This window comes from Hirundo rustica, chromosome 16, assembly GCF_015227805.2.
Source record: "Hirundo rustica isolate bHirRus1 chromosome 16, bHirRus1.pri.v3, whole genome shotgun sequence".
Taxonomy (NCBI): Eukaryota; Metazoa; Chordata; class Aves; order Passeriformes; family Hirundinidae; genus Hirundo; species Hirundo rustica.
Genome location: NC_053465.1, coordinates 13415983 through 13539213, shown reverse-complemented (window position 1 = coordinate 13539213; position 123231 = coordinate 13415983). Strand labels below are relative to the sequence as shown.

General features: G+C 47.9%; 4 protein-coding genes and 1 long non-coding RNA gene across 6 annotated transcripts; 3 read left to right on the top strand and 2 right to left on the bottom strand.

Moving 5' to 3' along the window:
- The first annotated feature begins 1111 nt into the window (after positions 1-1111).
- On the top strand, positions 1112-12521 carry LOC131378666 (centrosome-associated protein CEP250-like). Its single transcript, XM_058422752.1, has 14 exons — positions 1112-1156; positions 1249-1376; positions 1549-1718; positions 2466-2645; positions 3258-3389; positions 3668-3811; positions 4261-4541; positions 5744-5903; positions 6512-6653; positions 7380-7513; positions 8362-8502; positions 9379-9446; positions 10429-10548; positions 12422-12521. The coding sequence occupies exons 2-14, from the start codon at positions 1352-1354 to the stop codon at positions 12519-12521; spliced, it is 1797 nt and encodes a 598-aa protein (XP_058278735.1). The 5' UTR covers positions 1112-1156; positions 1249-1351.
- A 31831-nt stretch (positions 12522-44352) lies between these two features.
- On the top strand, positions 44353-86307 carry MMP24 (matrix metallopeptidase 24). Of its 2 annotated transcripts, XM_040079692.2 has the most exons (9): positions 44353-44451; positions 45911-46059; positions 51718-51834; positions 53821-54125; positions 69214-69375; positions 79642-79856; positions 81150-81288; positions 82197-82463; positions 83757-86307. In XM_040079692.2, exons 1-9 carry the CDS (start codon positions 44353-44355, stop codon positions 84092-84094), a joined length of 1791 nt encoding a protein of 596 aa, XP_039935626.2. In that variant the 3' UTR covers positions 84095-86307. The 2 variants fall into 2 exon arrangements, with proteins under 2 accessions (XP_039935626.2, XP_039935627.1); XM_040079693.2 differs by lacking the exons at positions 44353-44451; positions 45911-46059 and adding an exon at positions 47023-47163.
- On the top strand, positions 60524-63988 carry LOC131378663 (uncharacterized). Its single transcript, XR_009208354.1, has 4 exons — positions 60524-60794; positions 61099-61632; positions 61985-62105; positions 63644-63988. It is a non-coding gene; the product is annotated as an uncharacterized LOC131378663 (long non-coding RNA).
- Positions 86308-87962: 1655 nt separating the features above from the next.
- Positions 87963-93884, bottom strand: EIF6 (eukaryotic translation initiation factor 6). The gene is made up of 6 exons (XM_040079698.2): positions 93590-93884; positions 93415-93500; positions 92487-92662; positions 91135-91311; positions 90392-90573; positions 87963-89273 (listed from the first exon to the last, which is right to left on the bottom strand). Exons 1-6 carry the CDS (start codon positions 93694-93696, stop codon positions 89264-89266), a joined length of 738 nt encoding a protein of 245 aa, XP_039935632.1. The 5' UTR covers positions 93697-93884; the 3' UTR covers positions 87963-89263.
- Positions 93885-94732: 848 nt separating this feature from the next.
- Positions 94733-117459, bottom strand: FAM83C (family with sequence similarity 83 member C). The gene is made up of 4 exons (XM_040079691.2): positions 116788-117459; positions 109793-109960; positions 105465-105589; positions 94733-96038 (listed from the first exon to the last, which is right to left on the bottom strand). The coding sequence occupies exons 1-4, from the start codon at positions 117457-117459 to the stop codon at positions 95108-95110; spliced, it is 1896 nt and encodes a 631-aa protein (XP_039935625.1). The 3' UTR covers positions 94733-95107.
- Positions 117460-123231: the final 5772 nt, after the last annotated feature.

Below are 123231 nucleotides of genomic sequence, written 5' to 3'. Positions count from 1 at the left end.
AGGCAGGAGGTGAAGGAGCAGCAAGAGAAGGGGCAGGTAAGCCTGCTGTCCTAGGGTAACTTTATGATGCCTGTATCCCCAATCGTCTGTTCTGTTTGTGCTGTATATTGAGTCCTGTGCCTTTAAGACTGGTTCTAAGAGCAAGGAGAAGCGCGCAGTTTGTTTTGAGAAAACTACCTGACTCCTCCACATTCTTCTGCGGACGGCATGTCTGGCGGAGGCTTGGAGAGACTGCAAGACAGAGATTTTTTTTTTCCTTTGCTTTTAGTTAGTTTCAGCTAGCTAGGGCAGAGAATTTCCCTAGACTGTTTTTTTTCCTTTTCCTTGGAACTGTTTAAACCTGCTCTAGACTGAAAACCCAGGAGAGCACTGGGGGCTGCACCTGCGGCCCACCGGGGCCTGGACCTCGGCATTTTCCAGCAGCGCCGGAGAGACTGGGACTGGAGACGCTGAGAGAGAGCCGAGCTACACCCACGGCAAGGACTTTCTCAGTTTGCCATCTCACTTCAGAAGGAGAAGTTTTATTGTTTCATACTATTCATTCTTTATACTTGTATGCACTTCATTTGTTTAGTAAAATAGTTTTTTCCACTTTTTCTCCAAAGAGAGTTTTGGTTTTTTTCCGGACCGGTTGGAGGGAGGGGCCACGTGGGTTTGCTTCCTTAGAGGGATCCTATACAAGAGTTTTCTCCCAAATTTGTCCCAAACCAGGACACCTGCGTAGCAGGGAACAGAATGCAGGGCAGGGACAAGGGCACAAAAGGCAGCTCCTGGGAATGAAGGAGGCAAGGGCTGCTTCAGGCCCTTGGGAGCACAGAGCCTGGTAAGCTCCAGAGCTCAGCCCCAGGAAAGGAGACTTGCAGTGAAAGCAGATCTGGGGAGAGAAGCCAAAGGAAGTAGCTGAAGGAATGGGATTTTGAGACAGCAAGTGGAAAAGGCTGAGCCTGAGGGCACATCTCCAGAAGTTGCTCCTAGGTCAGGAACAGCAAGTGAAGGCTGGGCTGCTGAGGTCAAGTTGGGCTGGGCTGCCTGTGCTGTGCCAGGCCATGAGGAAGGCCTGGGCACTCCCTCAGAGGGCCCTGCTTTGCCATTGAAATGGCCCAAATGTGTCTTCTCTGGATGAGTTTCCATGTGCCTCCTTTTCCATCATACTCAGGTGTGGGGATCTTGAGCCATGTTGTCCTGGAGTAACTGCCCGTGGGTGTCAGGAGCAAGCAAGTCATGTCTCTCTGTATTTGCAACTTGTAGGTCAGCAAAGGAGAGCCTGGAATCCAGCCTGTCTGCTGCTCAGCAGCAGATATCTCAGCTGGAGATCACCAGAAACCATCTGGAGGCTCAAGTGCTCACGGTCATGCAGGCCAAGGAGGTGACAGAAGGTAAGAGCCTCGTGTGCTTTGTTTGTGGTGCTGCCCCTGCCTAGGCAAGCTGCTGTAAAGCCACCTCTGTGCACAGGGCCTGTGAGGAGTGGTGGGACTGGAGGCACTGAAAGGGCCTGAGGTCAGTAAAGCCAGCAAAGACTCTGACTTTTGCTGTTGGTCATGTTTGCAGGACAACTGAAGTGCCTGCAACATGAGCTGGAAGCAGAGAGAGCTCTCAGGAGGCAGGAGCAGGAAGACACAGCTCAACAGCTCTTGCAGGCAGAGCAGCAGTGTCATGAAAGCCTCAGGCTTCAGGGAGCTGCTCAGCAACTGCAAATAAAGGAGCTCATGCAAGACCTGGTAGGGGACAATACGCTTCTGAATTGTCCAAGCCGGTTCTGTGGGTTCGTTTAGCACAAGCAGAGCCTGAGGATGTTAAAGGGCAGCAATCCTCTGCCAGAGGCCTCCTGCTGCTGGGCCAGGCAGCAGAGCCAGCAGCTCGCACTTGGTGGCACCTGAAGACTGTCAGGATGGTCCTGGGACAGTAAATACAGCCATGGAATCAGTGAGGGTGAAAGGAGAGTTCCAGAGCAAGTTGGGCACTGCCCAGCCAAAGCGAGGCAGCCCAGGGCAGGATCATCCCCGAGTCCCACCTCCCACATGAAGCAGATGCCAGCATGGAGCAGAGACCAACAGTGCTGCTGGCTGCGAGCCTGGGAACAGGGTTCCTTTCTTGCTGTGCTTCCAGAGTGGGCACATGGATCAGCTTTGGGCTGGAAGTAAATGGAACAGGCCTCTTGTCCCTGATCCTTCAGTCCTTGTGACTGGGACATGGGAGAGGGGAAGGTGACGCCTCCTTTTTGGAGTGGTTGGACTCAATGCTTGGGAAGGTCTCGGCCAACAGAAATGATTGCACGAGTCCTTGATTCATGCACGTGCTGAGCCTCCTTTTGAATTCCCTGACAGGACATGGTTTCTGGAGGGCACAAAGGCAGTGCTGTTGTCTTTTCAGGGTGGGGTTCGTGGGAGGGATGAAGCTTCACCTTTTTCAGCAACGAGCATGCCTGGGACTTACTTCATCCTTCAAATTTCTCCTCCCCTCTTCAGGCAAGTGAGCGTGAAAGGCACCGTGCAGAGATGCAGGGGATACTGGAGGAATGGGAAAGAGAGAAGGCCGAGAGAGAGCAGGAGCACAAGAAGGTGCTGTTGGAGATGAGGCAGAAAGTTGCCACCTTGCAGGCCCAACAAGAAGAGGAACAAAGTAGATTTGAGAATGCCAAGCAAAAGGTAACGATAGTGAAAGGAGAAGTGGTGTGATTTTTTGCAAGGCTGGAGCTGTGGGAGATGGCAGGATATGGGGCTGTGTGGAGCATGCCCTCCGTGTCTTCTGCATTGAATCTGGGGAGGTGAAAGGTGAACGGGGCTCTCTTTGGGACCAGGAATGAGCCCCCTCACAGGAAGCCAGGGAGAAAAACATCAGCTTTCAGTTGAGATTTGTGTGCTGCTCTTGTGCTCTGTTTTTCCAAGATTTACTTCAGAGTATCTTCACTGCTATCTTTCCTCTCCTCTTTTGGTGTGTACTGGTAGGTGTTCAGAGCCAAAGGGAGTTTGTAGGGCTTTGCTTTTGTGGGCACAGGGAGGGCAGAGCAGGAATGCTGACAAGAGGAAAAATCTTCTTAAAGACTCATCTGGAGTATTTCTGAACCGTAACCCAGAGATGTCTTCTGGGCTGTGTTTTCAGTCACTTCCTGGGAAGCTGTATCTCCCCTGGGGCAGGCAGTGGCCCACGGGAGCAGCAGCCAAGTGCTCTGAGAGCGCGTGAGCCCATCAGTCTTTGCCTCTTGCCACACAGATGGTGCAGGAGAAGTGTGAATCCCTCTGCTCTTTTCTTCTGTGCAGATCCTGCTGGGAGAGCAGGAGAAGAGGGCTTTGTCAGAGGCACTGCTCCAAACTCAGGGAGAGCTCAGCCAAGCCCGGCAGCAGGTCCAGCAGCTCAGGCAGGAGGTGAAGGAGCAGCAAGAGAAGGGGCAGGTAAGCCTGCGTAGGCAGGGAACAGAATGCAGGGCAGGGACAAGGGCACAAAAGGCAGCTCCTGGGAATGAAGGAGGCAAGGGCTGCTTCAGGCCCTTGGGAGCACAGAGCCTGGTAAGCTCCAGAGCTCAGCCCCAGGAAAGGAGACTTGCAGTGGAAGCAGATCTGGGGAGAGAAGCCAAAGGAAGTAGCTGAAGGAATGGGATTTTGAGACAGCAAGTGGAAAAGGCTGAGCCTGAGGGCACGTCTCCAGAAGTTGCTCCGCATTTTGTTGCCAGACCATCAAGGCAGAGCTGCAAGGTGAGCTACAGGAAGCTTGGAGTGAAATCCAGGCAGCACAGAGGAGGCACAAGGAAGAACAAGAAGGCATCAAAGAGGAAATGAATCTCCTCCTTGAGCAGAGGGAGGCTCTACAAAAGCAGGTGAGTGAAACAGCAGTGGCACTGCCGTCATCCAGCAAGGGGTCTGTGCCCTTCTTGCTTTCCCATGGCAGAGCAGCAGCTGATGGGGTGATCCATCGTGCTCTGGAAGCTCCATGGCAGCTGCTCTGAAGGACACTCAGGGCTCTGCTGCATCTCAGCTGCTGCCCTGGACAGCTGGGCTAGTCCTCTGGGCTGTTGGCCAGCAACCATCAGCATGGATTCCTGCTGGCCTCCTCTTGAGAGCCTTGGTTTGGAAGGGCTGTTTCAGGTGCCTTTGGGGGGGGGCACTTAGAGATTGAAGCAAGTTGTCCATATCCATTGTGAATCTGGTGCTCTCAGGGCAGGGAGCAATGGAAAGTTGTCCTCTGCCTTTCAAGCAGCCTCTGCTGTGGCTGACAGTGACAGGCTGTGGCTGTAGCCCCTGACTGCTGTGTTCTGTTTGACTGGAGGTGGGAGAGTTGACATCTCAGCTGGCAGCCTCCCGAGAGTCGCAGGAGGGAACTGTCCAGAGAGCCCAGCAAGAAGTGAATGAGGCCCAGGAAGAGTCAAGGCAGAAGCTGTTGGAGGTTGAGCATGTCCAGAAGATGCTGGAGGAGGCAGAACATCAGAACAAGGAGCTGCAAGTGCACCTGCAGAACTTGGAGAGGGAAAGGAGTCATTGGGAAGAAGCAGCACAGCAAAATTCAGAGCTGCAGGCTTCTGTGAATGCCGTAGAGAGTGAAAAAGCCAGGTAACTGAAAGCCTGTGGGACTCTGCATTGTGGTGAATGGATTCCCTCTTTGCCATCTTGGCACCTGCCAGGGGCTCTGGCAGCATTTCTGAAGTGGCAGATTCTGAACTCTCCGTGCAGACACGTCTCATTGTCTGGATGTTGTGTTTCATTTTCTTGCCTTTAAGCCTTCAGGGAGAGTTTTCCTGCAGACCAAGACTTTTGGGGTAGCTCTTTCCCTCTAGGCAGTGTTGTGTTGTTAGGTTAGGTGGGTGTGTTAACACTGCCCAAGCTGCAGTGTATGGAGCTGGATCCATTCATCAGCTGCACCTTGGCTCCTGTAACTTGAAGCCTTTGGGATCTGGATCAGCCTGGCATCTGATGTCTTTGCTGGCCAGAACCATCCTAAGGCCCTGATTGCTGACCTAGGCCAGATTGTCCTCAGAGACAACCAAGAAACAAGAATGTCTTTGTTGCATTGTTCCTCATAAAATATGCCTGGGTGCCTGGAGGGGGTCAAGCAGGGTCCCTGACACCCTCCACAGTCACAGGCGTTACTGACTGTGCAAAGAATGCCACAAACAAGACCAAGGTTAGGGAGGCTCCTCCAGCTGACCACGTCCTGCCAGTCTTCAGTGCCGCTGCATTCTTCTTCTAAGAAGAAGACACAGGAAAGGCAGGGCACTCGTGCTTGCTTTCTTGCAGGTTTCTGCATCTTCCATCAGGTTGTGCTGCAAGCCTCCATTGCCACTTGTGCCTTTGGCCTTTGTTTCTCCTGCTGAAAGTAGGATGGGTGCTGGTAAATGTTAGGGAACTTCCCAGAGATCCCCTGGCTGTAGGGTGCTGCTCCTCCTACCTGGACATACAAGATGGGGCAAGGAAATGTCTCTTCCATGTAGACCAAACCTCCCCCCGTTTTGGAGCATGGTCAGTCAGAAGAAAATTGTTCTTCTCCACTAATGTCTTCATGGCAAGACTTTGTTAGGTTTGTACTCACATTCCCATCTCGACAAGAAGGTAAAGCGTGTTGGGAGAAACTCCCTGTTCCTTCAGGAACAAAAGCAGAGTGGGCACATGCTGGGCTGTGACTGCAGGGGGAACAAACAGCCATGTTGTTTTGACAAACCTCATCAGACCGAGCAGTGCTCCCAGAGGTGGTGCAAGTCCTAAGAGTTTATAAAATGTGGTATCATGTAGTAATGACTTGCATGCTTCCCTTCTAGGCTGATTTTGTCTCTGGAGGAAAAGGACCTTCGCCTCAGAACGCTGGAAGAAGAGAACCTGGTACTCAACAGTCGGATGTCTCAGCTTCGTTCTACTCTTCAGCAGGCCCAACAGATCTCTTCAACTCGTGCAGGACAACTGCAGGAGCTCAACACCCAGGTCAGCAGTGCACTGGCATCCTCTTCTGCCGTGACACACAACACCACCTTTGGCTTGGAGGCCCCAACCTCTTTCCCCTCCCAGCAGCACCCAGCAGCATCCACTGCTGCTGTGTTCTGCCTTGTGCTGCTGCTGCACCCTGAGGCCAAGGCTGGATCTGGTGTGTGCTGCCAATGTTTTCCCCCATTGTCTGCTGGGTCCCAGCAGGAAATCTGGGAGGAGAAGCAGCAGCAGCAGCAGCAGGAGCAGCAGCAGCCTCCTTTGGAGCTCCTCTGTCCCTCTGTTAGCAGTGTTGTCCCAGATAGAGTTGGTGCCTGTGGCGGGCACTGAGCAATGTGGGGACACAGACGTGGCTATGGCAGGCTGGGGAGGGCACTTCCAGCACAGCCAGCTCAGCCGGTGTTCAGAGCTGCAGCCTCAAGGATGCCCATTGCCTCCCTTTCCCTGTTTTCTCTCCCTTTGACTCCATTGGAATCCTTGCTTCTGGGCCTTCTCTTTCCTGTGTGTTTCTTGCGTCAAGTCATTTCTCCTATGTTGCTCTCCCTGCTTCCCACTCGGCAGCCTCAGGAGCAGCTCAGTCCCTGAGGCTCTGTGCATCCATCTTGCAGATCTGGGCCCAGCTGGACGCTGTGAGGCAGAAGGCAGCTCGTGAGGCAGCTGAAGAGAAGCAGGTGCTGGAAACTGAGGTGTCTGAGCTGCGTGTGAGGCTCCAGAGCTCTGAAGAAAGAGCAGAGGCCGTGGCCATGCAGTGTAAGGCAGCGGAGCTGGAGGTGAAGAAGACAAAAGCTCAGAGAGACTGACTAAAAGCCGAAAATAAGGAGCTGCTGAAACAGTTGGAGGAAAGGGAGCAAGGTACAGCTTTGTCCTCTTCCATCCATTGCCTGTCCCATCCTGTTTTGCCAGCAGGCACCTCTGATCCCATGGGGAGGAAAAGGGCGGTGCCCAGAGATGGCAGAGGGGAAAAACTACCAGTTGGAGATTTATCCATCCAAGTGCCAGTGAAAGCTTTTTCTCAAGAAGGATGCTGTGGCTGGCAGTGCCATCTGGCTGTGCTGTGGCTGACCCCATGCACAGCTGGTGCCTTTCAGGTGCCCTGTCTGTGCTAAGGAGCTGTAGCTGGATGCCTCAGCTCAATTGCCCCAAACTCCAGGCCCTGCCAGAGCCTCCAGGCTATTGGCCTCTCTGCAGCAGGGCTGTGCAGGCATCCCGGCTCCTTTGTCTTTTTGGATTGCTCCCTCTGCACAAGCCCAAGAGCAAACACATGTTCCTATTGCTCTGAACCTTGCCCCCTTCATTCCTGCTTTTCTCTCTGCCTGGAAGTTTCCTTCACTTCTGTCAGTTTTGGAGTCCTTGTGGGTTTAGGGCCTGGCAAACACTGGCAGGCAGAGAAGACAGTGCTGTTGTGTCTGCAAGATGCACATCAGTTTGCCTTTAATTCGCATTTCCCCTTCTCCTCCTTCCCCTTCCCTACTGCAGTGATGAAGAGAGCAGAACACGAGAAAACCTCTGGAGAACTTGCCCTGGAGCAAGAGGCTGTGACCCTTCATCAGAAGATGGCATCTCTGCAGAGGAAATTGGAGAGCCTGGAGAGGAAAAGGAAGGATGTGCAGGTGAGATTGGCAGATGCCACAAAGGGCCATTTCCTGGCTATGATTGGACCTTGTGTTACCAGTTCTAAGGAGCACCTTTTTCCAGTTTAACTTGTCTAATTTTATTGTTCTGATTAAGGGGGAAAAGATGTTGTAGTCATGATAAGGCCAGGTAGTGCTGGGGCTGCTGATTTTCCTCCATGACAGAGTTTTGTGCCCTAGAAGCTTTAGTTCTAAATGTCCCCACTGTCTCTCTTGACACTGAGTGATTTGGGCGATTCCTTGTGTCCAAACCCATGTTCATATTTCTAAATATCTGGACCTGGAAGGAGGGGTGTGAGAAGACCAAGTTTGCTGTTAATAGAAAGGTGTCTGGCCTTGGCCATCAGAGAGCAGCCAGTGGGGAGAGAAGAGAGGAAAGCCAAGTGCTGATCCAGCTAAGGACGTGTGCATGCAAGGGGAGAACTCGTGCTGAGTGGCAGCAGAGAATGACAGACTGATCTGGCCATTGCTGCTCCGAGAGGGCAGTGGGGCTCTCAGGGGTGGTGCCATGGAAACTCTAGACAAAAGAGGTCAAAATCCACACCCGTTGGCCAAACTGCAGGAAATGAAAATCTGGGCATGGGGAGCTGCTTCTCACATGTCCACACAAGGGGAGGTAACACATGGGATTTTGGATTCTGTTTGCAAAGGCATGGAGCAGGAGAGCAGTGGGATGGACTAAAGTGAGCAGAGTTTTGTACCAAGAGGGCTGACCAGCAGCTGCACTGTTGGTGCTTTGAGGATGCTTCCTGAGATGGAGGTTTCTGAGGGACAGCTTTTGTGGTGTTTGAAATAAGGGAATCATCTCCCTTCTGAATACTCAGCAGGCTGTTGGAGCAGAAGGGAAGCAGGTGTCAGAGCACTCCAGGGAGGGCGTGGAATGTGTGCAGGATCTGGTTGCAACATCAGCAGAAGTCAAGACAGAGAAGCGTGAATCGACCACTGAGCCCAGGAGAACTGGCGAGCTGGTAAAGTGGGCTGCCTGTGCAGAGCCTCAGGCTCCTCTGGGACACAACATGTTTGGCCAGGCAGTGCTTTGGAGACCTCTGCTTGTTCCCTTGCCTCTCCCTGTGCCAGCTGTTTGCACACCCTTTTGTTTGTTCTCTCTCTCTTGTGGCAGCCTGTGGCTTTCACAAAGGCACCTTCACTCTGTTGCCTCCCTCCCTGGCCCCGTGTCCCCAGACACACGCTGGCCTCTCTTGCACAGCCCTCAGAGAGAGATTTTTGTCCCCAGTGTTGTCTGGTGCAATTCAGGGTCTCAGAGCAGAGATCTCCTTGCCTTGATGCCCAGAGTTCCTTTTGCTCTGTGTTTGCTGACTGGTTTCTCTCACCCTGTCTCCCATCCAATGTACAGATGAAACCTGAAGGAAGAAGAATCAGAAGTTTTAAGAGAGTGTTCCTCCCAGACTACATAAAGTTGCGTGTCTCTGACTCTGACCAGCAGACTACGTTGACTTCTCAAGAACAGGAATCCTCCAGTAGCTTAGGGGAGCAGTAGCCCTCATGCTGAGGCACAGCCTGTGGAGAAAGGGGTCAGTGGCCTAAGTTTGGGCTTTGGAAATCAGAATTGGGTTCCTACATGCTGTTAGAACTCTCTCTAATAGACCTGTGGTGGCTGAGGGATGTACGTGGGAAGGGTTTTCCAGCCATGAACTGAGCTTGTTGATCATCTGAGCTCTGTTCAGGGGCACTCTGGGAGCCTGTTCCTTTCCCCTTCCCCAAGGGCAGAGTGTTGGTGAGGGCTGGAGCTGGAGGCTGTGTCTGCCCCGACAGCCGGTACCGTGGGGCTGCGGCTGCTCCTGCCAGCATGGGCTTGTCTGAGCTGCGCCTTGTGCCTCTTTCAGGTGTCCCTGCTGCAGTCACAGGCGGCCCAGAACCAGCAGGACCACCTGGAGAGCTGTGCTGGGAGCAGGCAGGACACTCCTGTTGAGTCACAAGGTGCAGAAAGGCCCTCCCTGCTTCCTCAACTTCTCGGAGAAGAGCCAGGGTGCAGCTGGATGCAGTTATAGTCTTAGCAATAGTTTGTTTTTAAGGATAGTATAGGTGTAATTGAACCTTTATACAACTGTGTTCCATAAGATGAAGAATATATTTATAGACAAAAAAGGAGTTTATTATGATCGCAGTTAAACGAAAAGATCTTCATCAGATCAGAGTTATTTATAGAAGCAATTCTATTCAAGCCAGCAAAACCAATTCTTAATTAAAGATTGATCACCCAAAGCATTGACCTGTTGTTGGTGGCAGTGGATGTCAGCTGTATAGGAATCGTGCCAGACTGGTGTGACCTACTGTGAGGAGGAGTACTCTGAGGCAGATAAAAGCTGGGGTATCGAGATCAAAGACTATTCTTCAGACTATAGATGCCCCTGTTTTTTGGAGATCAGGAACAATTCCTGGGCAAGGGCTGAAACTGTGCTTCTGTGAGTTCCTTTCCCTCCTAGGTCAATTTTTCCATTAATGATAGCAGATTGTTCTGCTTTAAAAGACAGATGTCTGCCAAGAAATTTGGGAATCTTCCTGGAATGGAAAGATAGCTCCCTCCCTCCAAATTATAATAACTTGAAATTACAGGACTTCCAAAAAAAGATATGGAAAAAGAGTAACAGTTCTTTACTGGAATATATATATATATATATATATGTGTGTGTGTGTGTGTAACAAGAGAGAACACACAACCCCCCCCCCCCCCCCCCAAACAAGTAACAGACTTTTCCCACCCATTAAGCAGTTCTCACTTTGCTGTAGTTATGACCACAACTGGGCAGAGAGCACTGCTGGCTTCAGGCAGGCACCAATGTGAGCTCTGAGCCACCCCAGGGGTTTACAGCAGCCTCAGGGAGAGAGAGAAGGTGGGGGCCTGGTTTTCCCAGGTTCTCACCTGTCTGTTGCAGTATCCTGGCAGTGGAAGCTCTGGTGAGGTTCCAGTCAAACAGCAGCTGGGGCTCCCTCTCTCCAGGGAGAGAGAGAATAGGTGGGATGGCGCGGTTTCCCCTGAAGAACCCGCGCAGATGGTGAGGGTCTTCCTTGCGACGGCAAGTGTTGAAAAGTCCCTGTCCACCAGCAGCTGCTGCAAGCAACGGGCTTGCCTATGGGTGGCAAGGAGAATTCTGAGGCAGTGCTGGGTCCAGCACCAAAAACTGTCCAAACTGCCCTGCTCCTAGCATAGCCGGCTGGTTCTTTCCTCAGCAAGCCAGTGCCCAACCCTGCCCTCCCTCCCTGGAAGCTTCCAGTGGAATGGGACGGTCATTGGCCAGTTCTTTTGTATCTCAATTGCCCCATGGTAATTCTCCAGGGCCATCAACTGCCCTCTCCTTGCCACATCCCCCTTTTCAGGTAACAAATGGGAGAAAGTTCACCAAACTCACCCTCCCACTCTCGCCTCCAAATGCACAATATTTTCCATCCTGAATTTTTTCCCATACCAACATGTTACATCAGACTTTGGCTTTTAAACTATATACATATGTTGCAGACAGGTAAAAGATGTTATAAAAGAAAGGTCTTATAAAATATGGATTAGGCCCTGCTACTTTAGCTAACTGCAGATAACGTGCAAGTTCTCATACAAAATGATCTTGAGCATAAGTTTGTTAGCATAACAATCTATTCTCAGGGAGAAAAATAAGTGCACCTGCATAAACATTAGATCTGTTCCATGAGAACCCACAAAGGAAAAATGTAAACAGCCTGAACCTTAGCACGGACACACAAATCACCTTCTGACCAATGAATGTAGTAGTAAGAAAACTACCAGCCAATGGGATGTAGTTTTGTAGGCTTGTTGAACTCGAGGTCTATGAAAACTATAAAATGAGAATGTGAATTCTTAATGTGAATAAAGAGTTGGCTTTTTCTGCATAAAGAAAATGGAGTCTCAGCTGACTTATTTTAACATACTGGTAGTATCCTAATTATACACATACATACATACATGCAGCTATGGATACAGGCACAGTGTCTTGGGCAAGATAGCGTCTTTGGCAAGTGTCACACCAAAACAAGGTCCCCTTGAGATATACATTGTGTTTCTCCATCTTTCTGCATCACCCACCAAGAGCAACCTGGTCCCTGAGCCAAGACAACCCCACCAATGGGGTTGTCTTTGCTCAAGGCAAAATTAATCCAAACAGTCTTTCCTAGCATACCTCTCATATGCACCACCGGAACCTTGTCTCCATCTGCTGTACACAGGGGTTTGAGCAGGGAATGGCCAGCTTGGTTGGTGGAACCTCCGGTATTATGTAACCATGTAGCCTTTGCTAAATGCACCTCCCACTGCTTGAAGGTCCCACCCCTCATTACCTTCAATGTGGTTTTTAAGAGTTCATTGCACCGCTCACCTTTCCTGGGAGCTGGTGCATGGTAGGGGATACGGTACACCCACTCAACACCATGTTCCCTAGCCCAGGTGTTTATAAGGCTGTTCTTGAAATGAGTCCCATTGTTGGACTCAGGTCTCTTGTGGGTACCATGCCTCCAAAGGACTTGCTATCCACGACCCGGGATGGTGTTCCAGGCAGTAGTGTGAGGCACAGGGTAGGTCTCCAACCATTCACTGGTGGCTTGTACCATTGTGAGCACGGAGTACTTGCCTTGGCGGGTCTGGGGCAGTGTAATGTAATCAATCTGCCAGGCCTCCCCATACTTATATTTGGAGCACGGCCCCCCATACGACAGGGGCTTCAGCCACTTAGCTTGCTTATCTCACAATCATAGACAACCTGTGAGACACCGCCCATGGCAAGACCTATCCCTTGGTCTCATGCCTACTTATAGGTGGCATCTCGCCCTGATGACCTGAGGCATCATGGGCCCGTCAAGCTAGGAACAACTGTCCCTTGTGTTGCCAATCCAAATCTATCTGTAACACCTCAATTTTTGCAGCCTGATCCACCTGCTCATTGTTTCAGTGTTCCTCATTAGCCTGACTCTTGGAGGCATGGGCATCTACCTGTGGACTTTCACAGATAGCTTCTCTACCTGAAGGGCAATTTCTTGCCATTTGTCAGCAACCCAGATTGGTTTTCCCCTATGCTGCCAATTGGTCTTTTTCTACCCTTCCAGCCAGGAAAGACCTCCACAGAGCATTGTCTCACAATTCATGAGCCAGTGTAGAGGAAGAGTTCTGGCCACTTCTCTTGCTCAGCAGTGTCCAGAGCCAACTGGATGGCTTTGAGTTCAGCCAGTTGACTCGATCCACCTTCTCCTTCAGTAGCTCCTGCGACCTGTTGCATGGTGCTCCATAGGGCTGCTTTCCACTGTCAGCTCCTCTTTACAATGCAACAGGAACTGCCTGTGAAAGAGAGTTATGTGTTTCTTCTGCTGGCAGTTGGTTGTAAGGTGGAGCTTCCTCAGCACACGACATCTGTTCCTGCATCTCTTTTTCCAGTAGGCCAAAGTTCTCACCTTCAGGCCAATTCATAATTATCTCCAAGATCCCAGAGCAATTTAGGTTTCCAATACTGGTGTGCTGTGTGACAAGGGCAATCCATTTGCTCCATGTGGCATCAATGGCATGGCAGGTAGAGGGAACCTTTCCTTTGAACATCCATACCTGCACTGGCAGTTGGGGTGCCAGGAGAAGTTGTACCTCTGTGCCAGTCACCTCTGAGGCGGCTTGAACTCCTTCATAGGCGGACAAGATTTCCTTCTCTGTTGGAGTGCAGTTGGCTTCAGACCCTCTGTTGTGGTGTTTCTTTATGAGACCAGACGACCGCCGATGGCAAAAGGAAAGAGCCTGCTCTCTCACCGGGGGGATATCACACCTTTATTCTGGAGTCCTTTCCTCGTGGACGCCTGTGCCAGAGAGAGCTCGGCTCCATCCGTCCAGGGCTTTTTCCCCGGGGGAGACGGGCCCAGAGGCAGGGACAAGCCACGGCCCAGTCAGGGATAAGGTGGGAGTGGAACAGAGTTGGGTTACATTCCAGTGTGGGGAATGGGCACGGCCAAACAGGAACAAACCATGTGATACAGTTAAAATGAAACAGGGAAAAAACATTACAAATCCGATGAAACACAATATAAGCCCAATTAATGCATTACAACATTTCCCCTTTTCTTATTAAATTGAGAAGGAGGAAGGCTCAGTTGGTGGGAGATGTTCAGAGTTCAGACCTTGAGTACCTTTAAAGTTGGAGAAGAAAAGAAATGACATCTAGTGCAGATAGTTCAGAAAAATACTGTTAAGGGAAGATGATCATTAGAAGGAGAGGGTTTGGTGCTTTCTCCTCCTCCAGACAGCACTGGCCATTTGTGGGGCCTCTGCAGGTGGCTTTGCAGTTTTAGGGATGAAAGGTTTCACCCCCTTGGCTGGCACCCACTTGAGACCTGAGGGAGTGGACACATAGGCGTACCCACGACCCCAGGTGACCTGATCATGAGGACTTTTTGTTTCTCTGGTCGCTGGATCCTTTACTATCACATCCGGTGACTTTTGTTGAAAAGCAGAACTGGTTAAAGCAGGATTAGTTAATTTAACATTTACATTTTCTAGTTTTTTTGAAAAATTCCCTTTGGGCCCTCAAGACCCCCTGCCCCCATTGTCCTGAAAGTTCAGAAATTTCTTCTTTAAAGGGCATTGATATGCCCAATGTCCAGCCTGATCGTACAGGAGACACGTTGTTCCTCTCTTGGGCGGTGGCCGTGGCACAGGTGGCACAGTGTCTGCAGCAGCAGCTTTTTGTGGCGGCTTGACTCTGGAACTGTGGTTTTGAGGAGCATTTATGAAGGGAATCTTTCTGGCACACACCTGGAGCACGTCGTGTAAAGTTGGAGCCGGTTCTATGGACAGGCTGAGGATAGCTGCCTTGCACTGTTCATTTGCATCGGCCAGAGCCATCTCCTCCAGGACCTGTTCTTGGGCTCCTTCATTCCTGACCTGTAACTCCATAGCTTGGGTTAACCGCTCCACAGATGTTACTAAAGGTTCTCATGGAAGCTGCTTTATTTTACTGTACGGTTGGAAAGGGCCATCAGGCTGGATTGAAAGGAATGCTTTGGAAGCAGCATCTTTAATGCGCTCTGTGGTGGTTTCAGGCAGATTTTGGGAGAAACCCTCCCACGGGGCCCCCCTCCCCTCCTCCAACCGGTTCGGGAAAAAGAATTCCTCAGAGAGAAGTGGAAAAAACCTGTTTATTAAACAGGCAAAGCACTCCCAGCACAATACCCGATGACAAGAGCTTCGTGCCATTTACGGAGGGATAACAAACTTAAAGAAAGTCTCCTCTTGAGGGTCGTCACTGTGCTCCACCGCTCCGTCTCCGCTGATGTTGGGAGAAAAGGAGATGTGCAGGGCTGGTCTTGGTGGGGTGGGTCCCCTGTGGAGGCCCCCGGTGCTTCCCCAGGTCCTTAGTCCAGAGAGGTTGGAACAGTTCCGAGGAGAGGGCAAAAAAAGCAAAAAGGAAGAAAAAAAGGGAAAAAAGGAAAAAAAAGAAAAAGAAAAAGAAAAAAAAGCAAAAAGCTTCAGCTATTCCACAGCGTCTAACTACGCTAGCACTAACTAACTAACTGCCGGGGAAAAAAACAACAGAGCTTCTTTTGTCTTGCCGTGTTCCAACTCCCCCGCTTCAAGGTCACTCCGATGAGCAGAGTTTTCCTGGGGAAAAACAAACCACGCTTGTCCTCCCCCCCCTGCACCCAACAGATGATTGGGGATACACAGTCACCCCAGGACATCTTCCACCCCTTATCCCCATATCATCAACTTACAGACAGAACCAATGTGTATTCCACATAAAACTTCCATCCATTCTCCCCACAAAAAAAAAGAATACAAGAATACCCGTCCTGCTCCTGTCACGTTCTACACTGAGCTACTGAATCCAGGCCCCAGGCTGCAGGGCAGCAGGATTCCTCTCTCACTTACTCATACCTTCATGACTTGCTCATACTTTCAACACTTAATACATACCCTCTCACTTACACATTTCCTTCTATTTCATTCTGCGTGGTTTAATGTACAGACAATGGCAATAGCATTCAGCAGACAGTGATGTTTGTAAATGATTCTCACCCAACAATCAGATCTCCCTGAGGTACACATCGTGTTGTTCCATCTTTCTGCATTATCCACCATGTGCAACCTGGTCCCTGAGCAAAGACAACCCCACAAATGGGTTTGTCTGTACTTGAGGCAGACTTGATCCACACTGTCTTCCCTAACAAACCTCTGACATGCACCACTGGGGCTTTATCTCCATCTACTGTATGCAGAGGCTCAGCCTGGGCGGGGCCTGCTCGGTTGGTGGAGCCTCGAGTGTTGACCAACCAGGTGGCCTTTGCCAAATGCTGCTCCCAATTCTTGAAAGATCCCCCCCCCAATGCTTTCAACTGGGTTTTTAACAATGCATTGTGCCTCTCCACTTTGCCTGCAGCGGGTGCATGGTAGGGAATATGGTACACCCACTCAATGCCATGTTCCCTAGCCCAGGTGTTTATAAAGCTGTTCTTGAAATGAGTCCCGTTGTCTGACTCAATTCTCTCGGGGGTACCATGCCTCCACAGGATTTGCTTTTCAAGGCCCAGGATGGTGTTCCGGGCAGTAGCATGGGGCACAGGGTAGGTCTCCAGCCACCCCGTGGTGGCTTCCACCATTGTGAGCATGTAGCGCTTGCCTTGGCGGGTTTGGGGAAGGGTGATGTAGTCAATCTGCCAGGCTTCCCCGTACTTATACTTGGACCATCGCCCGCCATACCACAGGGGCTTCACCCGCTTGGCCTGCTTGATGGCAGCACATGTCTCACAGTTGTGGATAACCTGAGAAATACTGTCCAAGGTTAGATCCACCCCTCGGTCTCGGGCCCACTTATAGGTGGCATCTCTGCCCTGATGGCCTGAGGCATCATGGGCCTATCGAGCTAAAAACAACTCTCCCTTGTGTTCCCCATCTAAATCAATCTTTGACACTTCTATTTTTGCTGCCCGATCTACCTGCTCGTTGTTTCAATGCTCCTCATTAGCTCTACTCTTGGGGATGTGAGCATCTACGTGGCGGACTTTCACAGGTAGTCTCCCTACCCTGGTAGCAATGTCTTTCCACTCCTTAGCAGCCCAAATTGGTTTCCCTCCACGCTGCCAATTAGCCTCTTTCCACCTCTTCAGCCATCCCCACAGAGCATTGGCTACCGTCCATGAATCGGTATAGAGGTAGAGCCTCGGCCACCCCTCTCTTTCAGCAATATCCAAGGCCAATTGAACAGCCTTGAGTTCTGCAAGTTGACTGGATCCACCCTCTCCTTCAGTGGCCTCAGCAACCTGTCGTGTGGGGCTCCACACAGCTGCTTTCCACTTCCGGTTCATCCCTACAATACGACAGGAACCGTCAGTGAAAAGGGCATAATGCGTCTCCTCTGCTGGCAATTGGTTGTATGGTGGAGCCTCTTCAGCCCGTGTCACTTGCTCTTGTTATTCATCTGTGAGGCCAAAATTTTCACCCTCAGGCTAATTGGTAATTATTTCCAAAATCCCAGGGCGATTCAGCTTACCCATACGGGCGCACTGCGTAATAAGAGCAATCCACTTGCTCCATGTGGCATCAGTGGCACGATGGGTGGAGGGAACTTTCGCTTTGAACATCCACTCTAGCACAGGCAGTCGGGGTGCCAGGAGGAGTTGTGCTTCTGTGCCAATCACCTCTGAGGCAGCTTGAACTCCTTCATAGGCTGCTAAGATTTCCTTCTCCGTTGGAGTGTAGTTGGCTTCGGACCCTCTGTAGCTTCAATTCCAAAATCCTAGTGGCCAGCCTTGAGTCTCACCCGGCACCTTCTGCCAAAGGCTCCAGGACAGGCCATGGCTCCTGGCTGCTGAGTAGAGCACATTCTTCACATCTGGTCCCATCCTCACTGGGCCAAAGGCTACTGCATGAGCGATCTCCTGCTTGATCTGGGCAAAAGCTTGCTGCTGCTCAGGGCCCCAGTGGAAATCGTTCTTTTTGCGGGTGACCAGGTAAAGAGGGCTCACAATCTGACTATACTCGGGAATATGCATCCTCCAGAAACCTATAGCACCTAGGAAAGCTTGTGTCTCCTTCTTATTGGTTGGTGGAGACATCGCTGTAATCTTGTTGATGACCTCAGTGGGAATCTGCCACCATCCATCTTGCCACTTTACTCCCAGGAACTGGATCTCATGAGCTGGTCCCTTAACTTTGCTCTTCTTGATAGTGAAACCGGCTTCCAGGAAGATCTGGATGATTTTCTTTCCCTTCTCAAACACTTCTGCTGCTGTGTTCCCCCACACAATGATGTAATCAATATACTGTAGATGTTCTGGAGCCTCACCTTTTTCTAGTGCAGTCTGGATTAGTCTATGGCAGATGGTGGGGCTGTGTTTCCACCCCTGGGGCAGTCGGTTCCAGGTGTACTGCATGCCCCTCCAGATAAAGGCAAACTGAGGCCTGCATTCTGCTGCCAAAGAAATGGAGAAAAATGCATTGGCAATATCAATCGTGGCATACCATTTTGCTGCCTTGGACTCCAGCTCGTACTGGAGCTCCAACATGTCTGGCACGGCAGTGCTCAGTGGCGGTGTCACCTCATTCAATGCACGGTAATCCACAGTCAATCTCCATTCTCCTTCAGATTTACGCACAGGCCAAATAGTGCTGTTGAAGGGTGAGTGGGTTTTACTAACCACCCCTTGGTTCTCCAGCTCTTGAATCATCTTATGGATGGGAATCACAGCATCTCGAGTTGTCCTATACTGTCGGCGGTGTACTATAGAAGTGGCAATTGGTACCCATTGCTCTTGTACTTTCAGGAGTCCTACTGCAGATGGATTCTCAGACAGTCCAGGCAAGGTGTTCAATTGCCGGATGCCCTCTGTCACTACAGCCGCTATCCCGAATGCCCACCTGAGTCCTTTCGGGTCTTTGAAATACCCACGTCGGAGGTAGTCTATGCCCAAAATGCATGGGGCCTCTGGGTCAGTCACAATAGGGTGTTTCTCCCACTCCTCTCCAGTTAGGCTCACATCTGCTTCCACCAAAGTAAAATCTTGTGATCCCCCTGTCACGCCAGCAATAGAGACAGATTCTGCCCCTACATGTCTTGATGGCATTAATGTGCACTGCGCACCAGTATCAACCAAGGCCTCATATTTTTGTGTTTCAGATGTGCCAGGCCAACAAATCCACACAGTCCAAAATACACAGTTTTCCCTAGCCTCTACCTGGCTAGAGGCAGGGCCCCTCTAAGCCTTGTTATCCTTCTTTCCTTGAGCCTATGTCTTAGAGGTTCCTTCAAGGGGGTCGGACATGTCATCATCGTCATACCTGGCAGTTCGGCTACGGGCAACTGGAGCCGCTTCCCTTTTGGTAGAACTCCCTCTTTGAGTCTTGACTTCCTTCAATTCACGCACCCATTGTGCCAGGGCAGCCGTAGATTTTCCATCCCATCTGTTCATTTTCTCTCCGCAATCCCGCAGGATGAACCACAGCTCAGCACGTGGAGTGTATCCTCTCTCCCTAGCCGGGGAGCGTCTACGTTGGGTACTAGAACTTCTGATCTGTACTGCTGAGATTTGGAGAAGGTCCTCTCTAATCTCCTCCCTGAGTTTCTTATGATTCTCATCTATCTTATCCTCTAGTTTCTGTAGACGAGTTTCTGCAGCTGCAATTCTGGCGTGTGTTGGGCCACGCACAGCATCTGCATATGCTCGGAGCTTCTTTGCCATATCAAGCACCGTCTCCTTCATGTCCTCCCGCTTCATTACTGCTAAAGCAGAAGCGTATTCTAATGGCCCGAGTCATATAAGTTTTCACCACATCACAGATGTACATGATACCAAGTCTGGGTTCCTAGTGTTTATGTCATCTGAGAAAACCATCTCTGCCACTGCCATTTCTCTCAAGTGTTGAATCCCTTGTTCTATGGTCTTCCATGGGGTTTGCTGCATATAGAGATCATCTACACACAAGTATCTTTCTGCCACACTTCCTAGGACCCGTATCCAGAGACTGCAAGGACTAGCCTCTCTCATCATCTCCTGGTCGATGACTGGATCATGTGACAGGGATCCCAGATGCCTCGCTTCAGTGCCGTCCAGAATTGTAGCCTCGCCTGCAGCATCCCAAAGATGGACTAACCAACTAATTATAGATTCATCAGGTTGTCGCCGGTAATCTTTTCTTAGGCCCCGAAGGTCCTTCAGGGAAAAGGAATCAATATTTGCTTCTGATCCTGTGCTAGAAGCTTTGGCTTCTGATTTTGGCGAAGGTCTTTCTCTTGGGTCATCATCGTCCACTGGTCGATCGGTTTTGACTGTGTGCTTCTTTGCCGGAGCAACTGCCAGGGGCTTAGGCTTAATGTCGGGTTTAGCTGCCGACTCAGGCTCAGGTTCTAGTTTAGCTGCTGGCTTCATAACTGGGGTGTTGGCTGCAGCCTGAGTGACTGGGGTGGCTGTTGATTTGTATGCCTTCCCCCCTGCCTCTGTCTGCTGCCCTACAGTCTCTAGCAATGTGCGATAAGCATTTGCCAGGGCCCAGCTTACTGCAGCCACCTTTTCCCCCTTAGAGCCATCATGGTACCTCTCTTTCAGGTATTTCCCCAGCTCCACTGGATTCTGAATTTGTTCCCGTGGAAAATCCCAGACTACAGGGTCAGAGAATTCCTTGAGGAGTTGGCCCATATCCTCCCATTCTCCACACCACTCAGGATTTCCTCTGCCTGGGTCAGGAGTTTCATCAGCTCCTCTAGAAATCTCAGCCCATATTCTAGAGAAGCTGCAGACTGTATAGAGGAGGCTTACCAGATGACATACCAGAAAGATGGTCTCTTTAACACTCAGGGGAAACTCAACATTCTCCAGCAATGATTTAACCGATTCAGAGGAGAAGAAGGAAACGAAAGACTGCAACGCTTCATCCTCTGCTCCTCCTCCCACAAACAGGGTGAATAACCATAACCATGACCCATACATAGTAGGAAAAGATCTCAGCACCTTTATAAACTTCCTACAAATTATTATCATTAAACCAAGGCCAATAGCTACTCTAATCCGTGTCCCTCTACTGTAAAAACTGCGTATTAATGACAATATTGGGGCTATCTCTGGATATGCAAAAAAACCTAAGGATCACAAAGGTATTAAGACCTCAAAGAAGCCTAAGGATCCAAAACACATCAAGGCCCCCACCCCAAGAGACATGAGTTCAAGAAGCATAGTTACTAACTGCTGAATACTAATCAGTACAGGGTTTTTCCACTCTCTCGAGCCCCACGTTGGGCACCAATAAGTTTGTGGTGGTTTCAGGCAGATTTTGGGAGAAACCCTCCCACGGGGCCCCCCTCCCCTCCTCCAACCGGTTCGGGAAAAAGAATTCCTCAGAGAGAAGTGGAAAAAACCTGTTTATTAAACAGGCAAAGCACTCCCAGCACAATACCCGATGACAAGAGCTTTGTGCCGCTTACAGAGGGATAACAAACTTAAAGAAAGTCTCCTCTTGAGGGTCGTCACTGTGCTCCACCACTCCGTCTCCGCTGGCGTTGGGAGAAAGGGAGATGTGCAGGGCTGGTCTTGGTGGGGTGGGTCCCCTGTGGAGGCCCCCGGTGCTTCCCCAGGTCCTTAGTCCAGAGAGGTTGGAACAGTTCCGAGGAGAGGGCAAAAAAAGCAAAAAGGAAGAAAAAAAGGGAAAAAAGGAAAAAAAAGAAAAAGAAAAAGAAAAAAAAAAGCAAAAAGCTTCAGCTATTCCACAGCGTCTAACTACGCTAGCACTAACTAACTAACTGCCGGGGAAAAAAACAACAGAGCTGCTTTCGTCTTGCCGTGTTCCAACTCCCCCGCTTCAAGGTCACTCCGATAAGCAGAGTTTTCCTGGGGAAAAACAAACCGCGCTTGCCCTCCCCCCCTGCACCCAACAGACGATTGGGGATACACAGTCACTAGGACACGCTCCAAAACAGCTAAAGGAATTTCCTCAGCCTTCTTGAGGGCTGAGACCCATTTGTTAGAAATAAAGCGGGCAGGAGACCACGTTAACTCCTTTAATACCTTTATTTCAGCTCTTTTTATGGAGAGAAGGCTCTAGGATGCCTGCGCCAGCGCGGCTCCCACTGGGCACCGCTGAGGGGGAGGTCCATGACGATTCTGCTGTGCAGCCGCAGTCACGAGCTTTGCCTCGCAGGAGTCCCCTAGGCCTTGTTTTAGGCTCCTCAGGTCCAAGGGGTGTCTTTCAGCGAGGGTCTCCTAGGTTATGACAAGATTCTGGAAGATAGCTGGGAGATGTTAGCAAGTACTTGAGCTCTTTCCCCACCTGATACTGCCTTTCATTCTCTTGAAATCCATGCTGGCTCGTTGTTTCTAGGGGCTGTTGCTGTCCACCGCACTTCTGTCCTGCCTGATTTCCATAAGGGGCGGTGTTGGGCTCAGAGCAGGCGAAGAGTGGGCGGAGCCTCCAGTTTGACAGGCAGGTGGGGAGGAGCTGATGAAAAAGCAGGCGGCGTTGATGTCATGACGGGCAGCTGGGGAGCAGCAGGCGAGGCAATGGTGGCTTAGGCTACTAGGGGAGCAGTGGAGGCTTAACTTATGATAAGGTAAGGGGGTTCTGGGGTCTTAAGAACTGGGAAACAACTGGGGAACAACTGGGGAAGTACAACATTTGGTAAAGAACTGGGGTTCGGGGTACAGCAAACAAGTAACATTCATACATAGAACTGGTAACTTATACAAATAACAGGCAATACAGGTAACTGGTAACTAACAACTGGTAATTTAAACATTTGGTAACTTGTACACGTTGCATCTTAGGAATTTTATTCATATCACATTCACTATTACCACATAGATGTTCTAATCTAATTGGCAAATTCTTATTATCAACAGCCGTTTCAGGATTTTGCCACAGCTCTGGAAGTAAATCTTTTTGGAGGTCAGAGGGAACTGTAGTATTCCTTGCTAAATTTGCTTTTAAATGGTTGCAAAAGTATTCTCTTTCATATCCAAATTTGGCCTGAGCTTTGCATAAACCCTGAATCGCTTGTTGGGGGAAGGGGTCCCAATCACTGTGGACAGCACCTCCTCTTTTTGACCATCGGTATGTGACAGGGGTGGCAGAAAAGCCGGGATCACTTCCTGCTTCCGGGTTCCCGGCTCCCCGTCCCCTGCTCCCCTCCGGGGCGTGGGAGCTGGGATTGTGGCCGGGGAACCCGTGGGAACCAGGGGCAGGGAGGGGCTGGAGGCTTGAGTCACACAGGGAGGAGTCGGAGGGCGGAGGTTTGACGGGAGGGGGCAGAGTCAGAGGAGAGGGCGGTGCCGGGGGCAGCACCGAAGGGAGGGAGGGATCTGGGGAGAGGAAGCGATTGCGAAAGGGATTGCAGGTAGGAGGGACAGACAAAGGGAGAGGCTCCTCATGGCTCGGGAGCACATGGCTTCGGCAATTTTGGACAAAGCAGTCCCCCTCCATCTTGTGACCCCCCCACTTGGGAATCACTAAGATGGGAGGTTTGAGCAATCAGACTGCCAGCAAAGGTACAAACTGGGGAAAATCCACAAAGAACTGGCTTTTTTCCCTTTTCATTTTGCTTTTGCAATGCAAACTTAATTTTTAAGCTATAAAAAGCAAAATTTGCATTTTCTTTATTATTAGAGGAGCCAGATTCAACTATTTTATTTGCAACAGCTTCCCAGAATTCTGGGAAGCTTATTTTCTCTAATGATACATCTGAAAATTGAAAAAAATATATATCGAATTAATTTTTTTAACTGTTTATTTGGCCAACAGGTCCTGCCATTTTCCAAGACACTTAAAATTTGATAATAGACTCTTTTTTGAGACACAGACAGCCTAGCACCCTTTTTTGGCTCAGATTTTAAGTTTCTGTGTCCCCTTTAACTGTGGCTGGGAAACCGAAAGTTAAAAAACCCTCCCTGGAGAGAAAAAAAGCCAAAAGGGGAAACAGTTACCTTCTCCACTCCCCCCCAGGCTGCCGAAAGAAGCGTGCTGTTAAAGCACCCTGAAGGTTTACTCTGAAAGCAAAAACCTTCCCCGAAAGGAAAAAACCCTTTTCCCTGGTGATCACTACCTCTTAAAAAGATTTTCCCTTAGAAAACCCAAATCAGTACTCACCAAAAATCCAGCGTTCAGACAAATCTTTCCTTTCTTTCCCAATCACTCCTTTTGCCTGAGACTGACCCTTTTTTGGTGTAAAAAGAGCTTCCAGTCCCAGATCCCAGGGTCAGCTTTCCACAAACATGTGGTCACTTTCTCTGGGAGCAGCCTGCCGGTCGGGGGCTTCTTTGCAGCACTCTGATGGGATTTTTGAGTCGCAGGAGAAAACTACAGCCCTGGCCTGTGGAATCCTGTGTTTTGGAGACTCCACAGCGAACGCCAAGCCTGACAGGTCTGCGTCTTTGCGTGGGTGGGCTACGTTTTGTGACTCGTGTACCTGTGTGAGATTCCTTGGCCATGCGCTCCCTGAGTGGTTCTTCCAGCTTTCTGGGAGCCCCTTGTGGCTTCGAGCCCGACGTTTAGGTGCCACTTGAGGTGTCTCTTTATGAGACCAGATGACCGCCGATGGCAAAAGGAAAGAGCCTGCTCTCTCACCGCGGGGGATATCACAGCTTTATTCTGAAGTCCTTTCCTTGTGGACGCCTGTGCCAGAGAGAGGTAGGCTCCGCCTGTCCCAGGGCTTTTTCCCCGGGGGGGACGGGCCCAGAGGCAGGGACAAGCCACGGCCCAGTCAGGGATAAGGTGGGAGTGGAACAGAGTTGGGTTACATTCCAGTGTGGGGAATGGGCACGGCCAATCAGGGACAAACCACGTGATAACAGTTTCCAAGGGGAATAGGGAATACAATAGAAAAACATTACAAACCACAATATAAAAATGAAACACAATATAAACCAAATTAATGCGTTACAACACCAGGGCTCAGAGCAGCACTCCTGCCCTGGCCCACACGTTCCTCATCGGTGTCACACCGCCGCGTTTAGGATGGCCACCAGGCAGGACGTGTCCCAGGGAGGCCGTGCCAGCTTCTGCAGAAGGCCCCATGACCTTCCCGCTCCTTCTGCTGCCCTGAGCCCGCAGAGCCGGGCAGCGTTTGCTTATGGTTTGAGCCGTTCCTAAAGAGCCTGTCAGGCTGTCTGAGACACTTGGGCCCAGGCATCCTTCCGACCTGGGCCACTTTGGGTGGGCTGGGGGCAGCCCCAGGGCAGGTGGCAGTGTGTGCAAGGGCCCTTTGTGATACGGTGTCCTAGCTTGAAAGACAGGTATCTGCTAGGGAGAGGTGAGGCCTCTCTAGGAATGGGGAATTCCAATCCCTTCCCTCCAAGGTATTATAATTTTGAAGATTAAAGAGGCTTTTCAGGCAGAGCTATGGGGAAACGAGTAACAGTTCTTTACTAATAAATATAACAGGAGAAACAAACAACAACAACTACAGTAATAACAATAATAATAAACAGAACCAAGAACCCCGAGGGGCTTTGTCTCACAAGCCTGGGGCAGTCTGATCTCTTGGAACCCCGAGAGCACCAAGCCGAAACGCTGGAAACTCTGGCGCTGATGGCTGGAAGCAGTGGGTTGTCCCAGCAGGCAGGGGGGTGTCCTGGCAGGCAAAGTGAGCAGTGCTGAAGGAGCTGCGATGGTTGAACAGGGCTGGCCCAGCTCCAGCAGGGCAGGCAAGAAGGTCTGAATTCCTGGGTGCTCCAACAGATGATAGAATTCCCAGGACGGGACCCTCCATTAACAGTGGACTCCTCACGCAGCCAGCAGTCACCCAACCATGCCTCTCCTATGTCGAGTGCAGGAGGAGGGCACCCTCAGCTCCCAGAGCCTCTGAGTCTTTCCCTTCCCCAAAACTTAAGTGATCTTCCCCCATCTTGGCCGTTCTTTTGTGTGGGTCAAGTACCCTTTAAGCATCAGAATTTAGTCTCTTAGCAACTTATGGGGGGCAAAAATTCTATAGGGAAAGAAAAAAAAACAAAACCAAACTCAACTCCCAACACACGGCACAGCATGGTCACCATGGCACGGAACGGCACAGGGTGTCTGTTGCGGAGGATGAAGCCAGAAAGCCCTATAAATATGATTGCTTAGATTCTGAGAATGTGAAACCTGTGAGATAGAATTGAAAGTAAGTTTTGATGTTTGAGATGTCCTAGCTACTAGATGTCTGGGAAAACAGTTATGTGACCAGCTGAAGGTTACCTGCAGCCAGACCCAGAGGTCAAAGGGATGTTCTGTCTCACCCCCAATGTATGGTTCATCCCACACCTGTAACCCTCCCCTGAAGTATCAGGTATCTGTAACCCCATTGGCCCAAGTCCTGTTCCCACCTTGAAGCCCCCTGATAAGGGGGCTGCAAGAGTGGGTTGGTCTTTTTGCTCTTTGCTCTTTGCCTGGCACCCTTCCCCGAGGACTTTCCTCTCTTGGAATTTCCTCTCCCTACCTCTCCCTTCCCCCACCTCCCTAGGCCTTGCCACGAGCTGCGCCTGGCAGCTCAGAGCAAGGCCTCACATCCTTTACACTAAACCTCATCTTCTAAAACCCAACTTCAGAGATCTCTCTTCTACATTTCATCCATATCGTCCTGGAGTCTACAGCAGAGAAGCAATTTCTACAGGTGTCCTCTGTGACATGCAGTGACACAGCCACGCCACAGTGCTCAGTGCACGCAACAGGTCAGGATGGGACAGAGCGGTGCCATGAGGAGCCCCCGCATAGCACACTCGTTCCTTGCTGATCCGGAGCTTTTTCAAGGCATTACTGCTGCAGATGACCTCGAGGCCAGACCACAGCACTTGGTAACCTGTGGCCTTCCTGAGGCTTCCCTTCTGCAGGTGCGCTCAAAGGCAGACCATGGGACTCGATGACCCGGAGCTTTTCCGAGGCATCTCCCATCCCTGAGGCCGCATGCCCGACGCATGCCTGGACCATGGCATTTGTTGACCACTGTCCTTGACGCAGTCTCCTGTCCTTGTGGCAGGAGCCCCTGAGACCAGAGTGCAGGACTTGCTGTCCTGTAGCCTTGCCAAGACTTCACTCTTGCACCTGTCTTCAAGGTGCAGGACTGCAGGACTTGTTGACTTGAACCTCTGCCGAGCCATCTTCTCCTCCAAGTAATCTTGAATCCAGGCAGTGACATAGACCAGAGACCCCCAAGCATGCCCAAGCTGGCCCTCGGGAAGGAGGAGAAAGAAGGCCCTGGAACTACCCAAGCACAGCAGCCTGAAGAGGTGGAGCAGATCCAGCCACCACAGGAGGGTGAGTGGCAGAGCTGGGCCAATGGGCTGGTGCCAGCAGCCAGCTTGGCCCCATCCCATCCCATCCCATCCCATCCCATCCCATCCCATCCCATCCCATCCCATCCCATCCCATTCTATCCTGGGGCCTTGCCCATGGACAGGAGGGAACAGGGGCCGGGGCAGACTCCCCTCAGCCGTGCTCCATGCCCTGGGGCACCGCGGGGCAGTCCCTGCCTGGGGAGCGCAGGGCCGGGCTGTGTTCTCCAGCCTCTCCCACAGCCCCTCAGCTTGGGCTGCACTTGCTCTTTGCCAGGTACAGCCATGGAGCGCACACAAGAGCAGCAACACACCAGTGGCCTCTTCCGCAGAACATCACAGGTACCTGCAGCCATCGCCACCTGGGCTGGGCCTGTTGTCACTGCTCTGCCCAGCACTGTGCTTGGAGCACTCCACGGAACATCCCTGGCTTCTTGCCCTTCTTCTACAGATGGTTTGCAAATTCACAAAGAGAATTCGCGAGGAAGAGACCAGTGTCATGGGCGCTGTTGTCAGAGTATACTCTCCCATCTTCAAATCCAAGACCAGTGCTGCCCTGCTGGATATGCTTGTGGAGGAGGGCCCTTCCAGTGCAAAGCAAGTAAGCAGCCTGTTGCCTGCCTTTGTTCCTCCCACCAGTTGCTGGGCCTCCCAAGCCATGCCTGCTGCTCACTGAAAGCTTTTGAGGCCATGGCAGGGTGCTGGCAAGGGAAGCACTTCTCTGGGGCAGCTGGGCACATTACTCCCTCTGGCAGCTTTCCAAGTTTCCCTGTGCCTTCTCCAGGTGCCTGCCATGGTCAGGTGCATCCACCAGTGGCTCATGGCCAATGAGTTTCCCAAGTACAATCTGTACAGGCCCCTTCTGGATCTGACAGAGGCACAGCCCACTGATGTGGTGATGGCTCTCCTGCGTGTGGCCCCATCGTGTGACAGGTACGGGGCCCACATGCCCAGAAGGCTCAGGGCTCATGGGCCCATCACCCTGGTCAGCCTGTCCCAGGTGTCTGACCAACAGAGAATTCCAGGGTTCCTCCCTTTGCCAGCCCTGGCATGTCAGCCCCCAAGCCTGCTGCCACGCTCCCCTTCCCTGCCCCTCAGGGGCCAGTGCCTGCAGGGCTGGGCTGCCTGCATGCTGCCAATGAGGGGCAGTGGGCAGAGGCAGGGCTGGCTGCCCAGGCCACGGTGCTGTGGCCCAGACCCCCCTGAGACAGAGTTCTGACCCCACAGAGCTGCTACCACCATGTGGAAGACCATCTGTGCTCATACAGGACTGCAGAGCCGACCATGCTGACACTCCTGGATGTGCTGAGCAGCTGGCCAGAGCACAGCACGTGCACCTCCGATGGGGACCACACCACTGTCCTTGCCCTGGCTGTGAGTTTCTGCAACTGGCCTTTGCTCACCCCAAGGTCACCTCTCCATCAGGTCTCCATCCTCCCTCAGGCACTGGACTGAAACCTGGCCTAGGGGAAGCTTCAAGGCCACCAGGCTCGGTGCTCCCCCTGAGTCTCTGCTGGCCTCTCCCTCCCATGCTCGGGCCCTGCCACATGGACCCCTCGGCACTGAGCGCTGACTTGGGCTGCTCCGTCCTTTGTAGGCAACTGTGGTGATGTGGAAGATCCTCCAGGCACCCTGTGTCCCACACGTAGTGACACAGTATTCCCCCCACCTCTTTGTGCATCTGCTCTTCCAAATGCTCTTCAGCACATTGCAGATGACATAGGTGGTCGATACCTTCTGGAAGGGATGCCAGCAGCGACACGGCCTTGCCACCAACCCCAACAGGTGCTCCACACCTGGCCTCCTGTCCCTGCCATGTCCCCAGAGCAGGAGCCAATGCTCCCAGCTTGACCTGGGCTTTGCTCTGCACACAGCTTTGCAGAGCAGACCCTGAAGGCCCTGCTCTGCCAACTGCTCTATGAGGATGTGGTGGTGGCAATGGAAGACAAGCATGGCTGGGACATGCTGCTCTGTCCTCACACCCACCACTCTGCTGTGGGCATGCTGGCCAGGTGAGAGCCCCTTCTCCCCAGCTGGCCCTGCCATTTGTGCCCTGTGCCCGGGTTCTCCCACACAGTCCCTGCAGTCTGGTCATGGGTCAGAGGGCCCTGTCACCAAGGGACAGGCTGCACGGAGACTGCAAAAGGCTGCAAGAGGAGGGTGCCCAACAGCAGCCTCCTCCCAAGGGCCCGGGTCCCCTTGCAGGGTGGTGGAGAAACAGCAGACCTCTGTGAATCAGTCCGGGAAGAGGTTTGCCCCCACTGCCTCAGGCTCCTGCTTCCTTCTTCTTCCTGTCAGAGAAATGCACCACACATCCGTACCTTGGTGTTCTGCAATTGCGTTCTACCTGCTCGGGCTGCTCAGCAAAGATGCGCCATCCTGGGATCTGGCCACCATGGCCTTCCTTGTGGAGGTGAGCCCGAACGCCAGCACTGCTTCGCTCAGCTGCCTCCTGGCTCTCTGTCCTCTCACAGCCGCAGCTGCCTGGGACGGTGCCCTGTGCGGTTCCGGGCTCCCACCAGCCAGCTCCCTGCCACTGGCCTGTGCCTTTCAGATCCCAGAGTGCCTCAACTTGAGTGAATGCCGTGACAGCGTCCTGGAGATCATGTTGAAGAACCTGCAGAGCGAGTGCAGGGAGTGGTGTTGCTTGGCACTCAGAGGCCTTGTGGTGCTCAACAAGAATCTCTCCATGGTGAGAAGGGGGCAGCGGCCGAAGCCGTGCTGCCGGCGTGGGGCTGGGGAACACAGTCGCTTGGGCTTGGCTGGGCTTAGGGCGCTGAGGCAGCTGCTCCCAGCTCTCCTGCCTCCCACTTCAGCTGCCTGACTACTTTGGCACAGGCCTTTGGCCTCTGGGCCCTGCAACAGCAGACTGCCGTTTCACACCCTTGTGTTCCGCACAGGCCAGAAGAATGTGGAGCCTGCACGAAAGGCTCGTGGAGCTCCTGTGGGAAAATCACAGCGACATGCTTAGGATGACCATCGTTCTCCTCAGCAGTTTGTTCCTCTACAACAGCGACCTGGTAACCACGCCTCTCGCCATACAGCTGGCTGAGGCACTCCTGCCACTCTTTGACAATGTAAGGCTCTGTGCCTCCAGCCACGGCCACTGGGTGCTGCCCGGACAACCGCTTTGTGACCTGTGCGTTTTCAGGCCTGTTCCCAGGTGGGTGCGAAGCAGCCGACGCTGAGGTCTTTTTTTCTTCCTTTCATACAGCATGATAGCCAGGTGCAGTTGTGCTCCATGTTCGTCTTCCGAGAGATGCTGGAAATTTTTCCGGAAGGGGAAAAAAAGGCCCTGAAGTCACACATGCACCGCAGCCTGCTCCCACTCTCCTTTCACTGCCATGATGAGAACAAGTGTGTGGCTGAGGTGAGCACTCGGCGGCTGCTGCTGACCCCCTGGCAGGGGGCTCGGCCGCCTCCCGCTCTGGCGCCTCGCAGGCTGCGGCCTCCTCCTGGCCTTGGTACAGGGACATGGCTCCTGTGCCCTGGGCTGTGGAGCCATCTCCAGGTCTGTGCTGCTCTCCAGGCCTCCTGGGAAACGCTGCACTGTTCAGCCACATTCCTGAACAGGAAGGATCTCCAGCAGATGCTGCGGGTGGATCAGACCTAGAGCTTCGGCGAGGGCCTGGTAAGGGCGGTCTGGAAGCCCCAGTCTCAGGCTGGAGAAGCCCCCTGCCCGTGCTGCAGCGTGTATGCGGCTGGCAGCTGCGCCCCTGCCCAGTGCTGCAGCCAGGGGAGCAGCCTGCGCCCCACACGCCGCTCCCTTGCCTGGGCCGCGCGGGCTCTGCTCCAGGCTCCTGTGGCCCGGATGGGGCCAGGTGCCGATGGAGCAGAGGTTTGTGGTTTGTGGAGCGGCACCGCGGCTCCCCGGGCAGCAGCCGGCCCTCTGCTCCCTCCAGAGCCTGGCGCCAGCGGCTGCTGGCCGCCGCGCAGGGCTGTTCGGGCCGGGGAGGCCAGTGCTGACCGCACGGAGCGCCAGCGAGAGCTCCAGCGCATCTGTCAGGGTGAGTGAGGGCAGCGGGCTGCCAGCGGGGGCTGCCGGGGGGAGCTGTTATAAATAGGCAGGAGTCGATGTTATCTCCTTTTAATGCCTTTATTAGTGATTTCAGCAGAGGGACGGCTCGGGGTAGGGATGCCCTTGCCCACGCTGCACCAGCCGGACACCGCCGAGGAGGAGGTCTCGTCGGATCTGCGTCGCTGTCGTTGCAGAGCCGGAAGCCACGCCTCACGGGAGTCCCTAGGCTCGCTGATGGCTTGAATGTCTAGGGGGGTGACTCTTAGCAGGGACTTCAGAGGTTATGGCGACTCCTCTCGGTGTTTATAGATGATACTGGCAGCTACCTTGGCTCTTTCCCCACTCAGTGCTGCATTCCGTCTCTCCGGGTCTTGATCGGGCTCGCTGTTCTGAGCGGTTCTTGGTTCTAAACTCACTTCCGGCTATACTTGATTTGCATAGAGGCGGTGACAGTCTCAGAGCAGGCGAGGAGTGGGCGAGGCCCCCAAGTTGATGGGCAGGCTGGTATGTGGGCGGTGTCTCGGAGAGCAGCAGGGCTTACAGACTAAGGTAGGGGTGCAGGGAAAGTACGGGACGGGATGAATGTAACATTCGAACCACAGAATCAGTGCATTTACGATTGGGTTTTAGGGTACAACAGTACATTAAACAGATAACTAACAGATAACATTGATACATAGAACAGAGGATACCCACAACTAACTACTAACTGCTAATAACTAATGGCCTGGACTCTTTGTTAAAATCTTTATCTTTCTCAATCCCCCCTCTTTTTCTTTGATCGAGTTTAACTCGCATCAATTCTTTTGAGTTCTTGGTATTGATTGTAAATTTCTTCTGCTGTACTTAGTTCCTTTATTTCTGATGTTAAACTCAACATATGTGGGAGCTTTTGTGTATTACCTTGGGATACTTGGAGGCTTGCTTGCACTGCTGATGTAATAATTCGGATTAGGCAGGGTAGTAAGCATGGGATGAGTATGAGGCTTACTAATGCACTCAGAGCTATAAAACTTACTTTCTTCCACCACGCCCCCTTGGATGACCAAAATCTGTCCCACCAGTCAATGTTTAGTAATGGGGTCCACTCCTGGTTTCCCACGTAGGCGACTCTCCTGATTTCTTTCGAGATGTTTCTAATGACCTCACTCTTATCGTCAATCTCAAGGCAGCACTCAGAGGTATTAAACTTCCTGCATATGCCACCCTCATCGGCTAACAGGTAATCCACCGCTAGTCTTATTTGATATACCACTGTCCTAGTTTGGGATAACTGCTGGCTGATATGGTCTAATGCTAGGGCAGTGTTATTTGATATTACTTCTAAGACTGCCTGCAGCCTAATAATTCGGTTTAACATATAAACGGGAGTTCGATACCCCCACGACCCGTCTTGCGCCCAGGTTGCTGGTCCATATGTTTGTATAATTTTTTCAGGAGTCCAAACTTCTCCTTTCCAATCCTGGGAGCTGCCCATATTGATTACGGTTCGTTTTTGCCTCTTTAGGTTGTCATATAATGGTACTCCCAGGGTGTTTCCAGATTGGCGTGGCAACAGAAAGAAAGCTGGTTTTATAATTCCTATAGTGCAGCTCCCTGCCCAATCCCTGGGAAGATGTGTATACGCTTTGTCCCCACAAATCCAAAAGAGATGTTCGGGGGCGTTCCAGAACGTATTTTGGGTAATAAATGGAGATTCCCAGTATTTCGAGATTTCTTCAATTCCCCAAAAGGGGTTAATTCCCCGGTCAGTGCATTGGTACAAGTCATACACCTCATTATAGATACATCCTGTTTCCGTTTTCCTAGTTGCCCAGTAGGTGTACGGTTCTCTGGGAATCCACTTTTGGATGAAGTCCCTGATAATGAGGGTTCTTTTACAGGCCATTCTCCCCACTGGGGTCTTGTATCGTTTGCCTGTTCTTTTAATGCATTCTTCTCCGACTACTTTAGTTTTCAAATCCCATTGCTCTATTTCTCTTTCCCCTATGTATGGTGGTTCTGGCTTCATCATTTTCCATTTTAGTATGTCTAATGGTGATAAACTGATCCCTTCCCAAGGCCATACGTCTGCTACTTGAGTACTCCCACATATCCAGCAGTTAGTTAAGTTCAATTCGTGGCTAATCCTCTCAATTAGATCAATGAATAAATTTTCGTTGGGGAGTTCACTTAATTCATCTTTTCTGATGGTTAAGGGTTTTTCTTTCACTAGGTCTGAGGCCCCTTCCTGATTGTCTATCTTTTCTAAGCAGAACCATTCTCTCATAGGGCATTCTCTAGTTAGACGCTGCCTATAATTGGCTATATTCTTGGCAACCCAATATTTCTTACCTTCCTCTTGGCAGGAGGTAAGTTGTCCGGCCTCAAAACAAGTGGGGTTTACATTCGTATGAACCCTTATCAACTGCTGTAAATCCTCCCCATCATAGATGGGTGAATAGCACTTTGTGCAAGCGGCCCCTTCTGTATGTTTATTCATCGCCAGGACTAGTATCAGTCCTATCAGCTTCCCCAAGAGTCCAGTATGAACCATGATTGTTTTGGTCTCACCTGGGCTTGCCTCTTGGGACTTAGGGGCTCTCCGCGTTCTGTCCTTAGGGTTCTGTAGTTATCTTTCCTTCCACTCAGAGGTTAATTTGGTTATTTCGCCCTTCTAAAGATTGCTCTAGGAGAGAAATTTGAATATATGTTCTAATTTACTTATCTATTTGCTTAACTGCTTTTAACATTAACTGAACTTTTATTACACAATGTCAACAATTTTCAAACCTAATACAACAGCAAGTGATTTATAATAACTTTTCTTCACTTGAATTAATTTCTTAATCACAGTTCTTTAACAGTCTCTGGGGCTCAACTGAGTTGCTCCAGTCTTCTACTGAGTTTTTGTTTTCCTTTTAAACGTCAGTTTTAGCGGGTCCAGTTGCGGGGTTACCGTCCAATCGGAGGAGTCAGCTGGTTGGCTTAGGTCTGGGGGTTCACTTGGGGGTGACACAGGTCCTTTTACTCTAGTGATGTGGGTCCAGCCTCTTTCTTTAGTGCGTACCGCGGTATGAGTGGTTAGGAGTACCTGGAAAGGACCTTCAAATTTTGGGGTCAATGGGGTAGTGCTCCAAGATTTAATTAAAACCCAATCCCCAGGATTTACTTGATGTATGTTAGCGTCGAGTGGGGAAGTCTGAGGAATATACCCTTTTATTCTGAGGTTTTCTAGTGTTTTACCGATGGTCTGTAGATACTTTCGGGCGGCTGTATCACCTTCTATATATTCCCCGGTGCTGTGGGTTGTTAAAAGAAAGGGGAGCCCGAACATCATCTCATAGGGGGAAGCCCCTATATCCGATCTTGGCCTAGTTCTGATTCTCAGGAGAGCTAGGGGTAGACACTTTAACCAATTTAACTGTGTTTCTTCGATTAATTTTGTTAATACGTTTTTAAGGGTCTGGTTCATTCTTTCCACCCTCCCTGAGCTCTGGGGGTGCCAGGGGGTGTGCAATCTCCAATTTATGCCTAATTCTTTAACAATTTGGCGCAGAATTTTAGCAGTAAAATGAGTTCCCCTGTCCGAATCAATGTTATTTACTAACCCATACCGAGGGATTATGTGCTCTAGGAGTATTTTTACCACTACTTCCGCTGTTTCCTTTTTGGTCGGGAACGCCTCTATCCAATGAGTAAGGTGGTCGACCATGACCAATAGATGTTTGTACCCTTGGATTTGAGGCATCTCAGTGAAGTCAATCTGAATACTCTGAAATGGTCTCAGAGCTAGTTCCCTCCCTCCAGGTATGGCTTTCCTCGCTATCCGTTGGTTGACTTTTTGGCAGATCGTACACCCTTGCGTTATGGCTTTTGCTATGCTGTATATTCCTATGCAAAAGTTTTCTTTTAAGAAATGATCACATAATCCCTGGGTTCCCCAGTGGGTTAGTTCGTGAATTTCGGTTAAAATCCTTCTGGCTAGGGGTTTATTCAAAAACTTCCTGCCATCCGGAGTTAACCATTCCCCATGCTCTCCCTTCCTCATTCCTAGGTCCTTGATCGCTTTTAATTCTGTTCTATCATACTTCGGTTTCTCTTCCCCTCCCTCTTCCTCTGATGTTTCATTTAAGGCTAATATTCTAATTGATCCTTTGGGGTCTTGAGCTGCTCTTTTTGCTTCTTTGTCTGCTAGTTGGTTCCCTTTCCCTTCAAATGTGGTTTCTTTTTGATGTCCTTTTACATGTACCACAGCAATCTCAATGGGTTTTAACAAGGATGTTAAAACTGATCTTATCATTTCCTTATGCACTAGGTCTTTCCCTTTTGAATTGAGATATCCCCGTTCCTCCCAGATCTTTCCGAAGGTATGGACTATCCCAAAAGCGTACTTCGAATCGGTGTAAATAGTTCCCCGGTCTCCTCCTAATAGGTCTAGTCCCCTTTTTACAGCATAAATTTCGCAGAGTTGGGCAGACCAACTCGAGGGTAACTTTCCCGTTTCTCGAACTTGAATGTCTTCTATGGTGGATCCTTCTACCACTGCATACCCTGAAACCCTTTTCCCCTCTAGAACTCGTGATGATCCATCAGTGAATAACCTTTTTCCATAAGGTAAGGGAGTACTTTCCAAATCTTCCCTTACCTTCGTCTGGAGACTCATAAGTTCCAGACAATCATGCTCCAAATCTGGGGGTGGTTCCCCAGAGAGGAACTGTGCAGGGTTCAGGTTTTTGGAAACTGTTAACCTCAAGTTCTCCGAGTTTATTAAAGTGATCTCATATTTCAGGATCCGGGAATCGGTTACCCACCCCGGGGCTTTTTGGCTCAAAACTGTTTTGATATCATGAGGTGTATGAATTTGAATTTTTCCATTTAATGTGAGCTTTTGAGACTCTTCAACCAACACTGCGGTGGCGGCTACAGCTTGCAGACAGGCTGGCCACCCTCGGGCTACAGGATCCAATATCTTGGAAAGGAAAGCAATTGGCTTTTTGCATCCTCCCCACTCCTGAGCTAACACACCATAGGCCACTCCTCCTTCGGTGTTCACAAATAGATCGAATTCTTTCTTCAGATCGGGCAGGCTCAGGACAGGTGCAGTGGACAATTTGTTTTTTTAGTTTTTTCTAATTGTTTTTCATCTTCTTGTGTCCACTCTATGAGCTCTGAACTTATCAATTTATCATAAAGGAATCTCACATTTTGGGTGTACTCATCAATCCAATGTCTGCAATACCCGAAAAGGCCTAATAATTTTCTTATGTCTCTTTTGGTTTTTGGAGCAGGTATTGCTATTATTCCAGCAATCCTTTCAGGGCTTAATTTCTTGTATCCTTTGCCAATCAAATGCCCCAAATAGGTCACTTCTGGTTTCACGAATTGTAATTTCTTTTTTGATACTTTCAGCCCTTTTTCCCCCAGAAAATTCAGGAGTTTAATGCTGGTGGTTCTCACTTCAAGTTGGTTTTCTCCTGAAACCGACATTAACTCCCACTGGAAGCCTCCTAATACTGGATCGGTCTGCTCCAGTATCTACTAAAAATTCATATTCCTCGTGTTGGGGACCCACTTCAAAATTTACTATGGGCTCACCTCGGTGGTACATCGGGTCCCCTAGTGCATAGAGCCCATGACACCCCTAATCCTTGTTGTTTTCGCCCTTTAATAGCTTCTCTAAGGCATCCTGTTCTTTTGTGATGGCTTCATCAAAGGATAATTTCTGACACTCTCTTCTTATGTGTCCAACCTCCCCACAATAGAAGCATTTTCTGTCCTCTCCTGGCCTCCCAGGAGTCTTCCAAGGTGGTAAGGCTTTTCCTCCCCCTGACTTGGTACTTCTCCGATTGGGAGGGTTTTGATCTTGTATCGCTTCTCTTGCTACAGCCACCATTATCTTTGCTTTCGTCTTGGTTTTCTCCTCCTCCCTTCTTAGATAGACCTTTAAAGCCTCTCTTAACAACTCATTTACGTCTTTTTCTTGCCAGTCTTCTATTTTTTCTAATTTCCTCCTAATATCGGGCCAGGACTTGGTGACGAACTGTGTCTTTAACAACACCTGACCCTCGGGACTATCGGGGTCTATACTTGAATAAAGTTGAAAATTCCTCTTTAACCTGTTTAACCAGGTTGCGGGAGTCTCGTCTTTCCCCTGCATATTATCAAATGCTAATCTGGTATTATTGCTTCGGGGTACTGATTCCTTTATACCTTTAACTATTAGACTCCGATAGTCGTCCATACTTCTCCGGTCTTCCTCCCTGTTCGGATCCCACCTCGGATCTACGACTGGTAATTTGTAATCCCCTGGCGGACCCGTTCTGTTTTCTTTCTCCCAAGTTTTCATCCCGGCGGTCCTAATCATTCTAATCTCTTCTGGGCTAAATAAAATCTTCAGAATCGAATTCATCTCTCCCCACGTGTAAGTATTGGGGCCCAGAAATTGATCAACTTGATTTGATATGCCTACAGGGTCCTCTACTAGGTTTCCCAGTTCTTTCTTGAAATTCCTCACCTCTGAAGCTGTTAGTGGAGCATTTACAAAACCGACCCCTCCTGCAACTCCACCCATCGGGACTTCCCTTAAGGGGAAAAGTTTAGTTCTGGACCGGGTGTTATAGTTATGTCCCTCTGGGACTTCAGTTGCCCCTATGAGGTTGGTACTGTGAGAGGGGTCCGTATTCGGGGTGTTAAGGTCTAGCTCCCAGCTACGAGGTGGAACAGGAAGTTTAGATGGCGATGGAGAATGTATGGAGTTTGGAGAGACTGGCTGCGAGACTGAAGGAGGAGTAGGAGAAGCTACAAAGCTATAAAAGGGGTTTTTACTAGAGCTATGAGATGTTACTGTTAGGGGTGTATTCCCAGAAAAATTCACAGCACCTACTAGAGAGGCATTCATAGAAAAATTAGTCCCCATCGGGGACGTATCTACCGAAAAATTAGGGGAAGGGGAATTAGGTACAGGGGAGGAAACTGGTGAGGAAGGGGTCTGAGGACTGACTTGGGGTAGATCAGGGTAAATAGGAGGAGGGGGTAAGTGCTCAAGGGGGTCCCATACAGGACCCTTCTCTTCTTTCTTATCTTTATTTTTCCCTTCCTTTTCCTGCATCTTGCAAATTTTTACTGTCTCAGTACCTGATCTTACATGCATCCAGCAGGCAGCATACCTTAGCTGCTCTGTGTCCACTTCCTCTTGGGCTCTCAAATATTGGTTTAACTGTGAGCTCATCCAAGAGTCGGTGGTACCGTACCATGGCCATTCCCCGGGTAGATTAAGGGTTGACCATACTTCCACACAATAGTGAATCATTTTCACTTTGTTTAAATTCTTAGTTTTCTCATTGTTCTCCCACTGGTCTAACATTCTCCCTAGTGGGCTATCGGAAGGGATGTTAGCTACCTTCCTTTTTCTCGCTTTCCTCTCCTTCCTGATCTTACTTCCGCACACACCCATTCTTACTTGGTCAAATGAAAATACTCTACTGTGTCCTTACCCAAAGGAAATCTTACGACAGGACAACGCAAACTAGAAAAGCGACCTTTCTTGAACTAAAATCTTATAAGGTGCCCCTACTCAAACGGAAATTTTAAAGACGGGCAACTAAAATCTAAAATTTCATTCACTCTGGATAGCTTACTGGCACGCCCTTAGGTCCTGGCCACTATCCCTCTTTCACTCTCTCAGACAGCCTGTTGGCCCGCCCTCAGGGCCCAGCCACTGTCCCTCTCTTACTCACGACGCTACACTAAACTAATCCCCGCAGACGGCCGGTGGACCGGGGCCCAAGGTATCAGGCACCGCCTGCAGCCAGGATTAGTGCGTCGCGGTGCGACACTCACTCTGTCCCTAGCTTTGAACTACCCGCACCTCAGTAATTCCCTAACCACACACACCCCCACCCGGGACAGCGTCCTGTCCGCCCGCCGGTGGGCTGCCCCCGGATAGCGTAGACGCCTCCGCCCAACGGTCCCAACGTGTCCGGTAGCGTACCCTAGTGGTACCCCCGCCCAACACTCCCGTCCGGTTTGCACGTCTACCCCCGCCAGGGCAGGTCCCTTACACCCGGTAGCATAACTCCCCTTTGAGCTACCCCCGCCCAGTGTAAGGCTCGCACTCTTGGTCCCACTACCCTACGCCAAATCAGCGGCGCACCCCCTCGTTGCCGGCCCGTAGGTCCGCCCTTAGGACCCCAGCCGCCGCGCTACGGGCTTCCTACCGCCCTTGCTCGCTGGGTAGCCTGCCGACCCGCCCTCAGGGCCTCAGCCACTACCCCGGGTAGCCTGTTGACCCGCCCTCAGGGCCCAGCCACTACCCTTGTGGGGGGGGATCCCTAGTGGGGCCTCCTACCAGTTGCCTATCAACCTCACACGGGCCACTCACACCCTAGGTTTCCTCCGCCCGTTCGGAGGGGGGCCCACTATGCCCCTGGAGGCGCCTCACTCGCTCAAGCTCCACTCGCTTCCCCCTGTTCCCGGCCGGCCCCCTCGCGGGAGTCCCGGAACCGCGGTACTAAGGGGTCCACACTCGCTTCGGAGGTCCGAGCTGCCGGCCCCCGTCTCATTCACACCACACTCGCTCGCCTCCACTCCCGCCACCGGCTATACTTACCAGCCGGCGCTCCTCGGCGCTGTCTTCCTCGATGCTGCGTCCCTTGTTGCTGGGGTCCGATGTTCGCCAGCTGTCCCAGGAGCTCGAAGATGGGCGGCGCCTTCCCTTCTTCGTCCTCTTCTGGGCGTGGCGATCCCGGACGAGCCCCCAAAATTGTTATAAATAGGCAGGAGTCGATGTTATCTCCTTTTAATGCCTTTATTAGTGATTTCAGCAGAGGGACGGCTCGGGGTAGGGATGCCCTTGCCCACGCTGCACCAGCCGGACACCGCCGAGGAGGAGGTCTCGTCGGATCTGCGTCGCTGTCGTCGCAGAGCCGGAAGCCACGCCTCACGGGAGTCCCTAGGCTCGCTGATGGCTTGAATGTCTAGGGGGGTGACTCTTAGCAGGGACTTCAGAGGTTATGGCGACTCCTCTCGGTGTTTATAGATGATACTGGCAGCTACCTTGGCTCTTTCCCCACTCAGTGCTGCATTCCGTCTCTCCGGGTCTTGATCGGGCTCGCTGTTCTGAGCGGTTCTTGGTTCTAAACTCACTTCCGGCTATACTTGATTTGCATAGAGGCGGTGACAGTCTCAGAGCAGGCGAGGAGTGGGCGAGGCCCCCAAGTTGATGGGCAGGCTGGTATGTGGGCGGTGTCTCGGAGAGCAGCAGGGCTTACAGACTAAGGTAGGGGTGCAGGGAAAGTACGGGACGGGATGAATGTAACATTCGAACCACAGAATCAGTGCATTTACGATTGGGTTTTAGGGTACAACAGTACATTAAACAGATAACTAACAGATAACATTGATACATAGAACAGAGGATACCCACAACTAACTACTAACTGCTAATAACTAATGGCCTGGACTCTTTGTTAAAATCTTTATCTTTCTCAGAGCTGCAATCCCTGCTCCAGCTGCCGAGGGCTCTGCTCCCTGTGCGCACCAGGGCTGGTGTGGCCAGAGCACGCACAGAGATTGCAGGCCCCCCTGGGGCAATAGTGTCCAGGGGCTTCGCGCTGATCCCCTTGGGCCCTGCTCCCTCCTGGCCATGGCCAGAGCTGGCAGGGATGGCCCTGGCACGAGGGATCTCCTCGGGTGCCCACGGATCCAGCATCTGATCGTGGCTCTGCTCCTCTCTCTTGCAGCCCTTGAAGAGATGGCATATGACATCAGCCCTGCTGTCCGAGGCCTGGATCTCAGAACAGCCTTTGTCCTGCGGGCCGTAGAGAGCGCTCCGGGCTCCATCTTGCAGAGGCTGTGTTATAAATGTTAAGACCAAATTCGATAAATCAAAATTTGGAATTTTATTAAGAGACAAAATAACAGTCTCGGACAGCCACAATTAAAAAGGACAGCATCGAGCCCGGGGTCGGCGCCGGGTGAGCAACGATAACACACTCTGCCAGTCTGTTATCCCCCAAGTTCACATCTGGGGTTTGCAGCAGCCTCTTTTTATACACTGGATCGCGTAGAGAGGCCTGAGATGATGTAAGTCCTCCATCTGAGGCAGCTTCATTAAGTATGCAAGTTTCAGTTCTAAGAGTCTGAATGGATCAGCGGAGGAGGACAATGCTGTCAATGGTCGGTTCCAGGTGTGGTGTAGACATGCTAATTTTGGCTGGAGACCATCTAGATACGGATCTGAAACCATCATCGGGTTCTCCGGGCTATCATCTCTGTGTTCCGTTGCCCTTTGTTTCCTTTCAGAGATTCCTGGCAGTGACAGTCTTCTGTCCTCCTTTCTGGTAATTCCAATCAAGCTCTTTCCCTGTGCCTCCCAAATCTTTTCAGGCTAGGGATATTTTTGTATTCTGTTGAATCCCCTTCTTCCCAAGTTAACCCACAAAATGCTAAAACAAAACCTAACTTCTAACATGCTACTTTATACAGGACTTATAATCACACATTCAATATTACAATTTATATTCTATTAACATGAAGTAACTTCAGAGCAGATGTTACATTCCTTTTTAACGATTTGTAGTCAAAGCATGTTTGTGTCTCTCTCCTGGTAGCTAATGCATGTTTGTGTCTCCCTCCTGGTAATTCTTAATCATGTTATGTCTCGTGCTTCCCCCTCCCTTGTCCTCTCAAGCGAGAGGAATTCCTGCACCCTTTTCTGAGCTGCTTTCCTCTGAGTTGACTCATAGTTTGTTGGATTAAAATAAAACTTACATTTATTTAGATTATATTAAATTTTATCTATCAACACGAATTAACTTTAGGACATATATCACAGGCTGCAAGATCAATTCCGCAGGGCATGCAAGAAACGGCCTTGTCTGTGGGGCCGTGGCCGGCTGTGCTGCTGGAGCCCTGAGGAGAGCTGATTTGAGAGGCTCTCTGTCTGCTGGGGCCATCTGAGCCAGCAGGGATTTTTCTTTTTTTTAATATTGTTCTTTCCTTCTTCTTTAGGATATAAATATAGATTCTGTTGTAATACCTAGATTTCCAGGAGCTTTCTTTGGTGCTCATTGTCCACAGGGCATAGCGGATGACATGAAAAAGCTGCTTGTGTTAAGGACTGGACAGGACAGAGCAGTGCTGTGAGGAGCCCTCTCACACGCTGTTGTTCCTTGGTGACAAGAAATGAGTTAAACTGACACTCCCAGGGAGGTTGAACCATACCTCTGTAGTTTTAACATTTTGAAAGCAAAGGTCAGTTCATCCTCGTAGTGCATTGGGGTCACAGTAAGGCTTCTGGGAAGGATCTGAGAGCTCCACTGTCAGCTGGAATAGACAGTGCTGTTGAGGGCATGGGGACATCCCAGCAGGGAAGTACTCTGAAGTTTACAGAGCAGAACTGCAGGAGCTCAGAGTGGGAAGAAGGCACTCTCTGCCCAAAGTCCTGGCAGGGCCTGATGGTCAGAGGGTACAGAGGAATGGAGTGCTGCTTGCCTCCATCCTCACAGCCCTTCCGGATACACAGCATGTCCCAAATGGAACGTGGGTTTGTCATTCCTATTTGGGCAGGGTGTGAAAAAATGAAGAAAACTCAGAAGAGAATGCAGGGTAATCTTGCAGGGCTGAAGCAGCAGAGGGAAGATCTTCTGTCTGCTGGTACTTTCCAGTGCTTACCTGGCTGAGAAGAGGCTCCTAGAGCACAGACTGCTCAGGGGCAGAACTGGCCACCTGCAGCGAGCAACACCTTCCCTGCAGCAGACTGAATTGCGGGGGAACAGGAGGGAGCTATGATTTGGCCTGGCAGGAGGAAAGGGCTCCTGTAGCCTGTGAGAGACAGGGCTGGCTGTGCAGGTGTAGGGGTGAGTCCTGCTGATCCTGATGTGCTGGAAGTGTCCTGGGAAATGGGGTGCAACTGTGAGAGGAATGACAAGATTTGTCTTTACAAACAAGCCCTGGGTCTGCTGGTAGATAAAACCAACACTGAGAGATAAGAGAAACAATGGAAAGGATTCTACTCATTGATGAATGGAAAAGACGATATTTGCCTTTACAAACAAGCTGTAGGTTTGTTTATAAATTAAATTGGATATCAAAAGATGAAAATAGCAATGGGGAAAACCCATAAATCCCATAAGAATTAAAAATTAGCAGAGGGGTTATACGTTAAAAGGGGAATCTTAAGTCTTAGGAATTTTGGGAAGTCTGTACCTCTCAAGTACCTCAGCCAATGGGGAAAGAGAGAAGGAAATGCGGCAGGGAAATCAGGATAAAAAGGAGGCTGCGTCCTCTGAAAATTGAGACGCCAGGGGAAATGCTCCATGGCCTCTCCCTTTATTCGAATAAAGTAAAAGGACTCCTCTGTCTCCTTTTTGGATATAAACCTCTGGTGTTCGTGGATTAATTTTCCTAACAATTGGAAGGAGGGAGACTGGGGAAGCGCGGGGCTGAGCCTGATCCCTCGCCCACCACCTCTGGTACATAGCAGTTCATCTGGAAAGGCCTTCCACAAGCTAGAGCTAGTAAATTTCTGCACGACATAGCCCTCATTCTCTTAGGAATGTCTCTGCTGACTGCCCCTACTGATTTATTAAAGAAATATGGGTATTGATCTAGTATCGATACCCAACTGTGACGGACAAAAACTCTCTAACAGTTTAAAGTTAGAAAGTGTATGTTTATTACGGCCGGGCAGCACGCGGGATATTTCCCTAATTCGCACTGCGAAATTCACAGGTAATTACAAAGTCTTTTATTTACAGAAGTGTTGAATATCCAAAATACAAATGCATATTCATACCCCTGTCACCTCCCATTCCTCGCTTCATATGCTAATTGACAAAAAGGCTATTAAGCATGTGTACTTTGTTTCTTAAAATGAGTCGGGGGTCTATTTTGGGGAGGAGTCACCTAAAATGAGGAAGTAAGATGAGTCTTCCTCGTCCTGACCTTTCTACCTTTTCAATGTATTCGTGACAAATGATTCCTTGGTAGAACTTACAGTTTCCTGTGTTCAATGGGTCCTTTAAGCAGGAAATCTGCAGCTATCTTATGTCCTATTTACCACATTTTGTTTTTCATTACAAGGACAACTACATAAACATAAACCTGACAAGAAATGAGTTACAAGATCCGGGGTAGCTTATCTAAGATCCGGCTTCTGTTAACTGCGAACAAAGATTACCTATCTACTTCAGCTAATTCAGCAACTTATTATCTTAACTTTCCTAAAAAATCCTTAGTTCCTCAAAATTAACGTCTCACTACAGCTATTCTGCTGTCAGCTACCCGCACCTGACAACACATTTTCTCCGGAGATGGTCACATCGAAGAACAGCCTTTCTTAAGAAAACTTTGCATATTCCACGCTTTGCAACACGCCGGCCGGTCAGAGCGACCCGCGGCCGCACTCCCCGCGGGACAACCCCGGGCCCACCAGCAGAGGAAGCGACAGATTCCGCCGCCCGCCTTCCCTTTCCCTTTCCTCTTTCCCCGTCCCCCTTTCCCCTTCCCCTTCCGGGCAGCCGCGCAGCCGCAGCCGCGGCGCCGGAGCGCTCCGAGCCCCGCCGGTGCCGAGCCGGGCCCGGGCCCCGCCGGGGCCATGGCGCGCTGCCCGCGCCGGGCGCTGGGCGCGGCGGGGCCGCTGTTGCCGCTGCTCTGCGCGCTGCTCCGCGCCGCCGCCGACACCAGCACCGGCCGGGTAGGTTCGCGAGCGGGGCCGGGCGGGGCCGCGGCTGCCTCCGGCGTCCCGGAGCCGCGATGTGCGCTGGGGGTCTCGGGGTGAGCCGGAAGGCCGGGCGGGCAGCAGTTCCTCCGCCTTCCTCCGCCAGAAGCTTTCCATCATCTCCCGCAGGGCCGGGCTGAGCTCGAGTGTGCGGGCACAGCTCCTCCGGCCGCGCCTCGGCAAGTTGCGACCAGCCGGAGAAGCCGCCGTGCCCCTCCCGTGTGATCATAAGCATCAGTCTCCGGGAGCAGCTTCTCGGAGTGTCCGGGTAGCCATCGTATGGAGTCCCCTTCCCGCTGCCACCTCTGAGGGCGGCCGGGAGGGAAGGGGGATGCTCAAGGGCAGCCCCACTCCGAGCTCTTTTGGTTACTGTCCTCTGTTCTCGCTGCTCGGGGGCAGCTAATGTTGGTTATTAATAGTGCGTCCTAGCATTGTGCTTCTCAGAGGCCAAGGCAGGGGTAGCAAATGGTCTTGGAGCAGTTTTGCAGGTTGGCTTTGTCTGGAGCTATTGATGATGCCCGTGTTTAGTAGCCCTGTATGTGCCCTTGGTGAACTTTTGCATGTCCAGTCCATGCTCTCATGTCGCTTCCCTATTCCACCTGGAGCACTGCCTCCGGCTCTGGGGCTCCCAACAGGACACCAACAAGGAGCTGTTGGCACAAGGCCATGGAGATGCTGTGGGGGCTGGAGCTCCACTGCTCTGAGCCAGGCTGGGAGAGCTGGGAGTGTTCACTTGGAGAAGAGAAGGCTCCAAGGAAACCATACAGCCCCTTCCAGTGCCTAAAGGGGCTCCAGGAGAGCTGGAGAAGGACTTGGGATGAGGGTCTGGAGGGACAGGGTACAGGCAATAACTTCCCACTGCCATCAGGCAGGATTAGATGGGATATTGGGAAGGAATGTGAGGGTGGGGAGGCCCTGGCACAGGTGGCCCAGAGCAGCTGTGACTGCTCCATCCCTGGAAGTGTCCAAGGTCAGGTTGGACAGGGCTTGGAATAACCAACTAAACCATAGTGGAAGATGTTCCTGCCCATGGCAGGGGAGTGGAATGAGATGGGCTTCCAACCCTTCTGTGATTCTTTCTCCTGCTTTGGAAGCAAGGCCTTTCTTTCTCCCTGATGGCTTCTGGCATCTTGTTGCCACAGAGAAACAGGGGTTTGTTCTCCCACTTGTGCTACTCCTGGCTTGAGCCCCTTTCCTGCTGCTGTGTTATGTTAAGGGAGAACAGGCATCTTCTTTCCCCGTTCCCGGAGTGATATTAAGCTGGGTCCTCAGCCCTTCTTAGGAATCAGGTGATATTACCAAACCTAACAAAAAAAAAAGAGAGATGGCTAATTTTTGGGGGATAGTTTGTCACTTTTTCTTTCGAGGAAATGTTCTGAACTGTTATGTTGAAAAATTACTGTGGCATCTTACCATCTGTTTCTTTCTTTTTCAGGGTTGGTTAAAAACTTATGGCTACTTACTTCCATCTGACAGCCAAATGTCTCCCTTGCAGTCAGGAAAAGCTGTGCAGTCTGCAGTTGCCACTATGCAACAGTTTTATGGAATCCCAGTAACAGGAGTTTTGGACCAGACAACTATTGAGTAAGATTAAGGCTACTTGTGTCTTTCTTTTTCTCAGTTCATTGTTGTCCGTCATATTTCCTGGCTAATTATTCCCGGTGCAAGAAGTCCTCAAAAGGGATAGATTTGCCTGACTGACTGTACCAGAGAAGTCTTGATTATGAAAAGGTGTCTAACAAAAACCTGTGGACAATTCTACTTTTCTTTTTGCCAACATTTTTTTTGTGAGTGTAAGGCGAAGCTCTTGTTACTGTTATTCTTTGAACACAGATCCCCATTGCTGCTGCACAATTGAAGCCTGAATCCTGTGAGCTTCTGAAAGTGAAGACATCAAGGGTTTAATTTATTTCCATCTCTGTCTGAATTTAGGTTAAAATTCTGGCTCCAGAAATGGCTTCAATTCTGTTTCCTAATTGATTGAATTTGTGTATCTCCATAGATGCTATTTGTGTAAATCCATAGTTTGGACTGAAGTGAGTTTCTGTAGTCTGATGATGGTAGTCAAGTCTACTTAGCTGCCCATAGTTGCCATTTGTTAGACATTGGATGTTTTCTGCTGTAAGTTGACCATGTGTTGTTGCTTGTGATCAGAGTTTTGACAGCTCAGAAGCATTAGTGTAAATCGCCAGGGCTGGAGGGACTTTGTTTTTTTAGTCTTCTCTTCAATGTGGGCTGCAAAGGGTGGTGTGAAAGTGGCTTCTTGAATTTTTGCTGGGGTGTTCTGTAGTGGCTGGATCCATCTGCTATTGGTCTGGGGAGCATCTGCTAGCTGAAGCAGAATGCAGAGAAGGTCTTCCTTAGGCTTTCTGGGGAAAAAAAAAAACCAACATGGTGAGCAAAAGGAGAAAGCCCAGTGGAACTTGCTTAGGCCCTGCTTAGTTGTCCCTTGCCCTTGCTACATTAGCAGACCCTTTCAGAGCATGTTCTGCCTGATTCTTCATATCTCCTTATAGGGCACACTGCTGGCAAAAGCAGTAGGACAAAAGAAAGGGCCACAAAGTCACCAAATAATGTGAAGAACAAAGGAGTTTGGTTTTATACCTTCCAGACTGCAAGAAGAGGGAGAAGCAGAAGAAATTAGTGAATTGGACAGGAGGGGATCATCCTGGGCTGGGACTACCTCCAGTGAGTGTAACATTCCCCCCTTTATTTCACAGGAAGGGCCCCTTGTTCTCCATTGAGGGACAGAAAAAGTCCTGTTTGCTTTTCAAATGAGTTGAAAACTAAATGCTTTTTAAAAGTGGAGATTTTCCATCTGAAATCTCTTTGCCATTTGTAGGTGAATGCCAAAGGAGAGCCATCGAGCAAGGTTCTGTGTGTGCAATTGGTGTGTAGAAGCTTGGATTTGGGATGCTGATGATTTTGAAGGGGATGGGAAACGAAGGGGCTGTGATACTGGGGTGCTAGTTTGGAAAGTTAAGGAGCTGCTTCTGATGCCTTGTCGGTGACAGGGGAAGGGAGCAAACTGTGTGGGAGTCCCTGCTTTAGTAAGTAAAAGTTTTTCTGAAGGAAAGGAAGGTGTTGCCCACATTTTAGTGAGTTTGTATTTATGGGCAGGGCTTGATCAGTGCATGAACACCCAAAAGCTGAGTGAAAAACCTGGATGGTTCCCTCTTCTGAAACTCAAGTCTCCAAAAGCTTGGGACCTCAGCTGAAACCAAGCTCTGGTGTGCTTCGGAGGCAATGTTGGGTTGCTCTGCCTCCATTTGTCCTGGGTCAGCGGGTCCATACGTTGTATGGCAGGGTGGAATTTGCCTAGAATTTGCATGAATGGAAAAAGAGGTCCAGATTGCTATTAGCAGAGAGCCTGTTGTTTGAGCTGGAGGGACATCTTCCTGGGCTGTGGTGGGCTGTCACTTCCTCACACCTGGTTGTGGAAGATGACAGAAGGAAGAGAGCTGGCAAGGCAAGCTGCCTCCAAGGGCTCTGAATTACTCAAGCATTTACTAAGCCATTGTTTCAGTCAGTATTAGGAGTTTTGAGATTGCAGTTAGGAATTTTTCTGTCACTTCCGTCAGTATCATAAGTTCTGTCTCTTTAAAGTGACTTGAAGAAACAGAGTTATTTACACTTATTATGGAAGCCTAAAGCTTCTCATCTCCTTTCCCACATGCCCTCAAATCTGGAGCTTGTTTTTTCCTCCAGGATTGGTATCCAAGCATGTGGAAGCCACCATGCAGGTGCTGCTAGTGGGAGATGGAAAGAAACACCACTGCTTTTTGGTACCCAGAAGCTCCCTTTCTTTAGGAGAGTCTTGTGAAGGGCTTGGAGCCTGAGCTGGGGAAAGCAGGTGTGTCTGGACAAGAACTGGATGTCACTGCTTTTGGAAATTGCTTGTTTTCTGATGCCAAGCAGCTGGAGGAATGCAGTAGTCTGTGCCTCAGGAGTGCCAAGAATAAATTTTGATGAACCAGTGTTCCCATTTAAAAAATATGGAGGGGGAATCAAGCATAAGTAACTGAACCTTGCTTCAAGTAATTGTCTTTTGTTGTTTCTGATGTAATGATTTCCCCTGGAACACAGAGGGGGTTATCTAAACTGCTCAATAGAGAATGACTATCATAAAGAGCAGCAAGCTACAGTTTTGTGGATATTTTGCCACAGACCTGTCCTGCTGAGAGGAGGAGAGATGGCTGGATTTGTACCCTGGTCCATGTAATTAGACCAGGGCCCATATGTCTGAATCAAGGAACTGATCCAGATAAACATTCTCAGCTTGACATTAGCTCAGGCTGACGATAGCTCGGGTACTGCTGAGCTCCAACCAGGTGGCTGGGCTCTGTTACTTAGCTTCAGGCAGGCAGTAGCTGAGCTCTGGAATAAACTTTGGTAGAATATTGGGGTTCAGACAGGCCTTAGTAGAATGGAGTTTTTATATAATTTTTAAATTACATTAAGAGGGGTTAGGGGCTATAGGCAGCATGAGTCTCAACAGCTCTACCTTGGAAGCTTTGGCTCAAGAAGTCCTTGAAGCTCAAGAAGTCCAGGTGTTGGTATTGCAGCTTCCTCTGGAACAGCCCCATGCCCTGTGCCTGTACCAGGAGCTAGCAAGGGGACAGGGAGTTTGACTGCTGGAGGGAATTCACTTTCTGTGGGCTCTCTGTGCAGTTCAGGCTTTGATAACAGTGGGCTGAACTGTATAGGGGTGAATTCCTGTCGCCAGCTGGGCATAGGGCAAGTGTTGGGAACTTGGCGGGAAACAGTTGCTGAAGTGTGAGGTCCTGCTGGTGTGTCAGCAGTGCCCTGGACAGCCCCAGTGACTTCTCTACACATGCAGGCTGGTTTGGTTGTACCACTCTGTTAATATTTTGTCTTCTAGATGATACTAATAAGGATAAAACAGAAGGTTGTTTTCTGACTACAGTCAGGGCCTGATGATGGTGATGTTCAGACTACTGGAGTTCCCATGAAGCTCAAGAGGTGAAAATCTGATTTACACTATGGCTTGTGTAAGATTATGATAAAAATACTGTATCATAACATACGAGTGGAACTAAAAAAACCCCTGAAAACTCAGGAAATATGTGTGAGAATACGGGTGACAGTTAGCTTCAGGTCTCTCTAGGCAAGTGCAAGAAGCAATGCAAAAGAGCACAAATAAAGGACACTTGGAAAAACACAGTGTGTTCAGGTTGAATTGATATTTCTAAAAGCAAATTGTAGATGTACTGCTTTTCTTTGAAGGTGGCAGCAGTTGTGTGGGCAAGACAGATCCAATTTCCACAGGTTGCCTGGATTTCTGAAAGATACACAGTGCTGATAAATGTGAGGTGATGTAAGTAGGGAAGATCTGTGCTGGCATTATATACACAGCTTGGGTTCTTGTCAGGTACAGTGCAATGTGTCTAACAGCTCTCATTTGCTCTGTTCTTGGTGGGGAGACGATGACAGATGACTTCACTGAAATTTATAAGTAACCAGAATTACGTATAGGAAGTGGAGTCAAGAAAGGGCTGCATGGCTACCTCAATTGGGAGCAGGTGTGTGTGTTCTGAAACAATGTTCTGATGAGGCACAATGTCTGTCCGTCTGGTTGGTTTTAATTTAAAACATGTCCTGGCAAAAAATCTTGTAAACCATCTACTGGTGATGGGAGACTGTCCCTTCCTGAAGGTCTGGGGCTAATATTTTTTGGTGAATAAGATGTTCATTGATTAGGGACAAGTGTGGACTGCTTGCCATTTGCTGGATGCAGTTGAAAGAGGAATGTCTGCATTTGGAGGCCAAAAGTTGTCCTCTGGGTGGCCAAGGATGCAGGAGAAACCTTACTGAGGAGGGAGGAAAGAATTTGGTGTTGTGTGAGAAATGGGCCAGGACTGGGTAGAATGCTTTTCTTGTGTGTAATGAGGCAGTGGCATCTCCTGCAAAGTGTTCTTTAGGGCTTGGTGTCAATTGCCTTTGCCATCATAGTGAGTGAATCAAATGTGTGAAATGCCTGAAGAGTTCCAGTGGCTGAGACAGTGCCAATCTGCTTAGGGGGAATTTGTGGCCGGAGTATGCTTGCATTATTCTTGGGCTCTTCTCTCCTGTCCTGGGATGCACTGCAAAATCTTAAAGGACGTGACTGGGGACTTGTGGAGACCAATGCCTGTAGTTCCTCAGTCTCTGTCCTTGTCTCCCTCTTCCCCAGCTGTCACATGCAGTGATGGACAGTTTTGTTCCTTCATAAGCCACTTCTGGCTTCTCTGGAGTGTGCCCACATGAGCAGGTGTATTTTGAGCAACTGTCTATTTCTCCTTGATTCTCTGACAGAGAATCATTGAGGTTGGTTGGAACATCTTGAGTTCATCGATTCCAACCCTCTCCTGAAACAGGAACATGTAGAGCAAGTTGCCCAGCACCATTTCCAGTTGGGTTTTGTATATCTCCAAGAATGGAGATTCTGCCACTTCTTCGGGCAACCTCTTCCAGTGTTTGACCATGCCCAAGCTGCTGTAAGAAATAAACAAGATCTGTCAAGGCTGGAGGTGAAGGAGGTAGGGAAGGAGAGTGGACTTCTCTGATAATACAGCCTGGATCCCTATGCAAGGGACAGCGTCCTTTGCTCTTCCGGTTCACTTGGTAATAGAGACTAGAGTTTCTTACATCATGAGTGACATCAAGAGTCAGGGGTTATGGAGAGAACCTAATGGAATTTGGTATGTGTGACCCAGAGACTGGAGGGATCTGTTCTGATGATTTCAAGTGAAAGCCTTAGTTGTTATCTGGGAGGGTTGTGTTTGCACTTGTTCAGTTTTACCTAGAGAGGTATGAACTGGATTCTTTTTCAGTGGCACAGGACCACTCTACCAAATGGAGAGTGGATCCAGTACGTGATAGATGAGTTTGATCCCAGGGCACACTCACCTGCAATTTTGATTTGGGTCTCTTGTGGCATTATCATCATTAAGCTCTTGTCAAGCATAGGGACTACCTGATCTGGAATCTGTGTTTCCACAGGGAAAAATGGAGTTGTTTTGGTGTGCTGAGGTGTGTGGATTGCCAGCAGAGGTGGGTAGCACAGCCCTGTGCAGAGGAAAAACTTGACAGAGGGAGGACAGAACCCTTCTTGGGGTCAGCGTTGGCCATCTCTCAGAGTCTTCCAGTCACCCTCTGAGTTCTTTGAAATCTCTTTTCCAAACTCTTTGTGTAGCTTGGTGTTTTTTTTGTTTTTTGTTCTTTTTTTCCCTTTACTTGAAGGTGGATGAAGAAGCCTCGATGTGGAGTTCCGGATCATCCCCACCTACGTCGCAGCCGGAGGAAAAAGCGGTATGCACTCACTGGCCAGAAGTGGAGACAGAAGCACATAACCTACAGGTACAGCCCACCCCTCCCCCTGTTTGATGAGGAAAAAATGGTCTGTGTTTGTTTGGCATGCAGAATTTGTAAGTACTTTTAAATTGAAACTGCATCCTCCCTGTAATGTCTAGTCCAGGCTCTCATTCTCACAATGTGGTGGAGGAGAATACTATCAGAGCACTGGAGTAACTGAAGAGTCTGTTATCAATTAGAAAGTGACTGGTCAGTAAAGGCACATAAATCGCAGCCATCAGTTGTGTAATTTTGGGAGAAAAATCTTAGCAAAACCCTTTTTCTTCTGTTAGAAATCTAAGGCTCTAACCTTTAGATCATGTGTCGCCTTTAACAAACCATTAAAGCAGAAGGAACATCACTGTTTGAGGATGAGATGCTTTCTCCTCCTGATTTGCAGCATTTATTTTTGCAGAGGTTTTGCTTTTGCTCCTGTAGTAGAGCTCTTGCTTATGTCCAGACTTAAGCCAGCTAAGGTTAGGCCATCTGGGGTGAGCTACTGATGTTGAGGGAATGTTGCAGAGGGGCAGTTGTTTCCCAGAGATATGTTCTGAGTCAGTCGGGCTGTGAGCTTCTGAAAGGCAGTTGCCGAAAGATAGCTGGTGGAGGTTTCTGGCAATAGGAATGTCACTTAAAATTAACTCACTCTCTAGTTGAAATTACAGCCTTTTAAATTTTTTGGAGGGGGAAAGGAGATTACAAAGGAGTGAAAATTAGAGATGTAGTCATTAAGGAGAAGAACTGAGTAAGGCTAAGACAGAAACAAAGTCTGCAGTGAAGAGGTATAATTGTGAGTGATCAGCATGGGGAAAATGCCAGAATGTGCAGGAAAGGACGTGATGGTGTGAAGGGGAAGAGGATCAGGGACTTGGGCCCTCTGTTGCTTCTGCCAAGAATTCTGAGAACGGAGGAGGAGGGTACTTCAAGTAACAGTGAGGGACTGCAGAGACTGGGAGGAGGGACTTGTTCTGGGGACTAGTTCAAAGCTTCCACCAATAATCATTATTTTAGCCCAAATTGTAAGGGGGTGCTTTCTGTATGTGGATGGCTGAGAATGACATCCTTCTTCTAACCTTTTCTGGACCTTAGGGGAAGGTGGTATGGAAATATAAATAAAACATAGTAATATAAATAAAATATGTCTTAAGCATATACATAAGCAAGAGAAGCAGATTGGCAGATGGCTGCACTGCTGCCCTTGTCGAACCAGTAATTGTTTAGCTTTCCAATTTTAGTATTTGCAGCATGCATTCAGGTGATGGGTGTTTCGATTCACCACTGAATGTGTTACAGTGTGTTTATATTAAATTGAGCCAGCTTCATTAAAGACTGAAAATAGTTCCCACGACATAGATACTTCATATTCCGCAAGTTTAATAGATCATGAGGCTATTATATGCACATGCACAAAAAACCTCATGAACCACATTTTTAACATAAAGTTTAGAATTATGGGACATTTATGTGCAGTTAAATGCCCCTCACTCTCTCCAAACTCTGTATCTTTAGCTGTCATGGACTGGGCCGCACAAAACTGGCAGATCCATCACTCTTATGAGCTCTAAAATATTTTAAGTAGTTCGGAGAATGAAGCGGGTCATGTAAGTAAGGTTATGTAGTTTACTGGAAGTTTGTTTAGTGGTCACGTCTTCTTCATGTTATAGATTCCATCTTAGCATAACTTCAGACAAAATCTGAAGTAATTTACTTTTTTAAAAAAAGTTACTCAGCTGTCTACACCCAGATTTGAAAGGTTTTTAGCAAGAGATCCCAAATCAACCAAAGCATTATGAAGATTCTTGTTAATAAATGTAGAGTTCAGATCAGGGTGGTAATTCTCTTGGTAACTTTCTTTGTAACAGCAAAACTTTGCATGCCAGAGTAGTGTCTGCAAAAAACTTCCCTTTGGAAGTTGAAACTGTGTGGCTATATATTGGTAAGTCTCAAATGCATTCTGCAAATTGAAACATCTCTTCTTTCTCATTCCCACAGTGTACACAACTACACCCCCAAGGTTGGCGAGATTGATACAAGGAGAGCCATTCGTCAGGCCTTTGATGTTTGGCAGAGAGTGACACCACTTACCTTTGAAGAGGTCCCTTACCATGAAATTAAAAATGACAGAAAGGAGGCAGATATTATGATATTTTTTGCTTCTGGTTTCCATGGAGACAGTTCTCCCTTTGATGGAGAAGGTGGATTCCTGGCTCACGCTTACTTTCCTGGACCAGGAATTGGAGGAGACACTCACTTTGACTCAGATGAGCCATGGACCCTGGGAAATTCTAATCATGATGGTAAGAGTGCAGATCATCTTTCCCAGCAAGGATAAGTTGGATGCAGACACACTGACAAGCTTTCAGCTAGAAAGTATTTGCTTGGTGGAACTTCTGCATCCCATACAGAGGTTCAGATGCTTTCTAAATATGTATTCTATCTTAAATGGGAAAAGAATATTATTAGTTTGTTTGTGGCTGTGCATGGTGTGACTTTCAGGAGTGGACAGAAGAGCATGTCTGCTGGCTTCTTATATCTCTCAAGATTTGGGCCTTAATTGCTACAAAACCCACAACTCTGGGAGGGGAAAGTTGTAAAAAAGAGTGTTGAAATTGTATCATATGGAATACTTTCCAAGGGCAATTAAAGTTAGTTGTAAAGATGAATGGAAAGTTGAGAATGAAGACGTTTGAATGTCAATTTGTTTTGATCCATATTTGTTTTCTCACACTCTGGAATTCCTTATCCTGTCAGAGTTTGGGTCTGGCTGATTAGTTAAGGAAGACTGATGATTGGGACAACTGTTTTTATCTTACTAAGCATGAAGAGTTTCTACATCTTTCGAGCTTTATCTTACTCTCTAAAGGCAATGAGCCCTTTCTGTTCTATTTTCAAACCTTTGATTGAGAATAGTGATGCCTTGTAAAAAGTGTAGGCTGATAATCAGAATTTCACAGTGGCCTCACAAAATATCTCTCCAATTTCCACAGTCCTAATGGTTTGGGAGGAATTACATGTCTTTAAGCCTTTAGGGATCCAAAATCATGTTTTGATATTTTGATAAGGATTAAAAGTTTACTTGGACTGTAAATATGTCTTGATTTTTAAACTGTATAAAAACAGCAGTGTTGTTGTGCCCATGATGCCCAAGGACATATGCAGAGGTGATGTCTTTCATTAGACCAAACAGTGTAGTTTGAAAAGAAAAGCTTTCATGCACACAAGCCACCTTCAGACCTAGCCTAAAGGTGACTTAAGGTGCTTTCAGACTGGATTGCAAATGGGGAAAATTTGCAGAGTTGTGAGTTGGTATCAGATCATCTTTGACAGGAAATGGAGCTGTCAGGTTCAGTGAGGGAGTGCTAATTTGTAGGAAAGCAGAAATGATATGATACTTGCCTTTGTAGGGAAAGAGAAATAATGTTTCCTGGCATGTGTAAAAGACTAGAGGAGGTGTAGGCTGAGAAAGAGAGAGGTGGGGTGTGGAAAAAGGGAATGTATGGAGACTGGGGGAGGTTAGAGTGTGACCAAGAAGCACTATTTTGCTGTCTTGAAATCTTAGGAATTTTTATTCCTAGGTTTGTGGCTGGAGAGCTCCCTCCAGGATCGGGAGTGACAGATAGTCAGAGACCGAGTGGTTACCTTGTGAGAGCTGCAGCAGCAAGGTGTGTTTGTGTGTGTCAGTGCTCTGTGCCACTTCAGCCTGGTCTCAGTAGTTATTTGAGCTCAGCTATGGTAGTGTGGGAGGCCCAGGTATTGGATATGACTTCCCAGGAAAGCCCATGTATGAGACCTGGGAGTGCTGGTGGCTGGGGTAGAAGGTCCTTACAGAAAGGGGGAAAGGAAGGTTTCGACAAGTTGTACTTGTTTTTTTCTATTCTCATTTTCTGCACAGAATGTTTCCTACTGAGCTAAGCTTAACAAGGTTGGGAGCCAGCTTATAGACTGGCAGATATGGCTCTGCAGAACATTTTCCATCCTTTGGTAGGATGTTCTACCACAGGTGATCACTTCTTCGAGGATTTTTTTTTTTTTTTTTTAATGCAGTTTTTAGGATGGTGTTTGAGAGCAGTGCATACAATGAGTAGAGGGTCTCTGGTCTCCCTTTTTATAAAAGTTATTTTTATGCTATTCTTATCCATGTGGCTCTTTCAAAAACATGATATATTTCTCTGCTGTGCTGTGTGACTGTTATGAGTGGTGTCCTCAAAGTTCATGAATTGGTATTTGAGGGGCTGGTATGCACTTTGTGTAAGAATTGATAGAAGGAAAAGAAGAAATTGAAATGTCCTTTTCAGAGGATCTCACCTGTGTATGTGCTTTCAGATTACTGTGCTGCATAGACTGGGCTGCACAGGCTTTTTTAAAATGTCACCAGTGAGGATGTTGAGAATGGTGGGGTTGTATTTTACCCTTCCACCTAGGGGAAGTGTTGATGGTAGAAGGGGAATTTGATTTTTTGAGAGTGACATGGGTAAGGCTGTAGTCAGAGCATTATGGAAGTGTTGTGTGAGGAATTTGGTTTTGCCTGCATCCTTATCTTTGGTATGCAATTGTGAAGGTGTTGTGCTTCTTCACTGGATGATCCAGGCCTCTTTAGGGAGGGGTTTCCTTCTGTTTTACTATTCCTTGTCACTGGAGCATTCACTAGCTTCAGGTTCTCCCCTCTGATGTGTTCTATTTGAAAGGCTTTTAGCAGGGCTTGAAGAGTTTCTTCTTGGTCAGGTGTTTCCTGCTCAGTTCACTGCCAATTTTTGTTGAAAATAAGGCATTAGTGGGGACAATATAATCTCTTTAACAAGATTATTTCTTCAAGCATGGTCTTGCTTGTCCTTAAGATATGTATTTTGTGGCAATGGGGTTGATCAGTCTGTAATTGAAGAAACCTCAGCGAAAGAATAATAAAAAAAAAAAAACAGTAAATCATTAGCAAAGCTCTCATTTATTCACGTGCAGAAGAGGAACTGGTTTGGCCATTCAGGGTCTGTTCAATGACTGTAAGCGTCTTGAAATAAGATTGAAGTAACAATGGTATCTTTACATCAACCCACAGAATATCACAGTGTAAAATGTTCTGCTCCTGACAAGAATGTGTATTTGCTGAAGGGAAAATTTGAGCAATCTGCCTTGGAGCTCTCGTTGATGAAAGCTTCTGTCTTGTAAAGATGCCTTGTGGTAATCCACTGGGGTTATTGGCAACTTTATCATTGCAGCTAGGGTATAGTTACTTGGTATTTATATACTCATTATCATTTTGCCTTGTCATTATTGTACTGATTTTGCCCTTGTGAACAGCATGGCAAATACCATGTCCCTTAAAATTATTGGTGTAATCATAGTAGCTGTGATGCTGTTGGTCGTCCTCTTGAGCCCTTGGTAATAGGGACACATGCACCAACCCTTCTATTTTCTTCTGCTGTGAAGAATGACCCCTGCATAGGATTTCAAAGTGAATGCAAAGTTTCCTCTCCGCTGGATATTAGTTACAGTTCCACTCAGGCATTCAGTTTCTTTAGCCAAGTAAGACTGTACTTTCAATTTATGGTTGCTGATTTATCTTCATAATTGTACTGCCTTTTCTGGCATTCTCATAAGCAAGCTGTGGAAGATTAATTTAGATGATCTAATGATGAGGATGGGTAAAACCAGGTAGGAGGTTGAACTCCGGGAGCAGCTCTGGGATCATGGGATACAGAATTTGTTTGTTTTCTGGTGACAGTGTTGATGAGAGCAGCTGGAAGCATGAAGCAGAACATTGGAATTTGGAGGAACCAAGGCAAATCAGAGAAGTGATGCAGCAAACAAGATGCAACTGAAAAGTAGGGGGAGTATTTAGAGATAAATTACCTACACAACCCCATGTAAGGAGCAGCTGGCATGGGCACAGTGGTGGGGACTGACCTCGTGTTTCTCCTGGAAGTTGCTCTCCAATAGGAATGAACGTAGCTGTTGGCCTTTAGCTGGTCCCAGACTTGTTAGGCTTTGGTGTCTGGCACGTGGAGGCAGGTGAAGCTGTGCTTGGAGTCCCTGTCTTTCAGCAGGACCTAGGGTGTAGCTGCTCCCCGGCCACGGGGCCCCTCTTGGCTGCTCAGACGCAGCATTTGGTCACCTGCACATGTCAGAGCAGGCTCAGTGTCCCAACCACTGGTTTTATCAGAAGGAACACCAGACTTTTCTGTCCTTCATTGACGTTTTGGGCCTTTTTTTACTTGAAATGTGCTGTAGAAACAGCCAGGCAGGCTTTGAACTGGCCATTTCAAGACTCACAATGCCAATGCATTGCTCAGGCAGCAAAAGCCTGAAAGGGTGAGCACACTTGGCAGTGCTGGAGTCTCTCTCCCTTGGCACCTTACTTGGCTCAAGCATAGAGGCAATGCAGGAAATAGATTATTAACTGGCCAAATCAAGTATTTATTAGCCTTTATATGGAAATAATAATTATAGATGTATGTAACTCCAAAAAGAAATTGAAAAGGAATCCCGAGTAATTGAAAGTTCTGTCAGTTTAAATACCCACGTGACACGTAACAGCTCTTACACACCTCTGACTACTCAAACATTTGTTTAGTCCAGGTTAATTAGAGAAAGTAAATTTTTATCTCCAGATTAACATTACAAATAGTATTAATAGTAATCCCAGGCAAATCTCCCTCTTGGTGTTTTAGAAGCAAAAATGCATGTCACTAACACCATACCACTACATCTGTGGTGTCTGTCAACCCCCTGCAGGTAGATTAGAGAGTCTTTGTAATATTGAAGTAAGGTAAGACCTGGGGTATCCATACTCTGCCAGGGATCACCAGATTTTATTTCTTTTGCCATGCCCAGTGTCTTAAGACCCTCCCTGTCATCTGTTTTCATGTAGCATTGTAGGTGGGAGTGTGCCCAGGACATCCACTTCAGCTCCTTCAGGAAATACCCACAGCTGCTGAGTTATTTCTGTACCAACTCCAGTGTGGCTCAGCTTCACAGCGTGTGATCGTTGTACAGAGTTCATCTCTCAGTGCCTCTCCTCCATACCTGTACCAAGTTTTCTCTGTAAATGTAGGATGACCGCTGTGGCAGCCTTTTGGATGTTGGCAAGAAATGCTGAGCTTTGCTAACAGCAAGTAAACAAATTTTATAATTGTTCTAACTGAGTGTGTCCCTCACAGATCCCAGTGGGTTCCTGCAGAGGCTTCTTTGGAAAGCTTCCTGTTCAAGGCTTCTGAGAGAAAGCCAGCCAAAAATAGTGCCAGAGTTTGCAAGACTCTGGCAGAAGCAGTGCAGGAGATGAGATTTCACAGGTCTAATCCAGTGCTAATTCAGTGCAGGAGCTTCTGTAGAAACTCTGGAGGAAAAGGGCGTGAACCACCTTTGGGAAGGTTCTGTCAGCCACAGAGGTGAGGAACTGGACAGCTTTTTCCCTGTGATTCTGCCACAAGGAGTAGCATTGTTTCAGTGGACATCTACCTGAACAGCAGAGCCTGGAGTCTCCATCTGGACATGGCATATGTTCAGGAACCTGACCAGCTTTTTCAGGACAGCCAAATGTTGTCTGGGCTGATGAATGTGAATATTCAGCAAGGATCTCAAGGAGAAAATTTTGATTGCAGTAGCTAATTTTGGAGCTTACTGACAGCCAGTGATCATGACAGGCCTGTTTGGGGGAATGCAGAGCTTTAAGTTGACGTTCAGTCTGCTGATCAGTGTGTTCAAAGCACTGTCTTCACTGAAAGTTTACTTGTTTCTGTCCTGGCAGTATTAACATCACAAACCTTCTTGATTCTTTGGACCTTCTTCTTTATTTGTGTCCCTGTAAGCAAGATGAAACCAGGGGAGCTGGGCTTGGTCAGCCTAGTGAGGAGGATGAGGAGGAAGCATCTAATAGCAGTCTTCCATCTGAGGAGATATTAGAGAGAGGAGAAGATAGTAGAGAGAGGAGAGAGGCACACTCTTCCTGGAGGTGGAGGAACAGAAAAAGGAACAAAAGATGAGAGGCACAAGCTGCAACAAGAAAAACTCCACTTGGGGTGTAAGGTAAAAACTTATTCACCTACAGAGTGGTAGAACTCAGAGGCTGCACCTGGAGAGGTTGTGGGGACTCCATCCTTTGATACTTTTGGAACGTGGCTGGATGATGTCCTTAGCAGCCTGATGTAGTTTTGAGATGAGCCTTGTGTGAAGAAGGAAGTTAAGCTTGGTGACTTCCAGCCATGCCTTTCAGTCTACAATTTTCCATAATTCTTTAGCACTGCCATAGACACAATTGGAGTTCCTAGAACTAAAAAGCATATTGCAGTTGCTTCTCATGGCAACTCTGAGCCATAACAAGGTATTCAGCTCATAAAATTCAGTTTCTATCAGCTAGTTACCTTCTTAAAACAGGGCTGTTTAATATTGAAATCTTCTGTGAGGGAGGACCGGTGATGCTCACACGTGCATGAAAAGGTAGCTGGCAGTATTTTTTGCCAGCTGTGTGATCCTTTTGAAGAACCCCCTCTGACTGTTTCTTTTTTTTTTTTTTCCCTCTCTCCCTGAATGTACAAGGTTTCTGGAGCATTGACTAGACTAATCTTATTAAAATAGAATGTATATTAGAATATCCAACAGATTCCCTGGTACTAAGGGGGAGGTATCAATAGGTTTGGCTTTTTCTAGGTAGAAACTGGTCATACAGTTCTTCATTATCAAAGACTTCAGGTGTTTCCACCTGGAAACATTGCTGACTAAACAGTATTTATTCTATTTGTTTTGGTGATTACAGTTGTGATATTTTATGTGGAGGGAGGGAACTAAGAGAAATGCAGAGTATCCAGCTGTTACTTTCTATTTGTCTTTGAGATTTGTATTGGCATCCATTTTCCTAGGTTGACTCTCTACTCTCTGCTTGCTCCCCACCTACCTGACTTGTGCAAGTGCAGTGCTTGCTTGGAAAAGAAAATGCACCTTAACCCCTGTACCTTCACCAAGCAAATTGCCAGAACTTGGTTAGTCTTTTCTCCTCGATTAATTCCTGTTTCCTCTGCGTCTTGCCTTGCTTTGTCTCTTTTCTTTCTTATTTTACCACTTTTTCTCATGTTCATTTTCTATGGAAGTACTGAGGCCTGTAATCTACAGAGTGTGAATGCAGTGAGTAACTCACAACAGAGAACATGTGAAATGTTTGTGCTGTTTGGCTGCTAAGAAGATTTTTAATTTTCTTTTTTTTTGATTTCTCAGATACAGAACATCTCCACATCTAAAGAGTTTTGTTCTAACAAATGGCATTTTGAATCCATCACTATTTTTCAGGCTTTTGACACTTGTTGAAAATGAGCATCAGCATTTTCCAGAGCGAAAACCAGAGCTGCTTTGAAGTTACTCACTTAACACAAAAGACCTGGAAGGCTTTCATATGCACATTGGAAGTCAAGTGGGGCATAAATTGTATTAAAATTTCAATTTATTCTCTCAGGCCTTTTGATGATCTATCACCAGGTCATACTGTTGCTCGGTACTTTGTTCACTGAAGACCAGTTCAGTGTTTAATCTCCAGGACATACCTACTTAACATTGGTTTCATCCTGTAGCTGCTTGGAGGGAGAATCATTCCCATAAGCCAGAGCTCTCTCACATCCTGTGTTGAACTGATTTGGGCAAGGATAGAGACACATGATTTCAAGACAGCCAGCCACAGTAAAAAGAAATCAAATCAGGCAGCTTAAATCAGCAGCCTTTTGAGATTACAACCCTGTCCTGTCAACCTAGAGAAGAGAGGAAGCCCATCAGCACACAGGAAAGATTTCTGTCTTCAGATTCTCCTCTCCACCCCTGGACAATCTCTCTGTAAGTAGTGCTTTCTTTTCGTGTGTTTGCTGTCATTCGACAAACACAGCCGTGGCTTCACAATGCAGGCTGGATTTTAAAGTTTGGCAGTGCTAGTAATTGATTATAGCAGAAATTAATTAATAAGGGTCATCTCCAAATTCCAAATTTTCAAAACACTGTACTTGTAAATAACACCTGATGGTACTTGTCAATACACCTGATGTTCACAGTGTTCTTAAAAGAATAATGTTATCCCATTGCATTTGTTAGTAGTCATTCAATACACAGAGTATGAATATAGTTATGTAGGTATTTGGAATCCTATTGATTTCTGTATAATCAAAGTAAAGTATTTTACTTCTTTTCACAGAGAATTAAATACTTCCTGGGATTCACAGGAAAGAGCCAATAAGGATCAAAATTATGTGTCATTTCCTTTAAAAGGATGAAAAACAAACCAGCTATGAAGAAAGCAGGTCGCAAGAATCAAGGTGAGCCAAAAAGTCTCTTTTTATCAGTTTCCTTTTGTGAAGCAGAAACTGATGATGTGAAATGAGCCAAAATAGAACAGTGTCTTTAATTAACTTGCTGCATTCCACTTGCTGAAGGGGGGAGGACAAAAACAACAGGCCATTGGGAGGGAAAAAAAAAAAAGAAAAATAGAGGAATTCTTGAAAAGAGTTTGCAGGTCACCATAGGCAGAGGTGAATTGTAACATCAGCAGGGAAATGACACCCAGTACTCTGGATTTTGACATCACATGTGAGCACCAAACTTGGGAGTGGCTTAAATTCCTTTTTTCTTTTCTCTCCTGTTTCTGAGGGAGAGCTCACAGTTTGAATACAGTTTGACTAGTATTGCCTTCTCTACCCAAATCCAGCAAGAATATGACTCTGGGGGGGAGATCTCTTCCATCCCACTCTCTTGTGTCTCAGTCCTACTCAGTCTTTACAGCCCCATCAAGAACTTCTGTGTCAGGGAAGGACAAAGACAGAAAGTCTCCTGTTCTAGGGAACACTCTCGCTGTGGCACAGAGCGACTCTCATAGCTTCCAGAACAACATTTGTTCTGTTGCCAGCATCAGGAATTAAATATCATTTCAACCTGATGGGCAGAAAAGGATTCCAATTATCACAGACTGGATTGTCCACACTGCTTTTTCCAAGACCTGGGGGTTTTTAGTCATCTTCCAGTGTTTCCACAGCTGGGTTCAGGACTGAATTCTGTCAGTAGACTCTGCTGTATTTAAATACTTTTAAAATACAAATAGCTCCTCTTCAAGACTAATGCAATGAAAGTCATATCTATTTTTTTTGTGTTTCTGTGATTTTTTTTTTTTTTTTTTTTTTTTTTTTTTTTTTTTTTTTTTTTTTTACTGCTTTACCATGTGTTCTACCAAATTCTCTGCTGGTATAGGCAAATAGGAATTTTCATTTTGAGATTAGTAATTCTTTAATATTAAATTGTTTATGGAATTACAACCTCCATTTGTGAAAGTTGGGGTAAATTTTTCAGCTGAACGCTCTTACTCCACTGACTGTCATGCCGCTGAGCCAGCTGAAATGGCATGACTGCCCCTGTCTCTGGCTGTCCACTCTGTCAATTTTGGTCTCACCATTCAAGACCATTAGTTTGTATTTTTCCTCTGAGTTTCTACAGGAGGTTGTCCTCATAGTGCCTTCTGTGTGCACCATTACTAAGGTGTATAGCACAGCTACCAGCCCTGATTTGCACACAGCCTTTTGGGCAATAAAGGCAAATAACCGTTCATGTTGGTAACATAATGTGGTTCTTTGTTCTTCTGCAGTCCCTTGGTCTCTTGGGGGGTCGGTGTAACATGGCTGTGGTACAGTTCCTTTTAAAACTGCAGATCATTCCTTTCTCCAGGGAAGCTGTTTAGACACTTCTCAGAGTTTTCATTAATTCCTTAAGAAGCAAAGTACATGTTCATTGCTACATGTAGCAATAATTGCTTATGAACAAAGTAACACCTGTATTTCTTTTTAACATGTATTTTCTTCCTTTCTAGAAAAACCGTTTTCCACAGAATTCCAGAGCAGTATCACCCCTTCTTCAGGGTCTTCAGAAGATTGAAAAGCTTTCCTTGAGCAGAGCATGTTGTGGGGATGAATGGAGGAGCACAGACAAACCACATGTTCTTCTGTTGGACAGGTCAGACCTACCAGGTCTGAAGATGCAAGAACCGAGGCATAGCTTAGAGTAGCCCTAAAGCTTCTTTAAGTTGTGCTTGGGAAACAGTTGTCTCTACGTGGCTGCTGGGGTGGAAGGGATCATTCTAGTGTATTTAAAGCATGTTTAGTTCACACCATCTCTTTTGTAATTACATGAGGCATGCTATTGTCACATGCAATCACCTGACTTCTTCAGTATCATTCTTACTTTAATAAAATTTCAAAATATAACCTTAATATGTCTTCTTAATTGTGTTTGAGTACACTACAATATGTAGATGTGTTGGCAGAGTGATACGGTTCATAAAGTATAAAACTAACATGACAAAGAGCAGAGATTCAGTCTCTTTTCTGCTGTTAACCAGATATGCAATATTATTTGTACTTCTGTTGTCTTAGAGGCTGTGTCCTGGATTTACAGTCCCCAGTGCTGTGTGCTCTCCAGAGCCTGCCCACATGCTCAGGGATAAACTCTGGTGGCAATAACTGATAGCAGTGCCCTAAGGAGTCCCTGTGTCCTGCTGCTGTGAACTGACAGGCATTTCAGCAAGTGGCTTTGCTGACCTACAGGAATTATTCAGTGAGTTACTTAGCCAAGTAAAGCATTTTAGTATGGATTTTCATAGTTAAAAGGAATGACGCTGTACAAGAAGGCATGTGCTGGCAAATTCACAAAGTAAAACTGTCTCAAGGTGTCTGTTACCTATTGAATGGTTTTTCCAGAGGAAGATTGAAATCGAAGAATCAGGAGGGATGGAGTTTTAGAGTTGAAGGAAGTTCATATATAAATAGTTTATCTATGACTCCAATATTCTCTGTGCTCTTGCAATAAAATCGTGTGTTTCTTTACTCTGCAGGGAAGGGTAGAATGTTACAAACAATTTGAGAGTCCTTTCACCAAAGATCTGGGGTTGATGTGTGATTATATTGCAATCTATCTACAGTAAGTTAGCTCATCTGGGATCACACCAGCTAATGAGGTTTATCCTGAACACAGATTGTTTCTAATTAAGAAAATTCATCTTAAACCTATGTTTCAACTTGTATAGAGCCATTGAGCTGGTTGTAAGGTAAGCAGTGTATTCACCTGATGTGGCATCATGGTAATGGAAGATGGTTTTATACCTCAATTGTCATTTTCTGTGGTGATAGCACTGTGCTGGTAAGGAAAACACATCAGCAACTTCAAAGCTAAATCAACTGTGTTTCTTTGTGTTTAGCATAGCAGGTCAAACTATTTGACTCAGTGAGCCGACTTACTTCCGCCAGTCTTACAGGGTCATTCTCTTTCTGATGCTCAGTGGTGGATTTTTGGCTGCCTCCTGAGAGCCAGGAAGGGGGAAGCTCAGGCAGGTCTCTGACCAGACCTGTTTGTTTTGTGTAGATGGTGCAAATGAGCAAAAATCATTGTATTTCTCATGGGACTATTTCCTCCAAGTACATACAGATCTTTCTTAACCCTGCTGTCTTACCCAGGTGCCTGGGATACTCTGAGTGAAAGTTCTTGTTACTTGATCTTGGGGGAGTGGGTTAAACAGGAAATTGGGGAGCTGTATCCCTAAAACTTGTTGCTTAACAATATTATTGATATGTAGTGACCCTTCAAGAGAAAACAGGATGATGAATCCAGAGCTGGATTTTTGAGAACTTCTGAAATGGTCTTAAGACTTCTTTCTCCCATCTCCTCTCGTGAAATGCTGTCTCATTTGTTCTCTGAGAATTATGTAATCGTCTCTGACCTGGGACCCCCTTAGAGTGTACAGCAGGATTGAGAAAGGAGATGACAGGGGCATGCTGGAAGGAAAAGATCAACAGATGTGTCTGGGAGGAGGCTGGAATAGAAAGATGAGAGGATTAAACAGTGGTGAGAAATTTTTGGCCAGGGCAGAGAGCAGAAGGAGACGGAGCTGTATGTGCTTCTGCCATGACTGCCTTTCAGCAAAAGCAGATGAGAAGCAGCCACGGCACTGAGAATCAGGGTACTTGGAGAGAACTAACAGGAGCTTCTTATCTTGCTTTCTGTGGAGGTCAGTTCACTTTCTAGGAATTCTCTTGACCTCTATTTCATCTGCTCCAGCCACCATGCCAGGTTTGTCACTGCTCTGGTTTGGGTGGTCTCTTGGCCGTGGAGGAGGAGAGCTTTTCCACTCCACTCCACCTTTGACTTGCCTGCTGTGGCTGTACTGGAACTGGGACAGTTCATTTCTTTGAGAGTTTCTTACCTCTAGTTGCAACAAAGCCTCCCAGCCAGCATTTTCTGTGTTCTGTGACATCCTCACACACAACTGCCAGTCAGAACGGTGATTTAAAACTGGACAGCAGCAGCTGTTTTCCACAGCTGTGTTTCCAGGAACTAGCATTTCCTAAGCATAGCTAGGAAAAGGTGTGTTTCTATTCCGTCATGGAAGAGCTGGTTGGCCTGACCACCATGGTGGTTGAGGTACTTCTTCAGGAATGAGCCCTCATCTTGCTGATCATCACAGAACTCTTACTGGTTGTCTCACTGGTGATCAAGGTACAAACAGTGATGATCTGCTGGACCTGATAGCTGAAGAAATGTGGGTAGTGTGAAGATCACTTGCATCCTTGGCTGCAGTAACTGCGAGATGGAGAACTTCAGGATATGTTTCAGAGGAGTTGCATGAGATCAGTACTGACTAATACCTTGATGGAATGACATCAGTGATACAGCAGAGTGTACATTCAGTGAGTTTAAAGATGACAGGAAATTTGGAGGAGTGGTTGATAACACTGCCTGGTGATGCTGTTGTTCAGAGACCTTGAGAGGCTGGAGGAACAGGCTGACAGGAGCCTAAGAAAGGTGAGCAAGGGGAAATGCACAGCCTTGCCCCTGGACTGTTAGTGGCCCAGAGACTGGGAAGTAGCTTTACAGAGAAGAACCTGGGGCTCCTGGCTGACAGCAAGTTGAACATGAGACAGCAGCACAGAAGGCTGACAGCATCCAGGGATACCTCTGGAAGAGCATTGGCAGCAGGTCAACGCCAGCAAGATGGCACATCCAGAGTGCCCTGTGTGCAGCTTCCCAGTATGGGAAACTTGACATTCAAAATCTGATAAGACAAGCTGCTTTACTTGACCTTGCTTGAGCTAGGCATGGGACCAGACCACCTCCAGAGGTGCCTTCCAGCCTCAGCCATCCTGTGAGTCTGCGGGATTTGTTTTCCACCTGTAAAGTGGGCTGGCATTTATTTTGGGCAGAAACAAGTGATTGAAAGCTATTTAAAACTAATTTAACTTAAGATAGTGCCTGATCTTATGCTCCTGGTAAAGGTTTAGCCCATAGAGGCAAGTCACTTCCACAGATTTGTATGTAGAGTTACAGAGAGACGAGTTCTAGACCTGCTGGCAGCACAAATACTGCAGATACTTTAGCAAGGAGGAAAACGCCACCAAGGGAAGGGGAGGGAAGATGTTCCTGAGCACGGGCACAGACTGTGAGCCTGTGGTTGAGTGATGAGCAGAATGGCATGAGCTCAGCTCTGTATTGAGTGACCTTTACTGTGGACTTCCACGTGTACGTAGTTGTAGCAGTGAAAATGATGCTTTCATGAGCATTTAGGTGATACAGGAGACTAAGTCCATTCGATTTTGCAAAAGGGCATAGAATCTCTGAATCCCATTTGGAATCTGCTTGCATCTTCTAAGCTTGAGTATTTTTGAAAACCCATGAAGAGTGATCGTTCCTCTGAAGTTTACCATAAAACTACTTCATGGGTTTTATACTGTGCTGTTGGACATGGTATTGATTTGTTCTGCACATGCCAGATCTTTCAGCAGTAGATGAGAGAAAAAATTACTAAGTAAGTCTCCATTTGAATTTCCCAAATACAGAAATTCTAAAATTTTACATAAGTATGCAGTTAAATTTTAGGCTGTATATGGTTTTGGAAAATTGTATTTAAAAATTATTTGAAATGCATTTGTATATTTTAACATGTTTTGCATATTCAGATGCTTTCACCCTCCAACTCAACTGTTTGGAGCATTTAACTGTTCTGGGGTGGTAAGTGTGGCTGGGGGAGCACTGTTTGATACTGACTTCAGGTATCTTCAGATGGCTGGCAAAGCTTCCTGCTGCAGAGGCTCACAGACCCCTGAAGCTGCTTGGTCATGTTTTTATGGGGAACAGTAACTACTTTATGGGAAGTAACTATTTAAAAAGTGGAGATGGTTCTATTGCACCTCCTGTCTCAGGGAGAACTCAGGGCAGAACTGAGCTTTGGTACCAAGGCAGGTGCAGTTGGAAGTGTGAAGAAGCTCTTTGGAGAGGCTGCAGAGCAGCCACTGAACTGCCACTGACAACTGATTGCAAGTGTCTGATGGCAAGTGCTCTTGGCTTCTGCCTTGCCAAAAAAAACCCAAAAAACAAAACAAAACAAAACAAAACAAACAAAAAAAACCAGAAGAGCCCAAATTCAGGCAGAATTGAGGGCTCAGACATTTTACTGCCATGAGGAGACCCTTACATCAGTCCCTGTTGGCTGTGTCTTCATCCTACACAGCATTGCCTGGGTCACTTTCCAGTGCCCTTATGGAATAGGACATCCAGGGACCACACTAGATCAAAGAGAAGAGGGTCCCAGGCCCATGGGACTGAAGAGGAATGTGTGCCTGTAGAGTTGAAGGTACCTCTACTTCACACTGCTCCCAGCTTCTGCACCAGACAGGGCTCCTCATCCCTTCTTCCTGTCAGGAAGAATCCTGACCCTTCTTTCTTCCTTCATCCTGTCTTCCACCACTGGGATCCAGCCCAGCCTTTTCCCTGTGTGGGAGTGGGGCAGTTTGTGCTCAGCTCCTGCACACGTGGCAGTGCCAGGGATCCACCAGAGTAAAAGCACATTGGGGAGCCCGTGCTGGAGGAGATGGGGCTGCCCACATGGGACAGTGAGTGTTATGCTGGTCTTCTCTGTCCTTCCTCCTGCCTTGCCAGGTGCCTGCAGCCTCCCTGATGATTTGTTGGTCCAGGGCAGATCAGAGCATGGCACCAGAGGACACAGAAGGGGAACAAAGCACACACCCTACCACTGATCAGCAGACTGTTCGTGCTCTCACCTCTCCTGGCAGCACTCAGATAAGGAGCCAGTGGTATCAGAGTGACCATTTTGTTGGCCATTTTCCGTAAATTCTCTTCAAAAGAGTCCACAGTCAGTATCCTTTCACTCCAGGCACTGCCTGTTTTACCTGCTCTGGGGCTGGCAGCCTCAGGCCCATTCCGTGACAATGGCTAAAGGCTGTGCAGACTTTTGGGACTAAAACCATCTCCAGGAGCTGACCTGCTGTGCAGTAGGAGGGCACAGCATTTGTTTCTGGCTTTATGGGCAAGAGGGTGTTGGGATGGCCTCAGGCTGTGGCTGTGTGCTAACCTGGCTGTGCCTTCCTCCCACAGGGAACGATCTCTTCCTGGTTGCAGTCCACGAGCTGGGGCATGCTCTGGGTCTGGAACATTCCAATGATCCCAGTGCCATCATGGCTCCTTTCTACCAGTACATGGAAACGCACAACTTCAAACTGCCCCAGGATGACCTCCAAGGAATTCAGAAAATCTATGGTGAGCAACCCTAGGTACTTCTTTACTTACACCAAGTTTGAGCCCAGGGAGTATTTTACAATTAGCCCCCGCATGCCTGCAGATGTTGGGCTGCATTTCCTGCCAGAGCTGAGTGAGGAACTGTTTAAAGCCCTTGATCCAGGACTAAGAACCAGATGACTGCGCAAGTCAGGATAACCAAACCTCTGTGATCCCACTGCTGCTCCATCCCTCGCTGTGTCCCCAAATCAAGGAGTGCTGCAAAGGGAAGGACAGGCTTTGCTGTACCCAAGGCTTGCCCATTAGGAACAACCAGTGCAAATAAAGGAAAAGAATGCAAAGAGCCTGGAACGTTAAAGAAAGGTAAAATGTATTTATGCACTCTTTTTTTTTTTTTCCTCAATATATATATAAGGTAAGCAAAAGAAAGTTTGTATCTGCTTAGGGAGTGCTTTGCTTCTCTTAATCTCCAGCTGAACATGTTTTACAGTGTGTGCCAAAAGGTATTGGGCAAATAGAAAAACAGGGGAAAGGGGCAGAGAGATTATGGGAGAAAACCAAGGGGCTGCAGATGTTGTGGTGCCCTGTGATGGGATCATGGATACCAGGGTGTGAGGACAGGAACTTGGAGACTTATTGGCTGAAGGGGACTCAGAGCAAAGAGAAATCCAGGTTTTAGGAGCTCAAGGGAAGACTGAGACTAATGGCCACAGTCTGTGATAAATAGGTTTCGTCAAACATCCCTGATTTCATTTTTTGTGGAAAGTACAAGTTTGACAGAGAGGTTACTGAATAAATGCAGCACAGAGCAGTTTTACTATGTTACTGTGCAGCTGGAGTCAAATATTAGCTCCCAGAAGCAGTAGAGCAGATAGAGTATGAATTAAAGATGAAAAAAATATTTGTAAGGTGGTGGTCAGTGAGAAAGCTGGTGTTTGTCAGGGCTTGCTGCAGGGATTGGTGGCAGGATGACACTAGTCAATGTTTGCATTAGTGATCTGCCCGTGAATTTAAAATTGCTGCTAATAAAATGTGTGCCAAGACCTGTAAGATTCTAAAGCAGTGTAGCAGGACTTTAGAGGTCTAAACTATATCTTAACTGTTTGAGATTTGGTGTTTGTTTTCTGTGACTGGATTGAGATTCATTTGTTTAAGTGCAGATGCATGGAAAAATCTCTTTCTGGCCTAATTTCTTTGACTTGTGAGGGCAGTGGGAAAACCAAGCATTTGTAGAGTACAGTCCAGCCTCAGTGTGTGGCAGATATCCAAGTAAGGTCCAACATGTAAAATAAGATGGCTTAAAGTACACCCAGGGAAAATATCTTGTCTCATTGGTGCATCTTCTTATTGATCATTACCAAGGTGAAGTTGCATGTTAATTGTCCTGTGGTATTGTTTAATTATGAAAACTTTAACGCAGTACATGTTCCAGTGCTCAGGACAGCAGAGACTCTGGAAGGTTTTGAAATAAAGTGCTGGAGTAGTTGGTGTTAACCTTGGGTTAAGTAATAGATCTAAGTGTTAATTCTTAAAAGCTGCCAAAATGCCATTTATGCTGTTTCTATTTGAAATGTTGATTTAGTTCCTGCGAACTTTGATTAATCAGAAAGAAAAAAAAAGCCATAATTTATTGCAGACAGTGGAAGTACAATCAAGAAAAAATGAGTGGTTTTTCTGTTTTCAGACAGGTTTTTGGAAAGGGAGCAGATAAGGAACTGACAGCCTTCCTGCTTCACTTTTGAGATTCAAGCCAAGATCAGCAGGGGCTGAGCTGGGACCAGCACTGCCCAGAATGGGCCTCTGAGGCCTTTGAGCTGGAGTGGGCTGGGGATGGTGTCAGGGGTTGTAGAGATAACTCATCCTATGGGGAGAAGAAGGAGCAGCTTCTGCAGCAGCAGTTTTTCTTCCCCAGGCAGACAGTTCAGCCCTTGGTACCGAGTTACAGTCCAAAAAACAATGTTGAATTTAAACTTAGGTTTTACGCATATGGTTCACAAAGAAATTATGGAAAATGCAGATGATGTTTCTCCCTGGAACTAATGGTGAAAGAACAGAACCCTTCATCTGATCTTAAAACTGAAATATCCTTCTTGTAGCATTAGCAGGAACATTCAACTAATGTATTTTATTTCCACAGTGCCACTCTGCTTTGTTGTGTCTTGAGAATGCCAAAAGCCCATCTACCAGAGAACCTCTCAAAAAACAAAATCTGCTTTCTTGCTGCTTTGACATTCTCTACAATGCAACAAGATGTGCTCAATATGTATTATTTAGTAACTTACTCTGCAAAGTCAGACACAAACCCACTGTCTTGTCTGTAGTGTGCTTTTTAAAAAATAGCTATAATCAAAACTTCAAACTTTTCATTCCACTGAAGTTGCTAGAAAAAGGAACAGAAGCTCTACTAAAGCTGAAGTCCATTTTGTCTCCTTTCGAGAATGATGCATTTCAAATGTCATTTATATTGTATCTGTGTTTATCCATTAGAAAAGAAACACGTCCAAATCTGTCATAAAATGATTTGTTGAATTTTTAAATTATCTTCTGCTGAATTTATTTCAAAACTCACCCAAAGAGAGAGTAGATTATGTGAACTCTTGTTTGTGCTTCGTGCTGATTAGTATAAGGTCAATGTTTAAAATGTTTGAGCTACTGAGGGCAAGGCCAGCAGCTCCCTGTGTGACAGAGCTGTAACACAAGCCAGCAATATTCCCATCTCCTGAAAACTGCTTCCTGTAGCGTATTCCTTGACAGAACAAGGAAATAGCAGGGCTTTACTTTATGTGTGTTTTTCAAAAGGATATCTCCCTCTGTATTTATGGCCTGTGTCACAAGTGACATGTCCAGGAAGGAATTAAACTGGAAGCAATACCGATTTGCAGGTCCCCTTGATATCCTGTTGAGTTACCTCTTAACTTTGCTGGTGTTGAAGCCAAGGCTGCAGGGAGCTGTACTGCAGGTAGAGAGAGGAGAGATGCTCAGCTGTGGCTGTGTCACAGAGCCTGAACTGGTCACTGCAGCACTGGTCACCCTGTCCTGACAGGAGGGTGCACACAGGTGGAGCTTGGGGTTCTGCCAGGTGAAAAGTGACAGGACAAAAGGAAACAGCCTCAAGTTGTGTGTCTTGGTTTGAAATGACAGGTATCTGCTAGGGAGAGGCAGGCCTCTCTAGGAATCCCTTCCGTGTTATTATAATTTGGAAGATTAAAAAAAACCAAAAACTTTTCAGCCAGAGCTATGGGGAAAGGAATAAAGTCCTTTAGTAGTAAATATAACAGGACAGACAAACAACAACAGCAATTATAATAATAATAAACAGAACCAAGAACCAGTCAGTGCATATGCTGCACCCCTGAGGGCTGAGGTCCAGACTGGGCATGAAACTACTCCAGCCCCTGGCTGAGGAACTGGACAACGCCAGCTCTGACATCCAAGAACCGGGGATCAGCAGGGCACAGTGTCCATGAGCAACCAGGGCCTTCTGCCGGCCTCACCCCTTCAGTGCAGCATGCACAGGTTCCATAACCTCTCTCCCCTTTTCCCAATGGAAGCCATAGAGATTCTTGTAACCTACAGACCCTTCTGACCATCCCAGATCCTTGTAAACTACATCTATGTGTGAGATGGCTTGTGAGGGGACAGCAGAAGGACCCGGTGGAGAATTTCCATGTGGTGGCACTGCATTGTGAGTGGGACCATCAGAGCAAGCTTTGCTGTCATGTGGGACCTGCAAACGTTCTCTGAAAATGTCCTCTTGGATGTGGGGAGGAAATTGAGTAACATCCAAGATCTCATCTGTAGAAGCTGCAAGATTTGGGACTGGAGGATCCGTGCTCCGTGGTACTGTGCTCATAGGAAGAGAGGGGAAGGAAAATGCTTGGCAATCAGGAATCTGGAGGGATGTGCCCTGCTCCCACATCTCTGGCATGTTGCAAAGATACCAGACACCCTCTCTATGTGGCTTCTCTTCATTTGCACCTTTCCTCCTGTCCACAGATTCAGTTGGACTCAGCAGGAAACACCAGACTCCACCTCTGGTGCATCCACAGAACCTCACTTGCCATATGCCAGTTCTTCATTCCCACTCCTCTGAACCACAGGGAGCAAGTGCCTGGTTCCCAGTGCTGTCCTTGGGCTCCACCTGACACCTGGAGGACTCTGCCAAAGGGGAGGCTGAGAAGAAGCCCATCTCTCTTGGGCGGTTTCTCAGCTGATGGAAGAACACTGGTGTGTGTTATGGCTGGGTGGGAAATACTTTTCCCATCCTACAGATTCTTCTGAGTGAAGAAAAATGTTCTGTTTTGCTGTGGAGCAGATGTCAGGCTTCTGAAAGTTTTTTCCAGATGGAAACTGGAGCAGAGCCCTAACCTCTCATCATTTGCCTGCCTAAGCCTGGGAATTTTCAACCCAGTTTTCTGGCACTCAAAGCAGAGAACCCAAGTGCAAGGTGAATCACCTCGTTCCAGAGCCCAGGAAAGCATCTCTTTGGCTTAGAGCAAGGATGTCTGCTGTGGACACTTGTCTCCCAGGTGAATGCTCTATCACCTGGGGGGCAGTTGTCATTCAGAGGAGAATGTGTGAGAAGGGCTCGAGAAACCCTTCCTGCCACCCAGTGATGTTCACAGGGGCCTTGAGTGTCCACCCATTGTTCTGTGGGTGCTGGGGCTTGCTCTGCACTGTGGCAAGGACCCAGGCTGACTGGGACATCTTAACTCACTTCAGCCCTGAATGCTGAGCCCTGAAGGGCAAAGTGCTCTGTGAGTGAGTTTGTCAGGTGAGGGAGGGAAAGGGATCCTTCCTGCATTTGGAGTTCTGTGGACAGTCTCTGCTCCCTGAGGTAGCTTGTTGGCAGCTATGTCATGCAGTGTGAACAGGGACCTCTCTGCACTGCCCTGGAGCCTGCAGAGCAGCCAGGTGGGTTTCTCTTGTTCTCCCTGGCTCCCATGGATCATAGGCTTTGATTGGAAGAAGGCTGAGGAGCCTTGCCTGTGCACCTGGACAGCTGGTTCAGTGCTGCAGAAACACGCTGGCAGCTCAGCTCTTTCAAACCAAAACCCTCCTGGGAATTATTCAAACCATAACTGTAGTCTGGAGGATAGTTTTCTTCTTGGAGTGAATATTAAGAAGATAAGGAGAGGCCTTTGTTTGCAAGTGGATGGCTGTCTCCCGTGAGCTGACCCAAAGCCTCCTCTGTGCTGGCAGGCTCGGTGAGCCGCTGGCTGGGACAGGCTGAGCCAGGGAGGTGCTGAGCCTCCAGGCAGGTGCTGTGCAGTTGAGGGAACACTCTGTCAATAGCCAGGAGGACAGTACAATTATATTTTGTCCTCAACTATCGACACAGTGGCTCCTAAATGCCTCCTCTCTCTGTGTTATCTTCACAGGTCACCTTGGTATTCAGATGGTCTGCGACAGAGGAAGCATGAAGGGAGGAGGCTAAGTGCCAGTGGTGGAAGTCACACTCTAAAGGTGATCTGCTGTGACCCAAAAGCTTTCTGACATTCTTTGCCTTGCTTCTGATAGAGAGGAAGGAACTATTCTTCTCCACACAGCGTCTGTAAAGTCCCAGCAAGTTTGCTTCCCTCCAGAACATAGAGTTTCCAGCTCCAGGCAATTTCTTACGTGCTTCCTGTGTGGAAGTGGCTACAGGATCAGTCCCATAGGTGGACTTGGCTCTGGTGCTGGGATCACGCATGATAACTAGATGACTGGGTTGCAGACCCATGCAATAACCTCTCTCACTTAGACTTTTCTAATTAGATATTTTTCCTCTGTCTGATTCTCTGAAGTTGCTTGGAAGTTTAGTGGCAGAGGATGTGGTTTGTGTGTGCTGCTGCCTGGTCACACTGATGGATGTGATCAGTCTCTGTATTAAGTGCCAGCACATCTTAAGTGACTCTTTGTTCACACACTCATCTTTGCTGCTGGTAAATCTGTTCCATCCTGCCTTGAGCTGTTTTGAAAGCAGGTTACTGTGATGGGAGTCTGGAAATAGGAATGACCTGTGAGCTTTCCTAATGGATGGGGTCTGCTCATTCTGCTTTTGTGCCAGGTTGGGCTCTGCAGTGCCTTAGGTCTTATAAGGGAGCATCTTTCTCCACCAGTGCACAGGCTGTGCTTCTGCTTCTCGTCCTCATAACTGTGCACCAAATTCTGTCTGAGTAGCACTTGGACCCGAGGATTTCCATGTTTTCTGTGTGCTCCTCTGCTCTTCACATGTGCACAGCTGTAGGATCATCTCCCCGCTTAAGCCACACTCAAGAACTAAGTGGACACAGCAACTAAAAATGAAAAGGCAGTCTGTGTAAGTATGGGAGGAGACAAATCTTCAATCAGGATAAATTAGAAGGCCTGGGTTATAGAAACAAAAAAATGAGTGAAAGGTAGCAAGGAAACATACATGGCTAGCAGAGAAGGACAGTAATAGGAATATTTGAAGTGAAATGACAAAGCCTGCATCCAAGCAGCATGCAGACCACCTGCAGCATGTGTGGGAAGCCTTGCCAGGGCTGGTTTGGCTGTGGCCAGCTCTTGGTTTTGCGTGGCCAGCAGTGAGTATGTACAGGGCCAGCTTCCCTCGTTGGGCCTGACCTGAGATGTCTCTCCATTCATCTAGCAAATGTTTTCTCTAAAGCAAATCCTTGGTTCATCCGAATCCTTTCTGCTTGGCACCATCTTGACCATGGTGTGTACAACTTCTTCTGCCATGCCAGTTCTGTGTGGGCTGCTTCACTGGCATTTTGGCCATGCAAAACCTTTACTTTGTTGCCTTAGGTTGCAGGTGCTGTTTGAACTTTCCTTCTCTCCACAGATGACTGTGACAAGCCATGGGCACTGAAGGTGAACAGGGGAGCTGTACAGGACTGGCTGTACAGGCCAGGGCAGGCTGTGACTGGGTACAGAAGTGATCCTCATTTGTGCAAAGACAGTGAATTAGTAACTCTAGTCATGGAGATGTTAAATTTCCATCCTATAAGCATAATACTGCAGTCCCTATTCTGCACCTTATGGTCAGATTTTTCTGTGCATCAGATTCTCTGTGTCCAATGGGTCCTTGTCAGACATATTTGTCTTTTTTTATTTAGGTGCTACTCCTGTTTCACCCTTATTTTTCTGTTAAAAGAGAGGGAGAAGGAATTAATGTCACATCCTCATCTTACTGCTCATGATCATCTCTGGTTTGGTCAGTGCATGGCAGCTTTTGCCCCTTGCAAAGTGCGGGGGAAACAGCAAACTACACCTGCCTTGTGTTTCTGCAGCAATGGGCTATAGCTGACCCTTGTGCCAGCTGTTGGCGGGGGAATCCTATCAGGTAGGACAGGCATTAGAGGTTTTCCAGTGTTATTTACCAGCCACATCCACTCAAAGCCATGGGGAAGGCAGTATAGGAGGGAAGGGGTCATGCTGCTGTTTAATGTATGTCTGCAGTGCTCAGTAAATCACTGATTATTGTCCCCTTGCTTAGGTCCCAGTCAAGACTTCTCTTTCCTAGTGCAAGCATTTCCATCTTCACTGGGCATGTGAATTGTTGCTTTTCAGCCTCCATTTACCTGGGTTCTGTCACTGGCCCCAAGTGTCATTTTTGACATCCAAAACTGGTTGTGAGCTCCCTCCTCCTGCAGGAGCTGAACACTGCTGCCTCTTCCAGAGAGCAAACCAGAACCCTGGCTGTCCTTGTGCAGGGTCTGTCTGGGGCCTCTTTCTCCACTCCCAGCCCTTCCTGTGCATGTCCCACTGTACCAAGTCCTGCCTCCAGGAGCTTTCCAGCCCGTGCCAGGCATCCAGCTGATCTGCTGCCCTTGGGGAGGTGCCTTTGCTTCACACCACAGAAAGGTCCTGTGGGTGTGAGCAGACAGTGTCAGTGGCTGCCAGCAGGAACAGCAGCAGCACATGTGGAGATCCAGCTGCACATAAGGATGGTGTGAAATAAAGAAGATCTAGAGGACTGAGATACCCAGGTTGTAGATATTCTGAGGAAGGAGGTGGTTTTGTGGGTCAGCTCTTGCCATGCCCTGTGGTGCCTGTTTGTCGCTGCAGCATCCTGGATGTACTCCAGAAATGCATCTTCACGTTTAGCTTGGTCCAAAAAAGGATGTATTTAAAGAACTTGAGTGTGACTAAAAGCACAGCAACGGCAAAGGACCGGGCATGTCTCCAAAAGCACCTCCTGAGCTGCCCTGCAGCACTGGTGTGGGTGTGCCCACCCTGCCTGGTCCAGCCCTGCCGCTCCTGTCACAGGCACCGTCTGGAGACCTCAGCTGCATCCCGTTTGGGGAAATTCACAGGACCCTGGCAGCAGCAGTATCGGAGTTTGGAAATTTTATGGTCAGTTAAAATTGGAGGGCATGAGAAATACACAGTATCAGTATCAGTATTTGTATGCATTTCATGTGAACAGCTTTCCAAGGGTAATCATCATGAGAGAATCCTCATAAAGTATTTCTGTCAGCAATATTTTATGTCTTTCATTAAAGCTCTGGAATAAAGTAAATAAAAATAGTTGCTAATAACTGCGCATGGCATAAAGTATCACATTGTGAGGACAAGTTGCCCTGAAGAAATACAGTTATCCATTTGAAAAGTTTTAGGAAAGAGGTGTAAGTCTCAAGATGTGAAAACCAAAAGCCATTGTAACAACAGGCCAAAGGAACGGCTCTATTTAGTTAATTAATGAGAAATTTAGAAGCATTCCCATCAAGATCCATAAATGATTAAATGTTAAAACACTAGACATAAGAAAGAAAATACAGAATTTAAAGCTGCACAAACTCAAGCAATGGGTAAGGCAGACTTCAGCTGTCTTCATTAAAGCAGTCTACTGTGCATTATAGAGGATTTTCTATGCTTGAAATCTGTATCTGCCCTGCAAACGCTGTGCTCATTACAGGACTTGCTGGTGGAGGTTTCTGGCCTGGTATTGCTGGAAGCTGGACCTTCTGAACATCACATCCATGAAACTTGCACATGAGATTCTTACTGTTACATCCTTATTAACAATTATTGAGGTGGCTTTCTCTGATGGCTTCTTTGTCATTAGCTGTGAGGATATTTCTAATCTGGTCACCCTTCCAGGATGTGTTAAGCACTCATTCATTTTAGGAACCCTTTGAAAATGGAGCATTTAAGAGTTAAGCTGCCATGGAGACTCAAGCACCAAACCATTATTTCAGATTGCACAGTTCAACATGTTTATCTGCCAAAGCCCTCTTCTATCCCCACAGATGTGTGGCCTCCATGGGTACCTCAATCCTTCCTCATAAATCCTTTCCCTGGCTAAGGGCAGGTGCCCAGCTCAGGGTGACTGTTGCAGACTGTGAGGGTGAGTCCAGGGCCAGTGTTCACCTCCAGCTGGGGTGCAGCACCTTGGCCCCAAATTGTGACACTGAAACAGCACCCATGACAGCAGCCCCATTCTGCCCACAGGTGGGGGTTTGTCCTGCAGGCTCAGAATGAAACTGAAACCATGATCCCTGCAAATAAACCATCTTCACATCTCAAGCCCACCAAAACCCCTTGCTCTAGTGGCCTGCTGTTTATTGCCATTAACTCGTGGCCTTCTTTGAGAAGCAACAAGAAATGTGACTCCCTGAGTGAGATTTGGTCCAGATTTACCTCTATCCTATGGCAAGAGGCAGTTTAAGACCTCTGCTCCAGTCTAACTCACTTGTATTTTTATTTCTCTTTACATTCCTGTGGCGTTGTCAGATCCTAGGGCTGAGTTGGAGAAGGACGGAAAGGGAGAGCTGTGCTGGGAGGGTATCACTTGAGTGGGATTAGGTCCCTTGTCACAGCTGTTTGCTGGAGAAAGCACAGATTGGTCACTGATGTGTAATAAAGTACTCCCTGCACTTCCCCTTACAATGTAGCATTGGTTTTCACACCCTAACTTCTTTTTTTTCTTTTTTTTTTTTTTTTCTGGTTTTACTTTAGTTTCCAGGGCTTTTCGTTGCCTTTTTCTGTAGTCTACTAAACATTTCTATTCAAGGGTTACGACCTTTCATTTCAGTTGGGAACGTGACTGGTGTGGCTCCTCCTTCCTTTTAGCTCCAGCCTTCTTGGGAAGACCTACAAACACATTCTGGCTCTTCTTCAGTTCTTATCAGTTATCTGTTTTGGGATAGTTTTCACATGTGGATGTATCTTGTTCTGCTCCCCATTTCTAGGGATTAAGCTCTGCATCAGGAGTATGTAAATCCCTGGCAGAGCTGTCCATCCAGCCTGGAGCCTTTTAAAGCTTACAGAAAAAACAAACCTGTCCATTTTGCTAAATATATTCCTTTTCACTTCTAGGTCCTCCTATAGAGCCCCTGGAGCCAACCAGGCCTTTACCAACTCTTCCTGTTCGCAGAATTCACTCCACTTCGGAAAGAAAGCACGAGAGACACCCACGACCTCCCAGTCCTCCTCTGGGTGATAGGCCAGCTCTCCCTGGCTCCAAACCGAACATCTGTGATGGCAACTTTAACACTGTGGCTCTCTTTAGAGGAGAAATGTTTGTTTTCAAGGTACTAAGCATTCCCGCTTACCCATGAGTCTTCCCTTCATTTTATTGCTGGAAAAGGTCAATAGAAGTATTTGGTAGTGAGATTTGAAATGTCTGTGGAAAGAGTTTTGTTCTTCTGAGGCTGAAGACTGAGCAATATTGAAAGGAAGCGTGAACAGATTGGCTCTGTAATATTTGGAAACCGTGCCTGATGGGATTTACAAAATGCCCAGACATCCTGTGCTCCCAAATGTGAACTGGGTGCATTGGTAGAGAATTCAGATGCCGCAAAACCTGAGAGGAGCCACCTGTAAAGCCAGGAAGCAATACCAGTACCATGGGAAACCACAGATTCCTAGAGTGGGTTGTGTTGGGTTGGGAGGGACCTTAAAGACCACCTTGTTCCACCCCTGCCATGGACAGGGATACCTTCCACTAGACCAAGCCCCATCCAAGCTGGCCTGAAACACTTTCAGTGATGGGGCAGCCACAGCTGCTCTGGGAGCAATTCTCATTGTCTCAGAGGTGACATGCATGGAACTGGGGCTTTGGGATCACTCAGCCTACCTGGAGAGTTTAAGTCAACCTTTCTTGTAAACTACAGCCTTTTGCTCAATGACCCATTAGAGTACCTTGAATATGGACATCCATGATCCCATTCCCAAAATACCAGTAGCTTACACTCTGCCCAATGGGTGTGAAGTGTGGAAAGGTACATTATTGAAGGTTATGTTGCAGTCGATTCCTGAAATGAAAATAGTTGAAGGTTGGGATTGTATCTGGGAGAAGTCTCAAAGGTTCTGTCCTGCTCGTGCTCATCCCTGAGCATCCACTGCAGCTTTAACTAACGATCAAATATCTAAAGGGATATTTCATAAAACTCATTTGTGCCTTTAAACCTTGTGTGTTTCACACAGTCACCAGCTGTTCAGGCTGTCTGGCTCTCCTGGGCTCCGAGAGCTGAGCTTCAACTGAACTAGGACAAGCGTGACAACTCAGTGACAAGACATGGAGAGGACACAATGCTTACAGCTGTGGACTCGCTTCCCCCCTGCTCCTTTTCCCTCTCCTTCTTTCCTCCCTTTTTCACAGCACCATCAATCAACATCTCCCCCTTTGGGCTGCCATCGCCCCCCCACAGCACTTCCCACACTGGAGACAGTGTTGGGCTGGGTTGGAGCTGTCACCTGAAGCAGGACTTGTGTCTGTAATGGTTGTGGGGCCTAGGCAAGGATTAGCAGTGTTGGATGCTGGAGCCAGCCAGGTGTGACTCTAAGACAAAAGTACTGTCTCAAGAGGCTTCTGGTTTCCCCAGGATCGCTGGTTCTGGCGTCTGCGCAACAACCGGGTGCAGGAGGGGTACCCCATGCAGATTGAGCAGTTCTGGAAGGGCCTCCCTGCAAAGATCGACGCAGCCTATGAGCGCTCTGATGGCAAATTCGTTTTCTTCAAAGGTACAGTACAGTTCAGTATGAGCCAACCACTCCTGCCTCACCTCAGGCTGCTTTTATGGCATGAAAATGGTGAAAACAGGTTTGCTGCACCCTTGCCCTTTTCCAAGGGGGCACTTCAAGCAGCCACTGATCCTTAAAATACAGTTTAGTGTAGGCTGGCCTTGCCAGGACAATCTCTGTATAGAGTTAATATCAATATGGGGAAGTTGGCTTTCATGTGATAACAAGAAACAGCTCCTATTTCCCAGGGAATGTCAGTCTCCTGCTTATTTTCTTGAACATCTTTTGACAGGGCATTGAGGCCTCTACAGGTGCAGGGCACTACCAAACCTCATTTCTGGACAATTGTCTCCTAAAGAGACAAAATTACCAACCTTGTGCTGGGGCCCACTTTAGCTCCTTGTATGGTGACAGTGCCTGAAGAGGATCCTGTAACTTGAGAGTGAGTTGTGAGCAAGGAAGGATGGCTGAAAATCACGGCCAGTACAAAAGCATGGGCTTCTGGATTTGTGTCTGCAGCTGCGGTACCTCAGCTTTCTAAACTGTACTAAAATTTGAGAGGCTCAGAGAAAGGCAACAGAAATGTCTGAAAAGCTTGGGCTGATCAACACCTCAGCCTGAGCAAAGGATGGCAGATGGGATGAGACAAGTCTTTGAAGTCATGACTGGCATGAGAAGGTAAATGGGAAAGGGCTGTTCAACAGCTCTCCCAAAACAAGAGCTGAGGAACAGCAGATGAAATAAGGTTTCAGATTCAAAATGAAGTGGAGGAGCAGCTTTTTCACAGATTACCATTAAGCCTGGAAGCCCTCATCATGCTGTGGTTCACTGCGGTTGGTTTAGGTTCGTATGGATCCAACTCCTAACGAGCCAATCTGTTTGTTGTTTGTGTCCCCACTCACCTCTAGGAGATAAGTACTGGGTTTTTAAGGAAGTGACGGCAGAGCCAGGCTACCCTCACAGCCTGGTGGAGCTGGGGAGCTGCCTGCCCCGGGAGGGCATCGACACTGCGCTGCGCTGGGAGCCCGTGGGCAAAACCTACTTCTTCAAAGGGGACAGGTACTGGAGGTACAACGAAGACAAGAGAGCAACGGACCCAGGCTACCCAAAACCCATCACCGTGTGGAGAGGAATCCCTCAGGCTCCTCAGGGGGCTTTCATCAGCAAGGAAGGCTGTATGTGTCTGCAGTCTTTACACCTGTTAGACTGGGAAGAGCTGGACTGTGCTGGGAGCTGGGTGGTTGGATGTGGAGTGTTTGAGTATTTTCTGATCCAGGAATCAAGTCTTAGAAGCCCCGGGGTCACCTGGGTTTTGTGAGCAGCAGCAGTCTGAGATCCTTCCTGACCTTCATCCCAACCCACACACCTCCTCAGCTGCTAACCCACATTGTGACAATCCAGCTCTGTGGGAGTGGGACTTTTTTGCTGCAATAGACACCCTACTCAGCTTTGCCTGGGCCCTTGTTCTGGGGATGCTGGAACTTAGATTTCCTCCTAATTTACCTGTTGTGACCTCTGGCTCACTGCTAAAGGTTCCAGCCTGTCTGATGTTAGCAGTTAGCCTTGAACTTTTGTTCTGAGTAGGGGCTTGGAGCTCCAGAGGCTCCTTTCAGCACATTTCTTTCTCTGATTTGAAGATTTCCTCCTCCTCCAGTTAGGGAAAGAGCCAACAAGAAGGGACTTGTGCCACTGAGGCTGTGTTCAAATCTTGAGCTGTGGTGTGAGAGGAGGGCTGTAAGGCTGGGCCAAGCTGGAGGATGGCAGTGAGAGCCAACCAAGCTGGGGAACAGTGCAGGAGACCGACACTTTTCACCACAGCTCCCTTCTCCTGTTCCTTTTTTTCTAGTAACTTGAGAGTCATAAAAAAAATGGGTCATCTGGGGAGAGAGAGGTGCTTCAAGCAACGTTTGAAGCATCACCCTTTTATAAGCAGAAGGACGATAGTGCTCCTTAACACAGGCCAACTCTTTGGGACTCTGTGGCAAAAGGACTCATCTTACTCAACATTTGCTCCCTCAGGCTGAATGAACAGAAACCTGGTGTTCTTCCGAACACTCACACCCAGGCACACGCTGGCACCCTGCAGATGATGTTAATCACTTGGTAATGACAAGCCCATATTTACAGATGCTTTAGTAAAAAAATTCACTGCAGAAAAGGGTTCACTGCAGAACCCTTCCTTTAAAGCTAGTAGGGTGTTCTTTTTTAATTCCCAGCTTGTCTTGGCCAAGGGGAATGGTACTCCATGGGCAATGTTGAATACATTAGCCAGGGTTACGGCTTCTCCTTTAAATTCCAGCACCAAAACCACCTTCACTTTCCAATGGCTTGGGAATGCTCTGGATAAATGTGTTTTATTGACTTAGGCAGTGGCCATCTTCAGGTTGTCCAGGCTCCTTTAATGTCCTTCCACAAGCACAGCTCATTAACTGAAAATAGTGAGAAATATTCTCTGTTTTGTCTCCTAGTTTACACCTACTTTTACAAAGGGAAGGAGTACTGGAAGTTTGATAACCAGAGGCTGAGTGTGGAGCCAGGCTACCCCAGGTCGATCCTCAAGGACTGGATGGGCTGTAACCAGAAGGATGTTGAGCGGAGCAAGGACCGGCGCCTCCCGCACGACGACGTGGATATCATGGTGACAATAAATGACATGCCCAGCACTGTCAATGCCATTGCAGTGGTGATCCCCTGCATCCTGTCTCTGTGTATCCTGGTCCTGGTATACACAATCTTCCAGTTTAAAAACAAAGAGGTGCAGCAAAATGTTGTGTACTACAAAAGACCTGTCCAGGAATGGGTATGACACAGCTTGCTGCACATTTCAACTCATTGAGCTGATGAGGACTATGGACATGCAAAAAAAGAGGAAAAAATGCATTGAAAAGCCTACCAAACAAAACTACTTCAGTGACCTACAAGTTTTGGACACCCTGGGATGGAAATAAGCAGGAAAACCGGAAAAAAATACAGGCAGGCAGCCTTGGCAGTGTGGAGCCTCTTTCCTTTGTACTGCTTTGGTCACCTGCCGGTTGTGGTGCCATCCACCGGCTCGCTCTGCCAGCACCAGAGTCTTCGAGACAGGTTTCAACTGATCTGGGAAACTTCCTTCAGTTCCCTGCACCAGTGCTCCCTGTTAAACCCAGCATTCTCCAGTGTAGCTAAACCACCTCTGAACAGAACCATTTTTTTAATAGCTGTCTCATAAATGAATCAAGATCATGAAATCTATGAACAAGAACAATTTCAGTGTCATAAGCAGAAGACATTCTGATGCTGAATCATTCTAAAAAATCTTCTTAGTTTATTAAAAAATCCAGGGATCTACCTGGATACAATTTTCCAATACCTGCTGGTCAGATGTTTTGTACATTCATAACTAAGCAATGCTGCCACTCAGCACAGTGCACGAGGAACCACTGAGCACTCAAAGAGGTACCGGAGTGTGGAGCAGAAGCTCAAGAAGCACCAAACCTGGCAAGCCCTAGACTGGGACAATCTGAAGACAAAGTAATTGGGTAAAAAAAAATAAAAAAAAAAAAAAAAAAAAAAAAAAAAGAAAAGAAAAAAAAAATCATGGTTTTTGTTTTGGGAGCCGATCTTGAAAGAAATATTTAAATGTCATTTAAGCTGGCTTAAGCTCCCGCCAGCAAGAACCCAGGAACCAATGGTTACTGAAATACCAGGAATGTGTATAGACAGACTGCACTCTGCCCGTTAAGATGCTGGGAAAAGATGAGTTGTTGTTCTGTGGCATGTGTAACTAGATTGTGGAATTTATATGTTGGGTTTCAGGAGAATGGGAATGTTTGTTTGGAGTGAGGTCGTCATTACATTTTGCTGAAATAATCAAGGTACAGTAAGAATTAGGCCTGTTTATAAAACTAAATCCAACCCCTGCAGATGTTACAAACATTTTATGCCTTCAGGATCTGGGGGTTTGTTTCGCTCACTTCTTCACAGGAAAATATTTGGCAAGGACCAAAGGAAGCATGCCACACAGTAGAATGAGTTTACCACGTTTGACAGAGCCATAAAAATCAGGTAAAGGCAAGAAAAATACCTTAACTCTCAGCTAGTGACTTTCCACAGGTCTCTTCCTAAAACATTAGCTTCTGCTTGTCCCTCTTACAGTTGTGAGTGATTCAGGACATTGTGCCCTAACCACAAACTTTTGATTTTCATGTTGATGCTGATATTTTTACCATGTTGAATAAGAGTGGAAGAGTCTTTTGCAGTGCAGTGTAAGGGTGAAGTCCAGCACTGTACAGAAGTGCCATCCATGTCAGCACAGGAATTGCTTTGCCCGCTCACCATGGGGAACAGGTGATTAACCTAAACCCTCTGCCTATAACTGAATTTCATTGAGTGCAATGGAAGTGCAATGCACAGAATGTCCACTTAGTGTACAAAAAGTACAGCTTTGAAATGTCAGCTCTGAAAAACATCCCCAAGGACAACAAACATAAAGTATTCCTAATTACAATAAGGAACAAAGCAGCAGAGAGATCGTTAGAATTATGGATTGCTAATTAGTGCTCAAATATTGCTCTGGTGAAGCAGGATAGACATATAGATTCGTCTGGTGAAGCCCACTATGACTGCATTAACGTGTGGTCTCAAACTGTATTTTGTCCTTCATAACTGATTTCCATAGCCAAGCTGTTTATTGTGTTTAAACATAAACTATTACCAACATATTACAAAGTAAGTGAGAAGCTCGTAGATGCAAAACTTTGAACTGTAGTGACAAAACGTGCTAACGTCTCATGATGAGTGAAGGAGTGCGAAGGACCAAACAAAATCAGAGCTACTGATCAGACACCCCCACGCTACTCCGCGTTGCTCTGTGTCCCAGAGGTGTGGTGGGACACACCACGGACGCCACACGGCCACGTGGCACCTCGGTCTCATCTGTACGCTGCCATCTCGCCGGGACTGCGACAGCCCAAACCTTTGAGCAACTTCCAACAGCCATCATTAAAAAAAAAAAAAAATTATATATATTAAAAAAAAAAAAAAAAATTTACAACGGAGAGCGATGTCTGGCTTTGTTTGTATTTTCTCCTCCCTGCCCCAAAGGTAGGTTTTTGACCTGCCCAAGGAACGAGCTGTTCAGTTGGCGCAGTGCCCGGGTGGGCAGGAGGCTGAGCCCTTGTGCCTGGGGTGGCTGCAGCAAGGCAAGCTGCTGCCCTGGGCTGCCAAAACCCAGCCTCAGCTGCTGATCCACAGAGCCACAGAAATACCCCAGGGCCTTTTCTACCTGCCCTGTACCTGGCCCCTGGGGCAGGTGTTACATATGGGAGCTTCCAGGGGGTGAGATCAGCCCTCTGTAGCCAGTTTTCCTCCAGTACAGTCCCATTCGTTATCACCTCTGTTTTGCGAAGATCAGCCTCTGGGCACTCCTGGGGTAACTTGGATCCAGGCACAAACGTATTTTTGTGTAAGGGACAGTTCCCACCCCTGAGCTCTTTGCTGGGATCCTGTGCTGTGCTACAGAAGCACTGGACTCGCTGCCCATCAGCCTGGCCAAAGCTCTCTGAGGGCAAGGGCTGTGTTCCAGCTCCTGTCCAGAAATGCTGGACACATTGTTCCCACAGGGGAGCAGGGATCAGCAGTGCCAATTCAACTCTAACAAGCAAAAGGCTGTTGTGTATTCCTGTCCAAACCCCCTGCACCACGGGGGTTTGGACAGCCCAGGGACCTTGGAACACCCTGGACGAGCTGCCAGCCACACTCACTATACTGCACTCAATATCCTATTCGTTTTGGGGTTTCTTTTCCAGTTTTTGATTACTTTGAATAGTTTCATTACCATTCAGGCTCATTGTCACAAGAAGTTTAGACATTTGCTACGATATTTGATCACTACATTCACAAAAGCTGGTCCTCCACTAAGATAGGTTAATTATTCCTAACTTACAAGTCATTAAATCTCAAGATCTCCAATCTCATGCTGTTTAGAAACCTCTGTAAAGGATTCTGACAGGTTTTTGGCCATTAAAACACACAGCTACACACCCCAAGACCTCACTGAACCCAGAGTTATGAGCCTTTCATTTCTCCCTCCTGTTACATTCACCCCAGGGCTAGAATCAAGCTCTCCTCATAGTATCACCTATTTGTCCAGCACTCCTTTAGTTCCTCTAATCATTCTTGCAACCCTTCCTCACATGTTGCCTTCCACTGCCTGATGGCAAAGGTGCCAGGTGGCTTTAGCTGTGCTGTGTAACCCACACCTTTGTAGCTCAGCAATTTCATTTTTAAGGATCCCAAGAACCTGTGGGAACTCAGCTCTGGTTCAGTAAAATTCAATTTTACTGGCTATTCCTTAACACATTTTGGCATCATCACCACACATGCTGTGCTGCCTTGGAGATGAAAGCACATGAAAAGGGTCAGTCAAGGGCTGCACTGTGCTTGTGCCCCAGGCTGTCATGCCAAGAGCCTGTCACCTGGAACTCTGCCCTTCTGGAACCTGCCACCTGAGCTGTCATTTCACCCTTGCTGAGGCACAGTGCTGTGCTCAGCCTCCTCCTCACCACCCTGCTCCTGCCAGCTCTGGCACTGCAGGGCAGGATCTCAGGGCAAGCAATGGGCAGCAGCACAAGAATTTCACCCCTCCGTTCCCCAGCTTCTTTTGGAGTTTGAGACCCAAAATTTAATGCAGATGATCACAGATGATCATGGCAATCTTTATTTTGAACTTTAAGGAGTAACCTTTTATCAGCCAAATCTTACAAAGCCCTTCCTGAACATCCAGACAGTAAAACAAAATGGAAATTTACTCAATTTTCTACAAAGCCCGAAGGCCCTGGGCTGAAAAGAGGCCCATACAGCCCTCAGGTCATCATTCCCCAAGAGAACCCAGCTGAGAGCAAGGCAGCTCTGTGGAGACAAGTGAGAGCTTCCTCTTATACTCAGGATGGGAAATGGAGGCACTTCTATGCCTTCAGTGCACCCTTAATGGGCAAGCAGGAAAGCAACTGAAATGAGCTATCACTGAGCAACAGCTGTGTAGAAAGAAATTACAGTCTTCTGCCTGAAAGTAGCACCTACAGCTGCTTTCCATCTGGCACAGGCAGAGCTCTTTGTGAGGAAGCTCCCAAATCTGTAGCCTCTGACTGAGTGCTTAGAACCGTGTTATTTAACCTTTGTCTCCAAGGTAAATCCAGATAAGGTGGTCCAAATCTATTGGGATTTTCTGATTTCTGAGAGTTTCCCATTGTAGAAGGTGAACTCCTGCAGGACAAATTAAGCCCACAGGCAAGAGAGTGCCTTTTGGGCCTTCTCCTGCAGGTGCCTCAGAAGCAGCACAGGTGACACCAGGTCAAATATTGCTCCAGGGATTCCCACACTGGTGTGGTTAAAAGCCCTTGGATTGACACTGAAAAACTCCAGTCTGATCACTTCAGAATCACCATCCCATGGGAACAGCTGCAAGTCAGGGTAAAAGAGCAGGTGATGACTTTTGAGTTGTTTTGTGGCAAGTAAACTACTGTATTTTTGGTACTGGACACACAAAGGGGTCTTACATGTACCTAGAGCTGAAACACCACTCGAACAGGAGTGTGGACAGAGAGGGCAGCACATGTAGTGCCAAACCAAACTGCTGTGCAGCAGGACACTGGTGCAAGACTTAAGGCAAAATAATCTCTAGTGATCAACATTCAAGAGCCACAAGAGTAAATATTGTGGGGTAATTTGAGGGGCTCTGTTGGCATCACAAAACCAGAAAGCAGAGCTGAAGAACTGAGCAAAGGGATAGAGCACATTCCTTATTTGTATCTTATGCACGTTATTTGTCAGTTTTTGTGGTACCAGTTTACAAAAGACGACAAAAATTTGGTTTTTTAGCCTTTCCCTTGGGCCAGGCCTGCAGAATCATCATCAGACGTTCTGGATGTCTATGATCCAAAGTGCAGCTCAACACTTCACTCCTTGGAGCTTTCTGGGAAGCAGGAACCAACATTACTCATGTGAGGCTAAAAGACAAAACAGAAAGAAGGTTTAGTTGTGCCAGAGTGCAGAAGGCATTTCAAAACACCAGCTTCAGTCTGCACCTGCTTCCCACTACAAAAGCCCAGAATAAATTTCCCTTCATAGGAAAGGACCTATGGAAAGAGGGAAGCAAGACGTCGTGGCTGCTAACAGCCAGCCACAGGAACAAACCTCCCAGGCTGGCAAAGGCAAAATGCACATTCAGGCTGGCCCAGGTAATGACTGACAGCTCAGTGCATGTTTAATTACAGCTGATATGCTCAGAGACATCAAGACTTTGTATCCAAACTGTAACAGGGCAAAGAATTTTTTAAAGGGTTCTCCACTGAAGGAATTCCTTATGCCATAAACAATTCCCAGATTATGGCTGAGAATTCAGCAACCAAGTTACAACGCTCAGGTAGTTCAGGAACACACTTTCAGCACCACATCAGTGGTCCTCAGGCTTGTAACTCAAGGCCCAAAACCAGTTCCCATAGGACATTCATCTGTGTTTATGCCCAAATGTAAAAACATTTGCTTATGAAAAACATTTCCATACATTAACGAATGGGGAAGGTCCCCTATCGTTACCGTTCCAGACAGAAAACAACCCCTGCCTCACATTAAAAAATAACTTGGACAAAGTCTTTAACAAAAAGACTTAAAAAAATTCAAGTCAGCAGTTTTAAATATAAGAGGTTTAAGGCAGCAGCAGCTGACAAGATCCACAGTATTTTCGGCTCCAGAAATGGTTTCAGCAAGCATCTGAAAATAACAGTTGAATAACTACAGTGATCAAAAGCCAAGATGGCAAGCAAAGTCACTGGTATTTTAACTTCTAAAATACGATTTGTTTTTTTTAAAAAACCCATTGGTGTCATAGCTGAGCATTGAACATTTAGGAAAGAAAACCTGCCAGCTGAAACAGATGTTAGTTCTCACAAAAAGGATTCTCACTGCAAAGGAACATTTCATAACACAATGAGCAACTGCTGCCAGTAACCAAGAAAAGGGGAGAGGAAGTGAAAAAACGATAATTAAAGCAAACAAACCAGCTGCTTTTATAATAAAATCTTGCCTGTTTCGACCAAGGTTCTGCCCAGAGGAGGATCCTCCCTACCTGTCAATCAGGGAATCCCTCATGTGGGTGGCGATGGTGCTTGGCTGAGCCTCGTTGAGCCTGAAGATGCTCTCGATGACAGAGAGCTCAGTGCTGGTGGTGTCCAGCCCGCAGAAGGCACACCAGTCGTTGACCACCATCCCCGCTGCGATCACCTCGCTGCCGCGGTTCACCGTCCCCGCCTGCCGGGACACAGCAGCCGTGAGCAGGAGCTGGCACTGCTCCCACACAGCCCTGGCACAGCTCTTTGCTGGGTTGCTCAGCTCACACCGCTGGAGAGAGGAGCTCTGCCACCAGCAAAGTTCTGAAGGTGCCAGATAAAATGATTAATGAACAGCCTTTACTCTCTGGTGAGAAACCGGTGTGGTATTCAGTGAAAGAGAATCCAATAAGCAGGAAGGATTACAGCATTCACACATCCAACTAAGCCTACAGGAGTTTCTTACTTAATCTTTTTGAACACTGGCTTCAGCCAAACCACAAACAGCCTCACATTCTGTATCTGCACAATGTGCACAATCCCAGCAGCGCAACATTTCGGAAGGCAACTAAAAGCACTGAGCAGCTTATTCAGACTCAGGAAAGACACACAACTGTCTGGAAGACTTGGTTCAAGTTCTCTCCTCACCTCCCACTCAGAAACACTTCACAGAAAAACAGTATCAGGGAGCCCCTGAGGTGGAGAAACATTGCAATGGAGTGGGGAGGGGATGGGAGGAGCAAACACTCCACAAATGCCTTACCACAAGCGGGACCTGCAGCAAAGAAGACAGCTCATCCTGGTCATCGATTGAAGTTTTGGGGTGCACGATTCCTCCTTGGTTACTAAAAACACAGTAACTTCCAACCAGCACCTGGTCTGCTACTGTTTGCCTGAACACCTCCACCTTCAGTACATCTGCCAGGATCTCTTCTGTCTCCTGCAAATAGAAGGAGGATAAAGCCTTCAGATAAATGGTATCGTGGAGTGGGAAATCAAGCTATTCCTGCACACAGCCTGCAAATGGGAACGCAGCCACGATAATACACACAGCCAAGCTCCACACTCCACGTGTTCCCATATTCCTGTGCCACTGAACACAGCCTCATGCCCAAATCCCCCCTCTCCGTTGGGAGTACATCACTTGTATTAATTCTTAGCAAACCAGTCCTCTTTGCTCCCAAACCACTGGGACAAAATGGTCTTATATTTCTCATTTCTCTTAACAACTTTCTTTCTCTCCAGGTTTCAGTGAATTATTTTGATTTATCTCTCACTGGCCTTTACTTTTTATACTATTTAAAACATATCTGCAAAGCCTTCTCCCATGCCCTTATTTTTCCCTTTGCATTCCTGCCACCAAGTCACATTTCCTCATCACCCTTAGCACAAGCTGGAAGCAAACACTGCCAGGACCTGCAACCACACAGCATATCTTTCAATGCTGTTAAGGTACCAGCTCTCAGACATAAAACAGGAGTGACTTTGTCTCCTCTGCCCTTATTTTAAGGTCACATACAAGAATATTCTATTTTTATTTCAGACCCCTGTAATGATGCACGTCCATGGTCTCTTTCAGCTACTGGCTCACTCAGCTGTAGATTCTAACTCCTTCAGTGGTCTTCACTGCACTCCTCCTTACACTCCTTATTAGACCTGTGCACACTCTAATTCACTCAATTTTATGTACCCAAAGCAAACAGCACCCAGTGATCAATGAATCACAGAATGGTTTGGGGTGAAGGAACCCTAAAACTCATCTCATTCTACCCCCTACCATGGGCAGGGACACTTTTCACCAGACCAGGTTGCTCCAAGCCCCATCCAACCTGGCCTTGAGCACTTCCAGGGCTTGGAACTTCTCCGGGAAACCTGTGCCACGGCCTCACCACCCTCACAGGGAAGAATTCCTTCCCAGTATCCCATGCAGCCCTGCCCTCTGTCAGTGGGGAGCTGCTCTCCCTCGTCCTCTCCCATGATACACAGGACCCCCAACTCCTTCCCTTCTCCAAAGCACATTCACCACAGCTGAGCCAGAGGGAACAATTCCAGCCCCAGCATGGGCAGCATTTCCCAGGACCACTCTGAATGTCAAAGTGTCCCAGAGCCCTGTACCCTGTCCAGATCTGGGTGAACCAGAGCCACGTAGTCATTGCAGGTGGTGACGTTGCCCAGAGCCGACAGCCGCTCCTCCACGCGCTGGATCCGCACGGAATCCGGGAGGCTGTTGCGGATGTGCTGCAGCTCTTGGTCTGTCGTGCTGCTCGGGACCAGCAGCCCATGTCTGTTCCCTAAAATGACAAAAAGAAACAGAATAGACTGAAAAGAATGTTTCCACAGGGTGTGTTAGCACCCCCCTCCTGTTCACACACGGCTTGAGCTGCTCTTGCTCCGTGCGTTCCTTCCAAGCCCAGAATTCAGCCCAGAAGATGGAAAAATAACCAGCACCCCAGGAAAAGAAAAAACAGGCTGGAGCACAAAGTGTGGGTGAATGGCTCTTTCTTTACTCCCTTCTCTCCTCCAACAGGACTAAAGGAGGCCCGAGGCTCTCAGTGAGACACCTGACAAGGAACTCTCTGTGCAGATGCCATTTGCCCTACAAAAGGCTCGGTGCTACTGTTTGTGTGCCTGTGGCAGCATGACTGAATGGCTGAAGGAACAAATACGCAAGAAGCTGGTCTGACCTACCAGGCAGAGTCAGTGAAAGGCTTTTCCCCGACTTTCACATTCGGTAATGCCTCCCCCTCCCCGGGCCGGCACCGAGGAGCACCGGAGCTTTCCTGGCCCCGAGTGCCAACACAACCCCGACCCTGGCTCCCGGGAGAGTCTCTGTTACCCCACGTCCTTCACGGAATCAGCCGGGTTGGAAAAGACCCTTGAGATCATCCTTTCTCCTCCTCACGCACTCGAGGCATTAAAACAACCCTCGAGGGCGAGGGGCGCTGCCCCAGGGGCTCCCCGGCACGCCTCTACCCCCGACGCGGTTCCGACCTAACCCGCGACCTTCCCCCGTCCCCCCCGAGCCTCCCTCCGCCTCACGTACCCACACACATCCTGCCGATGATGCGGCAGCCAGCGATGGAGGCGTGAACCACTGGAATGGTCCCGAAGAGCTCCCCTTCGAAGACGCTGCAAGGAGAAAGCGCCGCGTCAGGGCCCCGCGGGGCCGCGGGCAGGGCCGGGTCGGGCCGGGCCGGGCCGGGTCGGGCCCTCCTCACCTGTAGAAGTTCTCGGAGCCGCCGATGGCCACGAGGCAATAAGCGTTGGTGAGCTTGGCGAAACAGCCCAGCTCGTTGTTGTTCTCGAAGCTCGCGCGGACCGCCATGGCAGGAACGGGAATGCGAACGGGGGCCGGGAAGGAAGCCGGCACGGGACCAAGAATGGGCCGATAACGGGGACTGAGGGGAGGGGAGGAGGGGTGTCAGGGCCGAGAATGAGGCTGAAGTGCGAATGGGAACAGGAACAGGCCGCGGCGGCTCCGAGCGCCTCCGCCGGAACCACGAGGCGCGGCCGCTTCCGCTTCCGGCGGAGCGCGCGCGGGGCAGAGCGGCGCCGAGCGCACTTCTTGCGGACAGCGCCCCCAAGCGGCCGGGAGGTGTGAGCGCTCAGGGCGCGCCGCCATGCTGGGGAGCGGGAGCGGGACCTGCCCGGGGCCCGCGGAGAGACCCAGCGCGACCCAACCCGGCCCAGCCGGGACCGGCCCGTGGCGGCGGGACCGGCCCAGACACCGCTCCCCAGCGTGGGCCCCGCCACGGCCCTGTGGGACACAACCCGACCCCGTGTGCCCGGATCCCAGCTGGGGCTGAGCCGGCCCCTGTGTCCGCACAGCCTGGAGAGGCCTCCACGGGTCCAGGTGCAGCATCGCTGTCCTTGTCCCGGGTGTCCGTCACTGTCCCTGTCCCAGGTGTGCCATGGCTGTCCCTGGCCACTGTGGGCCACCTCCATCTGTGTACAGCTGTCCCTGTCCCAACACGAGCCATGCCTGGGCACCACCTCCATGCTGACACTTGAGATGTAGGACAGCAGACGTGTCATCTGTGAGGTGACACACCACCCGTGACCCAGCTGCCACCTGAGTGCCTCACTCATGTATGGGAGCCACCTGTGTCAGCTGCCACCAGTGTTGAGGTGTGCTCCCGCAGCAGCCCCCATCCCTGTGTTGACCCCACTGATGTGACAATGTCAGCCATGTGCAGATGCCAAACGTGTGCCCAGACACGTCCCTGTCCCCCTCCTGGCACGGCACAGCTCAGCATGGTGGGGCCCTGACCAAGCTCAGTGCTCACCCCACCCAGGACCCAACAAGTCTTTTTCCAGCAGAACAACTCCTTTATTTTTCACATCCCCTGGCCTTTCGCCATTTCATTTTTCACCATATGGATACAGGGAGAGGAATTGCTCAGCATGGAGAGAACCAGGACTCACCCTGAAGACCTCAGTGGCCAGTTTCCAGCTGTAGCAATGACTTTGCTGTAAGTTTGAGGGGAAATGGTTCTTTCCCAAGTGGGTAAAAAGAATGTGGATTATATTTATGTGCTTTTCTCCCTCTTGCCACAATCATGTAATTGAAAATTTGAGCTGCAGTTGCTAGTATCATCTGAATCAGTCATCTACATAGATTAGACACCTTTTAACAGCAACAACACCAATGTTTTGATTCCAAGCCCCAGGCATGATGATTGGCAGGGAAAAGCAACCCCTGGAAAATCAAACCAGAGGCCAGCTCGAGGCCCAGGTCAGAGTTCAAACCGACTGTGTATGTGTTTGGATTTTAGCTTGTTGTACTTGGTGATCAGGTCCAGCTTGCTGTGCCCCAGAGTCATTCTCTTCTCTGCCCCATACGCGCTGTTCTTTTCCAGCAGCACATCCTCTGGAAACTTGTCATAGCAAGGCACTACCATCTTTTTATCCCGTTTGAGGTGGTTGTATGGGGAGAAAAGGTCAAAATGGCCATGTCCAGGGCTCTGTCTCTTTTCCACCCCATAAAACACATTCTCATTTTCAGCTGGCATCTCCCCGGAGGTGGTCACAAGTGCTCTCTGCTTCAGGCTGGTCCCATTGCTGCTGGTACCCTCTGACAGGGACTGCAGCGGCTGCCCTGCTCTTGGCGGGGAGCAGTGGCTGCTGTTGGCCTTAGTGTCTCCCTGCTTACCAGGGTTATTGGAGGAAGGCTCCGGCTGCAGGAATGTCCTTGCTGTTATGAGGTTTGATTTGGGATACGAGGTTGGGGTGAGTTTATTTGGAGGACTGTTCGCTGAGTCTGGTGGTTCTTCTTGCTGTTTAGGGCAAGTGGGCTTCAGGAATGTGTCTTCCTTCTCCTTCTTATTGCCAGAATCAGAGCTGGAATCTTGCTTTTCCTGGTGTGCACTGCAGCTGGAGTTTTTCATAAAGGGAGACACTTTTATGCTCCTGATGCTCACATTGGAAAGGCTGCTAGAGGGGCTCAGGGTCTCAGTATCATTCCCCTGAGTGGGTTTTAGAAGACAGTTGTCAACTTTTGAGGTATTCCAAGAAGAGAGGCATGTCCCAGGATCTGGCACACAGAAGCTGGTCACTGCTCTGGACTCTGCGTACAGATACCGGAATTCCTTGTCAAACTCTGCAACAATTTGCCCACGGAAGTGGGTCACCAGGCCAGTGTGGACTTGGCTGCAAAGCCAGGTGAAACTGCAGGAAAAGAGACAAAACACATATAACTTTGGTTCACAGTGTGCCAAAATGCCTAGCATGGATTTTAACATTCCAGTGATGGATTGCTACCCAATTTGTGGTGTTAATACTTTCTTTAATTAGGCAGGTATGAGATTGCTCATGGAGATGAATGTGCTCATCAAGAATTACAAAAGAACAGCCCTAAAGTGATTGTTTGATTTCAGCTCTTCCCTCGCCTTAGCAGGAGTTGTGTTCTCATGTCCTGACATCTGCAGCACATGATGGACTTGTAGGAACTGCTTGGTCAGGCAGGAAATGAGGAACTGCCTTGAGGAGTGGAAGGTCTCCAGAGACCACAGGAATACCTCAGGACAGGAAGGCTGATGATGTTTGCTATAAGTATTGCTGGAGATTCCCAAATGAAATAGAAGTTAATTCTTGGCTCAACAAGTCCTGTCCCTGCCCTCAAAGTTAAGTGTTACGGGATCGTTTCTGGGAGCTTGTCATATTCTACCTTAAAACCAAACTGATTTTGCCCTAGCTGGGGAAAAACTTCCATTAACTGCCACTCTGCAAATTTTCCTTATCTGTTTAACCCTACCTGTTGTTTGTGCCCAAACTGCAACCTAATTAGCTCTTCCCAACATAGCTACAGATTGTAAACACATTCTCCTGATCAAACAGAGAAGTTCCTCTCCAGAGTGGGATCCCCAGGTTCCTGGTCATCCCAGACATCAGCTGATTTTTTATTCTTGCTGTAGTAAAACCAGACCAGCAGACTAAATGTGTCAAATAAACCAGAATTTTCAGAGGTGGCAGTACCAGCTGAGGGCTGCATTATTGGCTGCTAAAGCGAGACACTGGTTCTGAAGAGCAGGATAAAATGACAAGAGTTCTAGGAGAGCAATTGTCATGGGAGATTACTCCCAAGTAAATGTAATTTCAGGACAAGGTACTGGCACTGTGTTTTGGGACTTCATCAACAGCTATTTAGGAACTTGTAGTAGGAATCCCAGTTCCTGGCTTGTCCCTGAGCACTCTGCAGTTGTTTTAGGTCAGACTGGTGTTTGGTATGTTTACACTCAGCAATCACACCCCAAAGAGAAACATAAAATGAAAAAAATAAAATAAAATAAAATAAAATAAAATAAAATACTCTGCTGCTTTATATCAGACCAGGTAAATTATGTAAGAATGCAAAAGTAGTAAAGGAATGAAAACATCTTTGTGGGTGGCATGAAGAGTACTCATAAATACCATCCCAGAGGCTCAAAGCAAATGCATCCCTTCACAGAGATACGAGGGTGAAAAAATACAACCAGAAACTACCTGGGATGGCTAAATGACAGAGGAGAAGCTCCTAAGCCCAGAGAGACCATCTTTTAAAAAGGTTGGGTCACACATTGCAAAAGGGGAAAGAAGAAATATTCAGCTCTTTTTGAGGCACATGGTCCGTGTGCAATAATTCCGTGTTCAGATAATTCCTCTGCATCCCTTTATTGTACAGGAGCTTGGGCTGCCCTGAGCCCCCTTTATACAGAACAACAAGGGAGGATCAGTCTCCTGATGAGATCTCTGTAGAAGAGATTAGAAAACATCAACAGAGCAGGTATCAGTGACTGTGCAGGATCAGGGATCATCAGCCCAAGAGCACCAAGGGAATGCCAGGATGAAATAGCTCAGCTCCTAACCAGGCTGTGCTATCTCCCACTTGAAAGGGCTCTGGCTATCAGGAGAGCAGCAGGGTGCTAATGTGATATAATGTTTTTAATGTTCCACACCATTAAGTCTCACAATTTAGATAGATATAAGTTGAGTAGTTAACACAAATTAGTAGAGACTTTTCTAAAGAATACAATTAATGGCCATATAGGAAATATGAGATAATAGGGAAGGCAGCTTTGGCAAAGGAATGTTATCTCTCAAAAAGCCCTGTGCGTTCTTTGAAGAAATCCAGGAGTCCAGACAGGGGAGATTTCATGGAACAACACTGTCAAAGGCGTCAGCCCCAAGGCACTTCCTGGCTCCCAGGAGTGCTGGTGGCTCTGGCCACATTGTCACAGTATTGCCCCCGTCCCAATGCAGCCAGCCATCTCCTCTCATCCATGTGAAATGCCCTTCCCCCTGTGAGGGGAGAGCCCCCCAGCCTTATCACTGTCCCTACCACTGATGCCTCTTGCCCCAGTCCATGCATTCCTGTGTCCCACTTTCCCATACTGATCCAACGGGGTCCTGCTCACTCTGTGTCGTGACAGGATCTGGAAGGAATCATCCAAGTCTCCTGGTGGCACAGCCCTCCTTGACACAGCACAGGTTTCCAGGATGGGACAATGTGGTCTTGCCAGCCATGGCTATTCCCATCGCTACAAACTGATAAAGGTCTTTTCTTCCCTGAATGGCATAGCCAGGGAATGATTTCTGGTATAAAAAATGAAGAACTGGATGAAGTTCGCAGGTTACAATCCAATACAGACAGGAAGAGGTACTTCCTTGCACAACACAACACCCACATGGGCTTGGAGCTCCTCCTGCTGCAGGCCACCCTGGATGCTAAAAGATCACAGCAGCTTTTATGAGCGGTAGGATTTTCCTGACATTATTTTTTCCTTCTAACAAACTGCTGCTCACAGCACTTCTAGATCACCCTGGGACACAGAGGACTCTGGGAGAGGATGGCTGTAGCCTAGGATCCCCTCCCTGCCCTGCTTTCACTCTCGGGAGCGGTGCAGCTCAGCCCTCGGCCGGGAGATGGAGGTGCAGCATCATCTCCGGGCGGTGGGGGACCCCGGCTGGCAGCCCCCCTTGCCCCGGGGCTCTGGCGTGGGCCGAGCGGGAAGAGCACCTGCGGTATTCTACGAGTCTTCTCAGCAGCAATTTCGACACCCGGATTAGCTCCCTGCGTGCCCCCCCGTACAGCCGTGCTCTGCTTCGGGGTCACGGTGGCCTTTGCCTTTCCTCAGCTGTTTGTACAGGTGACTCCTGATCTCCACGCTCAGCCTCTCTGCTTCAGCTCTTTCCAACAGATGAGATACCAGTTTGCAGCAGGGTTTTTTTTGCTTCTTTCAATAGTTTCTCAAACTCATTTTTTTTGCTCTTCTGTCACTTGGGGTGTCACAAAGCCATTCTTTCCATATGCCAACACAAATTTCTGTGTTCTGTTTTTGCTCATGGCTAAATGCATGTACCACATAACGTTCATTACTAGACCTTTCATTTCAAGTGACGTTTTCTTTGATAAGGTTACAACAACCTTCCTTTATTTAGCTTGCTCCCAACACACTTTAAATAATCTCCATTCCTTTATTTTCATCTTTGTTTTGATCCAAACCAGTGCAATGTATTCAGCTAATCTGGGCACTCATGTCTGTTATCTCTTATTTCTTATTCATCCTTCCAGCAGCAGACCTTGTCTCTTTCTCCTGGATTCACTTTTTATTTACACACCTGAGGACGTGCTCCTCCCTGCTTTGGTGTGCCTAGCAAGGCTGTACATAACTCATCTCCTGGCAACGTCACTGCATTGCTGCATGTATCACCTGGGGTTCCCTTGCTGATGCACTGTGCTTCCCACTCCTTACACACTCACTTCCTGCTTAATTTGAATTTCTTACTTGAGGGTACTCCTCATCAAGCTAGATCTGGAAATCCCTTTTCAAAGCTCTTTCCTCTTGCTTGGGCCATGGATGCCTGTGAGTATAAGCACCTTTCTTTGGAAGAAATTGCAGGCTTCCTCCAGCTTCAAACCCATGTAGCTTTATCTGTCCATTGCCAAACACTTCTGCACTTCAGTTTTATTTCTCCTGAAGCCAAGTGTGGAAGCTTTTGCACTCTTGTAAACTTTTGCCTCTCATTTTTCTGTTTCAGCTTCTGTGTCAGCTTCAACCCCAGATCTTGAGTTTCTCCATATAGCAAACATCAGGCTCCTTCCTCTCTGTGCCCATGGCAGGACATACAACAATACTGTGACCATCTGTCATTTTCAGCAGAGAAATTTAGTCTCTTCTAAGGCAACTTAAACAGCCAAATGACTCCATTTCAGGCTGACAATACCAGCAGTTTTCTCTGGTTCCAGTCTATCTTTCCTGTTCAAGATCTTGTTTAGCTCTAGCTTCTACTGGCCCTTGGGTTCCCCTCACCTGCTGAAACAGTAAATATCTTTAAGTGCTCAATTAAACACCCTATTTCTTCTGGTGCCCAGAATAAACCTAATTAGCTAGATATATAATTACATTTAAGATTTTAGATTGTTGCTTTGCCTAAATACCTCAATCTAGTTTTTTCCTTCATTTAGAAGAAATACAATGTTAAATATTTAATCATTATACACATAAGAGTTGAAGGATCTAAACTAAATTTCCTTCATTTGTTTAAGATAAGAGCAGTGAGCTTGGTTTCTATATTTAGAAAATGCTGTAAAAATGTGCTTGATCCGTACCAGTAGGCAGCAATAGATCAGAATAAATTAAAGAATCATAGACTCACAGAACATCCTGAGTGGGAAGGGACCCACTGGGATCATCCAATCCAATCCCTGTCCCTGCACAGACACCCCAACAACCCCACCCTGGGCATCCCTGGCAGCGCTGTCCAAAGGCTCCTGGAGCTCTGGCAGCCTCGGGGCCGTGCCCATTCCCTGGGGAGCCTGGGCAGTGCCAGCACCCTCTGGGGAAGAACCTTTCCCTGATATCCAGCCTAAATGTCCCTGACATAGCTCCATGTTGTTCTTATTGTATGAATGAATAAAACCTGTGAGAGCAGAGGGACAGTTAAACTATTTCTGCATATTTTGATCCTTTTCTTCATTACTCATCTCCTTGTTGCAGAGCTGCCAGACTGGAGTAACCCAACGGAGAGCAGAGTGCAGTGGATTGCTACAGACCAAAGCTGGGATGTGTAGAAGGTCACACAGGTGGGTATCACCCACTTCACTTTAAAAATAAATGTATTCTGATGAAGGAACAGGATGGAAATCAGTGACACTTGGATAAGGGATTAGAATCAACAGAGAACATCTGAACAAATAAAGCTGTGATTGGAAAAGTGCACAATGGCTGTACTGGGAACTTTCCGAGCAGTGCTGATGGTAAATAAGCCATGTTGAGGAAGTTCTGAGAGACTAAGAAGGCAGAAAGCAGAGGGATAAAGAGAGATCCTGCCAGACTGAATGGGAGCCACTATGAGGAGAGTTGCCAAAACTGCATTTTAGACACTATAAATGACCACTTATTGGAAAAACTAACCAGAAAGCCAATGAAAGGAGAAATAACATTACCAGTTCAGAGAGTTTCTTTGGGAAGGCCACTCAGCAAAAAATAACCATGACCTAACTATATCAAATATTCTTTCAGGACCAAAATAATCCACAACAGCAATGCTTAACTTCAAAGACAAATTGAGGAATGCTATTAAAAAGAAATTTTAAAGAGTAATCAAAAACGTTAAATGCTTGAGGCAGCAAGAAGATTGTTTAAAGATGCAATGTTAAAAGTCTCAGAGAAAATGTACCTATCAAAATAAAGACATTTTAAATCATCAAAAAAATCTCACCATAGTTAAAAGGTTCATTAAATGAAAATATTAAGCAAAAAGTCTTCAAAAACTGGAAGTCAGTGATTTTCCAATTATGAACCAGGGAACAACCTATCATTTAATATTGAACATAGTAGCAAAGGAATGGAAAGTTTTAAATATGAACCTTTTAAAGAGCTCCTGGAAAACTACAAACCAGCCAGACTTATTTCCATACTGAACAAACTGGTAGAAGCAAATAGAGAGTAAAATGATTAGATGCATAAATAACTATAATCATAATGCTGAAGACTCTGCATGTTTTTGTGGAAGGAAGCCATGCCTCAAAAGCCTCTTGCAGATCTTTGAGGGAGGCAGAAAGCACACAGATGTGTGCTTCAAAGAGATTTTGACATGGTCATTCAGCAAAGACAATTTTTGTTATTAGAAAAATTAAGTGATCATGGAGTACATACAAGGGAAGGTCTTCTCAAGAAGTAGCAGTTGATTAAAGATACAAACACTAGCAATAGGTTTAATTTACCTACTGGAAACCCACAGTTTTTGTGCTGGGATCAGTTGTTGAGGAAAGTACTAAAAAACTGTAGAACCTCTCCATGTCAGACCTCATGACAAAATTATTGTGGTCCGAATGAAAACTGGATAAATGGAAGCTGCAAGAGGATCTTATGGTAAGGGTGGGATATGTGACAAAATGGTGGACAATTAAATGTCAGTTAATTCAAACTCTGGATACAAAAAATGACTGAAATACCATGGATACTTCACCTGGAGAAGAGATGGTTCATGTGAGGGATTATAATAGAGGAGGACAAAATCATGCATGCAGTCAAGAAATTAAATAGGAAGCGCTGATTTTCTGTGCCCATGTTGTGAGAATTTGGGGACATCAAATGTAATTATCTAGCAGTAGATCTACTGTAAACATCACAGATCATTTCTTCACACAAAAGATAAATTAAACTGCATAACCCATGGCCAGACATGGTAGAAAAGAGTCTCCTATAGCAAACTGAACATAGAGAAGCAAGTACAACATAAAACCCCGGAGTTCTGAAACCTCTGATCCTTGCACGCAGCATTGTTGAACTGCAAAACGTGCTGCCGGGTAAAAACACTCTTACCCTTGTTCCTGTATCATCCTGAGACATCCCTGGTTCCACTCTGGATTTTTGGCTTTACTTAGTAACTGTTCTTATCCTTTGCATCTGGCTTTCCCATCTGCACGGACAGTAATCTAAGTGTCTCCTATACAGGTTGCACTATACCCAGGAGCAGACATCCTGATTTTCTGCTGTGAAAGTGTTTCTGACAAATGTTGAACAAATTCCTCAAGAAGAGACTGTTTCTATTAGTCCAGAACATCCTGTGCTTAATGACACAGCACAGAATCAGATATAAGACCCTATTCAACCGAAATACTATCTTCCAGAATTCCAGAAGTTTCAGCTCTGCGGAGATCTGTAGAAGGGGGACACATGAGAGCCTCCAGTCCCTGCCCTGAACAGCCCAGGGAAGAACTGACTCAGAGAGATGCACCTGAGTTTTAAGCAATACCCTGACTCTGGTCCACAGGGAAAGCAGATGTTCTTCCAGCTGTGCAGTTCAATCCTGCTGACACATGCTCAGCTTTAGCCATTCAAAAATGAGTGATCCAGTTATGTAATCCCTGCCCCTGCAACCAATGGAGATGGGTAGAGAGATTTAAAAGATGAGTAGATGTGACATTGGTTAGTTGTGGGCTCAGCAGTGCTGAGGGAAGAGTTGGACTCAAGGCTCTTAGAGGGCTTTTCCACCTAACCAGTTCTATGATTCTAGCACCCTGTGTTTCCAGGCAGTGATTCACTCCGTTGTTTTTAAGTGTCTTAGGATGGTCAAAATGCCACCAGACACTGCTCTCCATGATGTTTAGAGATTTGACACTAACAGTTTCAACCATGCACTTCCATTTTTCATTCATTTTGCCAGAGTTTGATGAGGTGAGACCTCCACTCTTGGAGAAGATGAAGTCAACACCAGAGGAGAAGGTGCAGCTTGAAGCTACAGCACTGTTGAGGACACTGGTAACCTGAGGGTCCAGCATGTGCTCACAGAGAGATGGAAACTGAGAGAAAGGGAGAGGGAGAGCAGTGTTCAAGGAGATCTGGTGGAACGAGAATAAAAGTATTGCCAGGATAACAAATTCACAGAGCAGGCTGACCTGAGGAGCTGCACAGTTTGTGAAGGATAATACAATGTTCAACAGTGTGAAAATACTGTGGGAAAGATCTGCAGGTGGAAAAGTAACTAAATAGAGTCTAGTAATAAAAATATAGCACAAGAACTGTAGTCCTGACCCTCTGATCAGAACAATGTCAGCTGAGATCACAGAGGCAAAATTAGGGTGGGCAGCAGCAGTGGGAGATTTAATCCATTCATACACATAAAGGTTAATGCTTCACTGGGATGAACCATGGAGAAGAACCTTTTTGGAAGCAATTAATGATTACATGCCAGAATTAACTAGTCTAAATTGACCCACAAGAAAAGATGGGATTCAGGATGTGGTCTGAAATGGCACATAAGACCTGGTTCCAGAGGCAGAAGTGGAAGAACTCATTTGTAAGAATGGTTGCAACACAATTTTATCTCTTAGTGGAGAGCAAACGAAATAAACACAGCAGGTGGAGGTTCAATTTCAAAAAAGGTAACTATGTAAAAATGCAGCAATGGGAAAAAAAGAGTTGAAAGGGAGCAGACAAAAAAATCCCCAGGGTGACTGGGGGCTGTGGGTTGCTCACAATGCGGGGAATCACTGGGCTCATTTGAGGGCTGGGTGTCAAAAGGGTGATGGCAAGGCCATAGCTGAGAACCTCAATGAACTTCCTGCATCCATTGTTGGTGTTGGTGACACTGTGCTGATACACAGGAGCTGAGATGTGTTTCCCTCCTGTGTATCAGCACCACCAGAAAGGCCAAGGGCTGAGGGGTTTCCCATACGGTCCCACCTACAGAGAGGGTTCTGAATGCAGTCTTGAGGCCCACACACCCCTGGAGCTGCCCTCTGCCCTGGGCATGCAGAGTGTGCTGTGAAGAACAAGATTCCTGCTAGCATGGAGAAACACAGCCTCTTGGAAGAGGAGAACAGGGCAACGGCAATGGCAAACCCAGCTCACCAACCTGCTGGAGTTTGGTGAGGAAGCCAATGAGCACATGGATTCCCTCAGGCATGGAGGGGTGCAGTGAAATCCCCAGGTTTGCAGGTGAGATCCTCAGGGGGTTGGATACCTCACTGAAAGTGAGCAAATCCTGAAAGACCTCACAGAACTGAGCAAGTGGACAAATATATGGCAGATGAACTCCAGTAAAGGAATATGTGGTGTATCCATAGGGGAAAATTATCTGTATGAGGCTGAACCTGGAACAGCTCAGGAAGGAACTCAGAATCATCATCAGTGGTTGTCTGACATCATCAGCTCAGAGTGCAATGGCAATTAAAACATGCAGTGAGTGTTGGCTCATGCCAGCAAGGGCCACAATCACAAACCAGAGTCTGGGCATCTTTTACCCCTCCTGAACACCTCGGTGCAGTGTATCGGGGGGAGGCACATGCAGTTCTGATCTCTGCACCTTAAGCAGGAGTTAGTGAGGTCACGAGAGGGTGCAGAAAAACAGAATTAAAAAGGCTGCAGGATGCAGCAGCCACTGTGTGAGGAGAGACTTCTGAAAAGTCTGAGATCTTCAGGTAAGAAAAAGACAGGGAGGATGGATAAGATGGAGGCTTGGAAAACTGTGAAAGCACTGACCGAGGTGAGTGCAGGGTAGCTGTTGAGCCAACATGCAGCACCAGGAGTTACATTATTCACTATTTTGGTAAGGAATATTTCCTCAGTGTCACCTGTCTCTGCCACAGTAGTTGCTGTATTTTCTTACCTGTATGTACCAGCAAGAACTTGATCACAATCAACCAGGACAAACTTCTCCAGAACCTGGCCTGCAAATTTCTTGCCTGCTTTGCTGTAGTATGTGTCTCCACTCAGGCATCTTATGCGCATGTTCTGAAACCAAAGCAGGGAGAGTTGGTAAAGGGCCATGTACTGCACTAAACTGAGATGTTCCCTTGTGCATCACTGCCAGACTCCCTCAAGCTCATGCTCTGCTCTGAGAGGTAGAACTCAGCAAGGTATTAAGTATTTCTTGACTCCTACATACCAAGTATTTTGTCACACTGCCTGCTTCTACAGGATACAAAACCAGCAAAAATTAATAAGTTGCACTCAAGTGCAAATCTAGTTTGAAAAAAAAACTTGGGAGAACCCTATGAGCCTACAGATCATTTCTGATGTATGTAAAATGATCCAATTTCTTCCAGATTATTAATAATATTCAACACCTCACACTAGCTGACGGCTCTGCATTGAACTAAATTTTGATGCATAACAACTAGCTAGTTTCTAATCAATAGTGTGCTGCTCTGATTTTTTACAATGACAGCCTTAAAACATCACTCAATTAAAAAAAACCAAAAAACTTACAGGGAGGAATATCTACATTTTAAGGAATTCCTTTTATCAATACATTTTTAAATTATATTAACATTTTCAGCTGCTAAACTCAACTGAAGCAGACCCGATGCTCCACTGCAAATACTTCTCTGATACAACCCTGGCCTGTAAAACCAATTGCCCAGAATAAACTGGGGAATATTGCCCTTGGTATCCATTGGGAGCGTCTTTCACAATGTGAGGCGTTTGCCTGTAATAGAAGTTATCTGCACCTCAGGTGAGGAAGGCAGAAGAGCAGAACAGTCACTAGAAACTGTTACTGACCTGCTCTGTGTGATACAGTGCCAAACAAAACATCTGGCATGTAAATAAACATCCCTAAGGCTACACCTACACGGGGCTGCCAGGTCATTCCTTCCTGCCCTCCAGGCCAGCTCCCCTGACACCTGTAGCACCTCTGGTACTGCAGGAGCTGTCACAAGCTGTCACCACCTGCATTTGACCGGGCAGATCCCTCTGTGGGCAGCTCATTCCTGCCAAGCATCAGCCCAGCTACAAACAAAGCCCTACAGCAGCCAGGTGGGATCGGGCCCGATTTGCTCCTGGCAGAGGCGGGTGCTCAGGGAATGTGGCGCTGCCCCTCCGCCACCCAGGCACAGGCAAAGGACAAGCACCAGCAGCTGGGATGTGCCTGCAGATGTTCCCCGCAGGGCGCAGTCCCATGCCCATTCCAGTTGTCCGGAGCTGCCCCTGGGCACCCCTGTGCCCCCTTCGCCTGCCTCCCACGGGGCTCAGGGCGGTCGCCCCTCGGGGTGAGGAGCGAGGCAGGGACCCTGCGGCAGCGACTCCCCCGCGGGCAGGAGCTGAGCTTCCCTCCGGGAGCACGCACCAGGTGGGAAAGGCTCGGCTCTCTCATTGCAGTGAGAGACCCAGGAGCACGACCACCCTCCAGGGCTGCACAGCAGCGCCAAATCTGCTCCTGACCAGGGCCCTTCCAGGCTCTCTCTTGCAGTGGGCAATAGCAGGTGGGGAGAGCAGGAAGAAGGCAATCATTTATGATGCTGCCCCCAGTACTGCTGCGGAGCCTGATTTCTGCTCAGGGGATTTCCTGAGCTTCTTGTGGTTTGTCTCAGTGGGAAGCCCACCATGATCTCTTCTCCAAGGGCTGGTCCTGTCTTATTTTGAGTTCATGAGAACTTCAAGCAAGGACAGAGCTGAAGCTTCAGAATTTTGGCACTGTGGCTCTCACTTGTTGGCTTTTTATGTTCCAGAACACATCTTCTTCTGCCACCTATGAGAAGGGGGAAACCTTTTCCCTGTAATGACAGATGTGCATTGGAACAGGTTACCCAGAGAGGCTGTGCAATCTCCATGCTTGGAGATCTGCCAGATGAGACCAGGTGAGGTGACCTCACAGGTGACATTGTTTTGAGTGGGAAGCGGGGCTTGATGACATCCTAAGGTCCCCTGTGATCCTCTGAAATGACACCACAAGTTGCTGATTCAGACCAAGATAATGCTGAATACTTGGGGAGGTGTTCACCTTGCCCTGTGGCCAGTCAACACAGGGTTTTTTTCTTCCAGTGCCGAAGTTTTAGTAACATGTTTTCTCACTGAGAGGAGCTTCCTCCCTCCCTCCTTCCTGGGGAAATTAAAACAACTTCAGGTAAGGGATATTCCATAAATTTGTCACCACAGTATTTCTTCACTACCTTTATAATTTCCAAGGCTGGGTGAGTTTCTGATATCTGGTTCATTTTTATCATCGTCTTCTTCCTCTTGTCAATTCAGACCCTGAATCATCCCAACAAGATGAGAATCCTACAGTCTTGCAAGAAAAACCCCCAGGTACTACCCTTGCTCCATTCAGACACTAATTCCAGATTCAGCAGACAGATGTCTGGAAACTCCAATTTAAGGTTTCTGCTGTCACTGCTGCCAATGTTCCACACAGGATTTTCTGATGCTCAGCACTGGAATTTGCTGCCAGCAGACTCAAACATTGTTTTCAGAAGTAAATGCTGGAGGGGCAATTACCCCAAATTCGCCATTCAACCCCAAATTGCCACCAATTCTTCCAAATGGAGATTACCACCACATCCTGTCACAACTTAGAGGCAGGAATAAAATATGTACCCTCATTCCACTGAGGTGTGTATTCAGCCTGTAGGTAATGGACTGCTTAGGTGCATCTGTGTAAGAGACACTTCAGATGGAGAGCTGCTAGTGAGTCATGGAATGGGGAGGCAAGTGTTAATTACCCATTCAAGCACATGACGTGACATCAGACCTAACAAAGAGACACAGGCACCTCCACGGATACAAACTCATTCTAATTTTAATTTGAAAGATGGACACCTCTTGGATAAGAAGCAATAAAATATATTTTGGAGAGATGGAATTTACCTGAATGCACCAGGTCACTTCAGTGTGGAAGCTATTTATGGAAGTAAACATGCTGTAGCATGGAGCAGTTTTCACCAAGAGCTCAAGAGTCAGGATAAAATGGGTCTGGCTTGTTAAGAAGCAACACAGGACAGAGCTTCACCAGCATGGTGGAAGAATCAAAGAATCATTTAGGTTGGAAAAGACATTCAAGGTCATCGAGCCCAACCTTGTCAACTGGACCAGAGCACTGAGTGCTTCTCTAAAGAAGCCTCTCTAAATGAACCTTTGTGTAGACAGGTTAAAAATTAGGGAAAATTAAGACATCTTGACTGCATCTATCTGGAATATCCTGTAAATACATTATTTTTGCATTGTCCCTGGCTTGCTTTTTAGCTAGGAATACTTTTGAGCTACCTGGAAAATTTTCAAGTGTTCCCCACAAAATGAAGGGAAACCCCATGAAACTGGTGGCTGGAGTGGAATCAGTGCTCCAGGGAATCCTGCACACCAAGGGAAGGACCACAGCCAGAACTGCTGGCCTTACAGGAATAAAAAATGACAACAAAAAAACAACTTCCATTGATAGGTGCTAGCCAGAAATGGGGATCAGCAGGATACTGGGGGGCATCTCTGAGGCTGCAAGTTCCTAAGAGAGCTTATGGCACTGTCTCATTCATTTTTACTGTTTGTCTGCTCTGGGCACCACATGTTGTTGATGGGCACCCATTGAGCAGGAATTGGGTTTTTCACAAATCCCTCATGGACCCACAACTGAATTGCAAAGCCTAAAAGCAGATCTTAATGTGAGATTTTTAACCTCTGGGTTCAGCAGAAAGAAGTGATGGGATTTGCAGCAGGACATCTGAGGGGACTCACTACTCTCTTTGCCCTCCCAGCTATTGCCCTGCAGCAACTCTGGGCAGAATTTAAAGCCCCAAGCTCAGGGATCTGAACTATGAGCAATTTAAGTCTTGCAATTCTCTGTCCTAGAGCAGGGGCTGTGTCCTCTCCTCCATGTCCAGATGATCACATAAACTAAATTTCCTAGTCTCTCTTTGCATCTCACCAACTCCCTGTCTCACTGGTCCCAAGTTCACACTCCCCGCACGGAAAACTGAAATGAGGACCACAAAACAATATGTGTGACTAGGAGGCTCCTGCATGCCTTCCTCTGTGCATCCAGACAGATCCCAGTTTCCTAGAGCAAACAGCCTTGGTTTCTTAGCCTGGGACAGGGAGAGAAGGGATGGATTCTACGGAGAAGGGGTGAGTCCTAGGGACCAAGCAGAGGGAACAGAACACGGGGTACATTGTTTTCATCAATTCCAAGACCTGTTTATCATACCCAGTGTGTGACTGAAAACTTACTGGGAAGCTGTCCTGAGTAAGAGCCATTTTATTGCACATTTCCACAAAATGCTTCAAGTACTCTTCATCCAGGATCAGGTAAATGGGGACGTGCCGTCTGCTTGAGGCCTCCAGCAGGTCACACAGAATTTCCATGTCTGTAAACAGATCCATCACAATTGCTATCACCTGGCCAGGAGAAAAGAGGTGTGGGGGGAAAGAAACACAAGAGACAGTTGAAATCTCATGCCCAAGTCAATTGGCCTTTAAACTATGTGCTTTAAACTATTCAAACCTCCTGAGTTACTGAGACCCTGTGGCCATGGAATGGAGATGATTCTGGACCTTTGTGTTTAACAGCCGTTACCCCACTGTGGCAGCTAAAATCGAAATTTAATAACTATTAAGACAATCCTTACCTGGGTACCTCCTGTCTCATCTGCTATTCACAGAAAGGAATAACTGGAAGGATAACATGTACACAAATTCTGAATTTCAGTGGTGCAACAAGTATGTGTTGCCTTAAGAAAATATGCCAAGAATAAAGCATATAAAGAAGAGCTGAGACTGAGCAAAATCATTGTTCAATCAGGAAGAGTGACTCTACATGACTGGCAGAATAATACAAAAAAGTACAATTTTTTTTCAGGATGGACACACTGCCAGGTGAGGGAGAAGGTATTATGATGAAGTATGTGCAAATCCTCATTCCAAGATTATATCCTAGGGGTGCCTAGACAAAATCAGTGAATAATGTGTGTGGAAAGGATGCCTTTCCCTTTCCTTGCTGGCAGAACTCCTGCTCATGCAGCCAGGGATGCAAGTGATGGGTATGAAACCTGACAGGAGGAAAAAGGAATAATGCTAAGATTATTAAAAAATAAAAATATATGTATCTCAATAAAATGAAGATAAGGTTTCCAAGGAAGGGTTTTTAAACAGGAAAAGAATTTTAAGGAGAACTGCCAGTTCTTTAAAGAATGAGGTTGAAAAAGGCCATGGCAATCCATCCCACTGTGGACATGGAGTGAGAGGCAGCAAACTGTCATGGCTACATGAATTCTCCAAAAATGGTAATGAAAATACAGAAAACAGAAGGTAAGTCATGACAAGCAGCTGCAAGTGAGTTGACCCAAGACTAGAAAATTCAAAGTACAGAATGACCTGCAATAAGAACAATGGATCAAGGGAAATCAGCCATAAATAAATTCAAATGGGATTGGAGACCCTGCTGCTCTGTTCCTCATGGAATGAAGTTGCCAGCAGACAACACTGAGGGGGCCATTATTTGGATGAGGAAGTGACTGTTGGGATCCATCTGTTGGCTGTCACTATCAGGGTCAGGGGGACACCTTGTAGAAGGAAGGAACAGACAGGAGAGCACTTGCTGAGCAGGATGATTTATCACTGCACCTCAGGGTGCAGAGCACTTGGTGACTCAGATCTTGAATCATCACCAGTTAACACTGAGAACTCATGGAAGATGGGAACACACTGTGGGATGGAAAAGGGCAGGTGAGCAAAAGCTGAAAAAAAAAATTAAAAAATAGAACTACTGCCCAAATACTTTAGTCCCAGTCTTTTCTGTATCATAGTGAATAAGGTAACTGGTGCTCGTAAATTGGGTTTATAATACTGATTTGTTTTTCTGCATCTGCCAGAGAATGCCCAAATAAAGATGACTCAAAACCCACTAAATTTGGGGGTGAAGTTCCAATAGCCTATTCTGTTTCTCAGTGTTCATGCCCTGCACCACACCTGGCACACGAAATGCATGACAGTCAGTTCTGCTGCCATCATACCCCCCAATCACCCCTGCAAATCACCCCTGCAGGTGAGCCTTCCTCTGCCACTGCTGCTCACCCGCTCCTCTCCAAACCAAGAATGCAGAGGATGGCAGTGAGGTCAGCTTTTACATGTACAGTGATTCAAGCTTTCAATAGGAACAGGGGAAATTGCAATCATGGCATGGGGCTGAACCAGAATAGCTTCAGAAAAGAGAGGAGCTCCAAGTTTTAACTGTCCTTGGATTTGTGCTCCAGACTGTTACACTAGCCCGGATTGTTCACTGCCCAGTAGCTCTCCTGCTCTGTTTTCATTAATAAATTGCCTCTTTCCAGGCTCACACTCACGGCCTCAGTGCTGCCATGGGCAGAGCGGGGCCCCTGGGCTGCCCCACGCTCTCCAGCCCAGTCTCCTGCTTGGGGAGCTGGCTCCTCTCAGCCTGTCCATGCCATGGAAAGACCTTTGCCCAGAGCCACAGTGGAGAGGACAGCAATGTCAGAAGGCTGATTCCTGCTCTCTTGGGGATTGAGCCCTTTTGCAGATGGACAAGATATCGTGGCTCTCTTTTGCCCCCAAAACCCATCTCTGTGATGATGCCCAACACACTGTCATTGGTCCTCAGTGTCTTGCAGGGGCCCCAGGCCCAGTTCACCACAGCAGGGTTTGGGGAAGAACCTTCCCAGAGGACAGTGTGATCCCAGACATCCACATGGGACACAAGGTAACTGTCAAGAGCTAAAAATCATTCCTGCTGTCCAGACCAAAAACACATCTCCACCCTCTCATCCTGGTCCCAGGAGATACAGGCTGCAGAACCTGACTCCAAAGGGCACCTCTTTTGTAGCCCTTGTCAGTGTTGTCTTCCCAGAAGCTTCACAAGGGTTTGGCAAACTTCTCCCCTCTTGAAACGTGCCTATCTGTCATGGAGAGCAGTCAGCCCTAGAGGAGCTCTGCAAGCACTGAGAAGCATCTCCAACTTCCCAAATTAATGTTGTTGCTGGTCTATCAGCACAAGGTACCACCGAGACCCACAGTATAGAAGGACTTTGCCACATCACACTGTCCTCCAGCCAAAGGCCAACTGCAGTTTAGCCAAATTTCTTTGATGGGTCACACATACTCTGTTGATGAGGCGCCATGAAAAAACTACAGCCCGGTTCCTGTGTAAAGCCTCAGGCAAGTCCCTCTCGGTCAGACTTAGCCTCATGCTATTCAAGCTCATCTCAAGCTTAGGTTTGAGGCAGATTTTTCTGGGGACAATCTAAACTCTGCTTGGGAAGTCAGTGTGATGGTACCAAGGAAGACTGAAGCTCCTTTGTCCCCAGATCCCACATGTTCAGGGGCACTGCCTGTACCCGGGGGGCACAGGAGGTCCACACCATCTTGCTTTCCTCTACCAGTGCTTGCAGACTTTGGCAGGGCTGGTTGCCACAATTCCAGATTGGCAGGGCTGATCCTTGCCCAGAGCTGGCTCTGCCAGGGCCTCAGTGCTCACTGTCAGAGGGATGGGGCTGAGCAGGCAGCAGCACATGGCACAGAGTCTGCCATGGCAGCCGATGCCCAGGCTGGATGCAGGTGGCCAGGCTGGGGCGTCAACGAGAGCCCCAGGCAGGGCAGCAGGGCCGGCTTGTGCAAGCTGGGTGGAGCCCTGATAGACACACTCAGGCTTTCCAAAGCGGGTCTTTGCTTGGTCGGGAGGTGCAGCAGGCTGCAGCCCTGCTCACGCCTTCCTTCGCAGTGCTCCCGGTGTGCAGCACGGCCTGGGCTGGGCAGGAAGGATGGCAGTGTCCCCGTGTGTGCTGCAGTGGGGACAGAGGAGAGGCTGTCTCCCCTGCAGGGAGAGATGCAGGTGCCCGTGGGGCTGCTCATTGTAACTGTGGCTATCCATAAGGGCGCTGAGATTAGCACTTTTGGAAACCAAAGCAGGCAGCTCTTACAATCAGATCAATGCCAAAGCTGAGAACTGTGAGGGGAAGAAGACCCTGCAAGATTTTTCCCCTCAAACCTCCTAAAGCAGTGGGAGTTGAATATCCAAGTACCATTTGTAATTCAGGTTCCTGACAGCTCATGGCTGACATTTAAAGCTTTGGGCATTTGAGTCAATCGGGCCTTACAAACCTAAACCTGTGTCAGTGCCTGCAGCCCCTCCATTTCAGTGGTGGGGGCTGCAAGGGCATCCCTGCTCCTCACCATGCTGGTCATGACTCTTGAGCCCATGGCTTGGCCTTAGCAGGTCAGCATGCTACGGAGACACAGCTGCCCCACAGGCTTTAAAAAAACTCACACCTTGCCATTGTAGGGTTAAACTGTGACATTTCCAAACCCACTTCTGGAAACTCACAATTCAGCAATTACTAGAGTCATCACTTTAGGAATTACAGCACTTACCAGAACCCCACTGGGGTTTGCCATCCGTCTGGTTTCTAACCAGCACAGCTGGTTTTACTGGTATTTGCCAATAGCAGTGTGGTTTGGGTCATCACTACAGTGGTGCCATTTGATCTCTTGCTCCCCTGGGGACTGTCAGAGACCCTTCTGCCACCAGGCATAGACATGAGTGCACAGCCAGAGTCCAAGGGGCACAAGAGGGGTGGAAAAAGCAGCATGGACAATTCAAACCAGATTGGAGCTCGTCCAGCAAGAGCAAAATTGTAATAGTATTATCAAATAAAGGCAAAGGTGTGGCTGCGCTGCATCTTCTTATGTCTGCAAAGAGAAAAGCTCAAATCTGAACATCCATCTTCAAAGAGAGCTGGTTAAATACAGCAAAGGCAAAAGACCAACCACACCAGCAAGAGATACCCATGAAACAAATGCTCTTTTTGCTAATTTGTCAATACAAATATGCTGTTGCAAGAGATGTCAGCTGACGTTGCTATCTGTGACTCTACTGGGGAAGAAGCAAACAGCATTTCAAGACACACCTCCCTGTCTACAGCACCTGGGAAAAGCAGTTGAGGGTCTCAACATCTTTCCCACATCACATCAGCACTGTAACCCCCACGGGAGGAGAAACACTAAAAGAGAGATCTACAACAAAAGCTAAAAGTCTAGTGTCAAAAATATTGGAAACGTAGAAACAGCAGCTGCAAAGCAAAAAAACAAGTGGTTCTCCAAATGGTTCACACTGGCACTTCAAGCAAAGGAAGTTTTTACCTCTGGTTGCTCTTTTGTCATTAAGACACATAAGTAACATCCTTTTGGATGGTTTGTTGAGCAAAATGACTCAGTAAGTACTAAAATATGTGCAACTGGGGTTGTGAATGAGCTGGAATTGCCATCAATCATAGAGTTAATCATGGGAAGGACTGGCCAGAGCTGCTAACCCAGAAGCCAGTAGAACACCATTAATAAATCAGTAAGATACTTAAAAACTCATTCTCACATTTCACACAACAGTAAAAACAGTGTGTGAAACCCCCAACTCAAACATGAAAGGCAGAAGACTGCCAGGGCTTTGTCACCCTAAGCAAAGAAAGCAAAAAGCTCAGAATGTATTGAAAGTACAATAAAGCATCCACTGCCTGGGCAACTTGCCCTCAGCAACTGAGAAGTTTCTGTGAACTGAGAAAACAGCAAGATGTTTTTCCTGTGGCTTAAAAGATCATAATACCACTGAAGATCCGGGACACGTGCTGAGTGACGGGAGGCCACTTCTTGGTAATCATTTACTCTGCGCATTCTGCCATGACTGTGCCTTAATCCCCAGTGCTGACAAGGATGGGATCAATATCACAGAACTTTTCAGATCATTTAAACTACCATGAATCAGCTGCCTGGAAGGACAAACAAAGCTTTTTGTCACTTATTTCCTGGACCAATACTTCCTGTAACTGCATATAAGAAGCAATTGGAAGTTAAGGCATTAAGCAAGGGCTGCTTACAACTGAGCAGCAGCTCACGTGGCAAAATGGTCTTTTGGACAAAAGAAAAATATCCCCATTCACCTCATATGACATCCAAACTTCACTGATATGTGACTCTTTGAGAATGTTTTAATGCTGCACAGCAATCTGAGCTGCTGGGAATACATAAATTCATTTGCTCAGCTCTGCTGATGGTTATAGAAGATCACACTTGATCTGCAGAGATCCAGGTAATTCCTTATCTCCAGCTTTTGCATGAGCAACAATGAATGTAAGGAGTGACCATGAAGTTAAATAGGAAACTACTGGAGTGATAAGAGGAACTGCCCGAAGCTGACTCCTTAAAGTGAACTTTGTTCTAAATGTTTCCTCAATATCTCAGCACAAATACTACAAAAGAAGATTGATGTGAAACAGCTGAAAAGAACCATAAAGAGGACAAAGACAAAAGCTGAAAATGTGTCTGAGATAGTTGTCTGGGCTGCTGCTTTCACAGAGTACAGTGGCAAAGCAAAAGAAACAACAAGCAGCATAACTGAGTGAATAAAATTCATGCCAGCATTGTGCTTGGTGAACAGGCACTGTAGTCATCCAGTTTTTATTACATCCAAGGGTTGTAATAACACACCACAAACTGTGCAATGGGGCAAAATGGGCTGATCTTACTCATCCCTGGAGACTCACAGACATCAAGCCTAGGAGACAGGATTCTAACTTAATTCAAACCACAGTCCCACAAATTTACTCTGGTCATATGTGGTGAGGTCCTGGCCCAGGTTGCCCAGAGAAGCTGTGGCTGCCCCTGGATCCCTGGAAGTGTCCAAGACCAGGCTGGATGGGGCTTGGAGCAACCTGGGACAGTGGAAGGTGTCTCTGCCCATGGCAGGGCATGGAATGAGATGGGCTTTAAGGCACCTTCCAACACAAACCATTCTGAGATTCTCTCTGTACAGGAACTCACCAGTGGTATTTTCTTGTCCAGCTTAAAATGATATCCAGGGCTGGAGGAGAGCCCAGGCTGTGCAGAGGGGAGCAGGGCTAGCTGGGACACAGAGCCAGGGACACTGCAGGCCCTGCCACACACCCATGCCAGGATCTGGGACTGCTCTGCATCCCTGCAGCCACGGACACAGAGTCAAGGGCACTGTCTGTCTGGATGACATGAAATCCCAGGCAGAAAGAAATTACGAGAAAGGAAAAGAGCAGGAACAGCTACAGGTCTGCTGCAGAAAAAGCAGTCACATCATGCCAGACATGTAGAGAGCAGCGACAGCGTGGAGCGTGTGTTTACAGGTGTGGGACCAGCCACCAGCCCTGGGCACTGTGGCACAAGGCTCCACTCAAGGGACACAGCTCTGTACGTACCGTCCGTGCCCGGCTGATCAGAGACCGGACCAAATCCTTAATGCTGTTCGTTTTGTTTCTTTGGAAAATCACAGTGGCTTGAGTCTGGCCAGACACCGTGAGGAGTGGTGTCCCTGGCCACCCCAGCTCCAGCTCCGGAGGGTGCACATCAGACATGAGGGGGAAGTAGGTGCCTGATGTTAGTTCAGAGTTGAGGGAGAACCTGTCTCCAGTGTCCGCATCACCAGGGTCAGCTTCTTTGTCTTTCATTGCACTGGGGTCTGGGAAGCTTTGGTTCCTCTGATGGCTGATATATTCCATGTCCAAGGTGGAAAGAAATGGCAGCTCCCTCTCCTCGGCGATGGCGCTCAGGTATCCGCGCTCCCCCTGCTCCAGAAAGGCGTCGATGGCCAGCCTGGCTGTCTCGCTGTGCTGGAGCACCAGCGGGGTGGGCTCCCTCCACCACGGCTTCTTCAGCTGTTCCAGGCGGCTCTTCAGTGGCCCAGACACCCCTTGCTGGCTCCCATAGCTGCGGTGGAGCTGGGGCCTCACCTCGACTGCCAGGTAGTTGAACATGACTGGAGCTGCTGATGCCCAGAGGTGTCTCTCCTGCTGGATCAGTCCTGTGTCCGTCTTCAGGTCTTTTCTGCCACTCCTGAACTCCTCCCAACGGGTTCCTTCAGGGCTCAGCATAAACTCAACTCCTTAATCACCAGGTACAGCCTCCCACACGGGGGGAGGAGCCGGCTTTCCCCAGCTCTCTCACCCGGCTTCCCCAGACACACACCTGATACTGGGCACCCAGAGTGTCCCTTTTGCAAGGGGAAGAATATCAGCTCTTCAAGCTGCTCCTTCCTTTTCCTTGTAACTGAATAATGTACTGTCCTCCCCTCCCCTCCCCTTCCCTTCCCTAGAGAGGTTCCCACCCTTGGCCTAGCAGGCTCTAACCTGTTTTGTCCCTCACTGTGCTCACAGTGGAAATGCAGATGCTGGAACTTGTTCCTGCTTGAAATTTGTTCCAAATCAAACACGCAGCTTAGTGTCAGTTATAATGAAACACAAATATCCCAAGTGGGTAATCAGACTCGGCAAAGAAACTTACTCATCCCTGAGCCACAGATAATGCTCCTTAGCATTCCTTGGGAGCCCGGCTCTGCTGCACCAGCACCTGGCAGAGAAGCCAGAACGTTCTATTTTTTGACAACACAGAGTCATGGTGTTTGCAGGAATCACAGCAGGAATCTTGGTCATTAGGTACTGCAGGCAAGAGGAGCAATATTTCATGTGCTCTTTTAGCATCTCCCTGGAAATCCTTCAAGGACATTCAGCCTTCAGAGTCTGGTGCTGTGTGAATGATGATACTGCCCACATGCTGCTTATTTGGGGATTAGTTAACTCCAGCTTCCCAAAAGCATCATGGAGTTATTTTTGGAGGAACAGTACAGGCAGACATTGCTATGTGAATGAAAGCACTGTGTAGGAACACACCATGAGAACACGTGCGAAGAACTGCAGAGGAGCAGAGATCAGCTCTCCCTGGAGCTATTGAACTCCACACAGGCAACCAGGGAATGAAGAACTGGCTGGAGAGCTGATGGGATAAATTGGCCTTTTATCTACAAAATCCCCTGAGATTAAATTAGGCCATGTAAAAGCTAAATGTGTGCCCTGGAATAATCACGGGTGACAGTCGGTGGAGAGGGATGGCCATGCCTGAGCGTGAAGCAGCACATCCAGACACCAGACCTAAATCAGCTGGGATGGATCATGTCCCCAAGGGACTATCACTCACCACCAACTACACCTCAGTGGGAGGATAAGTTTGGATTAGCTGTCTAGTCTCTAGATGCCTGAAGTCAGTTTGAAGCCTCAGCAGGGCTGCAAAGGGCAAGAACATTGCATTGATTGAATCAGAAAACAGCATTTGGCTGCCAGTTGGCTGTGATGCAGTGAGCAAGGGCAAAGTAGGGTTGGGACAAAACTATATCAAAGCTGCTGGCACAGAAGTGTTATGAGTGAAACTAAATGTTAGAACAACCTAAAGGATAACTTAAAATGTGGACAGTGTAAGGAAATTTGGGGAAGTAACAAAGGGAAGAGCTATAACATGGTGGGTGTTTTTCTGGAGCTGCTTTGCCAGGGTGATAACATAAAATAAGTGTGCCATCACCCTACTTTTTGCCTTCCTAAAAGCTGAAAAGAGTGTGAATTAAAAAAAAAAAAAAGTCATCAAATGCATATTTTCTGCTACTGATTCTGTAAAGGGGATTGGTAAAGGGATTTGCACTGTTTCCAGCTGGTGTTTGGTAATGATCTACTCTCCTTCCAGTAATTTCTCAAGGTCCTCAGCACATGAAAGCACACACGATGTAAACATCTCCAGCCCAGCTTGTCAGGCTCCTTCAGGGTTGGTGGGGAGAGGCAGAGACTTCTTGGAGTCAGTTACCTCACCCTGCAGTAGACACCTGGAACAGGCCCGATGAAATGTGCTTATCTCTCCCCTCTGAGCAGCAGGAGCTCGGGCTGCCCAAGTCAGTGACAGAGGTTTACCATGCAGACATCTAAAATTAGATGAGAGGTGCCCTGTCCCTGCTGTCTGGCAAAAGGCTCTAATTGGCACTCCAGAGGCTGATTGGCCAACACAGGATGTGGGAATCCCATCGGCCCATTTTTTGCCAGCTAAAAGCAAGGATCTTATCTGGAATGTTGTCTACACACCTTCTGCAATCAACAGAGAAAAAGACAAGGGGAAAACTCCCTCTGGCTGAACACACGCCCCAAGTGCCCCTTCCAAGTCAATGTCCCTGCAGCTCTGCTCTGGCTGATATCTGAGCTCAGCCAGGATCCAAGTGTTAGGCAATACTTCATTCTTCCATCCCACAGATGTTCTTGGAGCTGAGCAAACAAACACCTTGCCTGGACTTTCCACAGATTGTACCTGCTTCTTCCTCCTTACGCACACATGGGAAGCAGCCTGCCAACCTGTTTCCTGATAGATCTCGGAGAGCACTCACCTGGGAACATGAGAAGCCAGATTTTCTTTTTTCTATTTCAGACTGAAACCCAATATTCCATCTGAAAACATCAGGGTGTTCCTCAGTGCTGTTTCAGCACTTCTGGAAGGCACTGCATAACAGTGCTCCACTGCAGAATTCACTGGCCAGATGCACTCAGCCAGCACAGGTGGACAAGAGAAGTCCCAGTTTTAGTTCCTGCACTGAGCTCTGTCTGCACTGAACCCATAGAGCAGTGCAAAGTCAAATCTCCCCATTTTTTTGTCCAGGATTCCCAACCACGGTGTTACAGAATCTAAGCACAGTGGCAGCACACAAATTCTGCATTTCATCTTTTCCATTCATTTGTTAAGACGCTCCCAAATCAGGGGAGAGGCAGCCTCACCCCTGTGCCACTGGTGGAGGGCACTGGACACCAGTTGCCAGCCAGAGGCCAAATGATCCAGCCACAAAGGATGTGAGGGGAGGCAGGGACCGCCCCTCCCCTGCTGTCCCTGCCCAGTGATGTCCCCAGCACAGAGCTTCTGTCCCGTTGCAGCCCCAAGGTCTCTGCCATCCCTGTGCCATGCAGGGAAGCCAATGTGTCCATGGAGCTGCTGTGGTGACCCTTGTGGTGCAGCGCTGAGCTGTTCAGGAGGCTGATGCACAGCTGGCAGGAGAGGGATCACAGAGTGCTGCTGCCGTGCACTGAACATAGGAGAAAGCACTTCCAGACACCCCTGCTGTGCCTCCTTCCAAAGGGAATCCACAGAGACAGAACTGGGTGTTGTAACATCGCTGGGTCTGGCTACAGCAGGAAGAGGGTGCACAGGGAAGGATGTGGGACGTTGAGTAAATCTGCCTAAGATGCCTGGTTTTGACAGGATGTGGAGCAGCCCAGGAGCTGGCAGGTGGGATGAGGAATGAAGGAGCCCAGCTCATTGTGATGTAGTCATTAATGAAAGCTTTGCATGTGCAGGACTCCTCACTTCTAAGATGAGCACGAGGGAGCTCTCACCTCTGGAAAAGCTGCAGCAGCTTCCCAACAGGATCCAGGCTCAGCAGCTTCTGCAGGGCCCTCTTACATGAACACACCTGTATGAGACAGCAGTGATGCTGGTTACAGATGCCCTTTACATGACAAATTAAACTGAGGGAGTTTGCCCTGGAAAAAAAAACAAAAACAAAACAAAAAGCCTTTTTTAATACACAGAAGGCTCCCTAAAAGAAGAATAAAAAAATTTCAAGGCAGTGTTTGGGTGTGTTTCCACTAACCTGCCCCAGGTCCATCTGGCAGATCTATTGCCACTTGACCTAAACTCCCTGGCTGCTCCCAGCATATCACATCTGGAACAGTCAGTGGGATGTAACAGCAGAAGGTGGAATCACTCTCATGAGCACTCTGCATTCCCAGTGGAAGGATGAGGCCCAGCCATCTCTCCTGTCCCACAAATGAGCAGAGCAAGCTGCCCAGCAGGTTGAATGACTGTAAGCAAAACAAGTACTCCCTCAACATGTTCAGCAACTTCAGGAAGAACACACAGGCCAGCCCTGAACGCCTGAAGAAGGGGCAGTGGTCAAAAAAAACCTCACCAGAGGAGTCTGGGAAGGATTCGAGGATTGTTAATATGCAACTGCCCCATCAGGGTGCAGGAGGCCGGGCAGCCCACGGCACCCACAGGTGACAGTCCCTCTGCAGGCAGAGGAGGGGCGGGCACTGCGTAAGCAGCAGAGCCCACTGGTCACTCGTGCTGAGCCTCGGGGTCTTTCCTATGTCCTTGCCAACTTTCCCAGGCTCTCACATAAGCTGCTGCCTCTCCTTGCTTTCTCAGACCTTCAGGAGAACATGGAGCATGCTGAGGGCCAGGCTGTGCAGACACAACGTGGCCAAAGATGGAGATCCTGTTCCCTGCAGCACAGGAACACCATCACCAAGAGAGCTGGGACAGGTGTCCATCCAGCCTGGGAGAGCTGGACACAGTGCAGGCCAGTGGGAAGGACAGGACATGGGTTCAGCACAGCCTCTTGCAGAGAAAAGAGCAAAGAAGCCTTGATTAGAGTTCATTAATCAAGGGGACAACAGAGATGAGAGAAAGCAGGGCACACGTGAAGAGGCAGATGGGGAGGGGAGGAGCCCGTACAGGGAGATCTCCACTAGGAAACCTGGACAATGCTCTCAGGCACAGGGGGGATTCTTGGGGTACTGTTCAAAGCCAGGAGCTGGACTCAGTGATGCTGATTGGGTCCACTTCCACATCAGGACATTCCATGATTCTAAATTAGCTGCCACCAGCATCACCCAAGAAAAATGCTCATGTACAAGGCTGTGGCCATGACCAAACCCCAAACTGGGACCTGAAATAACCACTGCATCTGTGGCACAGCTCTCTTAGCAGAATTCGGAAGACACAGCAGTTCCTAGGTATGGATTAACTTAAACACTTACAATTCCCTGCACTGGGACTTTTCCTCTTCCTGTTAGGAAGCACCCAGTGCAGCTTTGGAGCTCAAAGCCTCATTCAGCACACCTGTAGAGGGGTTCAGCAAACCTATCCAAATGCTCAAGTAGGACTTCAGCACATCCCTGGGATGCAGACAACCACCAGGATCAAACCATTCTCCAACAAGTAGGAGAATGCAGAAAATACGAGTGGGTCACAGGGTAGGGCATGGCTCCAGCTGCTCCTCAGAGTGGTGCCACTCAGTGGCACTGGCACATTTCACAGGGACCGAGCTTGTACAGCCAGGCCCCTCTCAGCTGATGCTCAGCCTTGCCAGGGCTTTGCTCCTCTTCACCTACTCTACATTCACCTGAAAGCTCCGGTGGAAAAATTTGTTCTTAGTGTCCAGTTTCTGTGTCCTACGTTTGCCGAGCCAAGGGCAGGGGGACAGGACAGTGGTTAATTCCAGCTGCCAGGTCAGGAGCAGTTCTGACCTGAGGGCTTGGTGGGGCAGGGACACAACTGAAAACATCACTTTGCAGAAGGTGCAGATGGGAGTCACAAATCTGGGAAGTGGCAACTGCACTTCAACAGAGCTTAAAGCACTGGATAGCACAGGAGAGGTGACTGAGGATCCTGTGCTCTCAGTGCTGCAGCACTGTGAAGATGCAGGAGAAAGCAGTTCAACACCCAAAGGTGATGAGAACACAGCAGCCAAGGTGACACAGGAAAACATTTAACCACCTAAAATAGAGTGGGCATTGAAGAGTATCAGATGACCCCCTTGCTCTAAAGCATCTCAAAAATACCAGCCTAAAGCAAGAGACTTCCCAAGTTTGACCCTGTGAGAGAAAACAGGCTCCTACTGTCCCATGATGCAGAACAGAAGAGGAGGAAGACACTGAGTGCTCATCCTTCTACCCACAGAGAGCAACCCAGGATCCAGCTGAAATCATGAGTGCTTCCTAGGGCCTCATGTCTCTTCATTTTAAGATACCTGGAAAAGCTGAAAAGTGAGTCCCTTGGAATCC

Excerpts from the sequence above, each read along its gene's own strand:
- LOC131378666 (XM_058422752.1), top strand. The coding sequence starts at position 1,352 with ATGCAGGCCAAGGAGGTGACAGAAG. Across the intron at positions 3,390-3,667 it reads AGCAGCAAGAGAAGGGGCAG|ACCATCAAGGCAGAGCTGCA; the intron begins GTAAGCCTGCGT and ends TTTTGTTGCCAG. Across the intron at positions 6,654-7,379 it reads AGAGGCCGTGGCCATGCAGT|TGATGAAGAGAGCAGAACAC; the intron begins GTAAGGCAGCGG and ends TCCCTACTGCAG.
- FAM83C (XM_040079691.2), bottom strand. The coding sequence starts at position 117,459 with ATGCTGAGCCCTGAAGGAACCCGTTGGGAGGAGTTCAGGAGTGGCAGA. Across the intron at positions 105,590-109,792 it reads TTACTCAGGACAGCTTCCCA|AACATGCGCATAAGATGCCT; the intron begins GTAAGTTTTCAG and ends CTTTGGTTTCAG. Across the intron at positions 96,039-105,464 it reads GTTCTTGCTGGTACATACAG|TTTCACCTGGCTTTGCAGCC; the intron begins GTAAGAAAATAC and ends CTTTTCCTGCAG.
- MMP24 (XM_040079692.2), top strand. The coding sequence starts at position 44,353 with ATGGCGCGCTGCCCGCGCCGGGCGCTGGGCGCGGCGGGGCCGCTGTTG. Across the intron at positions 69,376-79,641 it reads AGGAATTCAGAAAATCTATG|GTCCTCCTATAGAGCCCCTG; the intron begins GTGAGCAACCCT and ends TTTCACTTCTAG. Across the intron at positions 79,857-81,149 it reads GAGAAATGTTTGTTTTCAAG|GATCGCTGGTTCTGGCGTCT; the intron begins GTACTAAGCATT and ends TGGTTTCCCCAG.
- EIF6 (XM_040079698.2), bottom strand. The coding sequence starts at position 93,696 with ATGGCGGTCCGCGCGAGCTTCGAGAACAACAACGAGCTGGGCTGTTTC. Across the intron at positions 92,663-93,414 it reads CATCGGCAGGATGTGTGTGG|GGAACAGACATGGGCTGCTG; the intron begins GTACGTGAGGCG and ends TTGTCATTTTAG. Across the intron at positions 91,312-92,486 it reads TTCACCCAGATCTGGACAGG|GAGACAGAAGAGATCCTGGC; the intron begins GTACAGGGCTCT and ends TTCTATTTGCAG.